This window comes from Cervus elaphus, chromosome 20 (assembly GCF_910594005.1).
Source record: "Cervus elaphus chromosome 20, mCerEla1.1, whole genome shotgun sequence".
NCBI classification, from domain to species: domain Eukaryota; kingdom Metazoa; phylum Chordata; class Mammalia; order Artiodactyla; family Cervidae; genus Cervus; species Cervus elaphus.
In genome coordinates, this window is record NC_057834.1 from 74,936,406 (window position 1) to 75,080,584 (window position 144,179).

At 35.9% G+C, this 144,179-nt stretch overlaps 1 protein-coding gene across 26 annotated transcripts; it reads left to right on the forward strand.

Annotated features, from left to right (window-relative positions):
• The first annotated feature begins 1,715 nt into the window (after positions 1 to 1,715).
• Positions 1,716 to 103,405, forward strand: ZNF644 (zinc finger protein 644). Of its 26 annotated transcripts, none has more exons than XM_043878533.1 (10): positions 1,892 to 2,017; positions 2,206 to 2,318; positions 2,805 to 3,395; positions 10,296 to 14,861; positions 36,300 to 36,360; positions 81,219 to 84,253; positions 84,435 to 85,040; positions 86,919 to 87,041; positions 100,801 to 100,903; positions 101,702 to 103,405. In XM_043878533.1, exons 5-10 carry the CDS (start codon positions 36,317 to 36,319, stop codon positions 101,892 to 101,894), a joined length of 4,104 nt encoding a protein of 1,367 aa, XP_043734468.1. In that variant the 5' UTR covers positions 1,892 to 2,017; positions 2,206 to 2,318; positions 2,805 to 3,395; positions 10,296 to 14,861; positions 36,300 to 36,316; the 3' UTR covers positions 101,895 to 103,405. The 26 variants fall into 26 exon arrangements, with proteins under 26 accessions (XP_043734478.1, XP_043734492.1, XP_043734486.1 ...); XM_043878534.1 differs by lacking the exon at positions 1,892 to 2,017 and having other exon boundaries at positions 2,035 to 2,318; positions 10,296 to 13,463; positions 14,697 to 14,861; XM_043878536.1 differs by lacking the exon at positions 1,892 to 2,017 and having other exon boundaries at positions 2,035 to 2,318; positions 10,296 to 13,421; positions 14,697 to 14,861.
• Positions 103,406 to 144,179: the final 40,774 nt, after the last annotated feature.

The following is a 144,179-nucleotide window of genomic DNA, read 5'->3' on the forward strand; positions in this document are numbered from 1 at the left end:
GTGAATTTTCTCCCGAGATGTTTTCCACATCTTGATTTTCATTCTCAACTGCAATTTTTTTTTTAAATGTCTTTAAATATTTTGGCTTAGAGCTGCATAACTGATCCTTGGATTTTTCGACTTGCAATTTTCTTTTCTTTTTTGCAATACCTTACTCAATATGTTTGCCCCTTTCAAGGTTTCTTCCACTAATAGAAAGTTTTTTGACATCTATTTTGTTTATAAATAAAGAATTTCATCAACTATTACTACTTTTACTATTACAACGATTATTATCACTTATATTACTACTATTATTTCTACAGTATTACAGTTTAGTTGTTTAATTCTAGTATAAACAAAAAGTTTCATTAGTGAGACAAGTTTCTCATCATGGTTGAGTTCTAAGTGATTCTATTTGCTGGTTGTGTGATCTGATGCCCATCAGTCAGTCAGGGGTGTACACTCACAACAGAGTTTTATTGTTGTTGTTGGTAACTGCTTTGGTAGTGATAAATGTTATAAGAATTTCCATAGGACATTAAAATTTTATTTACTGTAAGTCCAATAGTAAACTGAGAATGTCCAATTGTAATGGATTCTGCAAATGAAATAACTCACAAGGCAACTCCCCCAAATTGGTCGAAAATATACATTTTATTGCTTACCCATTTGTGTAAATGAAGAAGAAAAATTTGTATTTTGAAAGAGTCCAGTCCAAGAGCTGTGTGACGCTGAGAAAATTACCTAACATCTCTTTGCCTCATTAGGTTTTAATGAAATTAAATGAGTTAGAACAATGCTTGGTAAATAGTAAGCACTCCAAAGTATTACCTATTATTATTAACTAACTCAGCAAGTATAAATACCTGTCATTTGGAATCTATGTTTGCTGATAATGATGATGAAGTCACCATCCTATAGGAAAGAGAATGTCTCTCATTCTCATCAAATACCTGCAATTACAGTGTATTCCTCTGAATGCCAATAACATCTAATAAAAGCTTTTTTTTTTTTTTCAAGTGAAAACCCAGAGATTCAGAACAGCCAAAGAACTCAGTAAGGCAGGACTAGTAGATTCTTCAGGGACTTTTGATTCGTGTCAAACATGTTAGCAACTTTTTGTTGGCTCAGTGTAAAAGCAAAGCGAATAACTCCTCATCATGTTTCTCAAAGTGTGGTCTATGAGACTGTCCTCAGATTCTGAGGTGGATACTTGTTTAAAGTTTTTTAGAACTCCCTAGGCTACTAATTGTTTGAAGGGTAACCAGTATATCAGGTGTTTCTTATAGAACTTTAATTTGGAGACTCACAGCACATTCACTAAGGCAGGGAGAAAGTATCCTCACAGAATCAAATTGGACCAAAGCCAGGGTACCTTTTAGGGCAGGCCTTCCTACCCTAACTGAGATACTACGTTTGATGCTCTGCTTGTTCATCAAGCATCTCCCAACAGCTGGTCCCCTTAAGATCCAGAAAACTTCTTCTGCCATGCCGGTTGTGACCGGCAATCTTGGGTTCTTTAGCTGTTTTCCCCAACAGTAGGAAAAGAAAAGGAATTGTGCCACTCTCGTGATCGTGGAACTCAAATATGGGTCTGTTCCACCTTAAAGGGCCTAGGCTTGCCTAGTGTTTGGGTCTTGCAGAGTTTGGGCACCACCATATTTGGAGCGTGCCTACTTTGGGGCGGGAACCTCCTTGAGAGTGATTAGGTCAGCGCTGGGGGAGGTGACCTTGTTGGGTTTCTGGCACCCGAGAACAGTAGTGCACTGTTTCTGCTGCCCGGGTTGGTGTCATTGGCCCAGACACTCCACCAGCGCGAGGCCGCCCAGGAGCTCCTCGCTGGCCGCCCCCGCGGCCCGTAGGTCGGTAAGAGGCGGGAAAGCAGCGCGCCTGCGCCGTGGGAACCGGGGCCGCAAGCGAAAAGCGGGGAGCGGAGGGGGGCCGTTGGAGCCGAGTAGCGTACAGAGCGGCGTGTGACGCGGGGACGCCGCGCGCTCCCAACGTCGCCCCGGTTTGACGCACACGGCACCAAACTGTGAGTTTCAGGGGTTATTTGGTCGGAATCGCCGGGGCCCGTGTGGGTTTCGGGCCTCTGGGCTGTGGCGGCGGCGGGACTGGGGGTGGCGGAAGAAGTTGGGGGACCCGGCCTTCGGCGCTTGGGCCCGGGGAGCTACGCCCTAGGCTGGGTCCCAACCATCCAAAAGGACGCATTTTGCCGCACAGGCTAAGATGGCGGCGGCGGCCGAGGAGGCGGAGTTGGTGCTACACAAGGAGCCCGGGCCCCGGGTTCGGGGAGGCGGCGGCCGCGGCGGCCGCGGGGGGCGGCGGAACCTGAGGTGAGCGGCGGCCGCCGCCGCGGGGCGGGACTCGGCGGAGTTGGGGAGGGGGGACTTTACCACGGCGGCGTCGGAGGATCCGGTAGCGGACACAAAGGGGTTGAGCTGGGCACTAGACTTGGGGGTTTTGTTTAGTCACATGAAGCCGAGCAGCCAGTGAGCAGTAGGGGGAAGGGGGCCGAGATCAGGCGGCTTGGGGAGTCTGGCGGTCGCCATTGCAATGCAGTGAGTAACGGGGCGGTCCGAGAGCAGTCACCAACCCCCTCTCCTCGGGGCTGCTCCGTCTCGGCCAGAAGCGTAGGCTCTGGCGTTACTGTACACACCCCTCCCCTAACGTGGGACCAGGACCGCATAGCCCTCCCCTCCCCGTGTTCTGCAAGATCATATGCCGCTAGGTGCCTGGGAAGTAACAGCAAGAGGTAAATCGCTCAAAGTGGGTTGCCAGGGGCTTGGTGGGTGTCCAGCTAAAGCTTTTTGCTTCTCCAGGTCTGATTCCCTGGCCTTTGTGTCCCTGGGAGCTTAATCTCTGCCAGAGGAAAGCAGGTGTGCTCCACTTCTCCCGTGAACCTGAAGATGAGTTGTCCCAGACCCTTCTCAGTGATTGGAAACTTAGGTGGTGGAACTAACGGTTTCTTGTTACGAGACTTCCACAGACGACTCTCGTGTTGGGATCCATCCATGGTTTAGCAACATTAGTGGAAAACTTTTCTTGAACTGTTTAAGTAATACTGATACAAATCTAGTTGTTATAAAACTTTCATGTCTAGAGTTAAGATTTTGTGTGGTCCTTGAGAAGTCCTCAACGAGAGAAACACAGTTGAGGTCCTTGATGGTCTTCTTTATTATCCAAGTTAATAATATTGTCCGCAGAAATAACCAAATCACCATCATCTATTCTGGCCAGTCCTAACTAATGCCAGGCTTGTTGCATCCAGATGATAGATTAGATTTGCCTTAACAGTATATTGCCTCTCTGCAGTAGTTTTCTTGGTCCCACAAGAAAAAGAGCATTTCAAAAAATAGACAACTCAAATTTCTCAAAGAAAGGAAACCTGCTGTTTGCCTTCAGTTGTATGTGTAAGAAGTATCCAGGAAACTTGATGGCACCAATATTTACATCCATAGATTTTGTAAGGAAAAGTGAGTGTTTATAAAGAAGTTACAATTTAGTTTAGATATTTTAATAGGTAAAGCATGAAGCCTTGACTAGTATTAATGTACATTGCTAGTATATATTTACATTGCTGTCAAAATTGTGGTGGTGTGAGTTTTAGAATTTCTAACATAATTTAAAATTATACGGCACCTACATATACAGCATACTTTGTATATTTGTAATATTCTGAATACAAAATTTGGAAACAACTAATGTTTTGGCCAGGTCACATTAACAAGTTAAATTACTTTATTGAAGGGATAAACATATAACTAACTTTAGATCTGTTTGAATTGAAATTTAAACTTTTCAGCATTTCTTAAAACTTTGATTTTACTTGTTTTATGTTGCCCCCTTTTAACTTTTCTCCCAGTAGAGAACAATCTTGTATTAATGAGGGATACATTATTATCAGCAAAATTATTATTGAATCATACAGTTTTAGCTTAGAAGGAATCTTAGAAAACAATTGGTATTACCCTCTCTTAGAATATTTTGAGGGCCAAAGATGATTAAGTTAAGGGCATCATTATGCCCAAAATCGTCTCTCAACTTCCATCTCATTGGTATTTTCATTGGTCACATTGCTGGGATAAGGAGGTGACCATCTGCAACTAATCATGGTTATAAAACAAAAGGAGTATGTTTGAGAGTACTTGTTATTTAGATACTGTTATACTGATGAGAAATTCTGTGACAGTAATTGAAAACGTGTATTTAACTTGATATGGTGATGTTTTAAAGTGACTTCCAAAGTGAAACAAATTCAGATACAAAATAACAGACATATCAGATAATTTCAAAGCAATGTTGCTTTTGAATTTTGAGGTTTTCAAAATAATCTTGACTTAGAAACTTCACGAAACAGGTAGCTGTGAAGTAATTGCAGTTACTACCAGTTGTTACATAAGAAATGAGGTAGATGCTACTGCCTTTCATTTTCTAATAGCATTTTAGTTGGATAAATGGACATGCCACTTTGACCATGTTAAAAGCAACTTAAGACTATCTAGTGTACTGTTGAATAGTGAATCTGTAAGATCTGTTAGGAAATTCAACAAGTAGTAAAATCATTTATGATGGGGTCCCACAGTTATCTTTAACATCTTTGGATATGTTTAACAACAACAGGTACATTGTCTTTATGTTTTAAAGCTTTTATGGGTCATTTAAGGCTCATTTAAATTATTGATTGTTCTAGGAAAGTTAATATATTTCTTAATTTGCAACACTATGTGAATGGATTTAAATACACTTGTGATAATTAGGATTACTTCTGGATTATTTGTAATTATGAAGTGAGTCTGTTGCCCGCAGACATTAAACTTTTTGCAGGTTTCATTTGTCATTTGAGTTACAAGAAAGTGAGGGTTTTATTGTAGTTGAGTTGAGACTATATTGGGTAACAGGAGGGGAAAATACAAGACTCAAGGACAGTTACTTGAAGCGGTGGAGTTACTTGTCATTTAAACAGTTTAAAGAAATTGGTTGTTAGAAGAGATCAGGTTCATCTTTCTTTCACCCCAAATGCATTGCTGGTGTATAGGGTTACTTATTTAGGCTCTTCTCAGAATGTGATTCTAAGGGAAAGCAGGGGATTTCATTCTTGTGGCGATGCTTTTCTCATGACTGCTTTTCAGGCATATATTAAGGCAGCTAGCTGTAGCAAGCTGAATCCAGAAATTGGAATGTTGAATTACCTAGCCCTAATTTTATAGAACACTAGTTTTAGCAGTTTTTTAAGTTTTTGATTTATAGTTTATAAAACATAATGATAAAGGATGGATAGTATAATATTTTAAATATTCAAATAAGCTCTTTTTTTAAACATTCGTTATTAATCTCTCTGGTACAGTCTGCTTTGTAAATAATAAACAAAATTATGTAGCACTGACTGAAGCAGTTTTAAAAGTAAAGTCTTTTAATTCAGGTTTATTAGGTGGGAATAGCTGCTTTTGATAGTGCTATTTGCACCATTGAATTTTGAGAGAACTGAGAGTAATCAAATTGAGAATGATCAAACTGATTCTAGCACTAGCTCACCCTGCTGGTTGACTAAAGTATTTCTCTTCTTCCCCCTCTTAAAACAAAATGAAACACCAAGATAAAGATCCCTTGAAATCTCAAAGCCAGAACACTAAATTCAATTTGTGGTCTTTCTTCAGATAGATGGCGTCTACATGAAAAAAATGTATTCTTCTTTCTAGGGCCTCACTTGCTGTACTGTTTAATTTTTTTCTTAGATCTGCTGAAGCTAAACTGCTAAGTTACTATTTTCTTTGAATTTACTAGGAACTCTTATGTGATTAGAGGGAGTTAGTGTGTTTTTGTTCTGTTAAGTTAAGAATAAAAGGTAGACTACTGAGAAGTGTTAGCAGTCCTGTGAGATAACTTTACAGGAGAAAAGTCCAGGAGGAATTTCCAAGAGGATTTCAAGAGGAAGAGAAGAAGAATGCTAGGGCAGCAGCAGCAGTGCTTGCTTCTCTTAGATGAGAGAAAGTGAGACTGTATTGAGATTAGTGTTTCAAAGCGATTGCCCTTGCACTCTTCCTCTACCAGTCTTTTGCCCTACCTGTTTGTAAGCTGTAACCTTCCCATTTCATTTGGAATTCTTGGAACTCTGATTTTATAAGTAACTTTGTGAAAAGTATAGACAAGTGATTTGTTCCTTGAAATTTGATTCCTATTAGTCTAAATTGTGGTATAAGTGAAGTTGGTTAGAGTAATGAACATAAGGTTTTAGATGTTAGCCTTTTTAGTATGTATGTCATTCATTGAGGTTGAAAATGCAGTTTTATATATTTTTTTAAATTGAAATGTCATTGATGTACCGTATTACTTTAGTTTCAGGTGTACAACATAGTGGTCAACATTTCACCACAATAAGTCTAATAATAATAACTATCAGACCGCATACAAAGTTATTATAATATTATTGACCATATTTCTTATGCTGTATACTACTTCCCCATGACTGACTTATTTTAAAACTAGAAGTTTGTGCCTTTTAATTTCCTTCACCTATTTTGCCCATGCCATTCCCCACTCTGGCAATCACTCTATTCTTTGTATCTATGGGAAAACATAGCTTTTAAAAGACTTTGTACAAAGTCAGGAAACTAAATATGTTATGAGTCAAAAGGAAAATTTAAAAGTGCCTAATAAAGTGTTATGATTAAAGCACAGTTTTTAAAGTGTATTTACCTGTTTTATATCAATTATTTTTCTAATATTTATAAAAGATGAAAAACTTTATCCTTTTTTCCAGATTATTTACCCTTTTACTTGAAAGCATAATATTTTTTTCATCAGTTTCTTGAGGAAGATGTTAAACATAACTAGTACTTTGAAAACACCACAATTATTGGGGAGGGGGATGAATCCTTATTATTGTTGATTAGTTTGTGCAGGGTGGGAGGATAAGGTTTAAAAAGAGGATGTAAAACTGGTGGGGTTAAGATCTATCTCTAGGCAGGTAGATTGAATAATAATATCTTCATAGAGGTTTTGGTTTATATTACATAATTCATGTAGTAAAGCCCTTAGCTTTCTGGTATCAATGAATGCTGAATAAATTTTAACTATTAAAATAATAATAATAGTTAATATCACCATTGTTTAATTGTTTTCTCTACAGTAACTTGACTGGAGAAGGAGATGGCAACCCACTCCAGTATTCTTGCCTAGCAAATCCCTTGGACAGAGGAACCTGGCGGGCTACAGTCCATAGGGTGGTAAAAGAGTTGGACACAACTTAGCAACTAAACAACAACAGTATCTTGAAATTTTCACCTGTCAGTGATCTGAAGCTGTATACTTTTTTTAGTGTTCCATTTTGAGGCTTATGTCTACAAAGGAATATAGGCACCAAAGTGTGGCACCTTCAGTTCTAGCAGCTAAAACTATAACCAGTGTTAATATTTCAGGAACACTTTTTCTTTTATGACTATCAACTGATGAAAATAATAATAATAATGTATTTGGGAATGAGTGCATTTTAGTTCTTTCCAGCCAGTGTGTTGGTTTACTTTGTTACAACATCCTCAGTTTCTTCACTCCCCTTTAAATTTTGACCATGAGAATGGTGGTGACCATTAGTAGAGAGAAGGGCGAGAGTGGCTATGTATATTTGTATGTAAAGTACATATAAGCCCCAGATGAGAGTGAGGAGTGGCTTCAGCAGAAGCAGGATTGAGGAGAAGAATGTTAGCTTCTCACTGCTTAGTCTGAGTTAGTCAGGGGAATTTCCTCAAATAGCATTTCCTTTTGCTGTTTTCCTTTCCACACTTTTTGTTTTACACATGTCTATGCTGGCTTAGTCTTAAACTTATTTCCCACTTTAAGTTTTTCTTCTACAACCTACTTCCCCCACTACGAATACAAATTTTAAACTTTAAAGAAAATTGTAAAAGGCAGCTAGTAAAAGTACTTTTTAAGTTCACATGAGGAGAGATGTGAGTATAAAATATTAGAAATTTAATATTTGTTTAAAAAATACTTTTAACAGTTTGGAAAAGGACGATAGGGGAAGTCACCCATAATCTTGTCACCACTATATAATTTGTATTAAAGGAAAGCAAGATGAGACTGACATTAATTAAGCATCTATTATTATTCCTTATAATGATGTTACTTTATAATATATATTTATATTATATATTCCCATTTCATATTCAGAGAAACAAACTCAGATTTAGGTCATATAGACAGTAAACAGTAGAACAGCCCAGTTTGATTGTAGGTATATTTTGACTACAGATTAGACCTTTCTGTTCTGCCTTCTTATCCTTTCATTCTGTATATCTGCCATTTTATCTTATTATATAATTTGTAAGTTTTGTTTCCTACTTATGAAATTTAACATTATGAAAGCATTTTTCTGCCTACCCTCATTTCAGTTGGTGTCTTATTGCTCACATTGTTTATTCATACCCCCAAATAAAGGTTCTTTGTCTTGGCTGCTGGACGTTAGTACAGTGATATTGGTCAAAATGGAAGCTGCTTTTTTCTTTAGTGAGTGACTAAGATGAAAAATAATCTAGCTTAATTAGAACTAATACTCTGGGATTAGAAATTCTATGAGTTTAATAATTCTGTCTGGTGAGACATTTAACACAAAATGGATATGTATAAAATGTAGGTAACATTTTAGTATATAACTAGTATTTAGTATATAATATATATATATAATATCTAGTGTATATATATATATATAATCTTTAGTATATAAAAAGAGAATGCGCTTAATATTGAATTTCTTGCACTCATTGGGTGATGCCAAATCTATAATCTATAAATAGGTTGTATAGGTCAGTGCTGGCAGGTAGAAATATGTTGAGCCACAGTGTGATTTAAAATTTTTTATAGCCACATTAAAAGATAAAAAAATAAGTAAAATTAACATTTTTGACTCATTTTATTTAACCCCATATATCCAAATACTGTCATTTCAACATGTACACATTATTGAGATACTTTACATTCTTTTTTTCACACCAAGTCTTCAAAATCCAGTGTGTTACCTACTTAAAGGATGTCCCGGTTCAGACCAACCAGACTCAGGCACTCATTAGTCGTGTTTTGGACAGTGCAGATTTAGATAGTAAGTTCTATACAAGTACTGAGAAAGGATAAAGTAGAAATTGAACTGTCTTAAGGATAGTTGAGAAAAGAGTATGCTGGGGACAGAACATTCCTATAAAGAAGTGATGGGAATTAAAAGAGGAGACGTTATTAGAAGCCAAATAATAGTGTGGCTTGAATCCAACTTAGGGAATTTGGTTTCTGTGTGTGTGTGTGTGTGTGTGTGTGTGTGTGTGTGTGTTAGATAAATGTTGTAGGTTGCCTAATTCCATGTTTTGCACATGAGCAGTTAATGAATATTGAATTATTATTTAAGTGAATTAAAATGAGGCAGAGTTTAAGAAAAGTGCTGGCAGAATACTAACAAAGCCTTGTGGATCTTATAGCGGGAAAGAGTTGCATTTAGGGACTGTTGATGTTCTGTGACTAGAAATATGATAGAGAATGATGGAAAAGGATGAGAATTGAGAAAAGGTTTTTAGATTTTACCATTATTGGTGACTTGCTTTTAAATGTTTTACTTATATATAATTTACATATATTTAAGTGCACAAATCTTATGAATACAAGTAAATGAAATTCCACAAATAAATACACCCAGTAACTTCAACCTGGATCAAGGTACAAAACATTTTCTGCACTGAAAAAGGTGCCTTGTGCCCCTTCCTATTAATTCTCCCTCAAAGAAGTAACCACTTTTCTGACCGCCATCATCAGAAATAGGTTTGGCTTGTTTTCAAACTTGCTAATGGCGTATTCATCCTTTCTCAGTGTAGTGAGGGTTGATGCCTGAATCTGTCTCTTGACTGTTATTGGCATTGTTGGATGAATTTGGAGAGAAGTTAGATGATAGGTAGTTTGTACTGTAGGCCTTTTTTCCCCCTGTGTGATATATATCAACATCAGAGATGTTTTTTAGTTTTCATTAATAGTAACCCTTTAGAGGTTTTATAACCAGAAAATTTGTTTAGGATGCAGAGATTTGAATTGCCTCCATAGGTAACATAGTTGTCTGGCTTGCTTTCATTACAGTATCCTCTAGGCATATAGCCAAGAAGTAGGTAGAAGAGATCTTGGATTGCCTCCTTATATAGCTGCTTTTTGGAACCTCTTTATTAGTAGCTTCTAGGCATTATATAAGTTAGCTTTCAGGCATTTCAGGTTGCTTAATAAGGTATTTGAGTATTTCTGATTGTGATTGTAGGGGTAGAAATAAATTTTTGTACTTTCGTTTACAGGCAAGTATCCAATCTCAACCAGAAAGATTTTGCCATTGAAGTGTAAAGAATGAGAATGCTACCTTATAGAGAGTTGCACAAAAGTTTGAATGGTTAAAATCCATGAAGGACACTTTGTAAATTGATCTGCAATGGAATTAATGATCGTGGTTTTTACTTGTGCTTCAATAATTTTTTTGCAAATGGGATTAATGGTTATAGCATTGTTTTTCATGACTGTTGAGCACTGTAAACCTTATTGTAGTGTAACAATTGGTGCTGTTGAGAGAAAGATTTTTTTTCTGAAACATGTATTCTTATAATAAAGTTATAAAAAGTACATAACAATGAAAATATGTATCTTCACATTCTAGTATGCTGAGCTTTGAGGAATAGATGTGTTTTGTAAATTGTGCAGATGTGGACATGAAAATGCTTTCTCATTAATGTTTGGATTATGAATGTTTTTGAGCTTATGAAAGTATTTATATGAAGTTTTGTTGTTTGGAATTTGTACCAAGTTTGCTTAATAATTTCTTGCTCCAAGATTTTTGTTATTTTGAAGAAATAAAACTCATCTGTGAACTTTTTATTATGTAGGTTTTGTATTTGTGAAGTATAGAGGTCAAAATTGATTAGACATTGAAAAATATATTATCCTTAAAATATTAAGAGTTTATATAATAGCTTTTGGGGGCTAGATTTAGAATATTACAAACAAAATAATTAGCATGCTGTTATAGCTTTAAGACCTGACTTTTGTGTGTAGAAAAATAATATTTAAGAGAAAGTTCTATGTTTGTGTTTTGAAAAAATGAATGTTATATTTGAATTTGGTTTTGGGAGATGTAATTTTTTTGTATTCAGAAAAACCTTTTAACTGTTGTTGTATTTCTCCCAGCCTTCTCTTGTTTTAACTGAGTTATTTAATTATTATATAATATTCATTTAGTATCACACTAGGATAAGAATGCAGATATATAAAACAAATGATGTGGTTCCTGCTCCAGAGAGGTCATTATCTAAGATACAACTTGAAGAGTGCTTAATAATGAAATATTTGAATCACTGGATTTACACAAGATGATATGAACAATGTGTAGTAAGACTGTGAAAGCTTCCTGGGAAAAGTACTTTTTAACCTAGATTTTGAATAAGTGATATTTATAGATTAGTGGAGAGGGAAGGGAGTATCGGCTAGGGTGAAGGTTTGTTAAAAAGCACACAGAGATGGGAATTGTGGAATGCAAGTATTTTCCTTGTTTGAAGTAGAATCTGTTTTAAATGAATATGATAAAAATAAAGCTTATAAGGTTGTGACCTGAGCTGGAGGAATCTAAAAAAGTTTGTGTTAGAAATAAGGAGTTCTACTAAAGGCCATTGAACAGAAATACATGAAGAAAAATGAGAAAGATCAACAGCCAGATATGATATGATTAGAGAAGAGATTAAAGTGAGAACGGCCAGTTAGGGGTTATTATCTTGGTGAACGGTAGAGAGGGTATATTAAGAGTAAGAATGGGTAGTTTAAAAATAAAACAGGTGAAAATGTGGCTCCTAAGTTTGTAGTATAAAGTTAATATAAGAATGGAACCATTTTGTTAATACTGTCTTTTGGTGTTGAAAATAAACTTATGTGGAGACACAGTTTACATATAAGTTACTAATACTAATTGAGAAATCCTATTAAAAAACAGGAGCTTTTTTTTTTTTTTAATTTATGAGCTTTAAAAAAAAAACTTTGACAACTAAGACCAAGAAAGTTATGCTATAGTGGTATTTTTTTAAATTGTTAGTACTGTCAACTAAAGAAATATTTGAGATGAATAGTAAGAGATTGTAATTGTATTGTTGAGTTTTGAGTTATAATAGTACATTTAAGGCATGCCTTAAGAGAGATTCTAGTTGCAACGGGAGTTGGTGTGGAAACAGAAGATAATAAAAATTAATAATCTGGACTACCAGTGTTTAAATGTTTTAGAAATAGATATTGTTTTAAAATTTGGAAGCAGTTGTGAACGCACTGCTGTTATTGGGGGAATCCCTAAAATGTAGTTCCTGCTGGGCAATAGTAGTTTCTGCTATTTAAGATGTGAGATGTTTGTCTTTACTGGGGTTTGTAAGAGTTTTAAATTGAACATATACTGTTGTTTTAGAAGGGGCATCCCCAGTTGCTCGGTGGTAAAGAATCCGCCTGCCAGTGCAGGAGATGCAAGAGACGTGGGTTTGATCCCTGGGTCGGAAAGATCCTCTGGAGGAAGGCATGGCAACCCACTCCAGTATTATTGCCTAGAAAATTCTATCGTCAGAGAAGTCTGGTGGGCTACAGTCCAGGGGGTTGCAAAGAGGTGAACACAGTTGAGCATGCATGTATTCTCTTAAAATGAGTACGGTTATTAGAAAATATGAATTAAAATTAGAAAATATGAAAAACAATTATAAAATATGAAAAATTATAAAAATTAGATAGTTTTAAAAGTATACTTCTGCCTCTTTTAGGGTTAGTAAATAGAACAGTTTAGGAGTTAATAAGAGTCTTGGAGTTTTAAGATAATATATTAGTCTTATAACAAGTCTATATTTTAACCATTCTCATAGTTAATATAGGCTTAACTTTAGTTAATGAAGAAGTTACTGTGGTTTCTGGCACCATGGTAAAATAGGGAGGTACATTTCACTTCATCCAAGTTACCGGTTGAGACAAATCAGCTAAAGCAAAGGACAGTAGTTGGTCCCCAACTGTCAGTGGGGAAAAAGCATTTTTATCTGTATTGCTGAGATTGGAGTTTCTGTGTAGACAGAGTGGTAAAGGATGACAGCAGAACTATCTACTGTTCCATGAATATTGGATGATCTAGTGGTTTGGGAATAGGAAATTTGCCTGAAAACCTTTCTCTGAACCTCATTCTTGAATAGTTCCCTATTTATACTCTTTGTGGCTGCAAACTTACTGGAAATAGACCCATCCTTACCTGTGTTCTCTGCCATAGGCCTCTGCATGCTCATAAGCAGTGAAAAATCACAACATAAACAAGGAGAGCCAGCAGTTTAAACAAGATGGAAACTAGGAAACCAAATTGACTATTCCATATACATTGATCCTGCTGAAACAGTTGACACAGGAGGGAGGTAGAAGAGGAGATAGAGGTATCTCTGGCTGTGCTGGACTCACAGTCTTATGCTTTGGCAGTGAGTGTCTTAATGGTGGCGTTGCCATTAGAGTGATACAAATGGCATCCTAAGTAGATGTCCTTTGGTGTGATATTGCTTGCCTAATTATCTCCTGGCTTATCTCTTTTTTCCACGCCTTATTTCCCAACTTTCTGTCAAGTTTGGTTACCCAGTACCCTTCTAACAGCTTTTTCTTAACTTAATTGGAATAGATTTCTTTCCCACTCTCCTTCCCTTTATAAATTGAATTAAAAATTTTTGTTATGTGGTTTTATAAGAGTTTTATCTAAGTAAAAATAGCAAATGTTTGAAATGAATGGCAAAATCAATACTAGACATTCATATCAAGCAAAGGCTAAAACTTTTCTAGTCCAAAACCTTTGAATGAGAAAAAGACAATTTTTTTAATTAATAAAAAATTAGACCACTAAACAATAGTAGGTTTGAGGGTTTGTGTGATAAACTCAAATAGCAATGAAACATATGAAGTAGTGTTTTTAGAGAAACTGGTAACAAGAGTCTTTTTCAGGAGATTTTAATTTACCTCTCAGAATTTAATAGACCAAGTAAATAAAAATTAAGGCTATAAAGATTTGGATAGCAATACGCTTTATCTAACAGGTATATGTCAAACTTTGTTCCCAATAAATACACATTTTTTCCAATTTATGTGAATTAAAAACTTTTAATGTCTTGGGCTTCAAAGAGAATTTGAAATTTTAAATAAGAGAAATTATATAAGTCGATATATTTTGACTACATTATAGAAAAACTGGTTGTTAAAGCTAAAATGATTTTAACTATTTGGGTGATTAAAACTGTATCCTACTGAAACTTGAGCCTAAATTTCATACTATTTAAAAAGGAGCAACAGTGAAGAAGACATGCCACATCAAAACTGGTGAGATGAATATCTTTTTAAACATGGTGGATTAAATAACCATTTATTTTGAAATCAACCCTCTCGTAGAATTATAATAATTTTTTTAAAGCATAAGGTATCAAGGAAAAAACTGGAAAGTTGATCACAGAAGTAAAGCTCTGGAAGCTGGAAAGCAGCAACTTTGTACCACTAAGAAAACTCAACTTTCCACTTTTGGTGGGAAAGGCCTAGAATGGTCTAGAATTGTGCTGTTGAACCCTGTGATGCTTCAGGAATTAGTGGCTGCAGGTACCTTAAGAGAATTGTCTAAGAGTTAATAAATTAACAACCCTCATGGTGCCAATAAGATGTTTCTTACCTTTATCTAGGTTTCCTCTCTGATACTGTGTTCTTGAACAGTAGGCAAGCTCAGGTTAAGAGTGTCATACTCAGAAACAGAATTGAGAAGAATTTTACATGTTGAACTAGGAATCATCGAGTTTCTTTCCTCCTGGTTCTGAAAATACTAGACATCAAGCTTTCTGCCCCCAGAGGTAAGATTGGAACATTCATTCTACTATAGCAAACTGATGAGGAAGAGACCAACAGATAATAACAGATGGGGGTCCACCAGGGAAATCATCAGACTGATCATCTCACATTGACACTACCTATTAACAGAGAATTTCAAGGCAACTTTTTTTTTTTTTTTAAATCTTTTCCATTATAGTTTACCACAGGATATTGGCTATAGTTCAGTGTGCTACATAGTATAGGACTCTGTTGATGCACTCCATACATAGCAACCTGCCTCTGCCAACCCCAAACTCATCAATCTATTCCTCCCTTCCCTGCTGGAACCTGTAAATTTTTTGTTTTTTTATGTTTCTGGGACTGTTTCTATTTTGTAAGCGAGTTCATTTGTATCGTATTTTAGATTCCACATATAAGTGATGATATCAACCTTTCTGTGTCAGACTTCATTTATAATAGTATGATAATCTCTGGATTCATTGACTAGACAACTTTTAGGTTTTTCATTTTAAACCTTTTTTCATTTTAAAATATGAGATTAAGGATGACTAAAGAGGAAGTAAGTAGAAACTTTAATAGTTTTAAAACTTAAGTTTTAAAAGAAAACTTCTTTAAAAAGTTACTGATATTTTAGGAAATAAGGGGATAATTGTCTTTGAAATGAGAAAGGATATTATGAAGCCAATCCTTAAGAAACAATCCTTAAGAAACAATCCTCTAAGAAAACAAGCTCTTAGACATTTAGGATATGAACTTAACAGAAAAGTTAGAAATTTAGGATGTTAAATTTCTAGTAGAAGGTTGGAAGGTAAAATTGAGAAAAGCTTTCACAAAGCAGGACAAAAGAGTTGTGAGTTGTAAGAGAAAATAAAGCTAGGGGATCACTCTTGGCATGTTCAACATGTAAAAAATCAGAATTACAGAATGGGAGGAAATGGATGGAGGAAGTTATTTAAGAATAATTCCACAAAAATCTTGAGTTTCCACATTAAAAGGATTCATAGCATCCACAGCATAGTGTCTCAAAAAAACAAACAACATGATAGAATTTCAGGCATCAGAAACAAAGGGAAATTCCTAAAAGCTTTTGTTTGTGGAGCATATAAAAGAGATTAGGAATCAGTGTCTTTGGAAAATAATCAATAATGAAATGCCTCAGAATCCTAAAGGAAAAGTTATTTCCAAACTACTAACTCCGTACCTTCCCAAAGCTGTCAAATGTGGGAGTAAATACACAGAACATATGAGGTTAGAGTATTTACTTCAAATGCACCATGTCTCTCAGTAATTTACTAGAGAACCCTGGCTCTATCAGAATGATTGGGTGAATCAAAAAGAAGAGGGATCCAGGAAGTAAGATTTAGTATAGGAAAATGATGATAGTGCAGAGAGATGCAAGGAAGGTGGCTGTGCAGCAGGTCTGAAGAATAATTAGTTCACCAGGAGGACAAAAGGATCTAGATGATATATCTTCAAGAAACACACACACAAGAAAAAAGATTTTTGTGAGTTTATTTGTAAGGGATATTTATTTGGAATTTTGTTTTCCTGTGTTTGAGAAGGATTGGTGTCAATTCTTTGAATGTTTGGTTTAAAGGTAGCTGTCACCAGAGAAGCCATCTGGTCCTTGCTTTCTTAGTGGGAAGTTTTTTCATTACTTAATCCCTTGTTATTTGGGGTTTTCCAGTGTCTTCTTGAATCGGTTCTGGCAGTTTGCTTTTTTTACCCCCACAAATTTGTCCATTTCATGTGGGTTACTTTATTACTTGCCATTCAGTTGTTTGTACCCTTCCCTTATAATTGTTTGTATTTCTTGTTATAAAGCCAGTATTAAAACTGACCTTTCATTCTTGATTGTAATATAGGCATACCTTGAGATAGTTAGGTTTGGTTCCAGATCACCACAGTAAAGCAAGTGACATGAATTTTTTGGTTTCGCAGTGCATACACAAGTTATGTTTATGGTATACTGAAGTGAATTAAGTGTGTGACAGCACTGTCTTAGAAACAGTGTGCTGCTGCTGGGCTAAGTCACCTCAGTCGTGTCCAACTGTGTGACCCCATAGACGGCAGCCCACCAGGCTCCCCCGTCTCTGGGATTCTCCAGGCAAGAACACTGGAGTGGGTTGCCATTTCCTTCTCCAATGCATGAAAGTGAAAAGTGAAAGTGAACTCGCTCAGTCGTGTCTGACTCTTAGTGACCCCATGGACTGCAGCCTACCAGGCTCCTCCGTCCATGGGATTTTCCAGGCAAGAGTACTGGAGTGGGGTGCCATTTTCTTCTCTGTAGAAACAGTATATATACTTTAAAAAACTTCATTATTAATAAGTGATAACCATTATCATTCAGCAAGTTGCAGCCTTTATGCTGGTTGAGTGTGTTGCCTCAGTGTTGATGGTCTTGTCTCAATTTGATCAGGGAGGTTGGTTGCTGAAGGCTGGAGTGGTTGTAGCAGTTCTTAAAATAACTGTGAAGCTTGCCGAGTTGATTGACTCTTCCTTTCACTTGAACACTTAGAGGCCATTGTAGGATTATTAACTGGCCTAATTTCAATATTGTGTCTCAGGGAATGGGGAGACCTGAGAAGAGAGAGAGAGATACAAGAACAGTCAGTGGAGCCACCAGAAAACACAAAATTAAGTTCACCGTCTTACATGAGCATGGTTTCTGGTGCCCCCAGACAATTATGATAGTAACATCAAAGATGATTGATCAAAGATAGCAAAAAATAATAGTGGAAAAAGTTTGAAATATTGTAAGAATTAACCAAAGTGTGACAAAGAGACACAAAGTAAGCAAATGCTGTTGGAAAAATGGTGCTGACAGACTTGTTTCATGCAGGGTCACTATAAACCGTCAGCTTGTTTTTTTTAAAAAAAAAAAGGCAGTGTCTGTGAAGCTCAATAAAATAGGGTGTGGTGGTGGTGGGTTCAGTTCAGTTGCTCAGTTGTGTCCGACTCTTTGCGACCCCATGATTCGCAGCATACCAGGCCTCCTTGTCCATCACCAACTCCCGGAGTTTACTCAAACTCATGTCCTTCGAGTCGGTGATGCCATCCAGCCATCTCATCCTCTGTCATCCCCTTCTCCTCCTGCCCCCAATCCCTTCCAGCATCAGGGTCTTTTCCAATGAGTCAACTCTTCGCATGAGGTGGCCAAAGTATTGGAGTTTCAGCTTCAACATCAGTCCTTCCAATGAACACCCAGGACTGATCTCCTTTAGGATGGACTGGTTGGATCTCCTTGCAGTCCAGGGGACTCTCAAGAGTCTTCTCCAACACCACAGTTCAAAAGCATCAATTTTTCGGCATTCAGCTTTCTTCACAGTCCAACTCTCACATCCATAGATGACCACTGGAAAAACCATAGCCTTGACTAAACGGCCCTTTGTTGGCAAAGTAATGTCTCTGCTTTTTAATATGCTATATAGGTTAGTCATGACTTTAGTTCCAAGGAGTAAGCATCTTTTAATTTCATGGCTGCAATCACCATCTGCAGTGATTTTGGAGCCCAAAAAAACAAAGTCTAACAATGTTTCCACTGTTTCCCCATCTATTTCCCATGAAGTGATGAGACCATATGCCATGATCTTAGTTTTCTGAATGTTGAGCTTTAAGCCAACTTTTTCACTTTCCTTTAGCTTGTTTGTCTTTTTTTTTTGATCAAGCCCTACCTGAAGGTTTGTCAGTTTTGTTGGTATTTTTAAAAATCCAACTTTTGATTTCATTGTTTTTATTTTAAAAGATTCTCTTTCATTTCTGCTGTAATCTTTATTATTTCCTTCTGTTTGCTTTGGGTTTAATTTACTCTTTTTCTGGTTTCTTAAGATGGATGGTTAGATTATTGATATCTCTTTAAAGTAGATGTATATAGCTATAAATTTCCCTTTAATCACTGCTGCTACTTCATCTCATCAGTTTTAGTGTGTTGTATTTTTGTTTTCATCTCAACATATTTTATAGTTTCTCATGTGATTTCTTTGATCTAAGGAATATTTAGGAATCTGTTGCTTAATTTCCATGTATTTGTTAATTTTCCAAATTTTCTTCTGTTACTGATACCTAGTTTCATTCCATTGTGGTTGGAGAACATACTTTGTATGATCTGATTCCTTTTAAATGTGTTGTTTTATGGCTTAACATACAGTCTGTATACTGGAGAATGTTCCATATACGCTTGAGAAAAAAGTGTTTTCTGCTTTCTTTGAGTATTCTGTAGTTATCTGTTAAATCTGATTAGTTTATAGTGTTTAAGTCCTGTTTTCTTGCTGGTCTCCTATCTGGTTCTTTCTGTTACTGAAAGTGAGGCACAGAAGTCTCCATCTGTTTTTGTTTTTGTCTGTTGTCTATTTCTCCTTTCAGTTCTGTAAGTTTCTTCTTCACATATTTTGTGGCTTTGTTAGGAGTGTATATACTTAGAGTTTATCCATAATTTTTGATGAATTGAACCTTTTTTCTTATAAAATGTTCTTTATCTTTAGTAATGACTTTTTTCCCTTCGTGTCTTGTGTCTGAAAAGAATATAACCACTAGAGTGGCTGTCTTTCGGTTACTGTTTGCACTGGATATCTTTTTCTGTCCTTTCACTTTTAAATTCTTTGAATCTGTCTCCTTTTAAAAATTAATTTATTTTTGGCTTTACTGGGTCTTCCTTGCTTTGTGTGGGCTTTCTCTATTTGTGGTGAGTGGGGACTGCTCTTTGTTTTGTTGCAAGGGCTTCTCGTTGTGGTGGCTTCTCTTGTGGAACACAGGCTCTAGGCTCATGGGCTTCAGTAGTTGCTGCATATGGGCTCAGCAGTTGTGGTGTGCGGGCTTGGTAGTTGCAGCTGGCGGGCTCTGTTGGTTGTGACACAGTGGGCTTAGTTGCTCCACAACATATGGAATCTTCCTGGCCCAGGGATTGAACCTGTGCGGTCTGCATTGGCAGGTGGATTCTTATCCACTGTACCACCAGGAAAGTTCCTAAAATATGTCCCTTGTAAGCAGCATGTAGTTGGATTGTGTTCTTTTACCCATTCTACCAAATGTCTGCTTTCTGATTGGAATACCCAATTAATTTGCATTTAATTCCAATAATGTAGAATTTATGTCTTCCATTTTGCTATTTGTTTTCTATATGTCTTAAAATTTTTTCCTGGCTTTCTTCTTCTATTGTTGCTTTTCATTGTGCCATGCAAATTGTTTTTTCATGGCTTTTAAATCCAACAGGAGGAAAAAAGTCACAATTTTTTAAATTAGACTTTTGTATTATCAAGTTACCTTTACCATGCTTTTTTTTTTTTATTTATTTTCATGTGAAGGATAATTGCTTTACAATATTGTGTTGGTTTCTGTCACACATCAACATGAATCAGCCATAGGTACACATATGTCCCCTCCCTTATGAATGTCTCTCCCACCTGCCACCCCATCCCACCCCTCTAGGTTGTCACAGAGCCTTGGTTTGAGTTCCCTGAGTCATATAGCAAGTTCCCACTGTTTATCTGTTTTACATATGGTAGTGTATGTATTTCCATGCTACTCTCTCCTTTTGTCCCACCCTCTCCTTCCCTGGCCCCCATGTCCATAAGTCTGTTCTCTATGTCTGCATCTCCATTGCTGCCCTGTAAATAGGTTCATCAGTACCATCTTTCTAGGTTCCATATATATGCATTAGTGTATGATATTTGTTTTTCTCTTTCTGACTTACTTCACTCTGTATAATAGGCTCTAAGTTTATCTACCTCATTAGCGCTCACTCAAATGCATTCCTTTTTATGGGTGAGTTATAGTCCATTGTGTGTGTGTGTGTGTGTGTGTGTGTGTGTGTGTGTGTGTGTGTGTGTGTATAAACCAGCTGCTTTATCCATTCATCTGTTGATGGGCATCTAGGTTGCTTCCATGCCCTAGCTACTGTGAATAATGCTGCGATGAACATTGGGTACCATGCTCATTAATTCTTCGTGTGTATTCAAGTTACTCACCATTGTCCTTTGATCCAGCCTGAGGTATACTCTTAAGTATTCTTTTTTTTTACTCTTTAGTATTTCTTGCACAACAGATTTGCTGCTGAAACCTTGTAGTGAATTTTTCATTTTCATGATTGTATTTTTCGGCTTTTATTATGTTCTTTTTCATGATTTCTATCTCCTTATTCATATTTTCTGCTTGTGAGACATCCATCTTATATTTTTCTTTAGTTCTTTTGACATAGATTTCCTTTAGTAGTTCTTAGAACATGTTTAAAATGGCTGATTTATAGCTTTATTCACTAAGTCCAATGTTTGAGTTTCCTCAGAGACAGTTTCACTTGCCTTTGTTTCATGTGTATGAACCATACATTTTTAAAATGTCACTTTTTGGTTGCTGTTGAAAGCTACATTTTAAATAATATGGCAGCTCTGGATGATTGGATACTCTTTCTTTCCCAGCATTTGTTTTTGTTACTGTTTGTTGCTGTTAGCTAGTTTAGTGATTTTTCAGAACTAATTGTGTAAAATATATATTCTTTGCCTGGTGTGACCACTGAAATGTCTCTACTCAGTTAGCTTAGTGGTCAGCCGATAATTGGACAGTGATTTCCTTTAGTGCCTGAGACGAGTAAGTTCCCCAGTTTTGTTTAGAGGCTCTGTGTGTGTGTTTGTTGGGGCACAGCTTTAGCACTCACCCAGGAAATTTGTTGCTCGCTTTGCCCTTTGTTTCCGGATGGTGCACAGTGTCCAGGTTAGCCAGAGGTGAGCACTTCGGGCTTTCTCAGGCCCTTTGTGCGCGTGTGCGCAGCCCGCAGCTTGTGTGTGGCTCTGGGCATACATTTGACCATGTAGGTTGTCAGGAGTATTTTAGAGCTTTTCTAAGCCCCGTTTTTTCTTTTTAAACTTCTCTGTTAGTCTGTTGTTGGTCTCATCTGTTATCCTCTGCCTCAGTCAGCTATAACATGGTACAATTGCTTGCAGTTGTTTTTGACAAATGCCTTTGGGGAAAAGGCTTTTTTTTTTTGAAAAGGCTTTTTTTTTTTTTTTTGCACTGAGTACACTCTTAGGATAGTTTTGGGAGTAGGGTCTTCCAGGAAACCACCAGACATGTCAAATAATGAACAGTCCTCTGAGGATGCAGTAGTAAAGGAACTCTTGTCCTTTTCTGCCCCTCTTGGGTAACTACCAGGCTGCTGGTTTTCACCAGACTTGTGGACTGTTGGTTTTCAAGTCTACTGTGGTGGGAGGATGGGAATAGGGCAGAATCAATGCCACAGTTTGCTGATCTTATCAAGATTAGCCATCTTTCTTGAATAGGCTCTCCCCAGATTGCTGCAAGCCTTTGGTTAATTTCTAGTGTTAGAAAAATGTTGACTGTTTTTGTCAGTTTTCTTTCTCGTGTTATGGAGATGATTTTCGAATGTCCTTATTTTGATATTTTTACTGATGTCTTTCTGCTGAATTTTCAAGGTACTTTTATATTTTAGATATGAGCCTTTTGCCAGGTATGTGATTTGTACACATTTTCTCCAAATCTGTCACTAGCTTTTTAATCCTCTTCATAGAATCTCTCACCAACTAAAAGATTTTGTTTTGATGAAGTTCAGTTTATCAGATTTTTAATTCTAAGGATCATGCATTTGTTATTTCTAAGAACACTTTTCTATCTTTAGAGCTCAATGATTTTTTCTGTCTTCTACAAGATTAAGACTATTATATTTTACATGTAAACCTATAATCTGCTTTGAAATCAACACTGATATAGAGTGTCAGATTTGAGTCAGTGTTTTTTTTTCTGTCCACATATATCCAGTTGTTCCAGCCCATTTGTTGTAAAGACTTTTTTTCTTATTGAATCACTTTTGCAATTTTGTCAAGAAATCAGTTAGCCATCTTCAAGTAGGACTGTGGTATAATTTGGGGGCGGTTACAGAGGGATGGATATAAGAAGATAAAAATCATTTTCTTATATAGGAAAATAATCAGATCCAAAATGAAAAATCAAGATATGAATGTTTTTAGAAATTGGGGTGGGATTTCACTGGTTCTGTTTTTCATAACATGCTTTATTTGATTTTTAAAATATGTGTTTGTATATATTTGATTAAAATAAAGACAAAATACTATAGGATAATGCTAACACCTTACTTAGGGGAACATCCAAAGCCTTAAATGTCTATATTTCAGTTTTGAAACATTTTTTACTGTGGAAAGAATGCTCAGAATAGTACATGGATAAAAGGTCTAACTTTAAGTATTCAAAAATACATATGTGCTTAATCACCCCTATCAAAAATTAAAACATTGCCAGATCCTCTACTCTCCTTGTCTGCTGGGGAATTACCCTCCCATGTTTTCTGGTACTGACTTTTTTGCCTTACATTTTTGCCATCAAAAAACACATTTTGACATTTTTTTCTGTTAATGAAATTTATACAAATAGATTCTGGCCTTTCCAGCTTTATGTGATTTAGTCCTAATTTATTAATTAATAAATTAATTTTCATTGCTGTACAGTAATTAATACTCCATAGTTTATTCTGTTTTTGGTGGAAATTTGTTTCCATTTTTAGACAGTTGTAAATAATACTGTGCATTTACTTGGACATGTTTCCTAGTACACACATGCACACTTGTGTGTTTAGTAAATACCTAGGAGTTTAATAACTTGGTTTTAAGAGTGGAGAACCCTGTGGACAAAGGAGCCTGTTGGGCTGTGGTCCATAGGGTCACGAAGAGTCAGACCTGACTGAAGTGACTAAGCACACAGAGTATATTTATGTTCTATTTCAGAAGCTGTTCAACATTTTTTTTCCTGAAGTGTTTGTAGCAGTTTATAATCATCAGCAGAGTTCCTTTTGTACTGTATCTTCTGCAGCACTTTATATTGTTAATATTTAATTTTAGCCATACTAGAGGGTATGTTGTACTTTCTCTTAGTGGTTTTACTTTCTATTTCCCTGACTGCAAATGTGATTGAATACCTTTTTAATATGTTTCTGACAAGATTTTGTAATTACTTTGTGTGTATTTCAAAAGAATGTGTAATCTTCAGTTTTTTGGGTGCAGTATTTATGTGTTTGTTAAGTCACTTTGTTAATCATGTTGTTCAAAACTTCTACATCCGTATCAGGTTAATTTCTGCATACTGGGTCTATTAGAGAGATGTTAAAATCTTCTGCTGTGGTTATGGATTTGCTTTGCTGTCCATTTTCAGTTTATATATTGGAATCTGTATGGTTGGGGAACATAAATTTAGAATTGTTTCATGTTTCTGATGAATTAAAACTTTTACCATTGTTGATTCTTGTTATCTTTGGTGATACTTTTTGCTTTGAAGTCTACTTTTATTGCTAATAACATAGCTACACAAACCTTCTTGTAGTTAGTGTTTGTGTGGTTCGTTTTCTCCCTGCAACCTATTTTAAATTTTTCTGCCCCTTTATGTTTTACAACTGTTTTTGTATACACCATATCATTGTTGTTTTACTTTCAGTCCCATCTAACACTTAGTCTTTTAATTATAACATAAAAATTCATTCGTGTTTCATACATTAATGGTTACAGGGTCTTGAATTACCTTATTATGTGCTTTCTGTTTATTGTGACTGTTGTATTATTTTTCTCACTCAAGAATGCTGTCTTTTTTTGTTCACTATTTTTATTACTTGTTCCTTTCCCCATTTTTTTTTTAAACTATCTTGTCTGCTAGCCACAAATCTAATTTTTGTTTATTGGAAAATACCTGTTTTTCATTTTTGAAGAATAGCATCACTGAACATGAAGCTGTTCCAGTATCCATTTTTTTTCTGGTGATAAGTCAGCCATTAGTTGCATTGTCATTTCTCATATATAACCAGTCACTTTTTTCTGGCTGCACTCAAGGTATGTTTTTGGCCTTTAGTAGGTTGACTATGTATGATATGTATGTAGAAGTGATTGTTCATATTCATCATACTTGGGTTTGTTGAGATTCGTGGATCTATAAGTTAATATTTTATACCAAATTTGAGATGTTTTTGTTCATTATTTCTTTAGGAAAAATTATTCTGTACCTTTTTTACTCTTCTTGCTCTCTTTCTGTTACATCTTATTGTACATACATGTTGAATTGAATTTCATCTATTTTGAACTGCCTGATATTGTCCTACTGGTCTCTGAGACTCTAAATTTTTCTTCAGTTGTTTTACTCTGTGTTTTTTGGATTGAATAGTTTTATTGGTCTATCTTCAAGCTCACCAGTTCTTTCTTCTTCCATCTCTAATCACCTCCTTTTGGTGAATTTTTATTTTAGTTATTTTTTTTATCAGCTTTTTCTTTCTTATAGTCTCTGTCAACTCTTTGAATGTGTGTTCTTTTAATTCTCATAACATACTTAAAATAGCTGCTTGGAGTTCTTTATATGCTAACACTTAGATTCTATATTCGTAGTACTCAGAATTGTCTCTCTTAACACCCCCTTTTTCCTGAATATGGATCACTGTTTCCTGTTTCTTTGCAAGTCATGTAGTTTTTGCCTGATCTGTTTCTTTGCAAATCATGTAGTTTTTGCCTGAAAACTGAACTTTATGTTTTAGTGACTGGACTCAATGTTCTGAGAATTCTTGGATGAAGTTTATAGACAGATTTTGAAGCTTTCTTATGGTTTACATATTTCTAGAGATTCTGCTGATTCCCAACTGTTCTGCTGGACTTGGATTCTGTCCTCTGACATTTCAACCTTGTAGGGCTTCAGCTTTTGCTGCCAAAACTGTGCACAGTGGAATGTACCCTGTTGAAAAAACATCACACTCACAGTAAAGCTCTGTTCTTCAAGTGTAAGCTTTCTCTCCAGCCTCTGTCAACTTTTCCCCCTCAACTTCTTCCATTTTCCTCTGTGCATACATAGTTTTATCAGTCATTCAGTGATTTAGGCAAAGTTTATCCTGAGAATTTTTGTTACATTTCTGTTTTGGTTCTCTCACTACCGTGCTTTCTCCATTTAAATTTCCAATTGCTTTTCCATGCCTCAGTTCTGAGCCCTGAGATGATGTTATCTTTCTCCAGAGATAATTTTTGTTTGCTCAAGCCACTTCTGGAGTCTCTAACATTCTGGGATTACCTTAATTACATGTTAAGGATTGAGTTTTTTTTCTTTTTTAATCTGGCTACTTAGATGTCTTCAGGTGGGGTTGCAATGTATGCAAGAACTTTTTTTTACTTCTGGTTCACTAGAGTATAATCGTTTAGGATCTCGACTCAAAGAGTGGGTCACGTTTAGTTTGGTTTTAACCAATTCTGAACCTTGCGATCTCTGTTTGATCCCACTAACTCTAGAGAAATGTCAGAAATAGTGATCAGTTTCTTAACTGCATCATCTGGATTAGCAAATAAGCCCAAGGTAAAAGCATGCTTAGGTGCTAGATTTATATCTCTAGGTCTCCATCTTGTCTTGGATCTTGGCCTGATCATTCTTTACTGTTGTATTAGCCTTTTGATGGCACCAAATTGACAGTTTTTAATATTTTGCTGTTTTTTTCTAGTAGGTCTCAGTGAGTCAATTGATAAATATTACCTATTCTGCTGTTATTGCAGCTATTTGAATTGACATGTTTGAATCAGTGGATGTAAATGATAGGATAATGTCTCCATCCCTTGGCTTTGATTTTTTTCTGTGGTGAATTCATTCCTAAGTGTGTTATCTCCACGAGGTGGCAAAGATGGGCACTACCTGCTGTGATCTACATCATTTCATAGCCATTATTTCCGCTGAAGAGTGTACCTTTCCCAGTAGTCCTTGCAGGTATCATAAGAAGGATTCCAAATTTCCCATTCTGGCTATGTTGCCATCCATTATATAATAATGGTAACTAGGAGCAAAAGGTACTCTGATCAGTCTAGGTATCATTTGTTCATCCCTTGATCCAGGGGCTTAAGATTGGTGCAGTTGTAACAGTTACATATTAATACTGTTTCCCAAAGGAAGATACCATTAGCATAAATAGGAAAAAGAATGTTAGGCAAAGAAGCAGATTGTTCTGTAACAGTTTTTATAGATTTACGGCATATCCTGAAAGATTTGATTGTATTGTTGGATCCAGTAAAACTACCTTGCAACACAATTTCATGAGAGATTGCAGTTGACTGATAACTTGTTAAAATTATTTTGCTCAGTTTGTGTATCTCTGAGACTGACAAACTGACATATTTTCTAGAGTCACTATTAGTAAAACAATAAAAGAGAATTTTATGCCTCCTTTTCCCATTGTTTTCAGAAGTTGAGAGACCTACATCAGTTGTTAATCTGCAATGACTCCTTCTAGGGATAAGAATAATATGGTATAGGGTTGCTGTATCAGTTGGCTATTGCTGTGTAATAAATTACTCTAGAACTTGACATAAAACAAATACTTATTATTAGAGTAAGTCTGAATCAGGCAGTATTTCTTGTCTTGGTAGGGCTCATTTAAGTCTGCTTTCAGAACCAGGTCAGGAGAATGATTCTGCCACTGTTGGATGGGGGTTCTCTAGGATGGACTGGTGTGGGACATCTGGGCTTTCCTCTTGTCCTCTAGTAGATTAGTTTGGGTTTGTTCTCATGGTAGTGGCAGGATTACAAGAGAGCAGCAACATACATGGCCTCTTGAAGCCTAGCTCAGAACTGGCTAACTGTGACATTTGCTACATTCTGTTTATCTTCCTTAAAAGGTCAAGCCTGGAGTAAACAGGTCTGTGGAAAGATCTCTTGGTAGTGTGAGTCACTCAGTCATGTCTGACTCTCTTTGTGACCCCATGGACTGTAGTCCACCAGGCTCCTCCCTCCGTAGAATTCTCCAGGCAGGAATATTGGAGTGGGTAGCCATTCCCTTCTCTAGGAATTCACCTGACCCAGGGATTGAACCCAAGTCTTCTGCACTGCAGACAGATTCTTTACAGGCAGTCTGAGTGACCAAGGAAGCCCATCTCTTGTTAGGGGAAACTGCAAAGTCTCATTGCCAAGTGCATGAATAGTGAATGGGATGGTACAGAATTGGGGTTATTTTTGCAGACAGACTTTTGATTCATGCTGTAGAATTTTTGATGTTATTTTATTCTAGATTGATCCCCATTGTATTTCAGTAGGAATTGTGTTTAAGAATAGAAGTTGTGACAAGTGTAAATTAAATACATTGATCTGTCCAGTAGTCAAGATGACTTATACTTGTTTCATGGAATGTGTCTGATGGGGTTTTGTAAGCATTATTCACGGACAGAGTTATCAGTTGTAGGTAATTGTAATGCCTATTGTAGTACCAGTTGTAAGTATTAATAGATGATTAATTTATACTGTTACTCTTTTGATTATAAATGACAATTTTTTGTGTGTTTATCATTATCATTCTAACCTTAATTTGACTTTATTTTGCCCTGCATATTATTCTTTGCATATTGTGATATTTTAAACAGATTTATTGAAGTACAATTGATATATAATAAATCACACAGGTTTAAAGTGTGCAATTTGAATAGATTTGATATCTGTATATACCCATGAAGTCATCACAAGATAATAAACATATCCTTTATCCTCTGAAGTTTCCCTGTGCCCCTTTGTAATCTTTTCCAATTTATTGCTTCTTCCCTAATGCACAATAACTGATCTGCTTTCTGTCACTTGATACATTAGTTTGAATTTTCTAGAATTTTATGTGGATGAAGCTGTGCATTGTGAGATCTTTTTGTCTGCTTTTTTCCACTCAGCATGATTGTTTTCAGATACATCTGTGTTGCATGTGTCATTAGTTAAATTCTACTTTGTTCATTGTATATAATTTAAGGCTTTATATGTTGTTGGATATTTTTCCCTCAGCTTTTGGCTGTTATAAATAAAGATGATCATTTGTATATAAGTCTTTGTGTGAACATATGCTTTGTTTCTTTGGGTAAACACCTACTAAGTGTTTGATATTTTAAGATATGGTGATACAGTTTTTACAAAGTGATTGTACCATTTTATCTTCTTGCATGTGTGTGTTAGCATTTCAGTTGTGTAGTGATAACTCGTTGTGGTTTTAACTTGCATTTCCATACTGACAAATGATACTAAGCATGTTTTCATGTACTTGTTTTTCATTCATGTATCTTTGATGAAGTACTGCTTCAAATCTTCTACCTGTTTTTTATAATTGAGTTTCTTTTTGTTATAATTGAGGTTTTAAAAACATTTGTTTATTGGTGGATATAATGACACATTTAAAGTGTATACTATGATAAGTTTATATATATATACACACACACACAACATACACTGAGGAAGTCATCACTACAACCAGGATAATGAATATATTTATCACCCCCAAAAGTTTCCTCTTGCCACTTTGTAATTCTTTTTTTTTTCAGCTGCATCCCCCTTTTGGATATGATCTAGATCTGTAGAATTTTGTATTTTGTGAAACTGAAACTCTACCATTAAAACACAGTTTTTTATCCCCCCCCCATCCTTAACCCTTGGCCGCCACCTTTCTGCTCTTTTGTTCTGTTATCTTGACTATGTTAAATACCTCATATAAGTGAAATCATACAATATATATTTTGTAATTGGCTTATTTCACTTAGCATAATGTCCTCAAGTTCATCCATGATGTAGCATGTAACAGGATTTTCTTCATTTTTAAAGACTACCTAATATTCCATTGTATGTATATGCCGCATTTCCTTTATTCATTCATCTGCTGCTGAGCATTGAATTTGCTTCTGTCTCTTGAATAATGCTACAAGATACATGAATATACAAATATCTCTTTGAGATCCTGTTGTACTTTGAATTATTTTGGTATATATCCAAAACTAAGATTACTGGGTCATATGCTAATTCTGTTTTTAGTTTTTTGAGATACTGCTTCACTATTTTCTGTAATTGTACCATTTTACATTCCCCCCTACATTACACAAGAGTTCCAATTCTCTGTATCCTTTCCAGCACTTATTATTTTCTGTTCTTTTGGTAGTGGCCATTCTGTTGAGATATGAAATATCTTATTGTGGTTTTGATTTGCATTTTTCTTATGATTAGCAATGTTGAACATCTTTTCATATATTCTTTGGACATTTGTATATTTGTCTATTCAGATCTTTTACCTGTTTTTAAATAGGATTGTTTTTGTATTTTTGTTGTTGAGTTGTAAATGTTACTTACATATTTTGGATATTTAACCCCTTACCAAAAAAATGATTTGTAAAAATTTTTTCTCATTCTGTAGATTGCCTGTTCACTGTATTGATTGATTCCTTTGATGAAGAGGAGTTTTTAATTTTGAGGTAGTCTGCCTTGTCTATTTTTGCTTTTGTTGTCTCTGCTTTTGGTGTCATATTCAAGAAATCAATGCCTAAAACTCAGTGTCATGAAGCTTTTGGCCTTTTTCTTCTCAGGATTTTAGCTGTCATGTTTAGGTCTTTGATCTGTTTTAAGTTTATTTTTTAATGTTGTGTTAGGTAAAGATCCAACTTCATTCTTTTGCATGTTTTGATCCAGTTTTCCCAGCATTATTTGTTGAAGAGACATCCTTTCCCTGTTGTGTAGTATTGACATCATTATCAAAAATCATTTGACCACACATGCATGGGTTTATTTCTGGACTCATTCTTCTCTTTTTTTGGTTTGTATGTCTGAATTTATGTCAGTCCCACACTGTCTTGCTTACTGTTGCTTTGTAATATGTTTTGAAATGAGAAAGTGTGAGAGTTAATATGTTGAAACACAACTGATATTTGTGTGTTGTTTTTATATCCTGCAAAACTGCTGAGACCATTTACTAGCTTTAACATTTTTAAAGAATCTTCAAGATTTTCTATGTAAAGATCATGTTATCAGCAAATGGGTGACTTTACTTCCTTGTTTCTATTGTGTGCCTTTTATTTTAATTTTTTCCTGTCTGATTGCTCTGGTTTGTACTTCGAGTACTGTGTTGAATAGAAGTAGCAAGTGTGGGCATCCTTACCTTCTTTTTGCTCTCAAAGAAAAAGCTTTCAATCTTTGACTAGAGTATGATATTAATGGTGGACTTTTCTCATGTGACTTTTACTGTGTTGAAAAGTAAAACACAGTTTTACTTCTGTTACTAGTTTACTGCATGTTTCTACATGAAATGATTTTGAGTTTTGTCAAAAATTTTTTTTCCATCAATTGAGATGGTCACATGGTTTCTGTCCTTCCTTCTATTAATGTGATGCATTTCATCAATTGATTTTTGTCTGTTGAACCATCCTTGCCTTCCAGGAGTAAATCCAATTTGGTCATGGTGAATATCATTCAGTTTGCTGGTGTTTTGTTGAGGCGTTTGGCAAATACTCATATATGTCTGTAGTTTTCTTGTTGTGTCTTTGTCTTTGGTATCAGCATAATGCTGACCTCATTAACCTTAATGAGAATGAGTTTGCATATGTTCTTTTGTGTTCAGTTTTTGAGAAGAGTTTGAGGAGAATTCTTGCTTAAATAGTTGGTAGAATTACTTAGTGAAATCACCTGGTTCTTCATTTCTTCATTGAGAGGGTTTTGATTATTGCATCAGTCTCCTTACCTAGTTATAGATCTGTTCAGATTTTTTAGTGCTTCATGATTTGGTCATCATAGATTGTGTTTTTATTGGTATATAATTGTTCATAGTAATCTCATAATTCTTTGACATTCATTGTAATGTCCCCTCTTTTATTTATCATTTTGTTTGAATAATCTCTCTTATTTTCTTAGTCTAAATAAGAATTTGTCAGTTTTGTTGATTTAAAACTCATTTTTCCTCCTATTTCTGTTCTTTATCACTGCTTTATTATTATTTCTTTCCTTTTACTAACTTTTGGTTTAGTTCTTATTTAAGTATAAAGTTAAGCTGATGATTTAAGATCTTCTTTTTTTAATGTGAGCATATAAACTTTCCTCTTAGTACTGCCGTCACTGTATCCCATTAGTTTTGGTATATTGTGTTTTCAAAATATTTTCTAAATTCCCTTGTGATTTCTTCTCCGACCCATTGGTTGTTTAAGAGTTAGTTGTTTTGTTTGCTGTATTTATGGATCTTCTTATTTTCCTTTTGCTGTTGATTTTTCGTTTCATTCCAGTGTGGTGAGAGAAGATAGTTGGCATGAATTCAGTCTTAAATTTGGTAAGACTTGTTTTGTGGCCTACCTTACATATATTTTTGCTGTTATCTGCATTTAGGGTTTCATTCTGAAGCCATTTCTAATTTGTCAGTGTTTAATTTTCTAAAATATATTCATGCCTTTTCTGTACACTGAAAATATTTGAAAAATGAAGACATTACTTATTAGAAATTTTAGATTTATAGAAAATTTGAATAGAAAGTATAGAGTTCCCACTCTACCCTTCCTCCCCCTTGGACACTTTGTTTTCTCTATTATTAACAACTTACTTTAATATGGTACAATTGTTACAATTGGTGAACCAATATCATTACATCATTATTAACTAAAGATCATAGTTTATTCAGATTTTCTTAGTTTTTAACCTAATGTTATTTTTCTTTTTCAGGATCCCACTCAGGATACTGCATTACATTTAGTTGTCATTTCTCATTAGACTTTTTAAAACTGTATTTTCAATGACTTTCTCAGTTTTGAGGAGTATTGGTTAGGTATATTATAGGATTCTCCTCTATCAAAATTTGTCTGATGTTTTTCTCATGGTTAGAGTGGGATTGTGGGCTTTAGGGAGGATATATTTGAGATTTTAGTTTGCAGCTTTCTCTTAAAATGTACTTTATGAGATAAAACCAGCTCTGTCAGTTACTTAAGTATTTTTTCTGTATCCCCTTCCAGTATTTGCCTAAAGAATATCCTAATTATATTATACTTTAGGTATGGATTTAAAGGGAACTTTCTGTCTAGTGTTAGTCACTCATCCCTGTCTGACTCTTTGTGACCTCAGGGACTATAGCCCACTGAGCTCCCCTGTCCCTGGAATTCTCCAGGCAAGAATACTGGAGTGGGTTGCCATGACCTTGTCTAGGGGATCCTCCCAACCCAGGGGTCATATGCAGGTTTCCTGCGTTGCAGGCAGATTCTTTACCATTTGAGCCACCAGGGAAGCCTACCTCCTATCAAACTTCTTTATAAGATACTCCCTTTAAACAAGATAGTGTTTATAGTGGCCTGGTTTGTCTCTTTGAGGAACAAATACAATTAAAAGTGGGTTTTTCCCAGACTGAAATTAAACTGCTAAACTGTTAAAGTATCAGCCTGCCGATGTAAGAGACATGGGTTCAATCCCTGGGTTGGGAAGATCCCCTTGGAGAAGGGAATGGCTGTCCACTCCAGTATTCTTGCCTGGATGATCGCATGGACAGAGGACCCTGGTGGGCTACAGTCCATGGGGTTGCAAAGTGTCAGACACGACTGAGTGACTAGCACACAAATTCAAAAAATTAGTTACTGTGTGTAGTATTTGTATGTGCTTTTGTGCAAACATGCATATTTTTTTGTATTAGTTGGTTAGGGCTACTGTAATAAAAGACGACAGACTAGGTGACTTAAACTACATAAATTTATTGTCTCACAAGTCTAGAGGCTAAAAGTCCAAGATTTGAATGTTAGGTTTGGTTTCCCCTGAGGCCTCTCTCCTTGCAGATGTCAGTCTTCTCACTGTGTCTTCACAGGGCCTTTCCTCTGTGCCTATATCCCTGGTATCTCTCTCTTGTTAATTAATGTAAGAACACCAGTCATGTTGGGTTAGGGCCCCATCCTTATGACCCTGTTTAACCTTTATTACCTCCTTATAGGCCCTGTCTCCAAATATAAATTGTATTGGGAGTTAGAGCTTCAACATACAAATTTTATAGGGACACAGTTCAGTTTGTAACAAGTTTTATATAGTGCTTCTGATTTATCTCCCAGAGAACTTGCCATCTTCAGTATGTTTATTTCCTAGGCTGCTCTCACAGATTACCACAAACTAGATTGCTTGAAATAACAGAAATTTAATTCTGTCAGTTCTGAATGCCAGAAGTCTGAAATCAGTATCACTGGGCAGAAGTCAAGGTGTCATCAGTGATGTTCTCTGTATAGGAGAATCTGTTCCTTTCCTTGTCCCAATTCCTGGCTATGGCTGCAGTTTTCAAGGCCAGCGTTTTCTAATCTCTCTGCCCTGACTTCACCTTCTCTGTGTGTCGTCAAATTTTTCCATGTCTCCCACTTTGTAAGTGATTGCATTTAGGGCCAATGTAGATAATCCAGGATAGTCTCTCCATCTCAAAATCTTTAACGTAAATCACACCTGCAAAGACATTTTTTTCCCTCTTGCCATATAAAATAAACTTCACAGATTTGAGGGAGTAGGATGTGGGTATCTTTTACAGGACCGTTTTTTATCCTATCATACTGAGCATTTCATAGTAGTTTTCTGATGTTGTCAGTTTGATTTATGATTTAGTTTGTAATAGGTCTCTAGATAGTTTTGGGTAGGTGAAGGCTGGTGGCAATGCGTGGCAGAATATTTTCATCTCTTCTAAACATTATGCGAGAAACTGAAGGTCTGTGTTCTCAGTGGGTGGTCCAAGAAGTATCACCATTAGCATGAACTTAGGAACTTCAGAAATCCAAAATGGTCAGCTGGACTTCCCTTGTGGCTCAGCTGGTAAAGAATCTGCCAGCAATGCAGGGTTCAATTCCTGTGTTGGGAAGATTCCCCTGGAGAAGGGAAAGGCTACCCACTCCAGTATTCTGGCCTGGAGAGTTCCTTGGACTGTATAGAGTCCATGGGGTCACAAAGAGTTCATCAGACAGGACTGAGTGACTTTCACTTTGACAATCTTAGACTTGCTAAATAAGGAATTCTGAGAGTAGAGCCTAGCCATATTTGCATAATAAGCCTTCTGGGTGATTCCTACGTACATTGAAGTTTGAGAACCACTTTTCTAGACTGTAGACATTATTAATGTTAAAACCATATTCACCTTCCTCTCCAATATTTTTTCTGCTTAATGCTAACACTTAAATTAGTCTAGCATTATTGTCCACAAACTGTTTTCTGTAGAGATAGAAACATGTAGTGCCAAATCTTAGTACTGTTCCTCAGTGAAATTAATTCATTTACTCAATAAAAGTTTGCACTGGGCTCATTCTTGTTAGTTGTATGTTTACTTAGATGTAGTCCTTTTATAAAGTAACATTATTGACATCCAGAAATGATAGGAATTTTTTCTCTAGTCTTTAAACATGTGAATTAAATTCATTAGACTGAATTTTACTTTCCTATCTTCTGTATCCTATGTACATGTGGGGATACAATGTAAAATATCTAATCTTTCATTTTTCCTACACTACATTGTTAGGCTTTTATTATGTTTTATCCAGTGAAAGTGCTGAAGTGAGGTAAATTATTATGCTCAATGTGTCCACAGTGTAGCTTAGAAAACCCTCAAGTAAACAGTTTATATAGAGCTATCACTAGTTGCTATTTGAGAAATCACTAGTTGTAATTGAGAAACACAGCTTTACATAGTTGAAGAAATTAAAGAAAGATCTGCCAGGGTGACTAAATATCAAAAAACTAGTATAAAGATGTTAGCAAGGTTAAGGAGAAATAAAAAGTAAGTATAGTTCACCATGCGAAAAGGCTGAGAGAGAGCTTAGGGGCTCTTCTGGGAGTTGAAGGGGTTTAGTAGAAACATGAAGTGAGGAAGAGAGTAAAGATTGGAGAGATAGATGAGACTCAGGTCACTGATGAGTACTGTGAAGGACTTGAGGCATAGATGTGATTCTTCAGGGTAGTCATTGGAAAATGATTACTTGCAGCGTTTGGGACGGATAAATTCGGTGGATAGGGAGTCTAGAAACACAAGTTACAGTAATCTAGGTGAGAACATTAGTAGCTGCGGTGGCGCTGTTTTTTGAAAATAAAAATTCAGAGGAGTAACAAGCTGATTTTCAGGAAGGGCAAAAGCTGAAGTGTAGAATTCAGAGTAGGATATATTAAAGTTTTAGAATTTGTGAAGTGTGATAAAATTAGGGGTAGGTGGATTTTTGACAAGTAAATTTTCAGTGGAGTTAGGCTGAAGGTGTCATTATTACTGGATTGAAGGTTAAATTGAGGAAGTAAGAGAGTATCAATATTCACTATTCTCTACAATAATCTTCCCTGGCATTTAGTAAATATTTAATCAATGTTAGCCATTATTATGGCTACTATTAATATATACTTTTATGACATCTCTTTTTTTTTACAACTTTTTGGTGTATTTTTGGCATATATGTAATATTAGATAAGCATTGACATAGAAGTGTGTGTTTTATTCAGAAATATTTTAATTCTTGCTATTTGCCACACTATTAATATTAATGGAAACAAGAGCACTAAGAAGTTTGTTTTTTGTTTGAATAGATAATTATTCCTCAAGTAAAGGTAGCTGGCAATAGTTTCTTGAAAGTTACTGTAACAATTTAATTTATGGTTTTTAATTTAAAAAATAGTATATCATAGATATATTTATTCATACCTGAAGCAGAAAAACTAAATGATTGCCTTTACATGTATTCTTTCAGGTTTGATTTAATTTCGAATGAGATTGTTCTTGCAGCGAGATGTTAATAAGACAAAATCTAGGTAAGTAGAAGATGACTTTGTTAAATATTACAAATCAAAATAGGAATAATACAAAAATTTATGTTTAAAAAGCATACCTCCAAATCCAAAGCAATGAGTCTTTAAATAAAATTTTGAAATACAAAGAAAACAACTTTTTGATACACTTGGTCCATTTGATTTGATGGAAGTAAAAACACTGCTGTCAAATAGTAGAACTACATTCTTAATTTTCCTCCTTTTATGCTGTGATTAACTTAAGTATGCGGTTTCCAGTGACCCTTAAACATGTTTGAAAATCAAGTTGATATTTGGTTTAGCTACTTGGAATCCAGCTCAATAAGAGATTTGCTTAGATTTCTGCAGTGTTTCCTTCTTAAAACTTCTTGAGTCATCTTTGCTTTCGTGAAATTTACTTTCTTATTCCCATTAACAAAACACTTCCACAGTTATTTAAATTTGTCAAATTATGACTTTTTACAGTAATATGTTCAGAGTTATAAATGATTGTTTTAATATTTTTTGTATTTCTACTGAATGACTTCTGGTTTAGCATTCATATTTATTTTAATTTTTTAAGACTGTTGACTTCAGAAAATTGAATTGTGATCATGTACTTCTCGTCTGATATGTGAAAGATTGCTTTTTTAATAATATAAATTGAGATGTTAAAAGGATACATTTACTAATCTGTTGGTAAGTGAACATGGCTTCAGGATATAAACAGATGAAAAAGAATACTTTGATTACATTAAAATTAACTCCGGTCTTTCTGAATCTAACTAGATGTTTCAGCTGTCAAAGCCGTGCTGACCTCAGTGGTTTAAAAAAGCCTGGGATGAGAAGTGCTGTTGAGTAATGTGCAGTGAGATGGTATATTCTCAAGTAGTGGTTTAGTCATAGTTTGAAGGGACGTTTCCATTTTATTGGTATTATGCTGTAATAATAGTGGTGATTTGGAGAATACTTACTATATCGGGTGCTTCTCCTGCCTTATTAGTCTTTACAGTACATCTTATAAGGTAGATACTGATGTCTAGAAAATTTTTATCTTTTGGTTAATAATGAACTATTTCCTTTTTTTTTAAAGAAACTATTTTCACAGCACTTATTATAAGGAACACTTGCCTATATATCTTTCTGAAGCTAGTTGAATACACTGTCTACTAGGGTGTTTATTCTGATTTCTTGAGAAGGCAATGGCACCCCACTCCAGTGGGTGCCTGGAAAATCCCATGGATGGAGGAGCCTGGTAGGCTGCGATCCATGGGGTTGCTAAGAGTCCGACACAACTGAGTGACTTCACTTTCGCTTTTCACTTTCATGCATTGGAGAAGGAAATGGCAACCCACTCTAGTGTTCTTGCTCGGAGAGTCCCAGGGACAAGGGAGCCTGATGAGTTATTGTCTATAGGGTCGCACAGAGTCGGACACGACTGAAGTGACTTAGCAGCAGCAGCATTCTGATTTCTTTCAAGTTAGATATTGCTCATGGGATGACACTGGTTTTAACTTACTCTGGTTTTGTGTGTGCTCAGTTGCTCAGTCATGTTGACTATTTGTGGTTCCAGAGACTGTAGCCCATCAGGCGCCTCTGTCCATGAAGTTTTCCAGCAAGAGTATTGGAGTAGGTTGACATTTTCTCCTCCAGAGGATCTTCCTCACCCAGGGACTGAATCCAAGTCTCCTGTGTCTCCTGCATTGGCAGGCGGATTCTTTACCACTGCACCACCATTATAGTCCAGCACAATTACATATGCATTTTCTTTTTTGTTGAGGTATAATATACATTTTTATTTGATTAAGTATGGTAAAATGTGGAAAATTTAAAGTGTAGAGCTAAATAAGGTTTTTACATGTATAACCACTGTGTAATTTAAGATGTAGAACACTGTCATTGTCTCAGAAAGTTCCTCGTGCTCTTTGCTTTCCAATCCAGTAGCCTTTCCCCCATGGTGAGCATCTTTCTAAATTCTGTCAACATAGCCTAGTTGTGCCTGTTTTTGAACTTTATGTACATAGAATTATATAATATATACTCCTGTATCTGGCTGTTTTCATTCAACACAAGTGTTTCTGAGTTTCATCCATGTTGTTGTTTTAGTAGTTTATTATGTTTATTGCTGAGTAATATTCTATTGTGTTAACACAAATTTAGGTTTTCTCTATGATTTTGTTTCTTGTATTCTCCGTGTCTCTGACCTCACCTGCCAACTTTCTGCATTGCTTTCTTTCCACTAGTTGTCTCCTTCTTTGTCCCCCGTCACCTGCACAGTAAAGTGTGAACTCGTAGCATGTTATATCATTACCTCATTGCAGCTTTTCTAGAATTATCTGAATAAGCATGATGTTTATGTTCTTAGTTTTAGTTCCATGTATATGTTGTCATTCTTCTCCCACCCTCTTGTCTCCCCAACTGCCAATATATTTTCTCCTGGTTGTCAGCTTATCTCTTGAAATAGTTCATCTCAAGCATCATCTTGTCCTTTGAGCCAGACCTGTCCATTCCACAGTAGTCTGTTTTCTTTACTAGACTGTGAATTCTTTGAGGGTATATACCATCTATATCTTATTTATCTTAGTAGCACAGTGTCAGAATGCTATGTGAACTTAGTGATTTATTACACACAGAACAGCCAGTAGAGTTCTCTCTCTAATAAATAGGGGTTCAGAGTACTGGCTGGAATGGGATGAGGGCATTGCACTTCAGTTGCTGTTAGACTGTAAGAAGGAGCCAATGAAGGCAACCCAAAGATAGGCAGTTTGGAAAGAGAAGTAAAATATCCTCCTGGTCTTCTTTCAGTCCAGTTGCAATAAAATGGCTAATAATGTTCTTAGTCCAGATGTTAAGGAATATTGAGTGTCATCGTTGGTTTTGATTATTCTTTCCAAATAAAGGCATTAATCCATGTTATGGAAATTGGAGTGTTTGCTACTAATATTTTCTTTGTGAGTTTCCCCTAGGTAGACTAATACATAGAAATCCTGATCACATCTTTAAGAAGTGAAGAAAACTTTTCTCATGTTCCTGAGGGTAAAAAACTACTGGAGAGGAGGAAAAAAATTGAATCATAGTCTGGAATTGTAATAACATTATTGATTCCTGTGACTTAGGAAGCTTGTTATTTGCTGAGAAGTATTTTTAAAGATTTTGTCTTATCAATATATTTGGTAATTTATATAAACATTTTACTTTCTTAAGAAATAAAACTTAAAAAAAATTTAAAGCATTTTGCATTAGTTTTCTTAATTGAGGTTTGAAGTTGGGCTAGTTGGGTTGGCTATCATAGTCACCTGGGGGGTTATTATGCCTGAAGCTTTATTGCCTTCTAGCAAGTCCAAAGGAAGGAGAGGTTCTCCCCCACTGGGATCAATTTGTTGCCTTCTCTTTCTGCAGCTTCTGCCATTAAGTTTGAACACAGAGTTGGGCATTGACCCCATCTCATGCTGTTCCTTCTGTCTCCTTACCTGTAAGGATTTTTCTTAGACACAGATTCTTATTGAATATAGAACCTTGGCTGTTTCTTTTATTTCATCCTGGATGTGAAGTATGTTTAGTTCTCTTATTGATAAAAGTTTACTCTTGAGATTGCTTGATTTATGTGTCTCTAGAGGTTTTAGACCAGCTTTTCTTCTCAGAGGCTGATAGGTATACCTCAGTTTCAGACTCTTCCTCTTCATTTTGTACTTCAATATTTAACACAGCCAGATAGTGCTAAACTTTTTCATTTTGCATAATTCTTGAATCCAGGGATTTAAAGTTCTTTATGGACATCTCATATCAACTTTATTTCTGTAACTAACCTTTCTGTGCTTCCTTCTTTAGTAGCACTGTAGATGTGCTTCCCATTGTTGTACTATGAAAAAGAAAACTTTTTAATTAATAAAATTGTTCCTCATTCTAAATAAGATTGCACAATATACATTAGACCTTTTCCAAATATATTGCCAAGTAACATTTAGTATTTTCAGAGCTTTATTTTGTACATAAAATCCACATTTACTTATATGTGTGAGCAAATAGTACAGAAATGCTTAAAATAAGAAGTTAAACTCTCCTCTCACTCAGCACCATACTCCCCATACTCAAAATGGCTGGTATGTATTCTCCATTGTTTTCTGACTGTTTACTGATACATCTTGGACAGTTTTTCATATATGCATTACCTGAGCTATTTTATTGAGGGTCTTACAGATCACTTTATTTATTTTATTTTTTTTTTTACCATTTTTTTTTTTATTAGTTGGAAGCTAATTACTTCACAGCATTTCAGTGGGTTTTGTCATACATTGATATGAATCAGCCATAGAGTTACACGTATTCCCCATCCCGATCCCCCCTCCCACCTCCCTCTCCACCCGATTCCTCTGGGTCTTCCCAGTGCACCAGGCCCGAGCACTTGTCTCATGCATCCCACCTGGGCTGGTGATCTGTTTCACCATAGATAATATACATGTTGTTCTTTCGAAACATCCCACCCTCACCTTCTCCCACAGAGTTCAAAAGTCTGTTCTGTACTTCTGTGTCTCTTTTTCTGTTTTGCATATAGGGTTATCGTTACCATCTTTCTAAATTCCATATATATGTGTTGGTATGCTGTAATGTTCTTTATCTTTCTGGCTTGCTTCACTCTGTATAAAGGGCTCCAGTTTCATCCATCTCATTAGAACTGATTCAAATGAATTCTTTTTAACGGCTGAGTAATATTCCATGGTGTATATGTACCACAGCTTCCTTATCCATTCATCTGCTGATGGGCATCTAGGTTGCTTCCATGTCCTGGCTATTATAACAGTGCTGCGATGAACATTGGGGTGCACATGTCTCTTTCAGATCTGGTTTCCTCAGTGTGTATGCCCAGAAGTGGTATTGCTGGGTCATATGGCAGTTCTATTTCCAGTTTTTTAAGAAATCTCCACACTGTTTTCCATAGTGGCTATACTAGTTTGCATTCCCACCAACAGTGTAAGAGGGTTCCCTTTTCTCCACACCCTCTCCAGCATTTATTGCTTGTAGACTTTTGGATAGCAGCCATCCTGACTGGCGTGTAATGGTACCTCATTGTGGTTTTGATTTGCATTTCTCTTAATAATGAGTGATGTTGAGCATCTTTTCATGTGTTTGTTAGCCATCTGTATGTCTTCTTTGGAGAAATGTCTGTTTAGTTCTTTGGCCCATTTATTGATTGGGTCATTTATTTTTCTGGAATTGAGCTGCAGGAGTTGTTTGTATATTTTTGAGATTAATCCTTTGTTTCTTCATTTGCTATTATTTTCTCCCAATCTGAGGGCTGTCTTTTCACCTTACTTATAGTTTCCTTTGTAGTGCAAAAGCTTTTAAGTTTCATTAGGTCCCATTTGTTTAGTTTTGCTTTTATTTCCAATATTCTGGGAGGTAGGTCATAGAGGATCTTGCTGTGATTTATGTCAGAGAGTGTTTTGCCTATGTTCTCCTCTAGGAGTTTTATAGTTTCTGGTCTTACATTTAGATCTTTAATCCATTTTGAATTTATTTTTGTGTATGGTGTTAGAAAGTGTTCTAGTTTCATTCTTTTACAAGTGGTTGACCAGTTTTCCCAGCACCACTTGTTAAAGAGGTTGTCTTTTTTCCATTGTATAAAGAATTTGGATTAGCAGACTCCTATTCAAGGAGTTTTAAGTATGAGGAAGTGCTGTGGTCAGATCTGGGTTTTTGAAATGTGGAGAATTAAAATGGAGAACAAATTAGTGAAGAAACTAGATTGGAATCAGGATGACCAGTTTGTAGGGGGAGGCTGCTGGCCTGTCTTTAGAGTGGTGGTAATGGAAGAGATGTAATTCGATTTGACAGAGATTTAGATGAGAAAATAGGTCAACTTTGGTGTTTAGCTGTAATGAAATTTTGGTGGTAGGAGAGTAAGGAAAGAGTTGAGGATAATATCCATGTTTCTGGCCTGGCAGTAGTACAGTAATTAGATAGGAACTGTGGAGAAGAAGCAGGTTTATCGAGAACAAGAGTGAAATTTTAGCTATATTGAGCTTGAAGAGCATTAAGTAGCTCAAGACATTTGAGTGGAAATGTCATGTGGCAGTTAGTTACAAATGGCCTATAACTTAAAGGAGATCTGAGAGTCATCAGCATTAAATCTTCATAATATCTCTCAAATTAATTTTTTATTTTGATATCTCTTTGTAAGATAGCTCTGCAAAGCATCTTTGTGAAATAATTCAGTTGACCTAAAATTTTTTGAAAATGACTTGCTCTGTTTAAATTTATAAGCTGCTATTTTTATTAGAAATTCTGGTCTGTGCTTATTCTTAATTAAACAAGATTTAATATCATTAATGAACAATTAATCATACTGTTGACTGCCATAGTCTTACCAAAGATACTTGAACAGCCTAAGGATATATTATATTAAACATGTTAAATCTTGGGTTTCCATTAATAGTGTCTAATACATAAATGCGAGTTCTGATATTTTATGATGTAAGTAGGTATTTTCCTGCCTATGTAACAGTTTAGGTTAAAATGGTCATGAAATCTTTAGCTTAATTGTGATTCAGCAAATTGTTAAGAAAAAAGGTATATGTCACAATAGTACTTTGCCGACTTGGTTCACCATTGTATACTCACTGTCTGGAACAGCTCTTAGCACAGAGGAACTCAATAAATGTTTGTTGAATAATCAATTAGTGTTGTATGTAACATTCTTACTCCAGACGTTAAGGAAGACTCCCTTTAACATATCTCATAGGGCAGATCTAACAGTGATGAACTTTCTCAGTTTTTAATCTTGAATTGTTTTACCTCCTCTTTCAATTTTGAAGTATAATTTTGCTGGGGATAGAATTCTTGATTGACAAGTATTTTCTTTCAGCACTTCGTAAATATCATGTCATTGCTTTCTGGCCTCCATAGTTTCTGATGAGGAATTACCTTCTAATCTTCATATAGACCTCTTGTATATGACCCCTGCCTCTCCATTGCTGCTTTTATTATTCATGCCTTCTCTTTTAATTTTGACAGTATTATATTAATATGACTTTGTCTTGATCTCTGTATTTATCCTGTTTGGATTTTGTTGAGTTTCTTGTTTGATTAAATTCATCGCTTCTCAGGTTTTGTATGTTTATGGCCATTAATTTTTGAAATATTCTTTCTGCCTCTTGTCTCATCTACTTCTTTATCTCTCATTATAAATGTGTTGGTACACTTAGTAGTGTCCACAGGTCTCTTAACCACAGTTCATTCCTCTTTATTCTTTTTTCTACTTCTCAGACTGCATAATTTCAGTTGACCTACTTTCACAGTCACTGAATGTTTCTTCTGCTTGCTCAAATATACTTTTGAAAGCCCACTAGTGCATTTTTCAATTTAATTATTGTTTAGTCCTAGAATTTTGGTTTAGTTCCTTTTTTTTTTTGCTGCAGAAATCTTTATTGTTTCCATTTGGTCCAAGGCTTGAGAAAGGGCGTCAGGGTGTTAAAATGTTGCCTAATGGCTGCAGAGAGGGCCTTCAGGCAGCCCTGATAGGAGGGAAGCTCCTCAGAGGCCACTGGGCTCTAAATGCTTCTAGTCCTGCTTGAGGGTGAGCCTTTTGAAGAGATATTCACCCAACCCAGCCTGGGGACCAGCCAGCCTGCAGAGGTTGGTCAAGGGGTTGCCCATCTTGATGAGTTTCACCTCCTCATCCAGGAAGTGGTTCTCCAGGAAGTCACCGATGTGGGAGTTTGCGCGGGCAGAACCCAGGCCACGCAGATGCAAAAGGGCCTCATTCAGGTTATTTTCTGTGAGAGGGGTGGCTTCCATAGCGTCCTGGGTTTTACCCCACTTATTTTAAGACGGCTTCTGCAAGTCCAGAAAGAGGGCGCAACTGCCATGCTGGTTTTACCTTTTCAAGAGATGCTCCATGCACTCCCGCTTCTCCTTGGCCAATTTGTGAAAAATGTGGCCCACACCCTTCAGAGCCATATCCTCGCAGTTGAAATAGAAGCCCAGAGAGAGGTAATTTTAGGAGGCTCACAGATGCATGTTGACCAGGCAATTGAAGGCAGACTCCACCTCAGTGAAATAATTCTGATGAATCTGGGAACTCTTGGTTGATTGGCAATAAGGAGTTAAGCTCAAAAAATGGTGGCTGGTCATGGTGATCGTGGACAGCTTCTGAAGGTTACACATGGAGAAAAGGTTGGAGGGTGGTCAGAGGCTGGTGCACAGGAGCATCCCTGGGTCTGTTCTGTCCAAGCACTGTTGAAACGACTGCCAAGTGCACTTCCTGTTTAGTTCCTTTTCATAAGTATTTATTTTATTTATTTCTCTTTATTGATATTCTCTATATTGACACACTGTTCTCCTGGTTTCCTTTAGTTCTTTCACCATGATTTCTTTTATCTTTTTGAGCATGTTTACAACTGCCAATTTAAAAACTTTGTCCAATAAGTTCCTTCATAAACAATTTCTGTTGATTTTTTTCCCTCTGAATGGGACATACTTTCTTGTTTCTTTAATATGCCTTGTAATTTTTTTCTTGAAAGTTGGACTTTTGAAATAATATAATGTAGTAGCTCTAGAAATCAGGTTCCTTTCTCTCATGGCTTCTTGTCATTACTTAATTTGGTTTATATCATTTCTCTAAAATTTTTAACAGTATTTTTGTCATGTGTCTCTGAAGTCACTGTTCCTTTAGTTTGTGGTCACCTGCTGGCCCAAAAAATTTCCTTAAAACGCCTAGAACCAAGAAAAGGGAAAAAAGTAAAATAGAGAAAAAAATGTAAGAAGATAAAACTTTTTCCAGTTATTGCAGATTGACTTTATTTTTAGATTCTTCTCCAGTTCTTAGCCATGTTACTTATAACTCTGCATTAGCCTTCACTTCCTGCTCCTATTGAGCTTGAAGATTAGCTAGAGGTGGAAGCTTAGGTCTTTTCTGAACTAGCATTCTGCTGTAGGCATTGGCGTGAGTTTCTGGATTCCCAGTTTTATACACAGACTTTTCACAGCCCTCTTCACCAATGTATTTCTTTTCAGCTTTTCCTCCCAATCTTTCTAACATCCTCTGATTTGCTGCTTTTCTATTTTGAGGCATTTTTGAGTTAGATGAAACAAAGATGGACATTTCTTCAGTCTTTTATCCAACTTTTAGACTGGCCAAAGCAAATACACATACTCTTTTGGAACAAAGTCTGCTCTGTTCTTTGGAGAACCAGGTCCTCAGAACAGTAATGCTGAGTAATGTCTTTTTTACTTTCACTGTGCAAGAGGTTGGAAATAAGCTAAGTTAAAATGTCACAAAGCTCACCTACCATTTTTTTTAAGTTTTTAGTCATTTTTATTCTAAATTTTAAATTTATAATTGATTTTAATTTTAAATTAAAATCCTAATTTAAAAATCAATTGATCAGTTGAAACTGACTCACAAATAAATATCATGAGTTTGAGGAGCCATTATTTTATCTTTGTCATCATAAAGATAGATATTTGGGAGCATTGTTTTTTTCGTGTAATAGAATTCTGGATATGTCTCTAAGCTAGACGAGGATGTACTGCAGGTTCATAGAGCTGACTTACAGTATCAGATATGCTCCAACTGTGCTTGTCCGCTCAGTTGTGTCCAACTCTGCGACCCCATGGACTATAACCCACCAGGCTCCTCTGTCCATGGGGTTTTCCAGGCAAGAATACTTGAGTAGGTTGCCATTTCCGTCTTCATCTCCTACCATTTTAAAATTGGTTTTTCTTGATTCAACATTCACTTTGTTGCTTCAGTCCATCTACTGTTTTCCAGAGTTTGGAAAAAGTTGTTTCTGACAGTTTGGGTTTTTTATTTATTATTTTTTCCTTCTGATCTTTGAAAGGACAGGCCCTTGAATTTTCTTACTGTGTTCATCAGAGTTCTCCAGAGAAGCAGAACAAGTAGAGAGAGAGAGTGTGTGTGTGTGTGTGTGTGTGTGTGTGTGTGTGTGTGTAAAGAGATTTATTTCAAGAAATTAGCTCATTTGAAAATGAGGCTGGAAGTCCAAAGTCTATAAGGTAGGCTAGCAGGCTGGACACCCAGGGAAGCGCTGATAGTACGATTCAAATCTGAAGACTTTCAGACTAAAGACTTGGGAAAGAGCAGGTGTTGGAGCTCAAGTCTCAAGGCCGTATGGTGTAGAATTCCCTAGTGCTCAAGGGAGTCAGTTTTTCATTCTGTCCAGGCCTTCACCCGATTAGATTAGACCCACTCACATTATGGAAGATAATCTGTTCAGAGTATAGCAATTTAAATGTGAATTTCATATATAAAACCTTCACTGAAATTTCCTGAATGATGTTTGACCACATATTTGGATACTCTGGTCCAGCCATGTTGACATAAAATTAGCCATCACTCCATTTTAACTAACACCCTGCAATTGATCTGTGTGTGTCTTATCTTGTATTCTGTGACCTCACTGTTCTCACTTCTTAGTTCCAAAGGTTTTTTTTGTCTACTTCTTGGAATTTTTTGTGTAGGCATTGAGGTGTTACGTGCAAATAGGGACAGTTTTATTTTTTCCTTTCCAATGTATATGCTTTTGTTTCCTTTTCTTGCCTTTTTGCAGTGGTTAGAACTCCAGTAGATATGTATAATTAGAGTGGTAAGATTGAACATTCTTGCGTTTAGAAGATTTTAGAAGGAAAGCCTTCAGGCTTTGTACCATTAAATGTCTGTTAGCTGTAGGTGTTCTTAGATGCTCTTTTTCAAATTGAAGTAGTTTCCCTTTATTCCACATGCTGAAAATTCTTACCATGAATGAGTGTCAGGTTTTCAATTGATACGCTCATGTTATTTGAAATAAATTTCCAATTTGGAATTCTCCAGTGTTATTTAGAATAATTTTCCAGTTTGGAAGTCTCCAGTGAAACCTTCTTGGCCTACAGGTTTCTTTTTGGGGAGTTTTACAATTTAAATGCACTGCCCTTAGTAATTATTGGGCTACTTAAAATTAATTTCATATTGAATGAGTTATGGTATGTTGTGTTTTTCAAGATATTGGACTTATTTCATCAAATTGTTAAAGTTAGTTTTGTAAAGTTCTGCATCAGTTTAGTTCACTCACTCAGTTGTGTCTGACTCTTTGCGACCTCATGAACCACAGCACTCCATGCCTCCCTGTCCATCACCAACTCTCAGAGTCCACCCAAACCCATGTCCATTGAGTCGATGATGCCATCCAACCATCTCATCCTCTGTCATCCCCTTCTCCTCTTGCCTTCAGTCTTTCCCAGCATCAGGGTCTTTTCCAATGAGTCAGCTATTCGCATGAGGTGGTCAAAGTACTGGAGTTTCAGCTTCAACATCAGTCCCTCCAATGAACACCCAGGACTGATCTCCTTTAGGATGGACTGGTTGGATCTCCTTACAGTCCAAGGGACTCTCAAGAGTCTTCTCCAACACCACAGTTCAAAAGCATCAATTCTTCAGCACTCAGCTTTCTTTATAGTCCCAACTCTTACATCCGTACATGACCACTGGAAAAACCATAGCTTTGACTAGATGGACCTTTGTTGACAAAGTTAGGTCTCTGCTTTTTAATATGCCAGTATGCCCTTATCATTGCTATAATGTCTATAGGGTATATGGTATTATCTCCTGTTTCATTATTAAATTGATCACTTTTGTTTTTTAAAAGTCTTTATCATTCTTGCTGGAAGTTTGTTAATTTTATTGATTTTTTTCATATAACTAGCTTTTTGTTTCAGTGATTTTTCTGTTTTCAGTTTCATTTATTTCTGCTGTTATATTTATTATTTCCTTCTTTTTCTTGCATTGGATTTATATTTCTGTCCTTTTTCTTTAAAGATTTAGCAGTTAATGGTATAAATCTAAATATCTCTGTCAGCATTGCTTTGGCTGCATCTCATATTTTGGCAAGTTCTATTTTCATTAAGTTCTCTTTTTTAAAAATTTTTTTGAGAGTTTTTGAGCCATGGATTATTTAGAAGTATTTAGTTTTCAGTTGTTAGGGACTTCTCTTTTCTTTTTCTAGACCCAGTTTCTAGTTTGATTACCAGTCTTTTAAATTTGTTGAGGTTTACTTTATTGCTGAAGGTACCGTCTGTCTTCACAAGTGTTTCACAGCCACTGGAGGAAGCATGTACTCCTTTGTTGCTCGGTAGTGTTTCAAGTGTGTCACTTAGGTCCTCCTGGTTGATCGTGTTCAGAGCTTCTTTATTCTTGCTGATTTTCTTTACAGTGGTTGTATCAGTTGCGGGAGAAGAGTGTTGAAGTCTCTACAACAATTATGGATTGTCTCTTTCCTCTCTATCAGTTTCTTTTAAGTGTATTTCAAGATTCTGTTGTTTGGTGTATACACATTTAGGGTCATTGTCTTCCTGGTGGGTTTGATCTTTTTACTATTATTTAGTGTTTTCCTGATCACTGGTAATTTTCTTTGTTCTGATACTATTTTACCAGCTATTAATGTTTGCATGGCATATCTTTTTCCATTCTTTTATTTTCAGCCTACTTATGTCATTGAATTTGAAATGAGTTTCTTGTAAGCTGCATATAGTAGGGTTGTAGTTCTTTTAATCTGTCATTTTCTTTCTTTTGACTGATATTTTTAGATTATTTACATGTGAAGTAATTTTTGATATGTTTTCTCAGGTGGTTCTTCTTTTCTTGCCTTATGGTCTACATAAGAACAGTTTTTTAAGGATTCCTTTTTGTTTTCCTGTGTGCAGTACATTTTTGATGTCTCTTTGTGCGTCCTAATCTTTTTGTATAAAGACACTACCAGATTAAATTAGGGGCCACCCTTGTTACCTCTTTTAAACTTACTTACCTCTTTAAAGGTCTTGTCTCCCCAGAGGAATCGGGTGGAGAGGGAGGTGGGAGGGGGGATCGGGATGGGGAATACGTGTAACTCTATGGCTGATTCATATCAATGTAGGACAAAATCCACTGAAATGTTGTGAAGTAATTAGCCTCCAACTAATAAAAAAAAATAAATAAATAAAGGTCTTGTCTCCACATATGGCTAAATTCTGAGATATTGGGGCTTAAGGCTTCAGTATATGATGGAGGAAGGTGGGGTGGAGACATAATTTAGTCTATAATAGTAAGTTCCAAATGTTCTCTTTTATAACTGAATTAAAGAGTTAAGTGAAATTACTTGGATTTTTTAAACGAATTTTTAACCATTCTCTTAGAGTGTAATAACAAGATGTAAGTCATCAAGTCAGTTACCTGTGGCAGATAGAGATGCATCTGTGTCATCTAAGAGGTATATTAAAGGACTTAGAACAAAGTACTTTAATCTGGGAGAGAGTTGTAGTCTTTTATATCATTTATGATATAAATTTGTTTTAAAAATGCATTGACCTATTACCATTTATGATATTGTAATAAGGGAACAGTAAATGTTTGTACTATATGCCAAATTTATGCAATTCAATCCAGAGATAGTTACTATTTAGGCACCTGAAAGCTAATGATAGGACAGTATATGTTGTGGAGATTTATGTTACTCATGTTTAGTTGAAATGGTAGAATTGTTAGTAGAAATATTCAGTAAGCTTATAATCTTTTGTGTACACAATGATGGCCATGGAGTCTACCCGGAAACATGCAGTATGACTAGAGAAGACAATTGAAGTTAATAAAAAGAAATTTTGCTTTAATTTCCAAAATTGCTTGATTGCTGACTTTATTGTTCACTTATAGTTAGCTTGCTTTGTCTGTATCCCTTTATCAGTATTCACGCACCTTCTCATTGTTTAAAAACACAGCATATATAACAGAAGGCGTGATGAACATTCTCTTGCCTCAGTTCAGTGGGGGCTATACCATAATCAATAGAACATTTGAAAGACGTTAACGCTCTAAAAGGATCAGTTCTTCAAAAGCATATGATAAAGGAACTTGACATAGAGTGTTTGAGGAAAACTTCCTAGAGTAAAAGTGATATTTAGAGCTTTGCTCTGAAAGAAGATTATGAGCTAAGGTTAATTAAATTTATGTGAAAGCATGCTTGGGGGAGAATAGCAGAGAATTCAAGACCAAAGAAACTGCATATGCAGAGGTCCTGTGATGAGAAGGAAGATATTGGGAAATTTGAGAGGGCCAGTGTGGTTGAATCCCTAAGAGCTGTTAGGAGAGTGTGTGCCAAAACTGGAAACATAGGCAGGACCCAGTGTGTAGCCGTTTTAGGGGTTAGAGATTTGGGACTATGTCCTGGTAGAGGGGAAAATGCCGTGTTCCACAGAAGAGTAATAAGCTTGAAAAGATCATTTTGCCTATACGTGTGAAGAATTGGTTAGAAATGAACCAACAAGTCCAATTAGAAGGCACAGATGCATTAATTTTGTAAAATTCTGCTTATGATAGACCACAAGAGTAGTCACTTCAAGGACTATTTTAGATGCCAGGGGTGTATCAAGTGAACAAAATATTAGCCTCTGCCCTCAGTGGGGAAGAGGAAACAGTCAAATAACTATATAATCTTTCAGATATTTGTAAGTATTGTGATGTATGTATGAAGAAGTATGAAGTGAAAGTCGCTCAGTTGTGGCCGACTCTGTGACCCCATGGACTGTACAGTCCCTGGAATTCTCCAGGCCAGAATACTAGAGTGGGTAGCCTTCCCCTTCTCCAGGGGATCTTTCCAACCCAGGGATCGAACCCAGCTCTCCCACATTGCAGCCGGATTCTTTACGAGCCACAAGGGAAGCCCACGAATACTGGAATGGGCAGTCTAGGAATCAAACCGGGGTCTCCTGCATTGCAGGCAGATTCTTTACCAACTGATCTATCAGGAAAGCCCTAAGTATTGTGAAGAAAAGTAAAATTAGAAAAGGGGATAAAGAGTGACTTAAAAATGCTGTGTTATTAAGGATGATCTAAGAAGAACTGACGGAGAAGGCAATGGCACCCCACTCCAGTACTCTTGCCTGGAAAATCCCATGGATGGAGAAGCCTGGTAGGCTGCAGTCCATGGGGTCGCTGAGTCAGACATGACTGAGCGACTTCACTCACTTTTCACTTTCATGCATTGGAGAAGGAAATGGCAACCCACTCCGGTGTCCTTGCCTGGAGAATCCCAGGAACGGCAGAGCCTGGTGGGCTGCTGTCTATGGGGTTTCATAGAGTTGGACACGACTGACACAACTTAGCAGCAGCAGCGGCAGCAAGAACTGAGAAGGAGATGACTGGAACTGAAGAAATGGATTTATACGTATATTTGGAGGAAGAACTTCAGGCAGAGAACATTAAGTGCTAAGTGCAAAGTATGTTGGGCCTGGTCAAGGAATATCAAGAAGGCCAGTGTAGGTGAGGTACAGTGAAAAAAGGGAGAGTGTTTAGGAGATCTAAGTGGTCTAAGACTAAGTGCATTATTATTGGGTTGGACAAGAACTACGTAACACTTATCACTTTGGTATTAAACATTAACTTTATACTAAAATTTAGTCATTTCTTTTGCTAGTACTAGTTCATGAAATTAAAATAGTATTATTAAAGTTCTGGACTTAATTCCAGTGTGTGGGAAGGGGGTTTTTCCACACCACCAAGCGTTTCTCCAGACACCAGTTATTGTTCTACAATTCAATTCAGTCCTGACACTTATCTACCCAGAGATAGCATCAGATTCTACGGTAAGGGTTTAGTCCTACAGGACTACTCTCCCTCTGCCCAGCAAACACACACACACACACACACACACACACTTAAGAGGCCAGGTGCAAGCCCAGGATGTCATCTGTGACTGGTTACAGATTGGAGGTTATCACGATTCTGTCCTTGGACTTCAGATGCTAGTTGCACGTCCAGGTTTTTATCTCTTCTTCTGGCCAACTGGCTCTAAATCAGAGCTTCTCATGACCCCCGTTTCAATTAATTTGTTAGAGTGGCTCACAGAATTTAGGAAATCTATTTACTCTCTAGATTACCAGGTTATTATAAAAAGATACGGCTCAGAAACAACCAGATGGAAAGGATGCATAGAGTAAGGTATGTGGGAAAGGGGCACAGAGCTTCCATGCTTTAGGTGCTCTGCTCTCAGCACCTCCATGTGTTCAACAGCCCAGAAGCTCTCTTTACCTCATCCTTTTGGGTATTTATGGAATCTGTATCACATAGGCATGATTGGTTATATCATTCACTGTTATTTTGGATCCATCTTTCAGCCCCAACTCCCTTACCTGGAGGCGAGGGAGTTTGGACTAAAGTCTAAAATCACAAGGGTAGCAGATTATGAAATCTTCACGTCTTTTACTGTGTGTGTTTTCATTAGTTTCTAGAGCAATAAAGTCTCTTAAGAAAATATGGAATTAAAAAACAAGCAACATACACCTGAAACTAGCACAACATTGTAAATCAATTCTATTCCAATAAAAAATTTTAAGAAGCAACAACAAGGGAAGTCTGCAGCCCTATATTCATAGTTCCTTACTTTCTGTGAAAAATACAAGTTTGAAAGTGTAAGACCATTGCAGTAATACATACAACTTTTTTCTTAAAAGATTGACCTGTTTTGTTTTTGAACTTTTATACTAAGGTATTTCACAGTCTTATTTACTTTATTAAGATTGATTTTTCCATATCAGTATTTTATTCCAGTATAACATTTTCTATTGGTTCAGAGTGGTGTTTTGAAAAAAGAATTTGCTACCACTTGGTGGCACTACTTGGCTTAAAATTGAATCAGATTGTGTGCTGTATGCAGTTCCACTTAAATGATTAAATTCAGAGGGGCTCTATTTGATACTAAGCAACTTAATATTATAAATGTTTAATTCTTATTTTGTAAATAAAATAATAAGTGGTGTTGTAAATCTACATTTTATTAAAATGTTGTATGGAATATAAAAACAACCCAAGTCAAAGTAAGATGGTAAGGGAAACATGCAAATTTTTGATAGAAACCTTCTTTAGCTCAGGCATTATTTATATTCTGCCTTAAACCTCTATGTGTTATAAATGTTATAAAAATATATTTTTAATATTAGAAAAACAAACATCTTCAATTTTCCTTTAATATTAGTATTTTCCAAGACATGTATTTTATTTTGTCATATGTAAAGCTAAGAAATTAGATTTTTTTAGGTGATCAAAATAAATGACACATACAGGAAAACAAACTTAAGTATATTTGCCTTCCTGCAACATACTAAAAACTCATGCAGTCCTTTTTAACATATTTTATTTGTTTTATTTAATTAGGCAAAGGATCTTGAAGTGTAAGACGTGGAAGGTTATGATGTCTCCAGACATGATTTTTACTCTTAAATAATTGATATGTAGTACTGTAGTATCTAAAATATTTGTGTAATTATTGTTTTGTGGGTTGCATGTACAGCATATAAAAGATAATGCCCCACGTCTTTTATTTTTTGGCCACACTGTGTGGCTTGCTGGATCTTAGTTCCCTGACTAGGGATCAGACCCCTGCCCCTCTCAGTGAAAGTGCCAGGTCTTAACCACTGGACCGCCAGGGAATTCCTCCCCACCCTCCTTGTCTTTTTAAAAATTGAAATGTAAAGTAACCTGTACCAAGTTTACAGCTGAATGAATCATCATGAAGTAAACACTTATGACCACCATAGATTGAAGAAATTGAATACTGCCAGCAGCCTCCTATGCTTCCTTTCCCGAGTACTCTCCCTTTCCTATTTCTTGGAGTAACCACTACCTGGCTTCAAAGAATATAACTTTTTTAAAACTTGTTTTTGGAGTTTTATAAAAATAGAATTATATAGTATTATTTTGTTTCTGTTATGTTTGGGAGATTCATGTATGTTATCAGATATATATGGCTGTAGCTCCCTCTTACTATTCAATCACCATCTTTTTTACTGTTGGACATTTGGATTAGATGGTGCTGTCATGAACGTTCTTACAAATGTTTCTTGGGGTACATGTGCAACATTTATGTGGGGTATGTACCAGTAGTATATACCCAGTAGAATAGCTGGGTCATTTGTGTATATATGTTCAAATTTAGAAGATAATAAAAGGATTGTTTTCAGAGTCGTTATTCCTACCTATCCCATCAACAGAATGTGAGAGTTTCTGTTTCTCTGTAGTCTCACCAACCCTTAGCATTAATAGCCTCTTTAATTTTAGTTCTTTTGTAGGATACATTTCTGTGATTCTAAATGAGATTGAGTACTTTTTTTTTAATTTATTGGCTGCTTGGATATTCTTTTTATTATTGTTACTATTGAGTTTTCTACATTACTGATTTATATGAGTTACATGTTCTATGAATATGAGTGCCTTTTTTTCCTATTGGAGTTTCTCTTCTTTTCCCTCTGTTTTTAGGAGGTTTTTTTTTTTTTTTAATATATGCTAGATACAAATCCTTTGTTAGAAAGATATATCCATTTTCCTGATTTTCACCCTCTTAATGTTACCCTTTAATGAAAGGAAGGTCTTAATTTTAATATAGTCCACATTATCATTGTCTTCATGTATAGTCACTACTCCTTGACTTCCTCTGCTCCAAGAATATGAAAATATTATCTTATGTTATCTTCTAGAACTGGTTCTCAATAGAGACAATTCCCCCTACCCTCATCCCACACCTTCCGTGCCCTGGGTAGGACATTTGGCTGTGTTCAGAGACTTTAGTTTTCACAGCCGGGTGGGTGGACTACTCCAGGCATCTAGTGGGTTGGCTACTAAACATTCTGCAATTCACTGAATGCTATATATTCTACAATGCACAGCACAGTTAACTTATCCCCAGTGTGACTAGTCCTAAGGTTGAGGGACATTGTCCTAGAGGCTTTATTATTTTGCTTTCTACTTTTTACCTAGAACTGATTATTGTATATTATTTTGTATATTGTTTATGATGCACTTAGATTTATCTGCTACCTGGAATTTATTCTGGGTATTACATGAGGTATAGAGGTCACCTTTTCTTTTTTTTCTTATGGATATATATTTTATACAGTACCATTTGTTGAAAAGATTGTTTCCCAGCTCCTCTGCAATACTACATTTCTCGTGTATCAAATGACCATATATGTATGAGTCTGTTTCTGGGCTATTTTTTTATTTTCCATTGGTCTACTTTATCTACCCTTGCACCAAAACTATGCTGTTTTAATTTACATAGCATTATAACAAGTCTTTATGTTCAGAAAGGCAAGTTTTCCTACCTTGTTCTTCCTGTTCTTCTTTCCTACCTTTGTTCTTCTCTTCTTCTATGGGCTGTTTGCAGTTCCATTACATTTTTGTCGTCACATAATCAGTTTTGCAGAAATTGAACTAAGAGTTGACATTTTTATGTTATTAAATCTTCCAATCCATGAATGTCATATTATCCTTTCATTTATTTAGGTCATTGAGTCTTAAACTCTGTGTTCTTAAGATCCATTTAAACTCTAAAAAAAATTTTTTTAAATATGGTTATATCAGTGTTTCTCAACTTTGGCACAGTTAACATTTAGGGCCAGGTAATGGTTTGTTTTTGGAAAGCAAGAATGTCCCTTTAAATGCTAACATAAATAATACAATTTTGTGAAAAATATACATTGTAAAATAAAATTTAGTAAAAAAGGTACATTTTTTTTTTTATTTCAAATTGCTTTCCTGTCTAGCTGAATGAAAGACAGCTGGATTTTCATACCTGCTTCTGCTTTAGTCTGTTGGGTTATCACAAGTTTATCATATATAGACTGGAAAACTGTTGTACACCTGTGAGAGAATGAGAGTGAAAAAGTCAAATAAGGTCTTTAGTATTATGAAAATAGTCATGATTTTGAGAATCTCCTGATAGGGATACCCAGGGGTCCATAGAGCTTGCTTTTGGGAGCTGCTGCCTTAGAGATTGCAACATGCATCCTTGACCTATAAGAGTCCAATTAAGTTACCTTATATCTTTCCAGATAATGTGAGGAATTCCATTAATCACCCTGTCACCTCTTTTTCTATTTATTTGCTATGATATTCATCTGTGTTTAACTCCATATATATTTTAAGCACATGAGACCATATCATTTTTTATTTTAGCTTTTAAATCTAGTTTAGATTTACCTGTCTGCAGTCCTTTCCCTTTTTTGAAGAACTCCCTTTAGTATATACTTTGATGTAGATTTGTGCTGGGAAATTCTCGTTTTTGTTTTCTGGTCATGTTATGTATTTCACTTTCACTTTTTTATGATTTTTTTTTTTGACTGGTTAGAATGCTAGGTTCGGAGAAGGCAATGGCACCCCACTCCAATACTCTTGCCTGGAAAATCCCATGTTCGGAGGAGCTTGGTAGGCTTTTGTCCATGGGGTCACTAAGAGTTGGACAGGACTGAGCGACCTCACTTTCACTTTTCACTTTCATGCATTGGAGAAGGAAATGGCAACCCACTCCAGTGTTCTTGCCTGGAGAATCCCAGGGACGGCGGAGCCTGGTAGGCTGCCATCTATGGTTTCGCACAGAGTTGGACACGACTGACGCGACTTAGCAGCAGCAGCAGCAGCAGAATTCTAGGTTGGTCATTATTTTCTTTTAACTAGGCTATTATCCCTTTGTTTTCTGGCTTCTGTTATTTCTGTTGAGAAATTAGTTGCTAGTCTCATCAATACCTTCCAACCAAAAGAACCAGCAAAGAAAACCTATAGTTGAACATGGTTTTTGTTTGTTGAAGTGAGAGATTCCTCATACTAAAGGGAATTTTGGGCTGTCTTTTTAAGAGGGTATTAGAAACTATTATAGGATTGGACTTTGGTTGGGTAATTTTAGAGAAGATCTAAGGAAATAGAAGTTTGCTCTAAATTAGATCTTGTCAGAACATGGGCACATATTATGATTGCTATCTTTTTTTAAATTGAGGAATTTACATAACATACAATTAGTCATTTTAAGTGGACAATTCAGTGATATTTAGTATATTCACAGTGTTATGCAATCACCAGTTATCTCATTTTAAAGGTGTGTCAACACCCTGTACTCGTTAAGTAATCATTTCCAATTCCCTCATTCCAGTATCACTACGTACTCTTTACTTTCTGTCTCGATGGATTTGCCTATTCTCACTATTTCAAGTGAAGGGAATCGTAGAATGATTCTTGATGTCTGGCTTATTTCACTTAGCATATTTTCAGGGTTCATCCAAGTTGTAGTATGCCCTTTGTTTCTTTTTTCAACTGTTAGGAATATGATGCTATAAACATGCATGTACAATTTTCTGTGTGTATGTAAATTTCATTTCTCCTGGATATATATCTTGAAGGTGAATAGCTGGGTATGCTGTAATTCTGTGTTACCTCCTTTTTTTTCCCCCATTTATTTTTATTAGTTGGAGGCTAATTACTTTACAGTATTGTAGTGGGTTTTGTCATACACTGACATGAATCAGCCATGGATTTACATGTATTCCCCATCCCCATCCCCCCTCCCACCTCCCTCTCCACCCGATTCCTCTGGGTCTTCCCAGTGCGTTTACAGTAATATCCTTGGTGATACTGTGACTTCTTCACTTCCAAACTCTCTTTTCTAGATTGTTACCTTTTTTTAAGAACCCAGATGGTTTTCCACAACAGGTGTGCTGTTTCATTTCTCACCAGCAGTGTATGAGGTCTCTGTTTCTCCACATTCACATCAACACTTGTTTTCTAGTTTTTTGTTTTTTGTTTTTTTTAATTAAGCTGTCTATTCTAATGGGTGTGTCTCTCAGTCATGTCCAATTCTTTGCAATGCCATGGTCTGTCCAGGGGATTCTCCAGGCAAGAATACTGGCGTGGGTTGCCATTCCCTTTTCCAGGGGATCTTCCCAACCCAGTGATTAGACCTGGGTCTCCTGCATTGCAGGCAGATTCTTTACCATCTGAGCTACAAGGAAAGCCCTATGGTATCTTATTGTGGTTTTCATTTGTGTTTTCTTCATGACCAAGATGGTGAACATCTTAGTCTTGTTAGCCATTTGTTTATCTTCATTTGACGAATGTCTATGTAAAGTCCTGTGCCCATTTTAAAAATTGTTTTTTTTCTTTTTGTTGTTGAGCTGTTTATATACCCTGGACATTAAACCCTTATCAAATACATCTTGATAATATCCATTGCACAAAAAAAGTTTTGGTGAAGTCCAAATTATCTATTTTTTTTTTCATGTGTTCATCATGCCTTGGTGTCACATCTAAGAATCCATTGCCAAATACAACATCATAAAAATCCATACCTTATGCCTTATTCTAAGAACATAATAGTTTTAGTTCTTATGTTTATAGTTCTGTTTTGATTTAGTTTTGTTCACAAAATGAGGCAGCAGTTCAGCTTCATTTTTTCTTTTTTACATGTGATCATCCAGTTTTCCCAAGACCAAATGTTGAAAGACTGTTCTTTCTCCCTGAATGGTCTTGCCACCTTTGTTAAGAATCGATTGGCCACAGATGTTTTGGCTTATTTCTGGATTCTCATTCGTCTGTTATGTCTACCCTTATTCTGGTACCATGCTGGTTACTTTAGCTATGTTAATAAATTTTAAAATCATTGTGAGTCCCCTTACTTTATTTCTTTTTCGATACTGTTTTTGCTCTTTAGGGCCCTTCACAGTTTAATATGAATTTTAAGATCAGCTTATCTACTTCTATTTTGAAAAGCCATTAGAATTTTTATAGAGATTGTGTTAAATCTATAGATCACTTTGGAAAGAATTGCCATTTTAAAAATATTTTGTTTCCTAATCCATGAACATAGGATAGCTTTCCATTTATTTAGGCCTTCTTTAATTTCTTTCAGCAATACTTTGTAATTGTTCAATGTATTAAGACTTTGACCTTCCTGGTTATATTTATTCCTAGATATTTTACTTTGAATGCTTTTGTAAATAGTATTGTTTTCTTAAGTTCCTTTTTGGATCATACATTGCTGGCATAGGGAAACACAGTTGATTTATATTTATCTTATACCTGCAAGTTTGCTGAATTTCTGTAATATGTTAACTCTGGTAAGTTTGTGTGTGTGCATGTGTAATCTGAACTTTCTATACAGACATAACTCGTTTTATTACATTTTGCTTTATTGTGTTTACAGATACTGTGCTTTTTTATGAATTGAAGGTTTGTGGCAACCTTGTGTTGAGCAAGTCTGTTGGCACCAGTTTACCAAGAGCATTTGCTCGTTTGATGTTTCTGTTACATTTTGGTAATTTTTGGAATATTTCAAACTATCTAATAGCATTTGCATGCTACAGATAAGTTGTTCATGAAAGGAAGAAATGGTTCATGAGAGGCTGAAGCTACCTCAGTCTTTAGCAGCCACCTCTCTGATCAGTCAGCTCCCATCAACACTGAGACAAGATCATCTACCAGCAAAAACGTTACAGTTTGCTGAAGGCTGAGATGATGGTTACCTTTCTTTTTTTTTAGCAATATTGTTTTTTAATTAAGGTATATTCACTGCTTTCTTTGAGACATAATGCTGTGTTACATTTAATTGACTGTAATTGACCCTTGAAAAGCCAGGGGATTGGTGTGCTGATCATCTGCACAGTTGAAAATCCCAGTATAACTTATGGTTGGACCTCCGTAGCTGAGGTTCCTCTTCTACAGATTCAGCCAACCTTGAATTATGTAGTACTGTCATATTTACTAGTAAATAGTAGTATTTACTATTGAAAAAAATTTGCATGCAGGTGAATCTGTGCAGTTCAAACCCATATTGTTTTAAGGGTCAACTATATAGTGTAATGGTAGCTTTTATATTTACTGGGAAACCAAAAATTTCTCTCTCTGTTACAATATTCCCTTTTAAGCAGTGGTCTGGAACTGAACACCAAACTTCTCCAGGGCATTCCTGTGTGTGAAATCATGTCATCTGCAGATAGGTGGTTTTACTTCTTTCCAATTAGGATTCCTTTTACTTGCACAACTGCTATGCCTAGAACGTCTAGTACAATGTTGAATAGCCATGGTAAAAGCAGGCAGCCTTGTCTTAGGAGGAAAACTTTGTCTTTCACCATTGATGAGTATGTTAGCTGTGAGTTTTTCATGGATACCTTTTACCATTTTAAGGAAATTCACTTCTAGTCTAGTTTGCTGAGTGTTTTTAATCATGAAACAGTGTTGGATTTTGTCAAGTGATCTTTCTGTGTCTGTTGAGCTGATTGTTTTGTTTTATTCTTTTCTTCTATTAATATATAATATTGATCACTTCACTTATATTAAACCACCTTTGCATTTGTGGCATAATTCCACTCAATTATGATATACAATCATCTTCATGTTTTTTCTGGGATTTTATCTTATTCCTTCTGAGATATAATCCTCTGCATTCTGATTAATTTTCTATGATTGTGGTATTTGTTCTAGAGACTGCAGGATTGTAATTCTTGTTTCTTCTGTCTGCACTCTGGTGGACAAGGCTTGTGCAAGCTTCCTGATTGGAGGTACTGGCATGGGAAAAACTGGGTGTTGCTCTTGTGGGTAGGGCCATGCTTAGTAAGACTTTAATCCAGTTGTCTGCTGAGGAGAAGGACTCCAGTTAAGTTCAGTCGCTCAGTCGTGTCCAGCTCTTTGTGACCCCATGGACTGCAGCATGCCAGGCTTCCTTGTCCATCACCAGTTCCTGGAGCCTACACAAACTCATGTCCATCGCGTTGATTGATGCCATCCAACCAGTTCCTGAAGCCTACACAAACTCATGTCCATCGCGTTGGTGATGCCATCCAACCATCTCATCCTCCGTTGTCCCCTTCTTCTGCCTTCAATCTTTCCCAGCATCAGGGTCTTTGCCAGTGAGTCACTTCTTTCCATCAGGTGGCCAAAGTATTGGAGTTTTAGCTTCAGTATCAGTCCTTCCAGTGAATATTCAGGGCTAATTTCCTTTAGGATTGACTGATTTGACCTCCTTGTTGTCCAAGAGACTCTCAAGTCTTTTCCAGCACCACAGTTCAAAAGCATCAATTCATCGGCACTTAGCCTTCTTTATGGTCTGACTCTCATATCCATACAAGACTACTGGAAAAACCATAGCTTTGACTAGACAGACCTTTGTTGGCAAAGTAATGTCTCTGCTTTTTAATATGCTCTCTAGGTTGGTCATAACTTTCCTTCCAAGGAGCCAAGGGTCTTTTAATTTCATGGCTACAGTCACCATCTGCAGTGATTTTGGAGCCCAAGAAAATAATGTCTCTCACTGTTTCCATTGTTTCCCCATCTGTTTGTCTTGAACTGATGGGACTGGATGCCGTGATCTTAGTTTTCTGAACATTGAGTTTTACGCCACTTTTTCAGTCTCCTCTTTCACTTTCATCAAGAGACTTTTCAGTTCTCTTCACTTTCTGCCATAAAGGTGGTGTCATCTGCGTATCTGAGGTTATTGATATTCCTCCCAGCAATCTTGATTCCAGCTTGTGCTTCATTCAGCCCAGCATTTCTCATGACATACTCCGCATATAAGTTAAATAAACCAGGTGACATTATACAGCCTTGGCGTACTCCTTTCCCAATTTGGAACGAGTCTGTTGTTCCCATGTTCAGTCAGGAGGCAGGTAAAGTAGTCTGGTATTCCCATCTCTTTAAAAATGCTCCACAGTTTGTTGTGATCCACACAGTGAAAGGGTTTAGTATAGTCAAGGAAGCAGAAGTAGATGTTTTCCTGGAATTCTCTTGTTTTTTCTATGATCCAACGAATGTTGGCAATTTGATCTCTGGTTACTCTGCCTTTTCTAAATCCAGCTTGAACATCTGGAAGTTCTCGGTTCACCTACTGTTGAAGTCTAGCTTGGAGAATATTGAGAATTATTTAGCTAGTGTGTGAACTGAGTACAATTGTGTGGTAGTTTGAACATTCTTTGGCATTGCCTTTCTTTGGGATTGGAATGAAAACTTATATTTTCCAGTCCTGTGGCTATTGCTGAGTTTTCCAGATTTGCTGGCATATTGAGTACAGCAGTTTCACAGCATCATCATTTAGTATTTGAAATAGCTCAGCTAGAATTCCATCCCCTCCACTAGCTTTGTTCACAGTGATGTTTCTTAAGGCCTGCTTGACTTCACACTCCAGGATGTCTGGCTGTAGCTGAGTGATCATACCATCATGGTTACCTGGGTCATTAAGAGCTTTTTTGTATAGTTCTTCTGTTTATTCTTGCCACCTCTTCTTTTTTTTTTAATTAATTAGTATTTTTATTGAAGGATAATTGCTTTACAGAATTTTGCTGTTTTCTGTCAAACCTCAACGTGAATCAGCCATAGGTATACGTATATCCCTCCTTTTGGAACCTCCCTCCCATCTCCCTCTCCATCCCACCCCTCTAGGTTGATACAGAGCCCTGTTTGAGTTTCCTGAGCCACACAGCTAATTCCCGTATGCTGTCTATTTTACCTATGGCAATGTAAGTTTCCAGGTTACTCTTTCCATACATCTCACCCTCTCCTCCCCTCTCCCCATGTCCATAAATCTGTTATCTATGTCTGTTTCTCCATTGCTGCCCTGTAAATAAATTCTACAGTACCATTTTTCTAGATTCCATATATATGCATTAGAATACGATATTTATCTTTCTCTTTCTGACTCACTTCACTCCATATAATAGGTTCTAGGTTCATCCACCTCATTAGAACTGGCTCAAAAGTGTTCCTTTTTATAGCTGAGTAATATTCCATTGTGTCTATGTACCACAGCTTCTTTATTCATCATCTGTTGATGGACATCTAGGTTGCTTCCATGTTCTAGCTATTCTAAATAGTGCTGCAGTGAGCAATGGGATACATGGGTCATTTTCACTTTTTGTTTCCTTGTGGTATATACCTAGGAGTGGGATTGCTGAGTCATATGGTGGTTTTACTCCTGGTTTTTTAAGGAATCTCCATACTGTCTTCCATAGTGGCTGTATCAGTTTACATTCCCACCAACAGTGCAAGAGCATTCCCTTTTCTCTACATCTGCTCCAGCATTTATTGTTTGTAGACTTTTTGATGATGGCCATTTTGACCAGTGTGAGGTGATATCTCATTGTAGTTTTGATTTGCATTTCTCTAATAATGAACAGTGTTGAGCATCATTTCATGCGTTTGTTAGCCATCTGTATGTCTTTTTGAAGAAATGTCTTTTTAGGTCTTTTTCCCACTTTTTCATTGGGTTGTCTGTTTTGTGGTATTGAGTCGTATGAGCTGCTTGTGTATTTTGGAAATTAATCCTTTATCAGTTGTTTCATTTGCTATTATTTTCTCCCATTCTGAGGGTTGTCTTTTTACCTTTCTTATAGTTCCTTTGTTGTGCAAAAGCTTTTAAGTTTAATCCAGTCCCACTAGTTTACTTTTGTTTTTATTTCCGTTACTCTTGGAGGTGGTTTAATAGAGGATCTTGGTTTGATTTATGTCAAGTGTTCTGCCTGTTGTTTTCCTCTAAGAGTTTTATAGTTTCTGGTCTTAAATTTAGATCTTTAATCCATTTTGAGTTTATCTTTGTGTATGGTTTTAGGAGGTGTTCTAATTTCATTCTTTTGCATGTAGCTGTCCAGTTTTCCCAGCACCATTTATTGAAGAGGCTGTCTTTGCCCCATTGTGTATTCTTGCCTCCTTTGTCAATAATAAGGTACCCATAGGTGCATGGGTTTATTTCTGGGCTTGCCACCTCTTCTTAGTATCTACTGCTTCTGTTAGGTCCATACCATTTCTGTCCTTTATTGTGCCTGTCTTTCCGTGAAATGTTCCCTTGATATCTCTAATTATATGCAGGACAGCGAAGGAGACACAGATGTATAGAACAGTCTATTGGACTCTGTGGGAGAGGGCAAGGGTGGGATGTCTGAGAGAATAGAATTGAAATATGTCTATTATCATATGTGAAACAGACCTCCAGTTCAGATTCGATGCATGAGACAGGGTGCTCAGGGCTAGTGCGCTGGGATGACGCAGAAGTATCAGATGGGGAGGGAGGTGGGAGGGGAGTTCAGGATGGGGAAAACATGTACACCCATATTTTTAAAAAAAAAGGAAGAAAAGAAAAAAAATAATTTTCTTGAAGAGAGCTCTAGTCTTTCCCATTCTGTTGTTTTCCTCTATTTCTTTGCATTGATCACTTAGGAAGGCTTTCTTATCTCTCCTTGCTATTCTTTGGAGCTCTTCATTCAGATGGATATATCTTTTCTCCTTTGCCTTTAGCTTCTGTTCTTTTCTCAGCTATTTGTAAGGCATCCCCTGACAACCATTTTGCCTTTTGTATTTCTTCCCAACCCAGTGAACAAACCCAGGTCTCCTGCATTGCAGGCGGATTCTTCACGTCTGAGCCACCAGGTGTTTTTAGCCCAGTACCCTTCTAAATCTACGAAATATTCAGCTGACAAGACAAAGATCTGTGCCCTTGAAACTTAGTTCTGTGGGAATGATGCACAAATAATGACCATAGTTAATAAGTATATTATATAGTATGTTAAAGGTGATAAATGCTGTGGGAGGAAAAATGGATAAACTAGTATAAGTGTATTTAAGAATGTCAGGAGTAGGGAAACGAGTGAGTTTTGGATATCATGTTCACCAGAGTGGTCCACGTAGGCATTATTCAAAAGAAAATAGTTTGGCAAAGACAAATTAGATGAGGAAGTTTACCATAAGAATACCTGGGATATAGAGCATTCCAACTGAGAAATAGTCAGAGCTAAGGCCTTAATGTGAGAGAGAATGTTTTCAAGGAATAGTAAGAAAGCCAGCATGTCTATAACTGGTGAGTGAGTTGGGGAGAGGAGTTAAAAATGAGGTCAAAGAGTTACTGGGAGGATTCTTCGTAAGACCTTTTACAAAGTGTTATAAAGATGTTGGGTATTTTCCTTAGAGGGGAAAACAGGGAGCAATTGACAGGTTCGAGATAATGTCCTAGATTTTAAAATGATATGTTTGATTGCAGTGTTAAAAGTAGATGGTAGGTGGGCAAGAGTAGATTCACTAAGACCAGATTAGGAAGCTTTGGAAATAATATAGGGGAGAGATAATAGTGGACCTGGGTGTGGCAGTGGTGAGAAGTGATTGCATTCTGGATGTAATTTGAAGATGATGGATGTGAAAAATCAGGATGTGAAATGTGAATAAAAGAGAATAAGGAAGCTTACTCAAAGGCTGTAGATCTGTATGACTGACAGATGGAGAAGGTTGCAGATTCGTGTTTGGGAATCTTTATTTTAATAAAGTAAAAGAAAGGTGATATTGAAAGGAGGCAATGGGTAAAAAACTGGAATATTCTCTTTGACCATTTGACTTCTGGGGAGAAGTTTTAAAGCATCCATTTGTGACTGTCTGTTTATCAGTTTCTCCTAATTCTTCTAAGTTTATGATTTATATATTTTGGAGCAATTTTGTTGTGTTCATAGAGGTTCATGAGTAATATATCTTTCTGGTAGATTATACATCAATACTTTATTAATAAATAATATTCATTTTTAGGAGGTCTAGTGCTTTTGCCTTAAATTCCATTTGATTTTTCTGGTGGTAGAAACATCTATTTTCTTTTCATTAACATTTGTCTACCTTTTCATCATCTTATCTTTCTTTCTGTAAACAACATATAGCATCCTTAAAAGAACAAAACAAATATGAATGCCTTTTTCTTAATATATGAACTTTTCACATCTGTTGTGAATGCTGTTATGTTTGGACTTCTGCTTTCTTTTTTTTTATTTTCTCTTTGTTTCATTGTTTTTACTTTTTATATTAGACCAATAAAATTTTTCCATTTTTTAATTCTATAGATTTGAAATTATATATCTTAATTCACTATTTTAATTGGTTAGCCTTAAAACATTTTAACACATTTTGAAAGATTTTCTTTTGATCATTTTCCAGTAGTCAAAACTCCCATGTTGGAATCTTTTGGGAGTCTTAATTCCTCTGTTTTTAAATAATCATGATTCTCATTTCATAGGAATCCTTTTTGAACAGTTGTCAGCAGTTGTTAGATTTAGTTGCATGCTTTTGTAGTTTAATTGCATATTAACATTTATTGAATTTTTTCTACATATTCTTTTCTATCTATGCCTGAATATCTCTATGAGTAATTCTTTCATCTGTGTGTGGTAGACATTTGGAATCCTTGTTTGCCCAATAATGTGTATATTTTGTTATTATACTTGAATGCCAGTTTAGCTAGTTATAAAATTCTGGGTTGAAAAGTATTTTTACATTTTTTTACCATGATACTGGCAAAAATTGTAAGAATATGAGGAAACAGACATTTTTATAACTTGAAGGTAGATCTGTGCATTGATAAAGATTTTGGGAAATGATTTGAAAATGTGTATTAAAGTAAAATACGCATGCAACTTTAAGGGATCTACATTATCAAAATAAAAACACTACCATAGAGCTTTCTCTATAAGGATATTTATTATAGCATTCTGTAATATAATACATTTCTGTGAAGATAAGTGCAAAAACAAATATCTCCCATCAGTTATTGGCAAATAAAAGGGGAAAAACTGGAAGCAGTGACAGATTTTATTTCCCTGGGTACCAAAATCACTATAGATAGTGACTGCAGCCATGAAATTAAAAGACTTGCTCCTTGGAATGAAAGCTATGACAAATCTAGATAGCATATTAGAAAGCAGAGACATCACTTTACTGACAGAGCTTCATATAGTCAAAACTATGGTTTTTCCAGTTGTCATGTATGGATACGAGAGTTGAACCATGAAAAAGGTTGAGTACCAAAGAACTGATGTTTTCAAATTGTGATGCTAGAGATAACTCTTGGGAATCCTTGGTACTGCAGGGAGATCAAATCAGTCGATCCTAAAGAAAATCAACCCTGAATATTCATTGAAAGGACTGTTGCTGAAGCTGAAGCTCCAATCTTTGGCCACCTAATACGAAAAGCCAACTCACTGGAAAAGGCTGATGCTGGGAAAGATTGAAGGCAAAAGGAGAAGTGAGCAGCAGAGAATGAGATAGTTAAATAGCATCATCAACTCAATGGACATGAATCTGAGCAAACTCTGGGAGTTAGTGGAGGACAGAGGAGCCTGATGTGCTGCAGTCCATAGGGTCACAAAGAGTCAGACATGACTTAGAGGCTGAACAACAACAAGTGTGTGTGTGTGTGTGTGTGTGTGTGTGTGTGTGTGTTTGTATGAATAAGTAATACCAGACTATTTTATTGGTAGTTGAAGTTAAGATAGAGTAGAAAAGGTAGAGGAGATTGCAACCGATATGTTTTATAATACTTACATAATTTCTTCCAGTAAATTTGAGTTTTAAAAATGTTTCCTTAAAAGTCTAGTGACTCTATTGATGATGTATTGTGTATTCTTTTTCCCTTACAGATGGTCTTTATGTTTTGTTTTCTTGAAATGAGTAGAATTCTTCCTTTTATTCTTATTAGAATTCTGAAATTTCCCCCAGGACTTCTCAAGTGACATGTCTTTTATTTTTAAATCCTGCTGAGCACTCATTAAATGATATTAATCTGAAGATTTCTGTGTTTCTTGAGTTTAGAAATAAAATTCTATTGTGTCCTTTTCCCTGTTCCCCTAGTTTTCTTTTATAGTTTATATTCATTATAAATTGTGGGCCTAGACTTTGTGTCTCTTAACTTTTCTGTTATTTTTTTCAATGCTCTTCCCACTCCCTTGTTAAAGAATAAATCTTATTTATCCTCACCTGTTGAGAGTTATTTTTATTTTGGGGGATTTTTAAAAGTAATTTATCATTTCAGAGTTCTTTGTCGGCCTCCTGCTCAAAGCATATTGTACTTTATTCAGAACACAGTAGTTGCGCTTCCCTGGTGGCTCATCAGAGAAGAAGTTGCTTGCCAACGCAGGAGACATGAGTTTAGTCCCTGATTGGGGAAGATCCCACGTGCCACTGGGCCACTAAGCTCATATGCCACAATTACTGAGCCTGTGCCCTCAAGCCCAGGAATCACAGCTGCCGAGCCCAGGTGCCACAACTACTGAAGCCTGAGCTCCCTAGAACCCAAGCCCATGCTCCACAACAAGAGAAGCCACCACAGTGAGAAGCCTGCACACTGTAGCTAGAGAGTAGCCCCTGCTTGCCACAACTAGAGAAAGTCCATGTAGCAACAGAGACCCAGCATAGATAAAAATAAATATTCAGAATAAATAAAACAGTTACTCATAGGATCTGGTATTATTAAATATATTTACTTTCTCTTTATTCTTCCAGTGGTTAACCTTGTAATTTTAACAAGCATTTAAATTTATGTTTCAATCACTATTAACAAGTATCCATAATGCTGTTTTTGTAAAATATACTTAACACATGAATTTCAGCTATTTTCAGATCCCTTCACATACATAACCTTCTGGAAAATTTTTCTGAAATGATAGATGAGTTGGGGAGGTGATGGAATTCCAGCTGATCTATTTCAAATCCTAAAAGATGATGCTGTGAAAGTGCTGCACTCAATACACCAGCAGATTTGGAAAACAGCAGCGGCCACAGGACTGAAAAAGGTCAGTTTTCATTCCAACCCAAAAGAAAGGCAATGCCAAAGAACGTTCAAACTACCATACAGTTGCACTCAGTTCACACACTCAAAATTCTCCAAGCTAGGCTTCAACAGTAGGTAAACTGAGAACTTCCAGACGTTCAAGCTGGATTTAGAAAAGGCAGAGGAACCAGATCAACTTGCTAACATGTGTTGGATCATAGGAAAAACAAGAGAATTCCAGGAAAACATCTACTTCTGCTTCAATGACTATGCTAAAACCATTGACTGTTTGGATCACAGCAAACTGTGGGACATTCTTAAGGTGATGGGAGTACCAGATCACCTTGCCTGCCTCCTGAGAAACCTGCATGCAGGTCAAGAAGCAATGGTTAGAACCAGGCATGGAACAATGGACTGGTTCCAAATAGGGAAAGGAGTACATCAAGGCTGTATATTGTCACCCTGCTTATTTTACTTATATGCAGAGTACATCATGCAAAATGCTGGGCTGGATGTAGCACAAGCTGGAATCAAGATTGCCGGGAAAATATCAATAACCTCAGATTTGCAAATGACACCACCCTTACGACAGAAACCTAAGAGGAACTAAAGAGTCTCTTGGTGAAGGTGAAAGAGGAGAGTGTAAAAACTGGCTTAAAACTCAACATTCAGAAAACTGAGACCATGGCATCCAGCCCCATCAGTTCAAGGCAAACTGATGGGGAAACAATGGAAACAGTGAGAGACATTATTTTCTTGGGCTCCAAAATCACTGCAGATGGTGACTGCAGCCATGAAATTAAAAGACTCTTGCTCCTTGGAAGAAAAGCTATGACCAACCTAGACAGCATATTATAAAGCAGAGAAATTGCTTTGCCAACAAAGGTCCATATAGTGCAAGCTGTGGTTTTTCCAGTAGTCTTGTATGGGTATGAGAGTCAGACGATAAAGAAGTCTGAGTGCTGATGAATTGATGCTTTTGAACTGTGGTGTTGGAGAAGACTCTTGAGAGTCTCTTGGACAGCAAGGTCAAATCAGTCAATCCTAAAGGAAATTATCCCTGAATATTCATTGGAAGGACTGATACTGAAGCTGAAACTCCAATACTTTGGCCACCTGATGCAAAGAAGTGACTCATTGGAAAAGACTCTGATGCTGGGAAAGACTGAAGGCAGGAGGAGAAGGAGATGACAGAGGACGAGACGGTTGGATGGCATCACCAACTCAATGGACATGAGTTTGAGCAAGTTCCAGGAGATGGTGAAGGACAGAGAAGACTGGCTGCTTCTGTCCATGGGGTCACAAAGAGTCAGACACGACTGAGTGACTGAACAACAACAAAAGTTACACACTGTATACCCTCACCCTGAATGTTGTTTAATTTGTCTTTGAAGAGGATTGTACAGTTAAAATAATTTTCTCCCCAAACTTAGAAGTTGTTACTCCTTTGATGTAATATTTAAGTCTTGATAGTGAAAAGTCTGATGATATTCATAATCTTTTGTATAAAATCTGGTTTTAGTTCTTTTGTTTATTAATATTTGTTTCTTTTCAGTTTGAGATTGTTGTCTGCATGTTTTCCAGAGTCCTTGTCTATGACAGTTGTAGTTATAGTTTCATTTGTCTAGATGTCTCTTTCTCCTAATCTTTCTACTTTCATTTCATTGGCATTTTATAAGAGAGGAGAGATAAATTCATGTCCTGGGTATTGTCTAAGATATCAGGAACTCTTACAAACTCTGAGATCCTTTGTGGCTACTTCACATCCTTTTTCCTTAGAGTACTGGGTCAGGCAGTGTACTTATCCTTTTTATTGCTTATTTCAAGGAATACTGAAGCCTTACTTTACACCCCCAAAGAATGGTTTTGTTCTAACCTCAATGACTCTTAAAATATGCTTCTTCCTATCACTTTAGCTTCTGCTCATTTATCCTGTTTCTTATACCCTGAAAGTGCTGTAAGGTCTCAGGTCTCTCCTCTCAGAATCAATTTCTGCTTGTGAGGGAGAGTCTTCATTATGGTTAGGAGCATGTATAGAAATGCAGTGTTGTCATTTCTTAAATGAAGCAGGTTAATGGCCAGGGTCATGGGGAATGAATACTTAACGAGTAGTTACTAAAGACCAGGCCTTTTGCCACATGTTTTATGTACATCAGTTCAGTTCAGTTGCTCAGTCGTGTCCGACTCTTTGCGACCCCATGAACGGCAGCACTCCAGGCCTCCCTGTCCATCAGCAACTCCCAGAGCTTACTCAAACTCATGCCCATCGAGTTGGTGATGCCATCCAGCCATCTCATCTTCTGTCGTCCCCTTCTCCTCCTGCCCCCAATCCCTCCAAGCATCAGGGTCTTTTCCAATGAGTCAACTCTTCGCATGAGGTGACCAAAGTATTGGAGTTTCAGCTTCAACATCAGTCCTTCCAGCGAACACCCAGGACTGATCTCCTTTAGGATGGACTGGTTGGATCTCCTTGCAGTCCAAGGGACTCTCAAGAGTCTTCTCCAACACCACAGTTCAAAAGCATCAATTCTCGGTGCTCAGCTTTCTTCACAGTCCAACTCTCACATCCATACATGACCACTGGAAAAACCATAGCCTTGACTAGTGGACCTTTGTTGACAAAGTAATGTCCCTGCTTTTTAATATACTGTCTAGGTTGGTCATAAGTTTCCTTCCAAGGAGTAAGCATCTTTTAATTTCATGGCTGCAATCACCATCTGCAGTGATTTTGGAGCCCCCAAAAATAAAGTCAGCCACTGTTTCCACTGTTTCCCCATCTGTTTGCCATGAAGTGATAGGACCAGATGCCATGATCTTAGTTTTCTGAATGTTGAGCTTTAAGCCAACTTTTTCACTCTCCTTTTTCACTTTTGTCAAGAGGCTCTTTAGTTCTTCACTTTCTGCCATAATTTATATACATGTTCTTACTTAATCCTCACAATCCTACAGAAGGTTTCTTATTTTATTGATAAAGCAACATGAAGTTGAAGGAAAGTGGAGTAATTTTGTCTGAAGCTAAGCATTGTGGAGCTGTTTCTCAAACTGAGGCACGTCTGCCTCAAAAGAGTGATTGTCTCAGCACTGCAGTATAAAAGTTAGCTAAGACCCTCTCTTTTCTGTGAGGTTTTTCTTAGCCATGCTGTTTTTTTAGAACCTTCTACTTCCTTTGAACCGTAGACTGTATAATTCAAATTACGCACTGGGGAAATAATGTGTTGCTGTTTATTGTTAGCAGTTTTTTATATGTATGTGTTCCATGTAATCTTCCTCAGATAACAGTGCAGTTAAAAAAAATATATCAGCAATACTGATAGTTTTGATTAGTTAGTGTTAGGAATAATTAGAATTTTCCCTGAAATACCTCAAAATCTGTTTAAGTCACCTTTCATGAAACAGTAGTGTACTATTGATAACATTTTGGTTTAATGGTTTGGATAAATTGGAAATTATGCATTCTGTCTCTGATGGTTCAAAGTTACTACCTTGACCATGACTTAAGTCTTTTTCCGTATGAGTAAACCTGATTCAGTCTTCACCAGGAACTGAATCTGGCCATGGCAGTGAAGGTGCCAAATCCTAACCACTAGACCACCAGGAAATTCCCAGGAATTTCTTTTAAATCATAATTGTTTGAAAATAGTTCTATGTTTGATCATTAATAAGTCTTACATTCTCTAAATAAGTCTTACATTTTCTAAAATGTGTTTTCTGTAACATTTTGGTGAAATTTTGTGCTTGCTTAAATTCACAGTAAATAAATGCTTCTGGTTTTATAATGAAAACTCCAGAATTGAATATGTAATAAGCAAGAACTTGTTAGCAACTCAGATACAGAATCAGAAAAAAAAAACACTGGCTGGTTTGTAATTTACCTTCACAAAAATACATTCTTTTCTTTTTTTTTTTTAAAAGATCGTGATATAAGAGAGAGAGACCAGGGCAAGTTTAAGGCATGAAGCTGGGCACTGAAAGCTGGTGCTTTGGGACAAGACAGCCCAGAGGGGTAGGATGGGGGTGGGTGGGAGGGCGTTCAGGATGGGGGGACACATGTCTACCTGTAGCCGATTCATGTTGATGTATGGCAAAAACCATCACAATATTGTGAAGTAATTGTCCTCCAATTAAAATAATTAATTTTTAAAAATAATTGAAAAAAATAGAGGTGCATACCTTGTTTTAAGGAAAGCAAATTTTTTTTTCCATTTATTTTTATTAGTTGGAGGCTAATTACTTTATAATATTGTAGTGGTTTTTGTCATACATTGACATGAATCAGCCGTGGATTTATATGTATTCCCCATCCCGATCCCCCCCTCCCACCTCCCTCTCTACCCGATCCCTTTGGGTCTAGCAAATTTCTTATATTTGGATTTTTTACCATCCTGAATGAAAATAATTATAGAGTAGTAGTTACCTTGAAATCTTTTTCTCGGAAGATAATTGGAATCTTGAAGGCTCATTTTATTTTATTTATTTGCCTTTGGCTGTACTGGGTCTTGCTGTGTGTAGGCTTTCTCTAGTTGTGTGAGTGAGGGCTACTCTCTAGATGCTTTGTATGAGCTTCTTGTTGCGGTGGCTTCCCTTGCTGCAGAGCGTAGGCTCTAGGGCGCATGGGCCTTAGTAGTTACGGCGCACTGACCTAGTTGCCCTATGGCGTGTGGAATCTTCCTGGATCAGGGATCAAACCTGTGTCCCCTGCATTGAAAGGCAGAACTACTGGACCACCAGAGAAGTCCCTTGAGGCTGATTTCAGAGAAAAGAAAAACGATAAGTTGATTAAATGGTAATATCAGTAATTCATGTCTAATAAAAATATTATTTTATAGAAAATAAAACTTAAAAAAAAAGAAATAAAACTTCTAGTTTTGTTTCCTTTTTCTAGTTCTCAATGAAAGTGTGACACTTTCCCATCTAAATATATGTAAATTTAAATTTATTTAATAGAGTTTAAATGTATTGTACTATAGGTAAAAGGTTAAGTGCTTATTACATAATTATTTTATGATCTGAACTCCCCTTTCAATAAAATTAAATTGTAACTCAGGGAAATAATATTCTCCAATGTGCAAATTTTCCTGTTTACTTCCCACTAGACCTTAAATAATTGTGTGCTTCTTAAATATGATTAATTAATATATTATTGCCAAATGAATTAATGGAACTTTTATAATGAGAGTTTTACTTTAACCATTAAAATCCACAAATTTTTTTAATACACATACATGAGTATGTGAAGCTTTGAATTTGAAAGAGTTATCAAAATTGTTTGAGTATTGCTAAGTTGCTTCAGTCATGTCTGACTCTTTGTGATCCTATGGACTGTAGCCCACCAGGCTCCTCTGTCTAAAGGATTTTCCAGGCAGGAATACTGGAGTGGGTTGCCATGCCCTTCTCCAGTTTGAGCATTAGAAATAAACTAACATAACATTTCTTGTGTTCCAGGCAGTATTTTGAGGTACAGATTATTTCTTCAACTGTTGTAAGGAATTCTTTCAAAGCCACAGTTGTTTGCATTTGCAGTCATGTCACTAACTTTGATGAGCTTACTTCAGTGGACATTAATCCTGTAGAATTGTATGTGGCTGAAGCAGAAGTTTCAACAGCAGCCCTTAGAACATTCTTTTTTATTTATGTCTTTATTATTATTTTTTTTTTTTTGGTTGCACTGGGTCTTCGTTGCAGCATGCAGACTTTCTCTAGCAGCATTGAGTGGGGCTACTCTTAGTTGCAGTGTTCAGGGTTCTCATTGCAGTGGCCTCTCGTTGCAGAGCACAGGCTCTAGGCTCAGGAGTTTAGTAGTTGCAGCACACAGGCTCAGTAGTTGTGGAGCACTCGAGTGCACAGACTTTAGTACTTTTGGCATGCAGGCTCAGTAGGTTGTGGGTTTTGGGCTCTAGAGCATGGCCTAAGTAGTTGTGGCACACGGGCCTACTTGCTCTGCGTCATGTGGGATCTTCTTGGACCAGGGATTGAACCCATGTCCCCTGCACTGGTAGGTGGATTCTTATTCACTGTATCACCATGAAAGTCCAGAATATTCTTAATTTTTGAGTTTTTGAACAAATTCCTAGCCTTTTCTAATAATCACTAAACAAAAAGACATCTGACATTGATTGTGATTCTGTCCTCAAAAATTTTCTTATATCCTTGTCTCTTGCTGATTGTTGTCAAATGTGTAGGCACAGTAATTTTTTAATGGTAAATTTCTCTTTGCCCTTGAAGAATTCTTTTCTGAAGCATTCCATATGCATCTATAATATTAATCTTACCACTTTGGGTATTTTTTTATTATCTATATTTTCACTTCTTGTAATTGTATGTCTGTCTTCCTAGGATTTCTAACACTTGTATTTCTTTTGCGCTTATTAGATATGGTGAGTTTATAAAATATCTCAAAATTAAGTAGAAATAGGAAGCTCATCATAGACTGAAGAATACTGAAAGACCCAAAGTAAAATGATTTATGGCAGTTTAACATTCTTGGTGGAGGACAGAGTTGACACATTACCTAGTAGTGTGGCACTGACGCATTTTTGACTCCTGTTAACTATTAATATAAAACTGTGGTCAGAAGTTTGATTGGTTTGAAAGTCATATGAAGGAACCTATCATTCATTTTAATTTTTAAAAAGACATGACTTGTTCTTGTTGGAGCTATGTGCATATGTGTGTCCTTTACCCTGTCAAAACTGAGATGATCACTTACCTTGTTCTGATTATATATGAAAGCTTAAACAACATGACAGTCAGTCATTCTATACTGAATATGATTTAATGCTCTCCTTTGGTTGCAGCTGCAGTTTATTACCTTGCCTCTTCTGGTTGCAGAATTCTTCATTACAGAATTAATCTTTTATTAGTGAATGTGCATTTTTTTTTTCTACTACTGTTGCTTCTCATTATTATATGATTTCACCAGGTTGTTAACGTTACACCTTTGTACGCCCTCTTCTTTTTTTTTTTTTTCGCCCTCTTCTTTTATCCTCCTTGCATAAACCTGCTTCAATTTGCCATATAGCAGCTTCTTGAGATGTGTCAAACTATGTGTAATATTTAGTGTACTTTGCAATAAGAATTGCTTTGTATTATTACGTGTTTATGGCTTAGTACCTTACTATTTGTAACATCTTTCTATTAAATAATGAGGATAATACATGGTATCAGGAACATAACTCTTCAACAAGTTCAGTGTAATTTTGTGTTAGGTGGTAGAATTAGATCATTAGTTTGTCATGGAAGTGCCACATGGTGCTGGCAAGAAAGCATTATGTACCCAATGTTTTTTGTTTTTGGTGGTGTCAATAGAAAATACCTCTATAAGTGGAGTTTTCATGATGTATATAAGCTCTGTGACCTCAATGTGCTAGTCATTTAATGCCATAATTCATTGTTGACGAATCAGCTTATCAACATATTGCAAGTTAATTAAAGGATTATTTCAGGTAATTTTGAATTTAGAGAATATTTTTAAAGTTCAGTAGAATATATTTAACTTTTGTTTTTAGCTCATTATTTCAAATAATGTAAAGTGTTAATAGTGTAATAACCAAACATTAAACATGCATAGTACATATAAGAAAGGACCTTAGAAAACATCTTGTCCAATCTCCAATGCCATATTTCCTTCTACAGTGTTGGGGCAAATAGTCCAGCCTGCTGAGTCATTCAGTTCACTCTTGTGTCAGACAGCCCTTTGAAATGCTGAATGGTTCCTGTTTCTACTTCTTCATCTTGAGATAAAACCACATCTTTATGATTCAAGCATATTGATTATATATTATTCCTTCTATATGCCAAACCTTCAGGCATTTGAAGATTGTTAATTGTATTGGCAAATTGGTTAAACATGCCAAGTTTCCTCTTCATTCATTGTTATATGCTGGATACCCTTATGAATGTTCACTATTTTTTTAAGAGTTTCCTCTCAATGTGACATCCCGCTTAGGATACTACCTGGATGATATGGTTATATACAGTACACTCTGTCTTCACTTGATTGTACACTAGGTGAGACAGGTGTGTGTATATATATATAATATATATATATTTGTATATTGTGTATAGTATATATAGGCTTAAATACTGAAATAATTTTAGATCTAATGTTTCAGTTAATTGAGATTTGCTTTGCAGTTAGAATGACAGTTGATCCAACCTCATGTATGTCTAACTGAAGTTGTCATGTGTTCTCAAGGATAATTTCAATGAACATGGGATTTGTAAAAATCTGACAGATCCTAACTGTAACTCAGCTAATGGGCAGCATTATAATTTATTTATAGCTATGCAATATAGTTATTAATAAACTAAAGTAGAAATGAGGGCAAATTGTACTATATTTTGTGAGGAATCATACTTCATGACAAAGGTTGGCATTATATAATAAGTACCCACAAAATATTAACCTACTTACAATAAATACAATTAATAATGTACATAAAAGAATGAAATTAAGCTAATTTTCTATCAAAAAAAGAATTATTCATGAACAGAAAGTGGACAGCATAGATTTGATGACAGGAAGGTTGTATCTAATCTGAATTACTGAGTGACCTAGGACGCTTGCTCAGAGGGATTACAGAATAATTATGTTAATATGCAATTATCACCTCATTTCTTCTGTAGTAACCTCAAGATGTAGTGTGGTGAGGGTGTTATAGCAAGTGCTGAGAGTTTGCAGAAATACTGATGTTGGAGATTTCTGAGACAATGAGTCTAGCTTGAGGCACATAAGTGATGATGATCTGTCATCTTGAAGACAGATCTGACCTTTGTACTTTTTTTTTTTAATGCTCTTAGTAGTATATAACTACAGGCAGTTATAGCTGTAGAACTCATTATGATTTCCTAGAACCTGAAATATGTTTTATGTAGATTTAAAATTCCATTTGCAGCTTTTCATTAAGTGTGTGAATTTTTTAAATAACAGTTTACAATTCAGTTAAAAGAAAAATTCTGTAGTTACATGATTACATGGAGGAGGAAACAGTGATAGTATTTAAACATTTAATAAAAAGATTCTAATTGATACAGCAATTTCATTGAAATTTAGAGAGGCCAAACAATGTAATGTTAATTTGTTTATTTTAATTTAGTAGTTTCTCTTTTTTAAACTTAATGAATAATAGCTACCTTCAGATATGTCCCTTCCTTTGTTATGTTAACATAAGGTGGTATTTATAACTCTGTTATATGTATTTAACTATACAGAGATTGTTGAAAAATCTGTTTGAGAGTGTGTGAAATTAGTTTATAGGTCAAAAAATGCTTTCTTGCCTGGATTCTCCTCCATAAACATCCTGAATGTAGGGAAATAATTTATGATGTCAAAATTCTGGATCAGTGCAACACATATTGATGATCCATTGTTCTTTATTGTATCTCAATGCGATAGCTTTGAGTCTTAAATGCTGTTAAGAAAAAATGTATCTTGAATGTATCTTTTCATTTATAGAAATATATTCTGAAAATTAAGCCAGGAAAATTTTTTTATGGTTGCCAAAATACTAACTTACTTATTCAGTTTCTTAACAGCATATTTGTAGACTGATGTGATAGATTTTTAATATTAATATACTAATAAAATTTTTTTCTGAAAAAGAATAACTCCTCTGTTTTTGAGCAGATAGTCTATTGGAGACAAGGTGCATTTCACTATGTAGATGTAAAGGAAAACTTTGACTGTTAAAGACCTCATTTTATATTTTCACAATATTTAATTTTATCTTTTCTTTTACTACATGTATTTTGTGTGTTAAAAATTTGTTATACATATATACTCTGTTTTTGAGCAAAACACTTTGATATCTTCCAATTGATGGAAGCTCTCATAAAGCTATTCTGGTAATGAGAGTGCAGTCTCCACGCCGACATGATGTTCTCATAGTTGTCACCCTGCTGTTCAGGGGGCACCAATGAAGTTGCTTTAAATGGGAAGCGTCTGTTCCATCTCTGAGCCTCTAACACCAGAACAGATGGGGGGAACATGGAACATGGAAGGTCTTACCTCTGAGGTGGTAACAGTGAAGCCACTCATTAACACTGAATTTACCACTTCGTTAGCAACGTTGCTTCCTGTTGAGAAAAGCTAATATAGGCTTTCAGATTGACTGAGCATATATTTGTCTACCTCTGTGATTATAATAAGTTGGAATAGAAAGTAAGTGTCTTACAGGTTAATTTTTTAAAAAAAGATGTGTTGTCCATTTCTGATTTATGTGATTGTTCCTATTTGGGCATTTTACTTTTTCTACTTAACTTAATAAGAAACATCATTAATGAGTAGTAGTATAGCATCATGATTTGCTTTCCTTTTCATTGACATTTGCACACTCCTTCCTAACACATGTTTATGTGCTGCCCATTTTTAGCTTCTGTGTATGTGATGTAGAAACTCCTGCTGGGTGCTGCATTAGCACCATTTTGGAGTGATATCATTGAATATGATCTTATTTGAAGTCTGTTTTTATTACTGTGGAAATTTGCCAATCTCAAAACAGAATTCTAAGACCTATGAAGTTCAGAAAAATAATCGTTGGTATAAGTGATAGTGCCAAAGAAAGATATTTGTAGTATTTGTTGTATTAAAGAACATATCTTGTGGAAAGTATAAGGTCATATTTATAAGAGCTGCTTTGAGTTGTGAAATAAGAAAATATGTAGAAGCAGTTCTTTTATTCTTTAAGTAGATGTAATGTTTTACAAAATATATACTTGGTACCATAAAATAAATTAGAAATTATGAACTTCATTGAAAATGTTTTCATTTCTAAATAGCAGTTAAAGTTCCTGCTGTTCTAAATAAAATTACTCATTATACAAATAAGAATACTATAAAAGAAAAGTGATAGACTTTATTCTTTATCTGAGAGCAGGAACTTTGTTTGACATGTTTGCTACTGAACCCCTATTACTAGAGCAGTGTGTGGCACATAGTAGGGACTCAATAAATATTTGTAGCATTAATAAATTATACTTAATACTAGGTGCAAAAGGAAAAGAAATACGGAATATTATGCCAGCACTTCAAATAATTAAATATATGGGGTTGCCAAATAGCAGGTTTGTAAATTGCACTTGATGATTATTAGATATTTTGAAAGCCTTGCTATAACTGCTGAGTTAAGAAATCAGAAACTTGATGGAATTTCCAATATTTGAATGAGATACCCAAATTTCATAGGAAGAAAACTAGTTTTCAGAAACTTTTGAATTGATTTTTCAGTTGTGTTTTTATGCATTCACCACATTAGTGCTTTATTCAACAAATATTCCTGAGCACCTATGCCAAGTATCTTGTTAGGTTCTAAGAGTTCACTATCCCTACCCTCAAAGAGCTTACATTCTTCCAAGGTAATGCCTATATAGTGTGTCCATTTCTAAGAGCAAAATAAGAACAGGGTACAAGGAAATTCTTAATAGTAGGAGCTGTATTTATAGCCATGGAATGTATGTCTTCCAAATTTTCAGAAGTCTTCTTTTAAAATACTCTGCTGTCCTCTCATAACAGTTAAATATATTATCAAAAATGTTTAGTACCTATGGCTGATTCTTGTTGATGTATGACAGAAAACCACAAAATTCTGTGAAGCAATTATCCTTAAATTAAAAATTTTTTTAAATGCCTAGAAAATATTATCTATAATTTATATGAAATAAACTGAAGACTTTACTGTACATTTATGATGCTTTCAAATTAAAGTAAAAATTTTAGATCATTGGAGTAGACTGTCAGATCATAAAATGGGATAACTTCCTGTTAGGGAATGCCTTGAATTTGGGGACTCAAGTTATGAAAGTTTAAAGAAACATAAAACTTCCTTGATTTTAACTTTACAAATTTAGAATGAAGGATAATTTACCTAAGGATAGAATGAAACCCAGTGAATGAAGTGTTTTTTAAATTAGTAGAATTTTAGGAGAATGTGAAATACTGAGAGCAGAACAGTCTTATTTTAAATAAAAAAATACAGTTTCATACATTAGTCATTGTTGTTGATAGCACATAAGTACATTCAAATAAGGTTCTTTACTGATTGGTGTTTTGTTACCTTCCTCTGGAAATGGAGTTTTAAGTGACAAAAGTTTTACTTTTCTGTAATATGTAACACTTTACATTATTCTCTAGTGTAGAATGTCCACAGTAAGTTCACTTAGATAAGATAATTTTTTTTTTTTTATAATTTTTATTAACAATCTCACATATAAGATTTTAGATTTTTTTCAGTCTGTAGCATATTCATTTATCTTGTGTGTGTCTGTGTGTGTGTTTATGTTGCTTTGCTCTACACATTTTGTATATATACAAACTGTATATATCCCCCCAAACTGGGGGATGTTATTGCCTAACACCAAGGAAAAATTAACCTCTACAACACTAAAAATCTTTCAGTTTTTTAAAGTGTTTCTTCATTCTTAGAAAATTATTAGGGTCTTAATATAATGAGTAGAATTAAGCTGCTAAAAATGTGTACTTTCAACTCTCCATGCGTTCTAAGGATAATCTTTCTTTCATGCAAATCTAAAATTTTTTTTTCCATTTTCTAGACTAAATGTGTTAAATGGGCTTACCAACAATATGGATGATTTGAAGATAAACACCGATGTTACTGGTGCTAAAGAAGAACTCCTAGATGACAACAGTTTTGTATCAGACAAAGAGAGTGGAGTTCATAAACCAAAAGATTGTCAAGCATCATTTCAGAAAAACAATACATTCACTTTGCCTGAAGAACTGTCAAAGGACAAATCTGAAAAAGCCTTAAGTGGAGGCCAGTCTACTCTGTTTATACATGCTGGTGCTCCTACTGTTTCTAGTGAAAACTTTATCTTGCCTAAGGGAGCTGCTGTTAATGGACCAGTTTCACACTCCTCCTTAACTAAGACTTCCAGTATGAATAAAGGCAGTGTTTCATTAACCACTGGACAGCCTGTGGATCAGCCAACAACAGAATCTTGTTCAGGTTTGAATGTGGCAGCCGATCTTCAGCTCTCTACACCACAGAAAGCAAGTCAACACCAAGTTTTATTTTTATTATCAGATGTAGCACATGCTAAGAATCCAACCCATTCCATTAAAAAACTACCTACCTCTGCTTCAATTGGTTGTGACATTCAGAATTCAGTAGGGAGTGGTATAAAGTCAGATAGCACTTTAATAAATCAAGTAGAGGTGGGTGAGGATAGTGAAGATTTATTGGTAAAAAATGATTGTGTCAGTACATTAACAGGAATTTCCTCAGGTACAGATGAATTTAGGTCAGACAATGATACAAACTGGGATCCCCAAAAAGAGTTCATTCAGTTTCTTATAACTAATGATGACACAGTAGATAAAGCTCCAGTTAACTCTAAAATAGGTCTGGAAAAAAAGAGAAAGCGAAAAATGGATGTAAGCAAGATAACTCGTTATACTGAAGATTGTTTTAGTGATTCTAACTGTGTACCCAACAAGTCAAAAATGCTAGAAGTAGACTTTATGGAACAGAATGAAGACGTGCAAGCAATAGACTCACGGACATATGCATTATCACAAGTGAAACCTGAATCAGCTGATGAAGACTTGGAATCTGTGGATACTTTTCAACATCTAATTTTTAACTCAGAGAAGTGTGGAGAAGACAGTTCACCTGTTCATACTAGCACTTTTCTTTCAAATACCTTAAAAAAGAAATGTGAAGAAAGTGATTCTGAGTCACCTGCTACTTTCAGCACCGAAGAGCCATCATTCTACCCCTGTACAAAGTGCAATGTGAATTTTAGGGAGAAAAAGCATCTCCACAGGCATATGATGTATCATTTAGATGGGAATAGTCACTTTCGTCATCTTAATGTCCCAAGGCCATATGCTTGTAGAGAATGTGGACGGACATTTCGAGATCGTAACTCACTGCTAAAGCATATGATTATTCACCAAGAAAGAAGACAGAAATTGATGGAGGAAATACGTGAATTGAAAGAACTTCAGGATGAAGGAAGAAGTGCACGATTACAATGCCCTCAGTGTGTATTTGGTACCAATTGCCCTAAAACATTTGTGCAGCATGCTAAAACCCATGAAAAAGATAAAAGGTACTACTGCTGTGAAGAGTGTAACTTTATGGCAGTGACAGAAAATGAGCTGGAATGCCATAGAGGAATTGCCCATGGAGCAGTGGTAAAATGCCCTATTGTCAGTTCTGATGTAGCCCAGAGAAAGACACACAAAAAAACATTCATGAAAGACCCCATTATAGGATCATCCAAAAAATCAGCTACCTATATATGTAAGATGTGCCCTTTTACTACTTCAGTCAGGAGTATTTTTAAAAAACATATGGAGTACTTGCATTCATCATCATGCATTGATTCATTTGGCAGTCCTCTTGGACTTGATAAAAGAAAAAGTGACATAATTGAAGAACCTATAGATACTGATAGTCCTAAACCATTAACTAAACAACAGTCAACATTTCCAAAGAACTCTGCTTTAAAACAAGATGTAAAGCGAACATTTGGATCATCCTCACAATCAGGTAATTTTTCAAAATTCCATAAACGGCCACACAGAATACAAAAGGCTCGGAAAAGCATTGCCCAGTCAGGTGTAAATGTGTGCAATCAAAACAGTTCTCCTCACAAGCCTGTTATGATTAAAAGCAGCATTGACCAAAAACCTAAGTATTTCCATCAGACAGCAAAAGAAAAATCTAATGCCAAGGCAAATAGCAACTATTTATATAGACATAAATATGAAAACTACAGAATGATCAAAAAATCAGGTGAATCATATCCTCTGCATTTCAAAAAAGAGGAAGCTAGTTCATTAAATTCTTTACATCTGTTTTCATCAAGTAATTCTCACAACAATAGTTTTATTTCAGACCCTCATAACTCTGACACCAAAAGGTCAGAAAGCTTCAAAGACCACAGGCGTGTAGCTGTAAAGAGAGTAGTTAAGGAATCTAAGAAGGAAAGTTCTGTTGGAGGAGAAGACTTGGATAGCTATCCAGATTTCTTGCATAAGATGACCGTTGTTGTTTTGCAAAAACTTAATTCTGCCGAAAAGAAAGATAGCTATGAAACAGAAGATGAAAGTTCCTGGGACAATGTTGAGCTAAGTGACTACACTACACAGACTATAGAAGATGAAACCTATCATGATATTAATCAAGAACATGTAAACTTATTCCCTCTATTTAAAAGCAAGGTGGAAGGTCAACAGTCCGGAGAAAATGCTACACTTAGTTATGATCAGAATGATGGCTTTTATTTTGAATATTATGAAGATGGTGGAACTAATAACTTTTTGCATGAGATTCATGATCCTCAGCATTTAGAAAATGCAGAAACTGCATTGTCAAAGCATAGTTCTGTTTTTCACTGGACTGATCTGTCTCTTGAGAAGAAATCATGTCCTTACTGCCCAGCAACATTTGAAACAGGTGTTGGGTTGTCAAATCATGTCAGGGGACATCTTCACAGAGCAGGATTAAGCTATGAAGCCCGCCATGTTGTATCACCAGAACAAATAGCCACAAGTGACAAAATGCAACATTTCAAAAGAACTGGCACAGGAACACCTGTTAAGCGAGTTAGAAAAGGTAAGTTTTCACGTGGATAATTTGGGCTAGTATGTCCATATTAGAATTCAAAGGATTTGAAGGTTTTGCTCAAATTTGGCCTTCATTAGAATCACATAATTTCATATTTCAGAGTTAATTTGTTTTGAGGAGTTCAATTTATAAAAAAATTCTGATATTACTCTTAAAAAATTTTTTTTAGCTTTAGAGAAGTCTGAAAACACTTCTGAACACACTTGTCAGCTGTGTGGTGGTTGGTTTGATACTAAAATTGGATTATCAAATCATGTTAGAGGCCACCTGAAAAGACTTGGAAAGACCAAGTGGGATGCTCACAAATCTCCAATCTGTGTTCTGAATGAGATGATGCAAAATGAAGAAAAATACGAAAAAATCTTAAAGGCATTGAACAGTCGTCGTATTATTCCTCGACCATTTGTAGCTCAAAAACTTGCATCAAGTGATGACTTTCTATCTCAAAATGTTATACCTCTTGAAGCATACCGTAATGGCCTAAAGACTGAAGCTTTATCAGTGTCTGCATCAGAGGAAGAAGGGCTGAGTTTCTTAAATGAATATGATGAAACTAAGCCAGAACTGCCCAGTGGAAAAAAGAATCAGTCTCTTACACTGATAGAACTGCTTAAAAATAAAAGGATGGGAGAAGAAAAGAATTCCTCTGTTTCTCCTCAAAAGATCCATAATCAAACTGCAAGAAAGAGGTTTGTTCAGAAATGTGTTCTTCCACTAAATGAAGATAGTCCATTGATGTATCAACCACAAAAAATGGACTTCACTATGCACTCAGGTAAGAGGACGTTTATGACTATCTTACATACCTTAAACAATTATGTTTACCTTAGTGGAATATGTATAGAAAATACTTTTTCAGAATCCTTTATTTAAGCTGCTTTTTTGCAGAACAGAGATTGGTTACACTGTTATTTCTATATAAATCGTCAGTTGATGTTCATCAGCATTGAAGTCTCTGTGCCTCATTTCTTGGTCACAGTGCAAGGTGAGAACAAAAGCAAAAACAAACAACTGATCTATAAAAATAAAATTTGTCATGGACGGGTGGTGGTTCTTTGGATGGGAGGTTAACATTGTTCAGAAGCATAGTGTTACTGAAAAGGCTGTCATATTTTTGCCAGTGCTCCAGAGTGATTTTGTTTTCAAGATTTTAGTTGTCCAGGTTTTCGTCCTGCGTAGGTCAAACAAACAGAGTGGATTGGTGTTTGTCGTGTGTTGCCATTAACCCAAAGAAACTTCCTCCCTCTCTAATTCCTCATTGTATTGTGAGATAGTTTGGTTTTGGAGGACTGTTGTGAGTATAAACATTTGTTTGGGATTTTAGATTTTACAACATGTTCTATTTGAACAGAAGAGATGGTTTAACCTAGTGGTTGTGCACCCATAGTTTTTCCTTTTCAAAGGAATATTTTGTATGAGTTGGCAAATGATGTGGCAGATAAAATTGCCAAGCTTTATTTAGTATTGCTAAGTCTGGTTTTAGACTAGAGAAACGTTGTGTCTGTATGGGTTTCTTTTGGATGTTAAGAATGCTGAAGATTAGTTTAGATGATACCATAATTTTTGCCCTAGGTTAAAGGTAAAAGTGACTCGTCAGTGAATTAATAATGAATAAAACTACTATAATGTTGGTTTGTTTACTTTGGGCAGACATTGGGATATTCTAAATATTTGTAATGCAGATTTGATTTGAGGAAAGATTGTTTTGTATTGTAAGTGGTCTGAAAAACGATTTATCTTGTGTGGGCTTCTGGTTAATAGGGGTCTTCTTTTGTACAGAGAGAGTCTTTCAGAGCTAATATTTCAACATTTTTCAGAGGGATAAAATATAAGCAAGATGTGGCAGTTATGTTGGCCAAGGTATAGTGCACTTCAGAGAGGGGAAAGTGTGTCTGTGGCTATCACAATAATATTGAAAAAACCAGTTGAAATGTGTTGGGGGCATGAGGGCTATCTGAGAAGATAGGAGTTACTTATTGTTTCAACATGTTTTCTTTACTGTGATGACTGAGATGTTAGCTTGTTGATCATTTATTTAGCACAAAGATTTTAGGAAAAAACTTCAGATCATTAACTTTCATTATTGATTGCGCATTCAGAGTAATGAACATAAAATGCCATGAATAAAATGTTGTGTCTAACAGCTGTTCAGTGGTGTGTTTTACCACCTTTTCTCCCAGCCTTCATCAGAAAGCCTAATTTAGTATTGAGCCTTTTACGGTTTTGTGGGTAAAACACTTTAATTACCACTTTGTCAACTAGACTTTTTAATTTTTTTTTTTATTGATAATGTTGTAAACTTTGAAACTTCTCAACAGAACTGTGCAATTCAAATCACAGGATTGTATTTTAGGTTGAGGAAATGATCTGCGTAACACAGAAATCTGCAAGAAAGTGATAATAGGTATTAAATCCAGAGATACTCAGGGGTTCAAGACACTCCTCTTCTCCCTTTCCAAAAGAGCATGGGTTGCCTCTAAATACTAACTACAAACTAATAATAGTTAACTTAATTTCCCCTCCATATCTTAAGCTAATTCAATGAACGTTTTTTAAAACCATCTTTATTGTGGTACTTTTCTTCACGCTTTTACCTAAGAAAATTTCACTTTTTGAAGTGAGAACTGGATTATAGTTTTCTTTTGAATGATAGGTATGCCTGTGAAGCTTAGAACATGTGTGCATTGCAATACGACGTTTACAAGTGCTGTTAGCCTGTCCAACCACTTACGCGCTTATGCACGAAAGAAGAGTGCTGGACTTTTGACTGGTACAGGTATGTTTGAACAGATAACACAGCAAGTCTGTTTGATACAATACACTTTTTTTTTCCTCACCAGACTGGTGCTAGTTCAGGTGATATTTATAGCTTTCTTTTGTAAGCAGCAGTTGAGTCTGAACACACATGAAATTTCAGCAACTTGTAAACTATTGGATATAATTTTAATTAAGTTATTCTTTTTCATTTAGCTCTTATTGGCTTGATTTGAGGAAAAAGTAACCCAGTAGAGGTGTGGAAACTTTTGAGTCTACATTATTCTTATTGATTTTTAAATTATACTATTTTTACCTTTATTTTTGTTAGTAGATTCTAGTAAGACACCTCTCTTTGGTAAAAAAGAGTTCTAGTTTAGGGAAATGCTTTATTTGGCAAGGAAATTATAGTGAAATTCCAGATACATAGCTAGACTAGAAAAATAAGCAAACCAACAAGTCTTCATTAGTCTATAGATCAACTTTTTGAAGGGGCTAGCCTTAATAATGGCCTGTGTTTATGACTAATAGATTTTTCATTTAATGCCCCTAAGCTATATTTAGCATTAATAAATATAGCTATGCACATAAATGTTACCATGCACATTTCTGTGTTATCTTTGGTTGGTTAGCCCAACCTTGCAGATACCTTTTCATATGGCTAGCTTGTGAAAATTTTATGAGCTTACTCATATGTAATACTGCTTCTTAAATCCTATAGAATGCCTTGCTCATTTTGTTTGTAGCCTTTCAAGCAGTCTTGCTTTAGCAAACTCCATCTCTCTGACATCTTAAAATACTCTCTTTTCTAAATAGATTTACATAAATCCTTTTGCCTAAAAATCTATTTCCAGTCTTTTTATTTCTCTTGCTCTTTTAGATCACTGCCTTCTGCTTTCTTCTAGTTGTTTATCCAGCTTTTTTATTCTTCCTCATGTCTTCTTATGGCTTACATTCAATATGTTCTTGCCACCAAAGAAGCACTTGTAGTCACACTAGTGTCTTTCTTCTGCTTCTTTGCTTTACCCTGACTTAATATATCACTAACTTGGGGTGACTACTGACCATTCATATTAAAAGGAGGGAAGTAGAGTGAGCTTTGCTTTACTGGATTAGTCCTCCTACTGTGACATTTTAGTTACTTCTAGCTTCATCAGTCTTGAAAGGTGATTGCAGACATTAGAGGCAGGGGACAGTGAAAATAAGTGGCCGTAGAAGCAGGAAATCATTATTGTTATCATAGCCACTAACTTGTATTGAACACTTCTATGCACTAGGCACTTTGCTGCATGCAACTTACATGCATAACATTTAATCTTCACAACCACCATTTTAGTTGTACATGTTATAATGATCTGTATGTTATAGGAAACTAGAGCTTTAGAGAACTTAAGCAAGTTGTGCAAAACTTACTCAGCTAATAGCAGACTTGAAATTTCAATCAAGGCTGTGTTATCCTGAGGCCTTTGTTTTTATCACTGTTACTTACCACATACAGAGTGACAGCAATGAAAAATCCTAAAAGTGAAGTTGGGTTCAAGGTGAGGAGCATTCTGGTGAAGAGTCTAAAATTAGAAAGAGCAGGGAGAGTAGTTCCCTGATGGCCTAGTGGTTAGGAGTCTGGGCTTCACTACCATGACTCAGGTTCAGTTCTTGGTTGAAGAACTGAGATCCTGCAAGCTGCATGGTGTGATCAAGAAAGAAAGGGAAAAAAGAAAGAAAGAGAACATGCAGTCTAATACAGGCCTAGCCCAAGAAATGGGTTGGGCCTGCATTAGATTTCAGAAGACTTTAAAAAATGTCCCATTCTGACTATTTGGGCACATTACATAAATATTCACTGGGGAGGATCTCTCCAGTCTAGATTTTGTAGTCCATTAAAAAATACTTTTATCTCATCTGAAAATCCTTCAGAACATAGTATTAATTGCTAATAAATAACCTATCATAACCTTCCATTGACTGAGGGTGCATTCTCATGAATATTTTATCTCCTAAAAAATTTCATTAGTTGGGAAAAAAGTAATACAGGATGAATGGGAATACATTTTTATGGGCACCAAGAAAGGGGATGCTATGTTTAAACATTATTAAATACTAACCAAAATATCTATCCGAAGTTTTAAAAATATAAAAGTGTATATTAGGCAGTCCTAGGGCAAAGAGAAGGGAAATGAAAAGATGAAGAAAGGTGGTATTTTCCACAGCCCCTATCCACTTTTAAGAAATATAAAAATTGCATAGTCCCTTGAAAATTCTGAAACATTTCCCCTGCTTTTAAAAATCTTGACCAATAGAGCTACATAGAAGATATTTTTTGCTGCTTATTCATGCCAATAAGAAGTTTTTATCAGCTTTATTAATGTTTTTTGTTTTCCAAGTGGAGAATTCTGTATTACATTTATAAACTCCACATACCTATTCTCTTCTTCCGTATCAGTTTCACTGGTAAGGCAATGGCCCCAGCCTATTATCCTGGAGGGTTCCACTGAGTTATTGTAAGGGATTCATCAATTTATATGAGTAAAAGGCATTAATTTTCAAGAATACATAGATGCTGTTTTGAGGAATAAACTACAGAATCAATTTTTTAAATTTATCTTAATCCAGGTGTATCACAAAACTGAAACAATGCAAAGGGGAAATAAGTAGAACTGAAACCTCTGTTCTCCTAGTCCAAGCAGATTTGATTGATGTGTATTTTTAATTATGTGGCCTGATTTGGAAGAAAAACCATAGATCCTTGATGAAATGATCAAAGCATGCTTTGATTCCTGTGGTAGAATAAACTCCCAAGCCTTCTTAGAAGCCACCAGCTCCTGGCCTTGTCTCTGGGAACTGGTGACTTTTTGAGATAGAGAAATATTCCAGCTATCCTGAAGAGAATGAAAAGGATGCTCCTCCATTTCTCAAATATTTATTTACTCAAATTTATTTATTTATTTACTTTATTTATTTACAATTCATTTATTTACTCATATACTTCTGATGTGATAGTTCTCGGTTCTTTTGGAGGTGGTTATTGACATTTTTGAGACTTCACTATGACCCCCGTCCCAGAAACATGTACTTTTATCATCATCCACAAATAAAATATTTTCCATATGTAGGCTTTATATATAGATGTTAACCATTGAAGGTTTTCATCCATGGGCCCTTTCTCTGGTAAAAACTAAGAAAGAGGAGATGCCAACTAAAAATGAAGTGGAAAGAATACAGAACTGGGAATCTGGAGCCCTAAGAAATCTTTGTGTGTGTATGTGTTTGTGTGTGTGTGTGTTTAACAGTTACAAGATGCCAGAATTATGTAACATCAAACTCATTTCAGTGATCACAGATACAAATCCTAATTTAAGTAAAAGGAAATAATGAAGAAGGTAGGAAAGTTTGGAAATTAAGGACATGGAAGAGGTAGGCATACTTGGAACAGAGTTCAGTTGTCAAAAAAGAGTAAACTTCACAGATTTAAGTTTTGCCCAGAACTGACCTAGTTTATCATCCATTGGGCAGGTTCAAATAAATTGTTAATGATTTCCATGTGCCTTCAGTTGTGGATTATCATCCATGAAGCTGTTTTTTAGTGGATTTTTGTCTAAAGAGGCTATTTCTAAAGGGTTACTTTATATCCTACATTACTTTAAATTCAAGATATACTTCTTATTGAAGAATTTTTTTCCAGTTAATATAGACTGTGCTATTATTGGTAGACTTCTTTTTCAGGTTTTGTTCTCTATAGATTGTTTTACATGTCCATACAGATATTTTTCCTGGTTGATTCTTTATATAGTCTAATAAGAACATTATTAATTTTCATTAAAAATTAGAAATTTCATGCAATTTATTTTAAATGGTTTTGGACTTTTTACTTTATTGACTTTTGTGTTTAATAATCTTAATTAGTTAAATGATACCTTTTTTTACACTGGCAGTATCTGAGACAGTACGTTTACTAAGCTACTAACAGAGCAACTGGGTAATAGTGCCTCTTCCACTCTCATAAGTGTGCTGGATTACACAATAAATTACAGGGTCACTCTGGTTATTAAAACTTTTTAATATTTGAAATTATTCAAGGTAAAGTGAATTCTGTCAACTTAATCTGCATTTGGAAATAAAAAATTTTGAGGTCAAAGTAAAAGTGAATTTTTGACAGATAAAAGAAAATAATTGGAGTTCAGGTAGAGAGAATGTTGTGAAAGGAAATATATCTAAGATGAATGCATGTTTGTATGATGCTTTTCTGTGGTAACAGCAATCTGTCATCTCCTAAAAAGAAAACATAACAGTGGTATTCAGTATTTTTATTGGAATTCCATTTTACATATTGACCCTGTATATTCATACATATATACTTTCATACATATATGCACTTGTTCACTCATTCACTCACCTGAATTGAGTATGATGTACTCTGATATTTTCTGTTGTATTCTTTCTCATTAAAAATGAATACTGGTCATGACCCAGTGAATTAATTTCTACCCAGTGAGAAGCCACTACCCACTTCCCTTAAGTGTCTTGTTTAGAAACTAATACTGATTAGAATCAACAATAATAATAGTTTGGAAATCATAACACTCCTCTGTGGCAGCAAGTGAATTTTCTTTACTCATACTCAAATGTTTATCTGTAGATCATATTTTTTAATCAACTGCTCATCTTTAGCATTTAAAGTATTAATAAATTGGGAATTTCTAGATACTTAAAATTAATGCAAGAAAAATAGTTTTACATATGCAGATATTTAGGAGGAAAGCTTATTTCATTATCTTCAGAATACTTCCCATGATAACATTTTGAAAATAAAGCATGATCATTGCTGTTCTACAACAACAGACTCATCATTATAATGAAAGAATCACTTTTCCAATGAGAATAAAATAACTTGAATTTACACTCAGTCCTTTCAGTCAATACCACTAATGTAATGTATCTGCATTCTTTTTTAGTAAAGTCACTGTTTTATTTTTCATACCATCCACTTTTAAGCAAACCAGTGGATCATATGTTTATGTTCTTTAGGAGTTCAAGTTCTTTAGTCTAGGCCTCCTTTCAAGGGGAGCTGGGAATTAAACTGGGTTTGTTTTTCCTTGCTGCCTTTACTTATTTGTTTCACTGTTAGATAGAGCCTCAAAAAGAAAGAAAAAGAAAAAAAGAAAAGATAGCTCATGCCGGTATATTTCTTATAATGTTTAATATGGGTAAGAAAAATAAAAACAGTAGTGATATTCATTCAAAAAAATTTTTAATTATTAACTGTTGTACCAGGACTGTGCTAGCTCTGAAGCTATAAAGAACTTGCACTCCAACTGCATAAACTTAATGACGGTGATCTGGTAGGACAAGGACAAATAACACTGTTACAGAAGGCTTTGTAAGGGTTCAGCTAGACCCTGAGTATGAAGGCTGAGCAGCTTGAGGAAGAAGAGATGAAGTGTAGGACATTCCAGGTAGAGAGAACAACATAGTATGGGATAAAGGGATGGAATTTGGAGTTCAGGAGTTTTCCTGTTGGGAGAATTAGTTATAGGTGTTTGGGAAGATGATAATTCCAGAAAGGTGGGGTTTGATACTTCGAGTGCTTACTTAAAATGTTAAGTCACTAAAGACTATTTTAAATAAGGAAATGAAATGTTCTAATTTGTGTTTTAAAAATGTGTTCTTCATGACACTGAAAGATGTAATTTTCTTGTAATTTTCTGTAATTTCTTGGCTATAATTTGTCTCTGTGGTACTGCTCTTCATTAAGGGTATATATCTATTTATTTGTCTGCACAGTAATGTGTGATTTATTCAGGATTAGCCACATAGTGAATTGTTCAAGTTGAGTAAATTTTCTAGGTAATGGAAGACCAGTGTCAAAGTTGATTTCATCCTAACCACTTTGCGATGGTAGTGTTTCTAAACTGTTATTCTTATTTCGGCCTGAGTATAATTTAATTATTTGAGTATTTAGAGTCACCTTAACGGATGCTAATTATTCTATTATACCAGCAAAAATTGGGCTGTTTGCCCACAATACAAAAAAGTAATTGGCTGATTCATTCACTAATTCAATTAACATTTTCTTCAAGGTGGTTTGTGTATTATGCTAAGTACTACAGAGATAAATTGGATGTTACAGTATGGTATAAGCAAAACACATGTTAAGTGTCAAGTTATAAGTGTACATGAAATACTTGAGGAAGTTCAAATGAAGTTCCTTTCAACTAGACTAGGGCCAAGCAGGCTTTTGGAAATAGCATCTGATTTGGAACTTGAAAGATTGTTAGTTGAAATGGAAATGGGAGTTGGGGAAGGGAAGGAGCATACCTATGAAGAAGCAACTTGGAACTGTGTGAGACGTTTATTGAAAATACTAAGAAGCAGGAGAAAAGGGAATAGAGTTGGACAGGTAAAGGACATAGAATGCTATTATAGAATGCTAACCCATGGTGTTGGAATTAGTTTTGTTGAGCAGCCAGTAAAGACTTTTTTAAATGAATTTGTGTGAAACTTTTAAAACTCCTTTTTAAATAAAAATTAAAGGATTTGGTGGGGAAGTGGAGAAATGTAGGTGAGTTCATTTTAAGAGTCCTGATTCAGGGTCATGGCAGTTGGAATGTAAAGGAGGGATAAAAATGCATGCATAAGATTGTGGAAGTGAATTAAGTAGAATTTGGCAGATTATTTACAGGTAGGAGAATAAGAGGAAAGATGGAGATGGCTCAGAGTTTTAAGCTTTGTTATTGAGAAGATGGTTATACCAGTACAGTTAATGAATCTACTACTGGGGTGTTTGGTAAGAGAAGGATAGCCTTCATTACTCCTCTGGCCGTCATTTATGTAGCAACACATCGCTATCTAGCTGTCTACTGTTAACAGAGCAAGCAATCACACTTAACTGAATCAGTACATTTGTTTTTAGGAGAATGGAGCCTAATAGTTTTGTACTGTTATAGCATAAAATATTTCTGTTTTATGATGCCTGCTTTTTTACTGGTCATAGGTTATACATTTTAGGAATTCTATTTGATAATCTTTTTTGATCAATATCTTGCTTTTCATAAAAGTCCTAACTAGTCTCCTAGCATTCCTATCGGTTCTGTGGCTTACTCATTTTCTGAGTTTTGATTTTTTTTAACAGTTGACTTAATCTGAATCTGACAGTTTTTATGTTTGAATTTTTTAACTTGTCTGATATCTTTATAACCTCAGTTCTCATGTTGTGTTTGCTATGATTTCTATTCTAACATAAATCTCTTGAATGCTCTTTATAATATGAATATGAATTAAAATGTAGTAGATTTTATAATAACACAGAATGGTCCTGGCCAGACCTAAACTATAGATAAAATCTACTTTAAGTGGCTTTATGGAAATAGTAAAATAATACACAGATTTTCTCTTTTGGAGGTTAGAACAAGAGGATGGCTTGATGAGACTGGTGGTCCCTCACTAAAGTAAGAAGTGGAAAAGTGAGATTTACTGTATTTTTGTTGTGTCTATAGAGTTTGAGGAATAAGGTTAATTCTTGCTGTCCAGCACTTAAAGTGTGTTTAATTGTGGCCTTAGCTAGAAGTTAGCTAAACCAGAAATTACCTAGTCAACACTGTGTTTGATAATAGTTCAGATTTTGGCTGGAGTGTAAAAAATACTTCAAAATGATAAAAAGCTAAAAAATCTATTGAGATTGTGAATTTATGACATTTAGATGTACTATTATAATTATTCTGAGCTCTATGGTGAACATGATTATATTAAAGATAATTTAACAAAATTTTAAATAAGGTCATTTCCTTAACTAATTTTTACAGGAACAATCACTTAATTACTTCCAATAAATATGAAATGATAATTTGGAAATACTGACACTTTTAGAGACCAGGGAATGGGATTGTATTCACGTGATTCTAAACGTGACTTAGAACAGATTTATCATTATGTGTTTTAATGTTTATTCCAATTTTAGGTATGTCTTAGTCTTAGATAAGAGATTGATATTAAGTGCCTATTGTGCCTAAACAGCATGCAAATCCAACCTAACTTAAGGAGAAATTTTAAGGTTTTTTTCTCATCTTTTACCACAGAGAGGTAATATATTTGCTTTCCTGTTTACTCTTAACTAAACAATAAACAATTTGTACCTGGGGTATTATTAGCTTTTAGCTTTTTGCAACCTAGAAAGACTAGTCTGCCTCCCATTTCTGTCTATAAAAATGTGTGTTAAAGTTTCGTATTTATGTTTAGCTTTCCCCTTTGCACTGATAATACTCAAATATTATTTTACTAGTCATTCCCTCTACTTTGAAATAGCAGAGGTTTCTAGATACTGAATATATGTACTTTTTCTTGTCCCAAGTAGGTAACTTCTCTGAACCAAGCACATAAGGCTGTTGCTACCATTAATATTAATACAGCCTTGTACTTTGTAGGGCAAATTCAAGCCACCTGAGTCCTCTAGACTGATGCTAAGCCATAAACTTGAAGCAAAGGAAATCTGTTTTTCAAATATTTTTCACTTCATCCTCTTCCAAGTAAACTGTTAAATCATGTAGTACTTAATTAACTTTGCCATCATTGCTCTGTGATTGTTAGTTACTGTTTTTCATTATTGAGAATAGAAACTTTAAAAATTAATGAAAGTAACTTAGGGCACTAAAAATAAATCCAGTTTTAGAGTGAAAATATCAAGGGAATATGATGGTGAAAATATACTTCTGAGGTTGCTAGTTGTGAATTATATATGTTTAATTCCAATTGGAAGGGGAACATTGCTTTCATAACAATGAACTACTTAAACTGCTTTATATGTACATTTTGGGAATAATGACTGGTTTGTTTATGGCACTGGTTTGTTTATGGTTTGTTTTTGGTAGGTAGGACCAAAGAGTTGGTGTTGGGAGTAGGGAAGTCCTTTCCATTTTTAATGGGCTACAGAGAGTGGGATTTAACAGTTTCTCTCTTAATAGGTTTTCTTTTTTTTTTTTTTTTTTAATGGGCCAAGAGATTAAGAGGTGGAACTGAGGTCAGCCTTTCTCATTTGGGATAGTTGCTATTCAGGATCTAGAACTGGCTACATAATTTGCAAGATACAGTGCAAAATGAAATTATAGTACCTCATGTTCAGAAATGATTAGGAATATCCAGACTAACAACAGGGCATTAAACCGTGTTTGGGATGCTGTGGGACTGACTGCACAGGGTGTACACCCACGAAGTCTGTCTTTTATAAGTACTGCTTGCAAAGAGATAAGTATACACTGAAGAAAAAAGCATTTAGGTTCTCAACAAATGACTTCCCCAAACCCACATCCCTGTTTTATACAAGCTAACATGTTTCTTTTCACCCCCTTAGTTGGGGCTGAGGAAAAGAAAATGCTGTTTGCACAGTCTTTTGTGTGCTTGGAGCTTATGGGCCTTGAAGGATAATGGCAGCAACTAGAATTGAGTTTGTTTATCCATTTCACACTTCTGCACCTCTTGGAACATATGTATCTTCTTCCCACGTCACCACTGGCATTACCTCCATCGTCAGCTTGTTAATGGTGCTAGGAATGTTGACTTATCTGTTCATGTCATTTTTATCCCTGCTGTTTTCCTGAATGAGCTCATGGCTACCATTGGCCTGCCCACCTTATACAGGTCAACTAGATGGAGAAGAAATTTTCTCTAGAAGGGATATGTATGTGTGTGTGTGTGTGTGTGTGTGTGTGTGTGTTTACACACACACACACACTCTAGAATGCCTCTTATTCTGGATGTGTGTAACATGGCCCTTGTATTAGGTTTGACTTTACCCTAAATATGCCAACAATCAGGTAGGAACAAAACAGATGAAATAGGGCTTTTGACTAAATGGGTAGGGAAGGATGATAGCAGATAACAATATTTTGGTGATGAATGTTAATTTAGTTACAATGTTAGTTCTTTACCATAGAGGCTTCAGATGTTTTTAAGAAAAAAACTTCATTCTTTGAGGTCATTTGTGTAGTGAATTAAAAAGAAAATGAAATTTCACCGAAGCAATTATGTATATACTGGGCAGAAAGGTGGAAGAGGCAAAAAGACTTATGTTAGAACCCAAAGTAAATTACTTTTCTTCTGTATATAAAGCTAATGTCTCAGAAAGGAGGCTTGAATTTATCATATTATTTATTGATTTGCTTTTCACTGGTGCAATTTAGTTCTTTAGACACAACTGTGGTATTTTGTAGTATAGCAGTTGGATGTTCTTTTTGAGGGCTCATAGTCTGTTGTATTTCTGTCTCATTCCTATTTATAAAAACAGTTAGCTGTTTTACTGAAAGGTGTATTCTAAAAAATATTTATATGACCTTACAGCTCAACTCAATTCATTCTTCTTACCAGTAAAATATTGCTACATAAATCAGATAACTGCAAAGTTTTTTTTTTAAAGTCTAATGGTTAAAATTGATCACTTAAACACTATCTGCCGCCCTAAATAGGAAGATTTGAGTGATTGGGTTTATTCATTTCTGAAGAAGCAGTTATACTCAAGGAGAAAAAAATTAAGAATTTCCAAAACTAATTTAGTATTTTTTATAAATTTCAAGTATACAAACAATGCTAGATTTAAAATACTTTGAAACAGAAAAACGGTATATGTCTGGTTTGGTTTTTGACAGTAACAAATAAGGGCAAATAAAATTGTATTTAAAGAAAGCCTTTGTATTAATATAACATTATCTATTGGGCAGATTATTCATATAAATAACTTCAATAAACTTTTAGTTTGTTGTTAGAAATATTGATGAGCCCCAGTATACTAAAACTGACTTCTGTTAGTGATGTTGTTTTTAATGTTCTGATGATTTCTGGTACAGTCCAGAATGAAATGGCTTTTCCCTTGAGATGTAATAAAATCTGTTTTGAGAACATTTGTGTAATTGTCTTGTTTGTACATCATCTTTTTCATTTAGTGGAACATTTTGTGTTAATCATCTTTTTAATGTAGAGATTACCATATATATGTCCCTTTTGTGTGCATGTTAATAATATGTTAAATATTCTTACACATTTTTCTAAAATTTTGGGTAGTATTGTAGGGGTGACAGTTGGATGTTGTTATTAGAAAACAAATTCCTGTTAAATGTATTCATATTTTATGTTCTAACATAAATGACATTTCAGGGGATAAGAAATTTAAAAGTGATGATGGAGATATTAAGATAATAGAGATATTTAGGTGTAATTACCAGAGGCCCCTGGTTTTTAATATTTTAACTTTATGGACAAGTTTCCAAGGATTCTCAATACTTGTTATTCCCTAAACTTACTTAGAACTCTTAAGTACTAGAGATTCTCAATCATATGCTGACAGAGTTGTCCTACTTTCCAAAGTCATAATACCTTCAAATATTAGTTACAACAAAAACTATGGTATTCTCATTTAAAATTTAGATCTGATCATTCATAAGACAGCTTAAACTTCAGAGTTTCTAGAATTCACATAACATCAAAAGTCAAATAAATTCTCGTTTCCCTCTGTTAAAGTCAAAAACATTTCTACACCTCTGAGTAAATATTTCCAGTTCCATTTTTTTAAAGTATCACAGCATCTAAATGTAACTTAAATGTTTTATAACTGACTGGTAAATCATTCTTTTGCATACTTCCCCATCACCCTCTGTCCCTCTCCCTCAATTTGCTTTACATACCTAACATCATAGCACTCTGTGAACAAATATTTAAAGGATTGTTACAATATATTTTATTTGTATCCTACAGTAACTTATTTACATTTTAGAAGAAATTTGAATACAATGTGGCAATTTTGACAACCCAGCAAGCTCATCAAAGATTCTATCTGTAATCTCATAATATACCAAATGGTTCCCCTGTTGCATGTAACAGAGACAGGGATTGTGTGTGGTTTACCTTATAGATAGGAAAAGAGGAGTTGACATCTAGTAGCGCTTAGCCCTTTTTGAGTTCCTTAAACTCTTGTAGTGTATGAATTTCTTTGAAATTCACCTAAATTCAAATTGCTCACCAAAGCAACTGAGAAGAAGAATGTGCTGATTAGAGAGTATGTGTTACCTCATTCTTTCTACTGGTTGTGAAGAACCTAGTTTCTACATACAAGCTAGACCGGCAAGTGAAGAAAAGTGTGACTGCTAGCAACATGTTCATTTAAATAAATGATGCAGAAGTGTTCTACAGGAACTATAGTGTATATTACACAGCGGTAGAACAAATTTCTGTTCATATGCTGTTTAAATGTCAAAGGTTAAATTACTGGATTTTTCTTTATTTTTCACTGCAGAAGTATTCATTGAGTTCCTACCATGTGCCAGGCTCTTGAGTGAGCTAACTAATGAGAACCTTGTAAGATTTTTCTGTTCCAGATTTTGGTTGTTTAGCTTTGAAGCAGCCATTCTTAAATACTTAACTTGAATTCCTGTAGTTCTTTACTTAGATTCTTCTTCTGAGGATAAACAGAGAAAGACTGAGACCTAGATTTTTCTTTTAAAGAGGCAAGTGACAGGAAGCAAAAGACAGTGGCTTGAATGAGATTTAGGTTTCTCATGGTTTTTAATTTTCTATATGACATTTCTGTTAGCATTGCCACTTGACTACTGTAAGAAACAGTAGTCTGTTTACTGGTTTTGTAATAGTAGCATCTGTTCTTTTGGAACCTGGACTTTGAAAACTCATTTCACACAGTCATTGAATAGCCAATTCCTATTCTCTCTTCCCTAGAATTTTTCCAGGGCATTTCACATGACAGGTTAACAGAAGAAAATTCATTTGGACAACTCTTCTGTTACATTTGTTTCCCTTCCCCCTTGGGCCCCTAGAGATAAATTCTTACCATCTCTTCCTGCTAATTGACCGGCAGCACCCTGGAATACTATCATCACTTTGTCCAAAGGAATGGTGTAGTTGTATTTAAAGAATAAAATGTAATGTCCCATCTGTTCCTACCTATAAAAAAAATCTTTTTTCTTTATTAAATTAGATTTTTAAAAATAAATGATTAAAGGAGAAGTCAACAGAAATTTCAAGAACAGTTAGCACTAGAATTTTGATGCACTTTAACATAAAAATCTTTTTTTTTCCCCTTTTGAATCACATTTTTTAAATAGAAAATATAAAATGAAAATGTAACAAATAGTCATCATTTAACTTGTGCTCCATTTGTTAACTTACGTGAGATAATCTGGATCTATATTTTTCTAGTAAAATAGAACATATGCTTGTGTATACAATACAGATTGAGTTTAAAAATGAAAGTTCAGCATTCTTTGTCCTTCCAAATGTAGGGCTAGCTTATAATTTTAAGAGCTATTTATTATTGTAAAATTCAAAATGAATTTGCATTGAACTTTTTACTAAGTTTTCAAAGTATGTGAAATCTGATTAATGGAGAAGTAATCAAATACAAACTTGATGATCTTATATAAGATGTTATAGTTTTCCTGGAAGTAAGATTTAACCTGATGTTGAAATAATGTATATATGATTGTAAGAGAAAAGCTTGCCATTGCTGTGGTAATTGACCACTTTAGTAATGTCAAGTTATTTTAGTTTTATCTTCTCAGTTCTGATTTGGTATGGTAAAGCGTTATTTGAAAAATGAGTACAAGGAGAGTATATGCTGAAAATATTACTGCTATTAGAGAACCAGCTGCAAGTTAGTGCATGCTTCAGGGAATATAAATGAATGCAGACATTTTCTAACTTGATTTAGATGGTCTGACCTCCCAAGAAGTATCTGTATGTATGTATACTTAGAATATATAAGAAATGTTAAGTCTTTTTCTTCCCCTTTTTAGCCTTAGATTGTAAGCAAAAGAAATCAAGGTCAAGATCCGGAAGCAAGAAGAAACTTCTAACATTACCTCATGGTGCTGACGAGGTTTACATTCTCCGATGCAGGTATATGCCTATATTACCAAATCTGCTCAGTTTCTTCAGATTTTGCTTTGAGATGTACTAGTTATTTTATTTGAGATTTTTAATTCGTGACTGAAGATGCATTCTCAAAAATCAAGTTACAAATGAACTTTCAGAGACAGACTTAAAATCTTACATGGCTCATAATATGCTGTACTTCCACAACTAATCAAGTTTTTTATATTAGCTAAGGGCCTCTATGATATTGTGATTTGTAAAAGCGGCTTTTTTTGTTGTTGTGTTTTATTCATGTTCTTTGTTTGCTTTAATTTGATGTTTTTAAAATTGTCTTGAGTTCCTGCTTATTGGAAATAAATTTTCTCTCCACTCGTACTTCTGAGTGTAGATATACAGACTCATTCACACCTCCTTCCATACTCATCCTCACCCAATTTAAGGAATTCTAAGTTGAGGAGTGCGTTTTTTTTTCTTTTGAAAAAAAATAGTGCATTTTGGAATTAAGATGTGTAGGTATTAAGACCTTTTAATTAATTTTCATAGTAATGTTCCCATCTCTGCAGGTATTGCTGGAGTTAGTATGAATTGGCAGTTTTGATATTACGTGTAATCATTTTGACCTCACAGGTATTTAGAAACTGTTGTCAAGAACTATCTTCAGTATAAAGTTTGCCATTTGTGTTTATGAATTTTATGGGAATTGGGGTTTTTGGGAGGGGGGAATTGGTTTTAAATAAAGGGAATTGGTTATGTTAAGTAAGAGAACTGTTAAATAAAGGGAATTGGTCATGTTAAGAGAACTGTTATCAACCTCTTCTCTAGGTTTTGTGGCCTAGTCTTTCGTGGACCGTTGTCTGTTCAGGAAGACTGGATTAAGCACTTACAACGACACATTGTAAACGCTAACCTTCCACGGACTGGAGCTGGCATGGTGGAAGTCACATCACTACTCAAAAAGCCTGCCTCCATTACAGAAACTTCATTTTCTCTACTAATGGCAGAAGCAGCTTCATAGAACAAGAAAACCTTTTAAATAGCAAATTTGAATTGGATGTAAATTTGAAATTCTTTGTCCTTTTTTTTCAAAGCCACATTAAATTATCCATTTATAAATACTAAAGCAGGAAAACGGGGAAAAGTGAATGGCAGTGACATCAGAGCAAATTGAGTGCTTCAAACAGTAAGTAGTCTCTGTGTTTTATACAGGATGGGAGAGGCGTCTCTAAGGCTTACTACGTCTAGTCAGTAACCGTTCACTCAGTGAAAGACAAGTACGTGTAAGCAGTCGTTAATAAACTGTTGCACATGGATACTTAAAGACAGACTTACTGGAAAATTATGTTTTCTGCAGTGTTACCAGAATCAAGGTTCTGTTTATTCCCCACAAGACTTGCGTTGAAAAATAAGATATTATATTTTGTTTGTATATATTTAGTGTTTTGTATAATACCAGGAACTGCTAACTAAATTTACTCAACTTAGGGCATTAAATATCATGTACTTCATAGTTTGAGACTGTTCACTCAAATAGGGCAGAGTACTATTCTATCTAGACGTGTAAGTGTTTTTTTAAAATCACATGGAACGGTTTTTTTTTTTTTTTATACTAAAAAGTGGAGGGAGATTTGTTTAAACAAGTATTTCTAAAAGAAATATGTACATAGTCCTGGAAATTATTTGTGGTAAGGAAATATTCTTTACTCCAGTTGCATTTCTCAGACAATAAAGTGGTGCATCCATGCTACCTCCTACTTTGTCAACAAAGATGCTATTTACCCTTTACATTTTTGTATCATAATAGATTTTAAAAAATCTAATATTCTTTATTGCAAGACATCCTTTTGTTAACAGATTTGTTTCTTTTTAATGTTTTACCTAAAATTTGACATGCTTACAGGACAGGTTTGCCTCTTTATTTAACATTGTAGAAATGTAATTAATAAAATGATGCTCACTACACGGTTTAGAATAGGCTTTCTCATTTATAGTCTCTTCCAAATTTGATCAGTTAACAAAACTTAATACACCAATTGAAATATTTCTATATATGATGAGAATGTTTACAATTTAAATTTTAGAACTTGTTTTGGATGTGATTATATGTACGAAAATCGTGTAACACTATGCTCATGCTAAGAACCGACATAATGGAATTACTGAAATAAATGTGCTGTGAGGAATGGAAAATATGGTGCAGATGTCTTGGTCATGATAAATTGTGATTCTCCTTTTAAATTCCTTCCAAAAACAGATTAGTTCTTTTAATCTGAAATCAGATTCCTTTACAAATAACAGTTTTTGTATGCAAGCACCATTTCATTTTATTTCATGTAGTATGGCTAATACTATAGTTGAAACAAGGATATGCATTGATACTTTTCTTCGTATGTAAATAAAGTTAAAAGCAGTTAAAATGAGTATTTTGGTAGAGTATATATACATACCTCACTGCCAGTGAAATTGCTTTCCTATGATATATCTCCTTACCAGAAAAATCTCTAAATAAAAAAAGACTTAAGAAAATTATAATGTCTATAGTGTGAAACATTCTTATCATTATCAATGGTGGAAAGTGTCCACTTGAGGTTGTGTTTCATTTGATTTATGCTGTTTATACATAGCTGGTTACTTATTCACACACTTGATATGTAAAATTAGGAAATTGAATTAAATGAATCATTCCCAACCAATGGTCTCCCGATCTCTGGAGTATGTACTAGATAGGAAAAAGTATTTGTACTTGTATAAAGTTATTTTCATTTTTCCAAAGATGTAATACAAACTGTGTATGTCTCTATAATGATGAGTCTAACCAAAACATCAAATTTCTTAACTTTTGACTGAAAATATACCAAGTCTGGGTTTACCAGTATTCTCCGGTTAGGTTTCATTGATATAAGTATGTTCTATATTCAAATAGAATGTATTTTTTAAATTGGAAGTCGTACTGCTGCATAGCAAATAGTGTTCAGAAATTAAGTGGTAAAAAAAGAATCCTGGCAGGAAGACTAGCAATCACCAGAGCCCCTTTCAACTCTAATTTTTATAGTTCTTTGTTTAATTTTAAACCAGCTGTCAAGCTGTAAGAATACAAGTAGAATAGGTAGTTTGACCACAGATTTCATAAGCAAACTTAGATTAAATTTTTTACATTAAACTATTTTTAAAACAATTGTTTCTTCAGGATGTAAGAAAGAATTAAATTATCAAATAAAGTAATTCAAATTGGAAACAGTAAGCCAGAGGGATTCCTGAAAAGTAAATTAAACAAAGAACATTTCTCATAATAAAGATACTTGGGTTACAAAAATTTTTGAATTTCTTGGGGAGCACAGTTCATCTTTCATTTGGCAACTAGAAAGTTAATGATATATTTTCATTTGCCTTTCACTAAAAAATTATAAAATGTTGTTTTAAGTTAACTTTCATGTTAAAACATGTGCTACTTCAGTATTCAGTATTGTCAAATTGTCTTTTACAGTTATTTTATCATTGCCTAAGATATTTGAGCTTCTTTTTCTTTTTTTAAATAGTATTGATTTATTTAATAGCATCAAGACAAAAAAAGTTAACCTCTTCAAATTAGTATTTTCCACTATGCTTCTTTAGAATAGATTAGAACCATGGCATAGCTAATACCTCTATTTTAGATTTCAATTTAATTAGACAAATTTTTTTAAGGACATACATATAACCTCTCAGGGACTGTACAGTTGAAACATACTGATTCAAAATATAGCTTTGATTTTTTTTTCTTCACTAAGAAAGTGTAATACCTGCTCATTTTAGAAATATTTAGAAAATGAAAAAATTAAAAATGGATAAAATCACTTGTGGTAGTACTACTCAAACACATTTATTGGGTTGACCAAAAAGGTCATTTGGATTATTCCATAAGATCTTACAGAAAGCCAGAACAAACTTTTTGGCCAATCTGATACTTTTAACAGCTTGTTATGTTTCTTTCTCTTGTCTTATTGTTTCAATGCAGTTATAAATGTAATTATTATAATGTATCCATCCCACTATCCCATTTTCCCAAGTTTATTTGAAATATGAGTGCTGCATTGTATAGACTAATCTTTGATACTTGATCTTGAGCATTTTCCACCAACCAGTTCTTTGACTCTCCAGACAATAGTTGAGTGTCCAACAGTTTAAGTCATTCTGACATTAATTACATGGAGTTAATGTCAGACTCCATGGGTTAAAGGGGTCAGTCCCAAAAGACTGCCCGTACTTCAGATGCCAGTCACAAATATCGGGTCACCCATACTTGAGACGACTGGCTGTAAATCAAAGGTTGCCATGACTGACTCTTCAGGTTTGATAATTTGCTTAAATGGCTCACAGAACTCAGAAAAATACTTGACATTACCAGTTTATTATAAAGAACATAACCCAGGAACAGTGAAATGGAAGAGCCGCATAGGGCAGGGTATGCTAGGAAGGAAGGTGGCGTGGAGCTTCTATGCACTTTCTGGTGTACCACCCTTCAGCACCTTGATGTGTTCACCAACCCAGTAGCTCATCCCTTAGGGGGTTATTATGGAGGTTTCATGGTATAGGCATTATTGCTTAAATAATTGGCCATTGGTGATTAACTTACTCTCTAGCTCCTTTCCTCTCCCTTGTAGTTTCGGGAGGTGGTGGGACAGAAAACTCCAACCCTCTAATCATCACGCCTTGGTCTTTCTGGTGACCCACTCCCATTCTGAAGCTATCTGGGGGCCCGCAGCCACCTCTCGTGTCATTACCATTTAAAAGACACTGATCACCCTGGAGATCTTGAGAGTTTTGGGTGATATGTGCCAGGAACCAGGGACAAAGACCAAATATTTATTTTTATATCACACTAGATATAACACTTCTATGAGACAAAAACTAGTCAACATCAATAATGTTTCAAACCATGAACTATAATTAGCATTCACCCCTGGTATGGAAGGTAGCTATCCAATTTATTTCAACAATGGGAATTTGGTGGGGTTTTTTTGAGGGCCAGTTACTGATGTTTAGTCAATAGCTCATAACTGATTTCTTGGTTCTTTAGCCTATATTATAGACATAGGTACAACATTGTTCTTTCTTGATTACTTTGATGACAAATAATTGAATATTTTTAATTGCTTAGGTAGACAACAGTAATAAGTAAAACTTAGCTGATACCTCATTCTTAAGTCAGAAGTCAAGATGAACAGAGTGGTTATAATCTAATGTTACAGTTTTTCCTTGTTATTAAAGTTTTAGGCAAAGTTTTATACATTCTCCACATTAAAAATTTGTCATACTTCTATTCTAGTCTTGTTTTTCTGTTTTATAGACTGTTCCTTTTAAAAAAAAACAAAAGATCATGCTGTGTAGAAATTAACCATTATTCTCTTAGCTGTAGATCCATAAGCATTTTCATACCACTAAGTATTATTCTTAAGTATGCTTTAAATTTTTGCATAATGTACCATCGTACCACATATTGCACCTCTATTGTTGATCATTTTATGTTGTCTCTAGGATTTTGGTATTATAAAGAATGCTTCTGATCAACATTCCTATAGTGCATTGTACACTATACAAATCCAAAATTATTTTTAGGATGAATTTCTAATAGTAGAATTGATAGATTAAAGAGTTGGCTATGGCTCACACATTTGAGGTTTTATATATGAATGTTCCAAATTGTTGTACAGAAGGGCCATATAACTTTATGCTCCTGCCTGTAGCTTATGAGTATGGCTTACAATTCCTCTTGTCCTTGCCATTGTAGTCTTTAAAACTTTGCTTATTTTGGTAAAAAGTACTATCTTGTTCATCTTTAAGTGACAAATGAAAACAAAGGAAGTGAATTTTTTATCACAAAGGCATTAACTTTCTGATTTAAAATAATAAGAATACATGTGCATATTATCTACTAGATGATGTGTTTAAAATTACTTCAACTCAGATTTTATAATAGACCAGTGGTATAATAGGGAGTATAAGCGCCCTTATACTCTGTAGTCTTTCAAGAGATCTTTGATTATTATTTATTCCAAAAGCTTGTGTGTGTATCAATATGCATTCTTCTGTAAGTTCCACAGCACTTCTCAGATACTCAAATTGGGCCATGACCACCACAGCCACCACCACCACCCCCCTCATCCCGCCTCCAGAAGTAAAGAAAGTATATAATACTTTGAAAGTATTATGTGTTGCCATGTCAACTTTCAAGTGGTTTATATTTTTATTATAATTTAGGTGAATTCCCAAAAATCTTCTGACACAGGTTTTTTTTAATATGGTAGAAAGAAGAGATAGTGTGAAGTTTTGCCTCTTGTGAACAAATTGGTAAAACAGATGATTATTTGTTTTTTAAAACTAGTATTTGATTTCTTAAAGATAAAACCTAGAGAATTAGTTCTTTCTTAGACTATTAAGGTCATCCTCTGAAATTTTATTTTTCTACTGATGAGTTTGACAGATTTCAACACATACTTTAAGTAAGGAGCTTTTAGATAATGTTTAGTCCCGTTTATAACTTAAAACTTAAAAAATTTTTTAAATTTCATTTGTAAAGTCAATATATTGGTTCTGTTTTGAGAATCTTAGTACCCTGATTTAAAACCTTCTCAAGTATATAAATATATTTTATAAATACAATAAACTTAATAAATATGCAGAACCTTAAATTCTCTTGAATATTTCAATGCCTCGTATAACTTGCAAGTCAAAGTTGACTGTGCAACTACACATTTTAAGTAGAATTTGGAAAGTTGAGCTATAAATCTAATAGGCCAGGTTTTCTTTTTTTGAATATAAATTTATTTATTTTAATTGGAGGCTAATTACTTTACAGTATTGTGTAGTGGTATTGCCATACAGTGACATGTCTTGCCAGACTACTTTTTGATCTAAAGTTCTAAGCATATGACCATTTAAAGAAATACAGATTCTTTACCACAGAGCCACCTGGAAAGCCATTTTAATCACTACAAGAACAGAATGTAGAACATTGCCAGCACTCCCAGTTCTCCACCCCAATTAAATTCACCCCTTCCCATTCCTGTTATTCTGACTTTTCTAATATACAGTTTGATCTTCTAGGAATGCAGTTTAGTTTTGCATGTTTTTTTCTTTTACAGAAATGGAATTAATACCATATGTATTCTTTTGTGACTCATTCCCTTTGGTTAATGTTATCTTTGGATTTCATCTCTATTTTTCCCATAGTGGTAGTTTATTCATTTGTTGTTGTATATTATTACATATCTATATATGACACCATTTAATTATTCATTTTATTATTGATAAACATTAAGGTTGTCTTTGCATGTTTTTTGACTTTTAAGAGCTGTGAAGCTATGAACATTCTTGTCTGTCTTTTAAACATCTGCAGGTTTCTCTAGGGTGGTATATGCCAAAGAGTAGTTTTTTGATCATAGAGTATATGCCTCTTAGACAAAGCCAAACTGTTTTCCAAGATGATTGTACACATTTATACTCTGATGTGGAATTCATAAGAGTTCTTGTTCCTCCCTGTCTTCAATGATACAGTTGTCAGACTTAAATTTTTGCCAGTTGGTGAGTGTTAATAATATTTCATTGTAAATTTAATTTGCATTCCCCTAATTTCTATCGGACTGAATAATAACCTTTTTTATGTTTGTTTATTTTTCCTCTTTTGAGAAATAAATTGACAAATTGCCCATTTTTTTCTGTTGGAGTATCTGTATTACTTCATATTGATACTTAGGAATTCCATTAATTCTTAGATTATTATGTGTTGTAGATATCTTCTACTTTGTCAGTCTATTTTTACACTTATAAGTATAGTGACTGTTGATGAACAGTTCTTATAATTAGATACATCCTTTTGAATTTCTCAAATGTTCCTATTTATCTAAAGATGCCTGTGTTCTCTTAATTCTTGAAGAATATTTTTATTGGCTATAGCATTCTATCTAAAGTGGCAGTTATTTTCCCCCTGCATATTGAAGTTACCATCCACTATTTTCTGCCTCAGTCTTGCAAGTTCATCTGTTACTCATTTTAAAATAACCTGTCCTATATTTTTTTAGCTGCTTTCAAGATCTTTATCTTTAGTTTTCTAAAGTTTTTACTATGAAATGTCCTGTTGGGAATGCCTCTTGTTATTGTCAAGTTTGGGAACTCCGCTGGGCATCTGGAAATTTCCTAGACCTTGTCTAATAAACTTATTTTTTTCTGCCTCACTTTCTTGCGCCCTGATTCTTCTGGAACTCCAGTTAATGTGTGTAAAATCCTTCTCACTGCATCCTCTGGATTTTTTCCTTCTCTTCCCTGTTTTCTATCTTTATCTTTTGATGTTATATTGTAGATCTCTTCTTTTAACTTATCTTCCAGCTTACTGATTTTCTCAGTTACTGTTAAATCTCATCCACTGAGATCTTAATTTTGGTTATGATTTTTTTTCAGATGTAGAATTTCTGTTGGTTTTTTCAGATGTGCTTTTTTATTGTTTCTAGTATCCTACTTGGATATTTTATCTTTGAATATGGTCTACATGATTGCTTTTATATTCTGCCTCTGATAATTCCAGAACATAAAATAATTATGGATCCAAGTTTATTGACAGTTGCCCTTTCTATTCCTTGTTCATGGTGTCTTGTTTTCTTGTGTGCCTTTATGTTTAACAACATGGTGAACATTATATTTGGAAACTATTATAGAATTATGTTGAAGTCTAGTATTGTCCCTCACAGGGTTTTCATTTACTTCTGTCATCTGCCTCAAGATACTGCCAGTTTAGAACACCTTAGTCCAGGTTCAAGGTTTGCATTTCTCTGGCCTATCCAGATGACCCAAAATCAGATTGTAAGAGCTGTGTCATGGGAAGGTTATGAAGAGGTTTGCATACTGCTGGTTTCACCTTTTACCCTGTGAATATCGTTTAATTTTCTTAGCCCAAGGCCATTGAATGTGTGACTTAGTTTCATAACTATCTCTTCCAATAGGATGTATCTTCAGGGCAGGAATAAAAAGTTTCATTATTGGGTAATACTCTTGACTTTCTTGTCTTCTCTTCGAGTTTGGCTTGGTAATTCTTTGTTCTCTCAACACTTCTCTAATGTTTATATTATTTTTTTTTTCTACTCAACTTTCTTAGTTGACCCCAGTGATAGAGAATTTATCCTGATTATTTAGTCCACCATTATCAGAATCAGAATATAAGTTTGTTTTTGAGTGCAGGTATTTTATAGGTTTTGTTCACTTCTGCTTTCCTAGAAGAGTCCTGATATATATTATGCATCCAGTCAATATTCATTGAATGATTAAGTGAGTAAGCTATTATTTTAAAGAAAATTTAAATTTCTTAAGAGGTGCCTTTCCCCTTTTTTCCTCTTAAAAATAAAATTTGGCTATTCTTACGAGTTTTTCTTTTCCAGATGTATTTTAGGATTAGCTCATCAAATTCTATTTGAACCCTGAGATTTTACCTAGAGTTGCACTGAGTTTATTTTTAATTAATTTTTATTAGAGTACAGTTGATTTACAATGGTTGTGTTAGTTTCTGCTGCACAACAAAATGAATCAATTATACATATACGTGTATCTACTCATTTTTAGATTTTGTTCACATATAGGTCATTACAGAGTACTGAGTAGAGTTCAGAGTAGGCTTTTGTTAGTTATCTATTTTATATATAGTAGGGTATATATGTTAATCTCAATCTCTCAATTTATCCTTTCTCCCCTCCTTTCCCCCTTGTAGAAAGAATTTATGGAAATGGGAAAATAGGAGACTTCCTTTTTAAGAACATGGTATATTTTTTTCAGTTATCTTCATTTTTTTATGTCTTACAGTAGTCTTACCATTTCTTTGTAAAGAACTGTATGTTAAAGATTTTATTTCTATATATTGTTTTTGTTGCTACTGTGAATGGATTTTTCTCACATTTTTCTTATTGAAATTGCTGATGTAAAGGGAAATTATTGATTCTCTGTACGGCAGTCTTATTCATATCTTTCCACATTACCCAATTCTGTTATAGATCTCTAATATTTTTGTAAATAATTCTCTTGCAATTTCTAAGTTGCCAGTTGTAATATCTGCAAATTGTGACATTTATCTCTTGCTTTCAAATATTTATCCTTTGTCAAGGATTTCCAGTACAAAATGATGAACATTAATGGCAATAGCTGGCATTCCTCTCATATTCCTGATTATAACTGGAATACTTTTCTTTTATCATTAAATATAATTTTCCTGGAAGTTTCTTGTAGATACAGTTTATTGAGTTAAAAACAATTTGTTTCTTATTGGATAAGAGTTTTTATGTGGTTTTGTTTGTTTGAGTTTTTGACTGTGCCACATGGCTTGAGGGATCTTAGTTCCCTGACCAGGATTCAACCCAGGCCAAGGCAATGAAAGCAACTGTGTCATATTCACTGGACCACCAGGGAATTCTTATGTGTGTTTTTTATTTTTTTATTTTTTAGAAAAAATGGACTTTTTTTGTAACAAATTGTTTCTTCTGCCTTCATTGAAATGTGGAAACTCATGTGACTTTATTTTTCTTTAATTTATTGATGTCAGTAAAATTTATTAATAGGCTTTTAAACACTGGACCATCCTTAAATTTCTCCTTAGTCATGACATGTTGGTTAATACTAGGAACTTGATTTGCTTTTATGTCATTGAAGAATTTTTTCATGTGTATTAGTGATATTGGCCTTTACTTTTCTTCTGCTGTATTTTTCTGGATTTGGTATCCAAGTTATGTTAACCTCATAAAATGAGTTGGGAAGTTTAAATTTACCTATGCTCTGAAAGAGTTTTCATAACAGACAATATTGATTTCTTAAGAATTTGATAGTACTTATTCATAAACTCATATGAGCTGTTAACTTTTTTTTTTTTCATTTTTTATTTATTTTTATTGGTGTATAGTTTAGCAAAGTAGGTCAGCTATATGTATACACATATATCCCCTCTTCCTTGGATTTCCTTCCATTTAGATCACCACAGAGCACTGAGTAGAGTTCTCTGAGCTATACGGAGACCACCTTCTTTTTATTTATTTATGTGTAAATGTTTATCTGTTTGTTCATGGCTGTGCTGGATCTTCATTGCTGCATGCGGGCTTCCTCTAGTTATGGCATGGGCTTTGGAGCACAGGCTCAGCCGTTGTTGCACACAACAATGAGGGGCTTAGTTGCCCCTCGGCTTGTGGAATCCTCCTGGCCCAGGGATCAAACCCCTGTTCCCAGCATTGGTAGGCAAATTCTTAACTACTGGACCACCAGGGAAGTCCCCACCTCCTTTTTTAAAAAGAACCTAAGAGACATGTTCTTCCCCAGCTCCTCTCACTACAAAGCTATATCTTCACCACCACAGTGAGGACAAATGGAAAGAAATCAGACTTCAAGCCAGAAAATCTTTTCAGATCGAGACAGTGACACTTCCTATGCATTGGAGTAAATCAACGCATCTCTAACCTTAGTTTCCTCATCTGCGAAACGAGGATCATAATGCGTACCTTACAGGATTATTTATAAAACTAAAAGATAAAATATGCAGGTGTAATTTATAAATTATAAAACACCATCAAAATGTCATCTACAAATATTACTCATCTATGAAGATGGATTGTTCATTTTTCAATGAATAATTATTGATCATTGCCAGACATTGGCAGACATTTTGCTAAACTCTAATGACACACATCAATATATCATGGGCCCTAAGGAGCTCAGATTCCAGGGAGGAACAACCATGCTCTGGGTGGAGAGAAGCATGCTCTGGGGTGGCTGTGGTGCTAGGGAGCAGACAGGACACTCAGACGGCGGTGTGGAAAGTGAGGGGCTTCAGAGCACTTCCTGAGGAGGCGACCTGGGTGCTGTCTCATTACAGATCCTAAAGCAAGACATCAGACTCTGGTCACTCCTTTGTGAGGTGGGCCACACACTCCACAGTCCTGGGCTCTCAGCCAGTTCAGAGGTGTCACAGCCTCTTAAGGCAGATCCTCAGAGCCACTGATATTTTAGGCTAGATAATTCTGTTTGGGGGCTGCTGTCCTGCACATATCATAGAGCATTCAGCAGCATCCCTGACCTCTATCTACTAGAACGCCAGCACCACCCCCTACCCTCTGCTCGGACAGCCATTTTTAACTGCCAAATGGCCTCTGAAGGGCAAGATTGTCAACAGTTCAAAAATACTGCCTTAGGTCATAGGAAACCAGCACAAGTGATTCTAGAAGGAGCGTGGTTCATATAATTGGTGCTTAGACATGCTAGTTAGTGCTCAACAAATATTAATGAATGAATGAATGGATGAATGAGCCACCTAGAGTCCCTTTGACCTGTTCTTTTTGGGTCTCATGCAGAAGAGCTCTGAGCTAGTTATGAAGTTCTAAGGTGACCGAATGAGTTAACGAGCTGTTAACTTTTGAGAGATAGATATTTTGACTCCTTTTACCGTTTTGTTTATAATCAAAGGTTGTTAGGTTTTTTCTCTCCCTTTGAGCCAATTTTAGTTACATTTTTCTTAGAGGTGTATACATTCCTTATAGATTTTCTAAAAATTTGGACTAGTTTGTACATAGTATATTTCTTGCAGCGCTTCCCTGGTGGCTCAGCAGTAAAGAATCTGTCTGCCAATGCAGGAAAAGCAAGTTCGATCCTTGCATCAGGAAAATACACTACAGAAGGAAATAGCCATCCACTCCAGTATTGTTGTCTAGAAAATCTCATAGACAGAGGAGCCTGGTGGGCTATATAGTTCATGGGGTCGTGAAGAGTCGGACACAACTTAGCAACTAAACAACAACAACAACAGTATTTCTTACAAGTTATTTAGTCCCCATATCTGTCATTGTTTACTCATATTCCTAACACTTACTCTTCTTTTTTGCTATGTAGTACAGCTTGTGAGATCTTAGTTCCCTGACTAGTAAATGAAACAAGGCCACAGCAGTGAAAGCACCTCCTAACACTGGACCTCCAGGGAATTTCCAGTGTTTACTTCTACTTTTTTGTTTTTCCTTAATTAAACTTGCTGAAGGTTTTTTATCTATCTACCTATCTCTGTATTTCTCTGTATATAAAGTTATCCCTGTTGTTTATTATTGTACATTTAAACTTTGATTTTCTTTTTAACCAATTTCTCTTGTGTCTGAAAAGAATGTATAATACCTGGCTTTTGGGGTACAGAATTTTTTACATATATTATATATTTTTATCATGATTTAACTTCTTTAGGGCAGATATTACAACTTCAAAATCTGTCTTCTGTGTTTCTCCCTTTTTCTTTTACATTTTTCATCCCCTTATTTTTTACACTGTGCCCTGGGAGAATTCCTTAGCTCCTTCTTCCAACACACTGGCTATAAAGCTATGTTCATTCTGCTACTTGGCCTATCTGTTGAGTTGTTTTAAGGTTTGGTGTCTTGGTGTGTTTGTTTTTATACTTATTTTTTCTTTCTAAGATCTTTATTTGTTCTTAAAGGCCTATTTGTCTCATGGTTGTGATTTCCTCTTTGCCTTCTAAGGATATTAATTGTACACGTTTTTAAGACTCTTTTCGCCCTACTGATTGTTTTCTTAGGGATTTAGTTCTGTCTGTTGAGTTTGATGCCCATTTGTGGTATTGGTTTCCTTCAAATATTTGGTAATTCTTTGCTTGTTTGCTCACTTACATTTCATGTTTCATGTTAGTCTTTCAGCTAATGTTCTATAAATTCAGCCTGTTTCCAGTGATTATAGAGAAAGACTGTGACCAGTATCAAGTCTTCTAGAAGTGTAAACTTTGTTTCTTTTTTGGTATTGTAGAGCAATATCATGCCTCTCCCTTAAAAGGAGCCCAACATCTGGAGTCCTTGCCACCTTTTGTAACTCTCTTCCCATGCATAGTCTGGTTTAAGATTTCCTGCTTCAGATTCTATTTACCTTCTCGTATTTTTTCCAGGAATTACACATCATTTATGATTAATCAAAATATACTTTCTTCTTTTCCAGTAATTTAAATTTTTTCATTATGTCAGTTTTTAGGAAATAGAGGATCCTGTAATACATATTGATCCAAACTTCAGAAGTTAATCCATAAATTATTGCATATATAACTTTCTTGATTCCCTTAGATCTCTTCCCCAGTAATTTTTTGTCACTGGTAAACTTTTCAGTATAACACAGTTTGTAAGAGAGAGTTCTACATGAAAGTCTCTTTTTGATTGATAGAACAGTTTATGTAAATTGGACTGAAATGTTACTTCCCTAAACCGTTATGAAATCATATTACAAGACATGGTACTTCTGCTTCAGAAAACTGTTCTCTTTAGCTCCCTCAAATCTTTCTCTTCTGTGTATAATGAATAAGTCCGCTCTTCCAGAATAGGGGAACAGTGCTTTCTAATGCACTGCAGTCACTAGATACATATATGCTTCATGAAGATAAATGGAAATAGATATGGAATGAAAACATTTTTTTAGAAGTTAATGTAAGGCATAGATGATTAAAATGAGTAAATTTTTTATGTGTGATTAGCATTTTGTATTCTGCTTTTTAATTTTTTATTTGATTGTTAAAAGGGGGTGACATTTATTGTTATTCATTTCTCTTTGCTCAAGTGACCAAGCTGCTAATTTGAAATACCTGTTGGGGCCATTTCAGAACTGGAACATTATTTACCAAAGGTGAAAAATATTATGTGAACATGGTTTTTCAAGACCTGTGCTATTATTTTATATAGTATTTCCAAGACCTTTGGAAGATCCATAGATCATGAGACCACTTCTCACCCAGAGGCCAGTACAAAAAGGAGTTAAGGCTGTTCACTGAGAAGATGGGAAAAACTTATGTTCTCGCATATATAATTCTGAACATAAGTTTTCTCTGTTAGACATCAGGTACTATTATATTTCCTCTTCTCACACAACAGGCGATGCTTTATCCATGGGACTAAAGCCAGTATGGCTGTGTGAATTGGTTATTAGGAGCTCTAGCAGAGTGCACAGTCTGCCATGTGACAGAGTACACAAATCAGTGCCTCACATCGTTACTGGTAAAATCAAAGGGTTCTAAATGGTAATATTGGCACAACAGTAAGTTTTATTTTATCCTCATGACCCATTTTCTGGATGGTCTACTGAATTAAAAAACATAAACAAAATGCAGTATATACTGAAGAAGTGAATAGATTTAGTCAGGGCTCACCTTATAAAAGATCTTCCAATAAACTTCGTATTTTATCTAACTCTTCAGAGGGAAGAAAGGTCTGATACCCTTTGTTCTTCATTGCTACTTCTAGACTTTTCTCCCTCTCTAAAAATCCCTAGCTGTGAAGCTCATGCTATCAGACTGTACTACTCACTCCTCCTCCTTGTCGCAGTTACCAGTCCCCCAGTATGCCGTAGTCTTGAAGGTTTTTAGCTGCAGGTCAGTCTCTGCAACACTCATTGTCCATGAGAAGGTGACATTAGAGCAAATTGCTGAAGATGAGGGAGGTAGGGAAAGTGTATGGGCTGAGGAAGAAACAGGCGCAAAGACTGACTGAGAGCACGTCCAGTGTGCTGCAGGAACGCAGCAAGGCCAGTGATGCTTGGACAAAAGCAAGTGGGAAGTAGGAGATGACGTTAGAGAAATAATGGCGATCTGGGGTCATGTAGGACCCTTCTATGCCATGATTAGAAGGGTCATGTAGGACCCTTCTATGCCATGTAAGAGCATAAGATCTCTGAAACAAGTTATCCTTTGCTATTTCAGTCTCACACTTACATGATCATGCCCTAAACTTTTCTGTGTCCATAACTGCAGCCCTATTTTTTTTTTCTGTTTCAGTATTCCTGAAAGTGAAGAGAGTCTCTCAGTTGTGTCTGACTCTTTGCGACCCCGTGGGCTACACAGTCCATGGAATTTTCAGGCCAGAATACTGGATTGGGTAGCCTTTCCCTTCTCCAGGGGATCTTCCCAACCCAGGGATTGAACCCAGGTCTCCCACATTGCAGGCGGATTCTTTACCAGCTGAGCCACAGGGGAACCCCAAGCATACTGGAGTGGATAGTCTATCCCTTCTCCAGCGGATCTTCCCAACCCAGGAATCGAATGGGGGTCTCCTACATTGCAGGCGGATTCTTTACCAACTGCCTGCAATTGGTATCAATATTCCTACTCTCTGAATTACCATTTCTTGCCTTCCAATTTATTCTCTCATGAACTCTGACTCTGTAATACCTCAACCGCACCAGGGCCTAAAATCTGCTGATTTTACCACCTTTTTATTTGATTCTCGGTCTCTCCCTCTACTACTCCTCTTGTTACCCTTACTGCTTACCCAGATTTTATTTCTCAGTCCTTTATCAAGATCACTCTTGTAATCATTCATCCCTTGTCCCTCTCTCACTTTGTATATTCTTTTGGCAAAATCCTAACCCTAATTAAACCAACTTTCCACACTTCATGTTTTTTTCTCCCTATCTTTTAAAAAACCCTCTTTTGGCTACTAGCCATTTCTACTTTTCCTTTTAAAGCAAAACTCCTTGTCAGAGCCAGATATAATAATCATGATAACATTTACAATAATAGATAACATTTATCATGCACTTGCTATGTGTCAGGCACTGTTCCAAATATTTTACATATATTAATCTTATTTTATTGTCATAGCAAGTAGAAAATGAAGTAGAGAATATCATCTTCTACAATGAAAAGAAAGCATGAAGAGCTCAGTCTCCCAACAGCTGGCAAGTAGTGAAGCTAGAATTGAGTTCCAGGCAGTCTGGCATCAGAGCCTGTGCTCTTTAACTATTAAGACCAAACCAAAGTATATTCTAAATCCCGGTTGTCAGACACATTAGCATCATACTCCAGTCTCCAAGAATGACCATAACCTCCCTCAGTCCTCATTCTTCTTCAGTGGTGGTGGTAATAGGTTGAGGCTGCTGGGCTGTGGTGTTTTAAGGTAGAGTTTTTCATGTAACCTTAAGTTTTAAAGTTAATTGTTTTTAGGCTGAGGATTCTCACTCTCTTGTGATCTTGAGGCTTTAACCCTTTTTAAAATTTCTTTTTGCTTTGCATTTCTCTTTTACACTGCACCCGAGTTTGTTGATAAAGGGCTCAAGGCTGCCTCTCTCTGGTAGAAGTTCATAGTATGCCAAACAGGAACCAGAGTTGGGTTCAGGGAGAGGGAGTTGTAGAAAAGACTTTCTGATCCTGATTTCTTTGTTTGAGTTGTCCTCTCTGCAGAACTTCATGCTCAGATAATCGCTTGTAATCCATTATTTATTTGTTACATCTTATGTAATCTTTGAGAGGGAAGAATTTAGGTAAATATTTGGTATGGATATTTTGTAAATAACTGCTGATTTAGAAATTTTTAAATACTAAAGCCTCAAGAGCAGTTAAGTTTTTAAGTTAAGAGCAAAGGAACATCAGAAACACTCTGGCTGACTAACCTCATTCTCCTTGACAGAAATGGCCAAGGTCACATGCCCTTTGCTAAACAGTTACTGGCAAGGGGAAGCCATCCTTATGATTGACTTTTCCCTTTTTTCCTGAGTGATACAGGTTGCGGAGTCAGCCACAGACCCTAGGGAGAAAATGTAATCATTTCCCAAGTGATGTCTGTTCACTGTGGAAGTTTTATTTCTTAGAAAACATAGAGCTGAATAGTTTTGCCACACCTGGCCTAAACTTGATGAACAAATCCCATTGATCCTTTAGGGATAGTATCTGAAACATTTACCTCTGTAGTTCTAAAGAAAATGTATAACTTGATAGAGATTTGACTTAGAAGTTTTAAATACTGTATACTTTGGGGTGAGTTGATCTTTTATACTAGACATCTGTCTTAGAGCTTTGTCCTAATTACTTTTAGTAAATAAAGTATTTTGGCCTAAGCTTTGACTTGATAACAGCTTGATCATAAATACAACTATGATGACTCCAGTTATATCTATGTTGGCTGCTGCCACTTCTTAATATAAGAAAGGTCTTTTTATGTGTGTGAAATGTACATACTAATCCTTATAACAGGTCCTTCATATTGATGCCAATACTGTGTAGGAGGACAAAATCATATTTATACTAAGAAATACTCCAAATGAATTATGGATTGAGTAGAATCCATAGAAAAAATAATAAGAGGTTTGATGAGGCTGAACAGGTCAGAGAGTCTAATTGCTGAAAGTGAAAATCAGAGAGTAAAACTAGCATTAGGGAGTGTAAGGAAGGAGACTTTGTTTAGAGCAGTTTCAAACTCAATCCAGTGGATATGCTTGAAGAGCCAACAAGAAAAAAAACACAAACTTTGCTTCCTTACAAACTGAGGGAAAGGGAGGTATTCTGGGGCGGGATTGTTAAAACTGATGCAAGAAGAAAGAGAACTAAAGTTTCAAGAGTAACTCTGTTTCTCCACATTTCCACTAATTTTCACATAATTCTCTGATTCTGTAACACTATTAGAAACAGATGACAAATATAACTTCAGTTAATGTTTACTTTTACTGAATAAATACAGTTTTCCCCTGACCATAAAAAAGAACAATACTGTGAAGACAGAGGACCTTTCTCCATAGCCTAAATAAAAGAAAATGGATGGTATTTCCCACTGTGGTCAGTTGATGATGGTGAAATGACGATGATGACAATGTCAAAGGCATATTTGAAGTTAGTGGTTGGTAGGGGAAGGAAGTTGGGAGTAGTGAAAAAAGTACAAATCAAGTATTGTAACTTGATTTTTAGACCTGAGTGTTTCCCTACTTTAGCAAACACAAGACCCTGAATTCATATTGTTTTTAGTCACTATATGATCTCTTGTCCTGCCTCTAAAATTTTGTAGTTAAAACAGAAAGTATCCATGCTGACACTAATAAAATAGCCTGAACAGTATCAAGAATATGAAAAATAGCTTATAGAGTGTAGTGTCCTTTTAATTAACTTTATGCTGAACTGTAGTAGGTTTATGTAGTGATTTTTTCCCCTGGAACCTCTGTACCTCAGAAAGGTTTGCAGAGTTCATTTTGGCAAAGATAAAAGGCAGAACTGATAATGTATCATATCGCCACATGGAGGCTAGCAATTAGACATAAAGCCAGACAAAAATCACAAGGAGAGCCATAAATAAAAGAGAATCTTAATGTGATTTAAATACCGTGACTGAGTTGCATTCAGTGTCAGCCTGGTCACCAAGTCCAGTGTGACATCATCTTCTATAGAGATGTAGTCTAGCAAAAGACTTCTGCATCCACCATCTGGCCCCTGACTCAGCTAGCACGTTTCACTGAATGACACGTAATCCAGTGGGATGCACCAAATTTACTTAAACATGAGCACATCCTCTTCTCATAACAAAGGCTGGACATGACCCTCATTTTGTATTCTGTAAACAATGTTGTGGAAATTATTAAAACAAGTCTTCTGGGTAGGCCTATAAACATACACTGATTTTGCTTACTTTGTCAAAGCCACAATTTCATGAAATATAAATTTCAGTTTAAATAGAGAGGCCAATTAGATGTGTCTTTAAAATTCATTCTCTATGGTAAGATATCAAGTGAAAAACAATCAGTTTGTGACTAGGTAATCTGATCTTCCAATACAATAGTTTGAGCAGAAAGTTCCAAAAATTAGAGTTTCTGTTCTCTGTCACCAGCTTCTAGAAAGTGTGCCAAATGAGTACCACTCAAGAAAAATTGCTCAAAATTTTTGACTTTTTAGTTTATATTTTCAACTTCAGTTTCAGGCATGTTCCAGAATAAAGGTAATCAGATCCAGTTTTTTCAGTCTCTGAGAGAGTTTACTGGGCTTCTTTTATTCTGTATTACTTTGGAAATATTTCACATTTCAGGAGAAACAGTATGATTTGCCTACAGAAAGTATTTTTCCTTTAAGTACATCTTTGGCATTCCTCAGACTGCTAAATTTTTTTTTTTTTTTTACTGACTGTTGGGAGGGAAGGAGACTATATCATAGCCTCTTCTATTATTTAAAAAGCACGCCAACTCTACGGATCCCTAGTTAACACTCAAGACTTTTTGATGGTCTGTGGTGTCCTCTCTGACAAAATAAATGCTAAAGCAAGAGCATTATGGAGAAATTGGAACTAAAAATAACTAAAAAGTAACCATTCTTTCCTCACAAAGTTATATAAAACTATAGAGTTGGCCAAAAAGTTCACTCAAATATTTCTGTAACATCTTTCGGAAAAACCCAAATGAACTTTTTGGCTACCCCAATACAACCCTTTGTTGGAATAATATGAGGAAACTTTACTTAGGAACTGAGATGCAACAAGAAATAAAATAGCATTATTTAGACACAGGAAATTCAAAGAAGAAGGAAAAGCATATCTTTATAAATGAGGGGCAAAAATTTTAAATGATGTGAGAAAGAAGAAACATTAATATTAATGCAAAGTTCATGTAAACTGTTAATTAGAAACTACAGTGGAAATAGGGCATGTGACTAATAAGGTAAGAAATAATGTAAAATCCTGGGAAAGCATACCTAAGCTAGACCTCTTCAGGGCTACAGCACTGATAATGTTTCATGTTTCAAGAATTGACCTGAAGGGCAGTGAGGTGTTGAAGGTGGCAGATAAGCCTCATAATGTTACATTTCAAAGGTCCATAGTCAGTTAGACTTCCTAGTCTGGTAAACACTGAACTTAGGCTAGGGGAAAAAATCCTTAATACATAAACTCATTTAAAAGAGCACCAGGCTGAGTAATAGCAATGTTAACATTTTTAAAGAATGAAACCTTTAAAGAATGAAACCAGTCTAATACTGGACTGTAAGCTTCTGTCTTGAATGTAAACCACATCTGAATATTAAGGGTCACTCTAGGGAAGATAGTGATGAGCTGACTGCTCTTTTTCTCCCCTGAGTTCCAAATAATAAGAGATGGGCATAAGCTTCAGCGTGAAGGATTTGGGCAGAGAATAAGAAAGAATATTGATCATTGAAGGTGGGGTACTGAAGGAATCTTATTCTGTGTAAGTCTCTTCAAAAGTTACTACTTGGCTTTAAAAAAAAAAAGTTATTACTATCTATTATCTATCCCCAAACACTTGTTTATGATGTAAGTAGCCCGGTGGAAAGAGATGTGATGAATTAATGCAAGAAGTAGGAAGTCTCCGAACTGGAGACTTTCTCAATGCAAATACCAAATAACAGAAGATAAAAGCATAAAAATACAAAGCCACACAAATGAGACATAGACTTCCCAGGTAGTCCTAGTGGTAAAGAACCCACTTGAGAATGCAGGAGATACAAGAAATGTGTTTTCGACCTCCAGGTCGGGAAGATCCCGTGGAAAAGAGAATGGCAACCCACTTCAGTATTCTTGCCTGGAGAATTTCATGGAAAGAAACCTGGCGGGCTACAGTCCATGAAGTCACAGAGTCAGACACGACTGGACACGACTGAGCAACTAACACTTTCATAGATCTACATAATAACAGCATTTAGCTAATTAAGCTCTCTGGAAACATTCTGCTTTTGGATAGCATAGGAGTTTGCATTTTTATCTTTGTCATTTAACACAATTTTGAACTGAGTCAGTCTCATTAGCAGCTATGATCTGTATACAGTTTGTGGAACAGCCTTCTAGAGACAGTTTTCAAACAAACATTTGGCATCAAGAGAATATTTTTAATCAAACTGTCAGTGTTGTTCATAGTACAGCCTTCGACTTCCAGAAGATTGTCTACCCTAGAGACGCTGAGAATCCTAGGGCAGTAGACCAATGCCAGGTGAATTACACTGAGGGCTTGTGTCCTGGGCAACTAGAATCCTGAGAACTAGATTGCCCTGACTGAGATTGAACTGTTTCTGCTGGTATGGATACAGGAAGATATCTGTGGTATTTTAGATTAGAATTTTGGAACTTCATCCAAACAACTCATTAAAAATCATATACCCCCTCTGCCTATAGAATCACAGATTCAACATAAGAATAATACGTTCAAAAAGTTTTAGCCCTGTGCAGTGGTGTGCTAGTTAAAATACCTGGTTTTCTTCACAAGGAGTGTGTGTGTTGCTAGGGAAGGCAGGAGTACACAGGTGTCTGATTTGTAGCATGTGCCAATTTCTATAATGTAAATGTCCCACCATAGCCAATTGCCAGCTACCACATTGACATCAGTGTCAGCAAAGTTGGGGAGAGATGTGCAGAATCGTTGCTCACTGCTCCATCAGACCTGTGATCCTGTGTCAAATGCATGCAGAGCACAGAAGTTCAGAAGCATCCGTTTGTGTCCTTAATGACAGCCATCATCGTCATTATCAAGTAGAACTTCTCCCTTCCACCTTGTGACAAATGCTCTAAAAGCAGACCTGGCATATGGCTTCTCCTCCATCTGAGAGCTGTGACTTGAGTCCTCAAGACTTTAATATTTAACAGATTTCCTCACAATGCTCTTTGTAGTAATATTACCCAGTTCCTTCTATGTTCTGGCTTTTATAATCAGAAAATGTTTAACAAGTCAACAGAACTAATGCTTAGGAGCAGTAAGCACAACCTTCAGATCAGAAAAATAGTTTTGAGGCATGTTTTATTTTGGATTTTACTGTTTTGGATGTTAAAAAGACTGATAACACACTGAGAAACACTGCTTACCATTTGATAGAAAAACTGACTGGAAACAAACATTTGACAGCAGTTCCACAGTGTCTCCATTTGCTTATTTTTGAAACAGTAGAACTATATTATTAAAATATCAGTTCATGGCCCACCTCCTATCTTAATCCCAGACCTGTGCATATATTTGTAACCCCAGGATACATGTATCTCTTATCTTCAATCTCTCTGTAAAAGATTTCTTGTAAAGCAAGAGGGCATTCGCTTCCCCAAGTGCCAAAATGCCCAAATGGCTTGGGTTCCTACCCATAAAATATATTCACACTTACTTATAAATTCTGCTCTGTGTATTTAAAAAGCAGAAACCATCTGGCAACTTGCCAAAAACTTCCCCTGAATATTAGGGGAGAAAGCAGATGAATTCTTAGGACACAGTCATTCCAATCATGATATGGTTAATATTCCTTCTAAATTAGTGATAATGTTCATAATAACACATTGCCACTTACAATGAATGAACTTTTTGCGTGTACGTACCTCCCGCTACATAATGCTGAATAACATTAGTAACACAAAATGTCATTTTCCAGTCTCAGGGCCTCTGTCAGTGATTAACATGGGTGTGTTCAGTAAGTAGGTGAGAGGTGCTTTCTGTGGTGCGGCATTATGGAGTCTGTCAAGATGAATTAAGATTATTATTGTTTGACTCAAGGTGGCCAAGCATTTGGAAATGCTCACACATATTTAGACTATATGAAATTCTTAGTTCCTCTCGTTTATCACTGGGAGAGAATTTAAGTTTAAATAAGTCATTACCGTGGTCCTAATAAGACTTCTTAGGTTTGGTTTGTTGGTTGTTTTTCATTTTTGGCTGGTTGTTTTTTTAGTGTATATGATAACTCAATCCCAGTTGATCAACACATCCCTAAGTCAACAAGTTTTATATACTACATGTCTAAGGTCATACTCCGGGTTTATTTCTTCACTGAATTTTTCCCCAACAGTAACAGTTAATGACAGTATGATGCAGTCATCTTAATTGCTATGAGTTAGCACAGCTCTCCTCCATTGCTGTGGGTTAATAATGAATTAGATTCGTTGACTGACTCTGATATAGCTGACATCACATGTCACTGACAGTGTGACATTGTAGAAAAGGGTAGGAAAAGGAGAGGGAAGAAGCTAAAGAAAAGCAAACTTCAGTCAACACATTAAGACATTCTAATGCAATATTTCGGTCTGTGCCCAAGGAAAATGGGCCAAATGAAAAAACATACAGAGCACCTCCTGATCATTAGATATTTTTTCTCCTCTGATATTAAAAAAAATCAACGGTAGAAGTGAGTCATGAATTACATTATTTTGAAGCTTCACAGTAAAGCTTTCTGTAAATCTTACAGTCAGACTTCCTTCTCAGTCCACTCGGTGGTACTCGAAAATAGCTAAGGTACCTTTGACATCTAGAGTTGTAAGTGCCACATGAATGAAAAGTTACTGAGGAAACCATATTACTCCTTAATCATCTTATTGGGGCTGGTGATGGAGCTCCCTGACTCAAGTGACACTGTTAACAATGAACTTTGAAACATGATGAAGCAGTGACTCTCCTCGGTGACAAGGGATATACTGACAACCTAGGTGTTCCTCTGGTATATCTGTACCCTCCAGATCTTCAGAGGATGTTGTTAGGAAGTGAAAAGCTCTTTAAAGGAATAAGATGTACCCAGAAATCTGCTCAGTGTCATGGTCTCACAGCCCAAAATATCCTCACTAGAGTTTTTCCAAGAAAAATCCTTTCCCTGATTTCTGGGGTGCATGGTCATGCTTGGGCCTCTGCCGGGATGTGTAGGTGTAGATACATGATTTTCAAACAGGTGTTTAGTTGCTAAGTCGTATCTGTCTCCATCACGACCCCATGGACTGTAGCCCACCAGGCGCTCTCTGGCTAAATGCGCCTGCATTTAGCCACCAGGGTAGCCCAGTCTCTAGGGAGAGCCAAGTCTGGAGCCCCTGTGGTGAATTTCTCTCTTCTGTGCTACAAACAGATGCCAGAGCGAATGGCATGGTTTGTATACAGAGCCACCAGGTGGCAGTGTGTAGAGAATGAAAGCGTTTCTCTGCAGGATGGATGCTAGTTTAAGTCGTCCTAGTTTCTTAAGGACTTTCTTAAACATCTCAGCCCAGTGATCAAGAAGGAAAAGGAAAAATAGCTGCTTACTTTCAGTGGTGGAAATTACCTTTGTAAGCTTGTAGTGCTGTGGTTTGATGACATTTCTGAAACTACCAGAAACCCATTTATAATTAAATTACATGGGGTAAGGAAGGGGAAGAGACAGAGAGATCCTAATAAAAATTAAATACTAAATTGGGGTGAACCAGAAGGAAGCATCAGAAGGTAGAAATATGGAAGAAAATTGTTTCTACCAAATACTAAATGTAACCCATTTATCTAAGAAGAGAAGATCACTTCTTATTCATGGTGTAATCAGGTGGAGCCATACAAAATTATGCTACTCAGGATCTGTGACCTGCAAAAATGATCATGGTGTGTGGTTCAGCTTAAAACGAAAAACTATTGGAAACAGGGTAAATTTGTAAAATATGTCAAAAACACACTAAAATATTCCATGACTTACTAGTAGTAGGATGCTAGAAAAACAATAATCCAAAATAAATTTTTTAAAAACACTACAGCAACTCTATGGCTGATTCATATCAATGTATGACAAAACCCACTGAAATGTTGTGAAGTAATTAGCCTCCAACTAATTAAAAAAAAAAACAAAAACAAAAAACACTACAGTCAGTTCCTTAATTAAAAAAAATTCTAATCCAAAATGCTAAGCCCAGGGATGATTTAAGAAAACTACAAGTTTGCGAGGACTTTTTTTTTTTCTGAGAGAGAGAGAAAGCAAGTCTAGTTAGGCAAGTATTTTCTACTAACACCAAAGAAATATAACACCAAGCAGTGTTTTTCATTTTTAAGAACATGGAGGAAGCTAGCTAGAATAGATCAAGAATGGTCACATGCTGGTGAGTACTAGTCTTTTTGCACTGATGGTGCAAAACCTCCTTAGCTGTGGACTTTCCCACCCACAATGTGGCCTTGACGTGTGATCCCATCCACAGGTCCTCTGCCACCTGGCAGTTCCATGGATGTCTGCAAGCACCAAGGGTTGGGCTTGGCTGTGCCAGCCTTGCCCTGGTCCGTCCCTGGGTACAAGTGGCATGTGGACTCCTGTCATTTTTCATCCATGATTTCTGGGTCATTTAGACTAGCTTTTGTGTTTGCTAACAGATCATAAAAGACCACAGAAAATAATGAAGAGTATTTTTTAGTTGTAAACATAGGAAAGTAGGCTTACCATTTTAAAGGAATATTGAATAGAAGTACATAATTTTTCTCTATAAAATTTAAGGATAATCTGATGATAAAGGGAGAGGCAAAATGGTATCTTGATGGCATTTTTATGGGGTAAAAAGGAAAAAACTATATTTTTCAAAAATATGAGAAAATACTATGAAAACACACTAATTCCTTAGAACAATTCTGTTAAAGATATGTATTTATAAAGTACTTGGCAGTTTACATAACCTTCCTCATAGTGCTCCTATGACATGGAGTCATTCTCCTAATTTTATAGAGTAACAAATAGAGGTATATTCCTAGGGCTTTAATAACTTCTCCAGTGTTATAAACAGTATGCCAAACAAACAAGTTTCAAATCCAGGTTTTGCTGAAGTTTAGTATGTGATGGAAGGCAAAAAATCTGTGCTTTGGTAATCAAACACACCTCAGTACTGTTTCTTTTTGTTAACTTCATTTCTTATCTTCAGATTAACTACTTCAGTTTCATCATCTGAAAAGTGGTAATTAATGATAACTCCTCCTTTAGAAAGTCATTGTGAAGATTAAAAAGACTATGTAGGAGAGTGCCTAGATCATTGTAGGTACTCAAAAAATGGTAGCTACTTTCCTTGGCATCTCACTCATAGGAGTACAAAATTCTGCCAACTATTCCTTTGTAGAGCTTCCAAACTAATAAAGTGAATGAAGGAAGTCTAACATCACAAATCTGTTAATAACAACAGTATCAAAATATTTTAAAAACTATAGTATTTTTGGACCCAGAAAAAAAAATTGTATAATGCTGCAGTGTCCAATGGCCACCAGCCACATATGACAGTTGAAGCTTAAATTAGTTAAAATTAAATAAAATTTAAATCAGTTCTTCAGTCACACTAATAAAATATAATGTTAACCCTTCATTTCCAGGTAAAGAAATTGAGTTCTACTTAATATGTCCAGTTCAATATTCTTGTCTTCTCTTACCCTCAGTCACCACCAGTTTACTTTCTATTAACATCTTTGCTACAGTGTCTTCATTAATGGTAGAAACCATTAAATACCTGTGAGATATCTATCCCTTGTCTGGCAGTTGATAATAGGTATCAGCTGGAACCATTGCTAACCCTGTTGACCAAATACTTGCATAAGGCCTCACCCTATAACCTGTGATTTCTTAAAATATGGCTACATTTCAAGAGCAAGCATTCCAAAAGAGAAACAGGTAGATACTGTATCATTTTCTCTAACCTAGCCTCAGAAGTCGAAGCCACACATCAGCATTCTGTCTTACTCTGTTTAGAAGTGAGTCACTGAAGATGGCCCATATTCAAGGGGAGAGGATTTACACAGTGTCACAAGTTACTTCATTCCTACTGCTTGTAAAATATCTTCATCATTCCTTAGAACTCCCCAAAGCCTTTCATCGTCTTACAACGTCAGGATGAGGTTCAGGTTCGGGATTTTATCACCTAAGTCAGATGCGGAGGCAGACAAGACTCTGGATGTGGTTCCCTAAGTACAGCTCTGAAAACTTGTGAGCTGAAAAGTGATCTTTCCCATTCCCATCGACGTTACAATGATGGGACAGGATAACTATAGACCCTCCCATTCAAAAAGAGAAAACAGGAGGAACACAGACATTATTGTTCTTTTGTTGTTCAGCTGCTATGTCCGACTCTTTGCGACCCATGGACTGCAGCACTCCAGGCTTCTCTGTCCTTCACTATCTTCCAGAGTTCGCTCAAACTCATGTCCTTTGAGTCTATGATGCCATCCAACCTTCTCATCCTCTGTCGCCCCCTTCTCTTGCTCTCAATCTTTCCCAGCATGAGGGTCTTTTCCAGTGAGTTGGCTCTTCACATCTGGTTGGCAAAGTTTTGGAGCTTCAGCATCAGTCCTTCGAATGAATATTCAAGGTTGATTTCCTTTAGGATTGACTGGTTTGATCTCCCTGCTTGTCCAACGGACTCTCAGGAGTCTTCTCCAGCACCACAGTTTGAAAGCATTAATTCTTCAGTACTCACCCCTCTTTATGGTCCAACTCTCAGATCCATACATGACTGCTGGAAGAATCATAGCTTTGACTATATGCACCTTTGTCAGCAAAGTGATGTCTCTGCTTTTTAATATGTTGTCTAGGTTTGTCATAGCTTTATTTCCAGGGAGCAAACATTTTTATTTCATGGCTGCAGTCATGGTCCATGGTGATTTTCGAGCCCAAGAAAATAAAATCTGCCATCTTTTTCCCCATTTACTTGCCACGAAGTGATGGGACCAGATGCCGTGATCTTAGTTTTTGAATGTTGAGCTTTAGGCCAGCTTTTTAACCTCTCCTCTTTCCCCCTCATCAAGAGGCTCTTTAGTTCCTCTTCACTTTCTGCCATTAGAAAGGTGGTATCTGCATATCTGAGGTGGTTGATATTTCTCCAGCAATCTTGATTCCAGCCTGTGATACATCCAGCCCAGCATTTCACATGGTATACTCTGCATATAAGTAAAATAAGCAGGGTTACAATGTAGTCTTGATGAACTCCTTTCCCAATTTGGAACCGATCCATTGTTCTATGTCTGGTTCTGACTGTTGCTTCTTGACCTGCATACAGGTTTCTTAGGAGACAAGTAAGGTGGTCTGGTATTCCTGTCTCTTTAAGAATTTTCCATAGTTTGAAGTGATCCACATAGTCAAAGGTGTTAGCATAGTTGATGAAGCAGAAGTAGATGTTTTTCTGGAATTCCCTTGCTTTTTATATAATCCAACAGATGTTGGCAGTTTGATCTTTGGTTCTAAATCCAGCTTGTACATCTGGAATTTTTCCGTTTATGTACTGAGGAAGCCTAGTTTGAAGGATTTTGAGAATTACCTTTTAGCATGTGAAATGAGCGCAATTGTGTGATAGTTTGAACATTCTTTGGCATTACCTTTCTTTGGGATTAGAATGAAAACTGACCTTTTCCAGTCCTGTGGCCACTGCTGAGTTTTCCAAATTTGCTGGCATATTGAGTGCAGCACTTTAACAGCATCATCTTTTAGGATTTGAAATCATTCAGCTGGAATTCCATCACCTTCACTAGCTTTGTTCATAGTAATACTTCCCAAGGTCCACTTAACTTCACACTCCAGGATATCTGGCTCTTACCTGAGTCAATAAGACCTTTTTTTGTATAGTTATGTGTATTCTTGCCACCTCTTCTTAATCTCTTCTGCTTCTGTTAGGTACTTACCGTCTTTATCCTTTATTGTGCTCATCTTTGCCTGAAATGTTCTCATGATATCTCCAATTTTCTTGAAGAGATCCTTCCCATTCTATTGTTTTCTTCTATTTCTTTGCAGTGTTCACTTAAGAAGGCTTTCTTATCTCTCCTTGGTATTCTCTAGAACTATGCATTCAGTTGGGTGTGTGTTTCCCTTCCTCCTTTGCCTTTTACCTCTCCTCTTTTCTCAGCTATTTGTCAGGCCTCCTCAGACAACCATTTTATCTTCTTGCATTTCTTTCTTTGGGATTTGGTCACTGCATCCTGTACAGTGTTAGAAACCTCCTTCCATAGTTCTTTAGGCACTGCATTTACCAGATCTAGTCCCTTGAATCTGTTGATCACCCCCAGTGTATAATCATAAGGGATTAAATTTGGGTCATACCTGAATGGTCTGGTGATTTTCCCTACTTCTTAACAATTTAAGTCTGAATTTTGCAATAAGGAGTCCATGATCTAAGCCACAGTCAGCATCAGGCCTTGTTTTTGCTGACTATATAGAACTTCTCCGTTTTTGACTGCTAAGAATATAGTCAGTCTGATTTTGGTATTGACCATCTGGTGATATCCATGTGTAGAGGCATCTAGTGTTGTTGGAAAAGGATGTTTGCTTTGACAAAGTTTGTTCTCTTGATAAAACACTGTTAGCTTTTGCCCTACTTCATTCTGTACTCCATGGCCTAACTTGCCTGTTACTCCAGGTATCTCTTAACTTCCTACTTTTGAATTCCAGTCCTCTATGATGAAAAAGACATCCTTTTTTGGTGTTCTAGAAAGTCTTGCAGGTTTTCATAGAACCATTCAGCTGCTTTGGCATTAGTGGTTGGGGCATAGGCTTGGGTTACTGTAATGTTGAACGGTTTGCCTTGGAAACAAACCGAGATTATTCTGCCATTATTGAGATTTCCCCCATGTACTGTGTTTTGGATTCTTTTGTTGACTGGGAGGGTTTCTCCAGTTCTTCTAAGGGATTCTTGCCCACAATAATAGATATAATGGACATCTGAATTTAATTTGCCCATTCCAGTCCATTTTAGTTCACTGATTCCTAAAATGTCGATGTTCACTCTTGCCATCTCCTGCTTGACCATGTCCAGTTTCCCTTGATTCATGGACCTGACATTCCAGGTTCCTATGCAATATTAGCCTTTACAGCATCAGACTTTACTTTGGCCACTAGACACATCCACAACTGAGCATTGTTTCTGCTCTGGCCCAGACTCTTCATTCTTTCTGGAGCTATTTCTCTGCTCTTCCCCAGTAGTATATTGGACATCTGCTGATCTGGGGGGCTCATCGTCTGGTGTCATATCTTTTGCCTTTTCATACTGTTCATGGGGTTCTCAAGGCAAGAATACTGAAGTGGTTTGCCATTCTCTTCTCCAGTGTATCACATTTTGTCAGAATCCATCATGACCCATCCATCTTGGATGGCCCTGCACGGCATGGCTCATAGCTTCATTGAGTTACACAAGGCTGTGATCCATGTGATCATTTTGGTTAGCTTTCTGTGATTGCAGCCTCCAACCATTGCTTGGTAGCCATTCTGAAATCCAGCAGGGCACGTGTTGTTCTTTCTTGATAAGAGCTTAGGCATACTACATGGGAAAGATTCTACACAGTTCTTGAGCTTGTCCCACTGGGCTTTTTATGTGTGTGTATCTTCTTGAACTTAAGAGTAATCCTTCCTTGCACATAAGAAGTGATTAATGATGCAACTTCGTAGATTTCCTACCCCACTTCCTGCTCTTAGTAGTTCAGGGGTCCACACGTTTTCTTTCAAATTGTAAGGAGTCAATCCATTATACAAAAGCACCACTCACAAATCTTGTCACAAGAAGCTATTTTCTACCCTGGACTTCTTAAAAGTCTCCCATGGAACAATGACTATAAGATCCTTTAAAGACCTATTTTTTAACAGAGAGGGTCTGTGATTATGGTACACTCTTACTTGAAAGGTTTTTGTTGTCTGTTTGAAACATCATTTAAGCCTTTCTGTGGTTTTATCAAAAGTCTTATAGTCATATGCTGAGCTGCATTTCTATATCATATTTTCCTGACAGCACCCCAGGTTTAAATTCTGCCAAGAAGTCACTTCTTAATTTTAGCAATATTTGCATCTGGAAATTCTGAAAATGATAAGCAGATTTATTTTTTAGCAACAAGCCCATGTTATTGTATTCAGTTCAGTTCAGTCACTCAGTCATGTCCGACTCTTTGCGACCCCATGAACTGCAGCACGCCAGGCCTCCCTGTCCATCACCAACTCCTGAAGCCTACCCAAACTCATGTCCATCGAGTCGGTGAGGCCATCCAACCATCTCATCCTCTGTTGTCCCCTTCTCCTCCTGCCCCCAATCCCTTCCAGCATCAGGGTCTTTTCCAGTGAGTCAGCTCTTCACATCAGGTGACCAAAGTACTGGAGTTTCAGCTTCAACATCAGTCCTTCCAGTGAACACCCAGGACTGATCTCCTTTAGGATGGAATGGTTGGATCTCCTTGTAGTCCAAGGAACTCTCAAGAGTCTTCTCCAACACCACAGTTCAAAAGCATCAATTCTTCAGCATTCAGCTTTCTTCATAGTCCAGCTCTCACATCCATACATGACTACTGGAAAAACCATAGCCCTGACTAGACGGACCTTTGTTGACAAAGTAATGTCTCTGCTTTTTAATATGCTGTCTAGGCTGGTCATAACTTTCCTTCCAAGGAGTAAGCGTCTTTTAATTTCATGGCTGCAGTCACCATCTGCAGTGAATTTGGAGCCCCAAAAAACAAAGTCTGCCACTGTTTCCACTGTTTCCCCATCTATTTCCCATGAAGTGATGGGACCAGATGCCATGATCTTAGTTTTCTGAATGTTGAGCTTTAAGCCAACTTTTTCACTCTCCTTTTTCACTTTTGTCAAGAGGCTCTTTATTTCTTATCTTTCTGCCATAAGGGTGGTGTCATCTGCATATCTGAGGTGATTGATATTTCTCCCAGCAATCTTGATTCCAGCTTGTGCTTCATCCAGTCCAGCATTTCTCATGATGTACTCTGCATAGAAGTTAAATAAGCAGGGTGACAATATACAGCCTTTCCCAATTTGGAACCAGTCTGTTGTTCCATGTCCAGTTCTAACTGTTGCTTCCTGACCTGCATACAGATTTCTTAAGAGGCAGGTCAGGTGGTCTGGTATTCCCATCTCTTTCAGAATTTTCCACAGTTTATTGTGATCCACATAGTCAAAGGCTTTGGTATAGTCAATAAAGCAGAAATAGATGTTTTTCCGGAACTCTCTTGCTTTTTCAATGATCCAGCAGATGTTGGCAATTTGACCTCTGGTTCCTCTGCCTTTTCTAAAACCAGCTTGAACATCTGAAAGTTCTCGGTTCACGTATTGCTGAAGACTGGCTTGGAGAATTTTGAGCATTACTTAACTAGCGTGTGAGATGAGTGCAATTGTGCGGTAGTTTGAGCATTCTTTGGCATTGCCTTTCTTTGGTATTGGGATGAAAACTGACCTTTTCCAGTCCTTTGGCCACTGCTGAGCTTTCCAAATTTGCTGACATATTGAGTGCAGCACTTTGACAGCATCATCTTTTAGGATTTGAAGTAGCTCAACTGGGATTCCATCACATCCACTAGCTTTGTTCGTAGTGATGCTTCCTAAGGCCCACTTGACTTCACATTCCAGGATGTCTGGCTCTAGGTGAGTGATCACAGCATCATGATTAACTGGGTCGTGAAGATCTGTTTTGTACAGTTCTTCTGTGTATTCTTGCCACCTCTTCTTAATATCTTCTGCTTCTTTTAGGTCCATACCATTTTGTCCTTTATTGAGCCCATCTTTGTTACTGTATAGTTAAGATCATTCTTTAGCTTTTTCCTCTCTTCTTGTATTTTACTGGAAGCAGCCAAAAGAACCCAAGCAGCAACTTGAACACTTTACCTTGAAATCTTCTTAGCTAGGACATCCAGTTTATTATGTGTGTTTCCTAGTTTCTGTGTTACTGAGAGGAAATTTTTAGCACTATACAGCAAATATCCCCTTTTCTTTAGTTTCCAGTAACATTTTTCACTTTGTTTTAGTTCCTCACTACAGCATCCTTGAGGGTCATCAGGTTTCCACTAGGACTATCTTTGAAGCCATTTTGTCTTTTATTAGCACTCCCACCCGAAGCCACTATCAAAATTTAGGTTTTTGGTTATAGCAGCACACCTCTTTTAGGTGCCTGGGTGGATCCCAAATATCTATAGTTGTATTAGCTACTAAAAGATTTAATGGTTTAAAACAAGAACGCTGATTATATATCTCAATGGCAACAACCTGATTAAAATGGGCAAAGAATATGAATAGATATTTCTCTAAAGAAGACATACAAATGGCCAAAAGGTACATGAAAAGGTGCTTACCATACTTATCATCAGGAAAATGCAAATAAAAACCACAATGAGATATCTGTCACCTCACACCTGATAGGATGGCTGTTATCAACAGGTGTTGGTAAGGATGTAAAGAAAAGGGATCCTTGTACACTGTTGGTTAGAATGTAAATAGGTACAGCCATTAAAGAAAGCAATATCAGTTCATTTCAGTTCAGTCGCTCAGTCATGTCCGACTCTTTGTGACCCCATGGACTGCAGCACGCCAGGCTTTACTGTCCATTACCAACTCCTGAGCTTGCTCAAACTCATGTCCATCAAGTTGGTGATGCCACTGGAAAACAATATAGAGGTTCCTTTAAAAATTAACAGTATATCAAAAGGAAATAAAATCAGTGTCATAAAGAGATACCTGCACTTCCATCTTGATCACAGCATTATTCACAATAGCCAAGATATTGAAACAAAACATGAGTGTTCCTTGATGGGTGAATGGATAAAGAAGTTGTGATATGTAAATGTTATTGTGATACAAAAATGTTACCATTTGCAACAGCATGGATGAAAGGAGAACATTATACTAACTGAAATAAGTCAGACACAGAAAGAAAAATGCCACATGATATCACTATGTGTAGAACTTAAAAAAGTTTAATTCATGGAAGTGGAGTGAAGAACAATGGTAGAGGTGGGGGAAATGGGGAGATGTTGGCCAAAGATTACAAAGTTGCAGTGATGTAGGGTGAATGAGTCTGGAGAGCTAATGTACCATATGATGACTATAGTTATTACTGTATTGAATACTGTAAATTTGCCACAAAAGTTGATTTCAGGTGCTCTGACCACAAAAAAAAAGTAACTATATGAAGAGATGGACATGTTAATTAGCTTGACTGTAGTAATCATTTCATTATGTATATGTATTTCAAAACACCAAATTGTACACCTTAAACATATATCATTTTTATTAAATAAATACATAATAAAGCATTGTTTTTAGCCTTGAAATTCACTTTGAGCAGGGCTCAGTCAGGGAACACTCCCCTCTTCTCCAGGTAGTGTTAGCTGGGGCTCCTCAATGGCAAATCTACTGAAGTCTCCATTCACTCACGTTCTGGTGGTTAATACTGGCTGGCAGCTTGGGCTTTGGCTGGGGTTGCCTTGAACACCATCATGTAGTCTTTCCATATATTCTGGACATTCTTCCAAAATGTTGGCTATCACCATTTATCACTCAGTCCAAGAATTTGTGTCTCAAGAAGGAGCCTGGTGGAAAATGCATCACCGTATCTCCCCATTCTTCAGCTCAGCAGTAGCCTTGAAAACAACAGCCCATATTCCAGGTAATTCAAGAAGAAAAACAGACTGCATTCACAAAGAACTGTCATTATTTGAACTGTCTGGTGACTTAATGGAATAACAGATAGAAGCTTCTAACTTGACTCAGAACTTGAGCAGTGCTAGATCTGCTACACAGTTGATGTTTGTTGAAATATTTATAGGCAACGGTTTTAGTTGATTCAGACAATGGTGGTAACAGTTGAGACGAACAATGTATTAATGAAAAAGCTTGGAAGAAGAGGCTGGGGAATGCCATGTCCAGAAGGGTTTTTTAAAGCTCTTGACATACTTCTGGAAATCTAGAGGGCCACACATGCATAGGGCTGTGTACATGCTCAGGAAGACCCAAGAACACCCTAGGCTATCACCTCCGGCTGATCTGGGCACTGCACAAGCAGAAAGTGAAGGCTAAGGCAGAGTTGTAAACTGCTTGATTGAGTGCTGAAGTTATCCTCAACACACAGAGCCTCTCAGCAAAGACCAATACTTTGTGGTTGCAGGCATTTAAGGAAATCTGAGTGCAATTATCATCTGATCACTAAACCAACCAAGCAGAACATCAGTGGCATCACACAACAGAGAGTACAGCTTTTTACTAGATTAGTTCAGACAAGTCACTAAGCAAATAATAACAGACCCTAAGGAAAGAGAGAGAATCTGATTACCAGACTTGCCACATTATAATATTCAACACTGCCAGTTTTCAAAAAAGCAAATGATGAGGCATGTTAGGAAATAAAAAAGTATAACTAACTGCCCAGGAAGAACAGTAATCAATAGAAAGTGTCCAGAAGACGCCCAGATATTGAACTTTCTCAACAGAAACTTCAAATCAGCTTTTTAAAATGTGTTCAAAGGAAACTAAAGAACTAAAGAAAAGTGTGAAAATGATGTCTCACAAATGAAGGGCATTATTAGAAATTATAAAAAAAGTAATTCTGCAGTTGAAAGGTGCAATAACAAAATTTTGGTGGAATGGCTCAACAACATTCAGCTAGAAGAATGAATCAGATTCAATAGAAATCAGTGATAGGAAGAAACCTAAGAGTTTACAAATATGTGAAAATTAACATACTTCTAAGCTGCTCTGGTGGCACAGTGGCAAAGAATTCACATGCCAACACAGGAGACACAAGAGACATGGATTCAATCCCTAGGTTGGGAAGATAACCTGGAGTAGGAAATGGCAACCCACTCTAGTATTCTTGTCTGAAAAATTCAATGGACAGAGGACCCTGATGAGCTACAGTCCATGGGTTTGCAAAGACTCAGACACGACTTTAACTGAGCACACACACACAAAGAACCAATGGGTCAAAGACAAAAATCACGGGGAAATTATAAAATACCTTGAGATATACAGAAATGAAACCACAAAATACAAATGTCATGGAATGCAACAAAAGCATAGGTAGTAAAAAGTAAAGTATAGCTATACATGTCTACATTAAACAATGAAGAAGGATCTCGAATCAATAACCTAACCTTCTGTCTTAAGGAACTAGAAAAACAAAACCCAAAGTAGGCATACAGAAGGAAATAATGGAAATTTGAGGGAGAATTAATGAAATAAATAATAGACATACAGTAGGTAAAATCAGCATAACTAAAAGTTGTTTCTTCAAAGGAAACCAACAAAATTGACAAAACTCCAGATAAGTCAAGAAAAACAAGACATATTACTAAAGTCAAAATGAAAAAGAAAGCATTACTACATACCTTACAGAAATAAAGAGGATATAGGGGAATACTATGGGCATGCCAACAAATTAGGTAACTAGATGAAATGGATAAGTTCCTAGCAACCAAAACTGATTCTGGAAGAAATAGAAATCCTGAATAGAACTGTAAAAAGTAAAGAGTCTGTAATCAAAAATTGCAACAAAGAAAAGCCCAAGACTAGATGGCCTCTCTGTTGGATTCTTCTACATGTCTACAGAAGAATTTGCATCTATTTTAAAACTCTTCCAAAAAAAGAAAAAGAGGAAATACTTCATAACACGTTCTATGAGGCCAGAAGTATCCCAATAGCAAGGCCAAATACATGATAAGAAAAAATTAAAAAACAAATTTCTTACAGATGTGAAAATCCTCAACAAAATACTTCCTAACCTCATCCAGCAGCATATAAAAGGATTATACATCATGACTAAGTGGCATTTCTGCTAGGAATGGAAAGTTGATTCAAAATATGAAAATTATATATTGCACAATATTAATAGAATAAAGGGAAGAACACATGTTCATCTTAATGGATGCAGAAAGAGCATTTGGCAAAATCCTTCTACATAAGGTAAATAGGTGTAAGATGTGATATCGAGAGCATACAGTGCAGAGAGAAAAGAAAGGCAAAAGTGTAGGGGTTTGGCATGCAATTGAAGTTATCAGCTTAAAATAGACTATTTTATGTAAACCCCATGGTAACCACAAAGAAAATACCTATAGAAGTTAAAAAGGAATCAAAGCCTATGAAATGCAAAACACACAAAATGAAATACAAAAGAACACAGCAAGAGAAAAAATGATAAAATAATTACAAGACAACAGATGTCAAAAAGTAAGTCCTTTCCTATCTATAATTACTTTAAATGTAAATGGGTTAAACTCCCCAATCAAAAGAAATAGAGTGGCTGAATGGATTTTTAAAAAAACTAGATCCAACCATACGTCGTTTACAAGAAATTTACTTTGAATTTGAGGGCACAAATAAGTGAAAGTGAAGAGATGGAAAAAGGCATTCCATGCAAGTGGTAACCAAACGGAAGCATAAGTGACTGTGCTTATATCAGAATAAGACTTTTAAGTCAAAATCTGTCTCTAGAGACAAAGAATGTCATTATATAATGATAAAAGGGTCAATTCAAATGAAGATACAACAATTGTAAGTATATCAGGGCACCCAAATAAATATAATGTTGACAGATATAAATGGAGAAATTGAGAGCAATACAATAGTTGTAAGTACCTTCAGTACCCCACTGTCTATAATGGATAGAACATCCAGACAAAATCAATTAAAAAACAGAGAAACTGAACAATACTGTAGAAAAAATTAACGGGATGTATATACATAACTTTTCTGACAATGGTAGAAGAATATATGTTTTTCTCAAGTACACATGGAACATTCTCCTAGATAGATGACCCAAAAAGATCACAAAAAAGTTTTAACAAACTTAATCATACCAAGTATCATTTCCAAGCACAATGGAATAAAACTACAAGAAAATTCAGAAGTACATGGAAACTAAACAGTACATTCTTGAAGAACCTATGGTGAGATGCAGTCAAAAGGGAATTTTTTAAAATGTCTATAATAAACAAAAATGAAAACATACCGAAACTTACAAAGTGCAGAAAAGCAGCACTTAGATGTTTATAGCAATGAACACTTACATTAAATAAGAAAAATCTCGACCCAAGTCTACACCTCCAAGAACTTGAAAAAGAAGAACAAATTAAGCCCAACGTTAGCAGAAAATAAGAAAGAAAATAAGTATTACAGCAGAAATTTTTTAAAAAGAATAGGAAAAAAATCAACAAAACTAAGAATTACTTTTTGAAAAGGTAAAACTGACAAACCCTTAGGTAGACTAAGAGAAAAGACTACTCAAAATCAGAAATGAAAGAGACATTATAATGGATGTCTCAAAAATCAAGAGATTGTTATGAGCCATCATATGTTAATAAATTGGGTAACCTAGGGGAAATGGATAAATTCCTAGAAACATAAACCTATCAAGACTGAACCAATAACAAATATGAAGATTGAATCAGTCATCAAACAAAACCACAGGTGAATTTTGCCAGCATTCAAAGAATTAATAACCGATCCTTCCTAAACTCTTCCAAAAATTAGAGAAGAGGAAACACTACCAAACTCATTTTATGAAGCCACCATCACAGTGATACCAAAGCCAGACAAAAATGTCACAAGAAAATTATACGCCAATATCCCTGATGAATATAGATGCGAAAATCTTTGACAAAATACTAGAAAACAGTATTCAACATCACATTAGAAGGATTATACACCATGATCAAGTAGGATTTATCCCTGGAATATAAGGATGTTTCCACTTAGTGAAAATCAATGCTGCTGCTGCTGCTGCTAAGTCACTTCAGTCATGTCCGACTCTGTGCGACCCATAGACGGCAGCCCACCAGGCTCCCTGGGATTCTCCAGGCAAGAACACTGGAGTGGGTTGCCATTTCCCTCTCCAATGTGTGAAAGTGAAGTTGCTCAGTCCTGTCCAACTCTTAGCGGCTCCATGGACTGCAGCCTACCAGGCTCCTCTGTCCATGGGATTTTCCAGGCAAGAGTACTGGAGTGGGGTGCCATTGCCTTCTCTGAGTGAAAATCAATAAATGTGATAAAACACATTAATAGAATAAAAGGTGAAAACCACACTATCATCTCAATAGATTCAGAAGAAGCAAGAAGAAAAAAGCCAGAGGTATCACAGTGCTTGATATAAAAATATATTATGAAACTACAGTAATCAAAACAGTGTTGGCATAAAAACAGACATGTAAGCCAACAGAAAAGGATAAAGGGCCCAAAAATAAGTGCACACATTTATGGTCAAATAATCTGCAACAAATGTGCCTAGTATACACAATGCAGAAATGATAGTCTCTTTAGTAAGTGGTGTGGAGAATAATGAATATCAACATGCAGAAGAATGAAATTGGACATCTCACATCAAATACAAAAATCAATTCAAAATGGGTTAAATACTTTAAGACCTGAAATTATGAAACTATTAGAAGAGGACATAGGCAAAAATGCTTCTTGACATTGATCTTGGCTACAAAATACCAACAGTACTGGCAACAGAAACAAAAATAGACAAGTGAGATTGCATCAAACTAGAAAGCTGCTGTGGAGCAAAGGAAACAACAGAGTGAAAAAGCAACCTATGGAATAGAAAATATTTGCAACCCATGTATCTGACAAGGGGTTAATATCCAAAATATATACGGAAATTATACATCTCAATGGCAAATGAACAGCAATTTTTTTTAAGTAGGCAAAGGGCCCAAATAGACATTTCTCAAAAGAAGACATACAAATATACCAATGGCCAAAAGTACATGAAAATGTACTCATCATCACTAATCATCAGGAAATGCATACCTGTTAGAATGGGCTATTACCAAAAGACAAGAGATAACAAATATTAAGAAGGCTGTGAGGAGAAGGGAAGGAACCCTTGTGTACTGTTGGTACAAATGTAAGTTGGTACAGCCATTATGGAAAATAGTTCTATTTTAATTTTTAAAAATTAAAAATGGAACTACTGTATGATCCAGCAATCCCTCTTCTAGGTATATGGCCAATGAAGATGAAATTGCTATCATAAAAGAGATACCTGTTACTGTCTTGTTTATTGCAGCTTTATTCACTGTATCTAAGATATGGAAACATAAATGTCTTTGAGATGAATGCATAAAGAAAATGTCACACACACCACAGTAATATTATTCAGCCTTTAAAAAGGAGGAAATCCTTCCATTTGCAGCAGCAAGGATGAAGGTGGAGGGCATTATGCTATGTGAAATAAGCCAGGCAGGGAAAGAAATATAGCATGATCTCACTCGTGTGGAATCTTCTAAAACTGTCAAACTCATAGAAGAGATTAGAATCATAGTTACCAGAGGATAGAACAGTAGTGCAGGTGGGGGAAATGGGAAATATTGGTCAAAGGGTGACAAATTTCAGTTCTGCAAGATGAATGAGTTCTAGAGTTCTAATGTACAGCATGGTGACTATAGTTACTCCAGTTAGCAATACTGTGTTGTATACTTGAAATTTGCCAAGAGGGTAAATCTTGTGCTTTCGTTCCCCACACTCACACACAAATGGCAAACATATGAGGTAATGGATACATTAATTAGCTTGATTGTGGTATCATTTTACAAATATATACATTTCCGTTGTGCTGACTGTACCTCAATAAAGGTGAAAAAATACATAACATTCTTTCATGAGTGAACACTCAACAAACAAGAAATATAAGGGAACTTCCTCAATGTGATAAAGGGCATCTATGAAAAATCCACAGATAACATCATACTTATTGGAAAAAGAGTGAAAGCTTTGCCCCTAACATCAGGAACAAGATAGGTATGTCTGCTCTCACTTCTATTTAACCTTGTACTGGAGGTTCTAGACCGGTCAGTTAGTAAAGAAAAAGGCACTCAGATTGGAAAAAAAGAGGTAAAATGGTCTCTTGTGACATGAATTTATATATATAGAAAATCCTGAAACTCTTGACAGGGTGCCAAGGCCATTCAATGGGGAAAGAATAGTCTTCTCAACAAATGGTAATGATACAAACAGCTGTCTTCATACTGGGCCACTACCACACACCACTTAACTCAAATGGATCAAAAATCTAAATGTTGTAAAACTTCAAAACACTCTTGGAAGGAAATGTGTAAATCTTTTGATTAGGAAACAGTTTCTTTGATATGATGGCAAAACATAAAAACAACAACAAAAAACAAATTGGGCTTCACTGAAATTAAAAGCTTTTATTATCAAAGGACATTATCAAGAAAGTGAAAAGACAACCCACAGATTAGTAGAAAAGTGTTTGCAAATCATATATCTGATAATGATATAATATACAGAATATACGAAGAACCCTTGCACTTCAATAATAAGCAAATAACCCAATTTGAAAATAAGCAAGGAAATTAAATAGACATTTCTCCAAAGAAGACTGACAAATGGCCAATAAGCACACAGAAAGGTGCTCAAAATCTTTTTTTTTTTGCATTAAGTTAGGGAGATGCAAACCAAACCCATGAGATACCACTTTATACCCGCTAAGATACTCTAATAAAAAAAAAGACAATAAAATGTGTTGGCGAGGATGTGGAGAAATTGGCACCTTTGTATAATGCTGGTAGGATTGTAAAATGGTGCAGCCACTTTGTAAAAGAGTTTGGCAGTTCCTCGAAAAAGAAGAAAACACATTTAAAAAAAATTTGCACATAAATTTTCTTAATAACATTATTTCTAATAGCCAAAAAGTGGAAACAACCCAAATATCCATCAGTTGATGAATGGATAAACTAAACAAGTATGTTTGTACAATGAAACAATATCTGTCAGAATGAATGAAGTACTGATGGGTGCATGGGTGCATCTTGAAAACATTATGCTAAATGAAAGGAGCCAAACACAAACAGCCAAATTACTGCATGAGTCCATGTATGAAATTTCCAGAGTAGGCAAATCCGCAGAAACAGAAAGTAGATTGACGGTTGCCACGGAGTCGGGCATGGAATAGGGGAGAGGGGGAGTGACTACTAACAGGTAATGGGGTTTCTTTTTGGTGTAAAAAAATGTTCTGAAATCAAGAGCTGTGATTGATGGTTGTACATAATTGTGAATATACTAAAAACCCCTGAATTGTGTACACTTTAAGATGTTGAATTCTATGTATGTGAATTATATCTCAATTTTTAAAATTATGAAAAGGAAACCCAACCCACATTCCAGGGGAGGAGAGTAAGATTCCACCTCTTGTTGGAAGGAGTGTCAAATAATTTGTTGGGCGAATGTTTCCAACTCACATATACTACACGTGCATCAGAATGGCTACAATTAAAAAAACTGATAGCAGGCTTTTCTGGTGGTCCAGTGGTTAAGAATCTGGCCTTGCAATGCAAGGGACACTGGTTCAATCACTGGTCCGGGAAGATCCCACATGCCGCGGGGCAACTAAGCCTGTGTCCACAATTACTAAGCCTGTGTCTGGAGCCTGGGAACCACAACTACGGAGCCCACCTGCTACAACTACTGAGACCCGGGCACCCTGGAGCCTGTGCTCTGCAACAGAGAAGCCACTGCAGTGAGAAGCCCGCGACCTCAATTAGAGAGTAGACCCAGCTCTCCTAGAGAAAGCCTGTGCTCAGCACAACCAAAAAGAAATATTTTTTTAAAAAGACTGGCAATACATTTTGATGAAGATACAGAGCAACAAAAACTCTCACACATTGTTGATGAGATTGTAAAATGACATGAGACAGCCACTTTGGAAGACATCAGTTTCTTATCAAATTAAACATGTGCTTAGCCTCAGGGCATGGGAACCCACTCCAGTATTCTTGCCTGAAGAATCCCATGGACAGAGGAGCCTGGTGGGCTACAGTCCATAGGTTGCAAAGAGTCAGACACAACTGAAGTGACTTAGTACACACATACTGTGACCCATGACATATTTACCATGACAAGCACATTCCTAGGCAGTTCCTCAAGAAAAACAAAAACATATATCCACACAAAGAATTATACTAGACTTAAATTTATACAAGTATGGATAACAGCTTCATGCATTACAATTCAAAGCGGAAAATGACCCAGCTGTCTGTTGACAATATTGAATAAATAAACTGTGGTTTCTCCAAACAGTATAATACTACCCAGCAATTAAAAAAAAAA

Coding starts and splice junctions, on each gene's coding strand:
- ZNF644 (XM_043878543.1), top strand. CDS start 36,317: ATGAGATTGTTCTTGCAGCGAGATGTTAATAAGACAAAATCTAG. Junction 87,042..100,800: donor TGGACTTTTGACTGGTACAG/GTATGTTTGAAC, acceptor TCCCCTTTTTAG/CCTTAGATTGTAAGCAAAAG. Junction 100,904..101,701: donor GTTTACATTCTCCGATGCAG/GTATATGCCTAT, acceptor CCTCTTCTCTAG/GTTTTGTGGCCTAGTCTTTC.